Below are 144,179 nucleotides of genomic sequence, written 5' to 3'. Positions count from 1 at the left end.
CGCTCGTTTGGTCGTGGGAAAATGTCTTTGTCTTCTAATGACTGATTCCACGCTCACTATGCCCTGTTTCAGCAAAGCTACTAAACTTTGCACAAGGGAGCTCAATACTTCAAATAAATAATAAACTGATAATTTGCTTTATTGTACAAGAGAATTATGTACTGTTTTTGTTCAGATAACGGACAAATTTTGTACTGATTTTCCAATCAAAGATTAAGGGTCTGTGTTACACATGAGTAAATATGGGGAGTTGCATAGCACGTTGTCGCTCAATAACTCCTTATCATGACTACAGCATGAGAGGCAATCATTATCAAGCAATATGCATAAAAAGATACTAAAAGAACTCTATATGGATAGTACTTGTTTTGTTTTGAAATTGTGCAATTGCTATTCTGCATGTGCTTGTTTTTGCAAGTGAGTCTTTGCAACCTCATAAATGATGATTTACCAATGTACTGTGTGCTTTGTCAAAACTTGTTTTTTCATTGCTGCGTGTCCCACAACAGTTGTTAAATTCTATTCTAGGTGTGAGTTCAGAAAAAGTGACAACAAATTTTATACTAATTTCCATTAAAAAATTAAGGGTGCACAAAATACCTGAGTGTGTTATAAATGAGTGGGCATTAAACATGGGTGCATGTTACACATGAGCGTGTATTATGTATGAGCATATGTTATACATGAGTGCCTGTTATACTTGAATAAATGTGGAATTTTTTTAGCTTTATAATGGTGTTTCCATTTGCTGCATGCATTCTCTAAACACTTTCATCACTGACAATGTAAATATGCTACTCTTAAAATGAGGAGTATTTGAGTTTGTCTGACTGAGCTAAACGTAATACACAGTCAAATAAATCAGAACCTGTTTATGCTTGTCATAAATCTCATGACCTGAAGTTTGTTCAGGTCTGAAGTGAGACATGACACTAACTCATGTGTTATTACAATAACCTGACTATATACAAAACCAAAATCTTCATAAAATTGGCTAAGCATGAAATGCTCATGGATATTCCACTTTCCAAATAATTCTTTAAGCTTGGCATTAGAATAATGACATGAAATGAAACTGTCTTGCCTGTTATAATCTATAGATATAATATTGATTTGAGTGTTCACAATGCTATTCATGCAAACAATGCAATTAAACATTCGGAACACTTCGTCTTAATATACATAATTATGTTGCACTTTGTTGGCTCTGGTAAATAGTCACAATTTTGGTGCTGGCGGAACAAGAAACGAAACAAAACTGTATCTAACCACAGATACACTGCATACAATAAATTGGAGTTGTTTTCACTTTGATGCATTGAGTATTCACTTTAAAGCTACCCGCTTCTGTGCAGGTTCATTTGCAAATGCAGTGTTCTGTCTGATACATTTGTAGCTTCATTTTCTATTGAGCAAATAGACAATGTTGTAGTGACAACATCCACTATTCCTGGACCTGTATTTGACTAATTACAAATTTAATTTGAATTCTGTATAGTCTGATGGTTAAGGTTAAATAAAACAATTCAGAGTTTTTGTTGCCTTTAGCCAGATTAGTAAAGTTAAATTTTGTTTTAAATGTTTTTACAAAATGTGAAACTTGACATTATGTTTCACATGCATACGCATCTTTACAGTTATCCCCTGTTGAGCGGCGCGAGCAAAACAACAGCTTGTCACAATACGCACTGCACCTGATGCATCAGCTGCAATGAAAGGGAGTTGTTCTCTTCCGTCTATGCGGCTTGGCTGCAATGTTATGTTGGTCATTCCATTGGTAATCATAATGGAGTTAGCCCAAAAATTTATGTAGAAAAAAATAACATTAAAATGTTTAACCAGAGACCAGTCTCTGCGGTAAACTTTAGTAGAACTTAAGAACTTAGACAACAACAGCAACTAAGCAGGTCGTTATTTATGCGCTCAGTCAGTTTTATTTGTATTTGTGTATATATATAACTTATATAGATGCCGAAATTCAGTTACCACGGTCTCTGCTACAGAAGTTCAACATTAGCCAGATCGGGCCATTACAGTATGACGTGTTGCAATCTCAGTTGCAGTTTAAAGATATGTGAATGTTAACGTTTTTAACTAATTTTTTTCTACATAAATTTTTGGGCTAAATCCGTTATGATTACCAATGGAGCGACAGACATAACATCGCATCCAAGCCCCATAGACGGAAGAGAACAACTCCCTTTCAGTGCAGCTGATGCATCAGGTGCAGTGCGTATTGTGACAAGCTGTTGTTTTGCTCGCGCCGCTCAACAAGGGATGACTCCGCAAAAATAACAGTTTGTTAAGACAGGCTATGGGAATCAGAAAGCTACAAATGCTAAGAAAGACATGTTTTGGCAAGCTCTTTTATTGCGTATGACCATTGCTCATCTAGTCTGTAAAAGTTCCCCTTAATGACTCTCGTTCTCTTGCAGCGAGTCAAGGTGGCTAAGGCTGTCTATGATTGTGGCTTATATATTGTTGTATGGAAATACTGCAAAAACAATATACCAATAGGGAATGCAGCCAGACCACAGGATAAGCATATAATATGTACAAGCAGTAGGACGCCTAAAAGATGTCAAAAGATCCAATAATTGAAAACGTCAAAAGAAAATTAAAAACTTCCGAATTGGAACAAATCAGTCATGGAAACTGCATCAGCACCACCTGTGGAAACCACCAAACAGAAGTGGAAGCAATTAAACCTACCAACAACCTTCACCAGAAAACCACCTGAGAAACATTAGAAACGAATTAAATGAGTGCACACATATAGATCTGCCACCCCTGTCAAACATGACCTAGATACCAGGAGTAAGTCACGAGCTCCACCCTACACGCTGACATCACGGGCACCAGCTGAAGACTTACGCAAACAATATATCTTCATACGCCTGACAGAAAACATTGAACCTTAACACTCAACCTACAGCCACAGGCTAACCATCCCACATGCCAGACATCTATAAAAGAGAACAGCTCCAATGACTCAGCATCTCTATCCCTATCTCTAACTCCATCTTTCTCTCTTCCTGAGGACCTCCTTAGATGCTCTCCCCTCTGCCTGCTGAGGAGCCTCTCCCTCTCCCCCGCCTATGGAACCTTGTTTTCCTTCATCAGCTGAGCCTCTTCTATACCACTATTTCAACTACCTATCTCTCTTCATATAAGGACTGCCATGAATCTCATCTGACTATCGAAACTCGCAGCCGCACGGACCAAGCCAAGCAAACACGGACGACCGTTCGAGTAAGGGTGTAATTTTCATTAGCTATTCTAATTGTTTTGTCATTAATATTATTGTTTTAGAATTTTGCTAGTTGTGTGTTTTAATTGTTGAACTTATAGAATAAAGAAGTAACTTTTACTGGTAAATATCAGTATTGCTTATAACAGCTTAACACCTTCACTTGTACCGAACCATTAATAATTAAATTAGTTCCCACAAGCTAAGCAAAAACTGCACAACTAAACATAGTCAAAATAGAATAATATGACAAGCAAATTCGACACTGATGTTGTGTGTGGGTTCGGATTAGTTAAGCATAACATAATTTCTCCACAACCACACATAACAATATAATACCAGATCTCCAATCAACTCAATTGCAAGCAGTTGTCTGCCATGAATTTGTATTGACCTGCAACAATTAGCAACAGTAGCAACAATTCTACTTCTCCATTATTTACTTTGCAGTATGGATTAATTGCAGGACATTAAATACAAGGCATGGTGTGTATTCAGTGTGTTATGCTGTTATATTCTCCAAATAGAACATAACATGGAAAACAATTTTAGTTACTGAGAAGCTGATTGGGCAGATAATTATGTTTGTATAAATTGTAATGGCACCTGAATCAACTGGTGAATGCTGATGCCACATATGCCTAATGTAACATCTTACAAGTCATCGCAACTGACTGAATACCGCAGTACCCTGAGTCTGTCTCAAACATTCTGAATGTGGTGATGATGCTTTAAAAGGTGTAGAACATATAGTCACTGAAGATGCGCTAGCTGAAGCTACCATCACCAAGTAATGTTACCAATTAAAACTTTCCGCTAGAAATGCCTACCCAGTCTTATAAAATTAGTTGAACAGCTACAAAGTTTAAAGCCGTGTAAGCTATGTGGTCACACTCACAACTGCAAACAAAACTTAGCAGCTCTGCAATACTCTCAATTGTTTTATATGTGAGATTTAGGATAGATAGATGCACAGATATGAACATGTATTTAAATTATTTTACGTATTTCTTTAGAAGAGCAGTCGCAGCTGTATATACAAGTCGTTGGCTGTCTCAATGGAGCAAGGAATAATGAATTGGTCTTGCACTAAGTTGTCTAAATCTTCCCTCTCAACTTCGTCAACACCACGTTGTTTTGGTGTCATGCATAGAGTAATAACATCATCTATATCCTGCTGTTCAACCATGGTTTTATGATCTGCGCGACCTAAAAGATTAACTGCAAGAAATTTAAAGGTTGACTTGCAACAGAACTCACATTACAGTTATTTGGTATCAAAAGATTCACCATGTCTTACTCTGTTGTGTTGTAGGTGCCAAATATGTGGAAATGTGATTACAAGCTCTTAAAAGCTCAAAAACGAAAGGCCGCCATAGATTGGAATCTGTTTATTTATCTGACGTAGTCATTACAGTTTGGTTATTGTCTTGTCACGTGATGTTCTCACATGAATTGAAAGGCCAATAAAAAGCTCAACATAAAACTTATCGTAGCACTAGTTTATGACAAACACTTCGGGTTTTACTGAAGACCCCGTATCAAATATAGATGCTCGCTACTTTACAGTTTTGTTTCGGCTTGATCAAATTGTCAAGTCGTAATCTGATCATGTGACCCAATACTTCGCAAATAATCTTTGCAGCACTTTTCGATTATCACAGGTGACTGACAGGCTCATCATGATTATCAGACAATGATATGGACTCCTTCGAGGTAAGGTTAAAAAATTTAATGAATTTTTACGGTAAGTTATAAGATATCAATGCTAAAAGCGACAGCATTACAATGACGATAAAATACACGCGTAAGAACAATAGACAGTTTTATTGAATGCGTGAAATATATTTGTGAAAATATTTCGACGAATAAGGTTGCATGAAAGTGTAAACAAAAACCATCTACCACAACTATGTCACATTTGAACCGTTTTGGAAAGAGAATCCAAACTACGGCGGTCTCGTGTGGCTGCGATTAACTGTTAATCACAGTTAATCGCAATTAAGAGCTTGTAATCACATTCCCACATATTTTGCACCTACAACACAACAGAGTAAGACATGGTGAATATTTTGATATCAAATAACTGTAATGTGAATTTTGTTGCAAGTCAACCTTTAAATAACTAGCCCCAGGTTTTCCTAATCGGATTGACAAGCAATGCTGCGTTTTGAAATGCAACATATCTTGCAGTACATGTATATACTACGAGTGAAATAATGTGCAGCATGGTTATCAGGGCTAACATATGACACTAAGAAATTTGGAAAATTACCTTGCAGTTTGGGATGCCCGCACAAGACATTAGGAATGCCACCTAAACTATCACCAGTTGATCTTCTTGTATGTTGATTCCACTCCATCACGATTTCATGAAGTTTTTGTTTGACAATATGCATAAAGCAATATTTGAGACACATTCTACAAAATACAACAAATACAGTGAAGTTGTCTTCTCTCCTCAAGATTTCTATAATTTATGTTTTGTCACCAAATAAGAGTTTTAGAACAAAATTTATTTTAAAATTTATAACCATCTTATGACTAAATTGAGTTGCAAATTTGATAAAAGTTCCGTAGCGTGACTCTATTTCTTAATGCTCAATAATAGTGCTAATAATAGCATTAAAACAGGGAACCATAGTTTATAACAAAACGGTTGCTTTAGCGGAGGAATCCAACAGATATAACAAAACGCTTGCGTTAGCGGAGCAATTGCACTCTGCCTTTTCTTATACTTCGCTACTGACCACTAGCATAGATCTTACAAACTATGAATTAATAGAGTACGTAAAGAAACACAATATATAAAAATTAACTCGACTATACGGGCTTAGTCGTAGCGTATTTTAAAAACGATCATGAGTAAAAGTTGTATGTTTTGTTTGCGTAGTTCTATGTTGAGTTAATTAGGTTTTAAATAGGGATGGCATTTGTTGTTTGAAAAGGTGTTATCGACTATCGTTGGAGTTGTCCCACCGATAGCGATAGTATCGAACTATCAATGAGCAGACAGAGTCAACCGATAGTTATCGAGTGACTTGGCAACTGGTAAAACTATCGAATTATCGTGCCTGAAAAGATCGAGGATTGTGGGAAGGAATAGGGAAAGGTGTTCGAGTTATCAGAGCGTTCAAGTTATCAGAGCACTGTCACAAGTCCATGTATTTATTAGTAGATAAATGTACATATACAAACTATATATAAATCAAACGCATAGATGGCTTGTTGCAAATTAAAAGGTTTCTAGTGTGAAGTTAAAATAAATTTCATCAGAAAGTATAGAGACTTTTCTATCACTTTAGATTGGTTTGTTGTTTGAAGTGATGTGATTGCTAGGACGTTCTCAGATTAAAATTAGCCAAAATTGATCGCTGTTGAAATGCTCAGAAGAAAATACATCTTCTTTTGAGCGTTTTAACCAATGATATACAGCCCCCAGGAATGATATACAGGGGGCTGTATATCATTGTTTTAACTAAGATCAAGTTTGCCAATTTTTCTATAAGTTTATTCGATGGTTAGCTCACTTTCCTTAGCTTTCAGAGGGCCATCGCTAAGCAGATGATTGGCAAAATTCTATTTTTGCAAACCTTTGGAAAAGTCGTTAACAAGAATATTTTGCCGATGATGGTAATAATGACGTCTAAGAACTACTAAAAGTTGAGGTTTGTCTCTATGGCTTGGAATAAAGTGATATTCTAAAGCGATAGCAACCGTCGTAGTAGCCGTTGGGCAAAAATCTGTTTGAGTTAACCAAGTTGAGGTCGAGTTATCTAAAGCAATTTATCATTGCGTGGGAACGGACCAAACAGATCCGTTCGAGTTAACCATGTGTTCGAGCTATCCGAGGGCGATAACTATCGGGTTATATTATTTTTTATTATTCGATACGATATATTTGTTTCGGATGTTTCGATAGGCTAAAAATAGGCAACATTCATATCGAGAAAGACAACTATCGACTATCGAAATCGACTATCGAGCTATCGTGCAACCCTAGTTTTAAAGGCTTTATAATATAGCTTGTCTAACATACACATCTTTATAATTGGCAGTCTCAAAGTCCCCATCCATCTCTAAATCTTTGAAGTAATTGAGGTAATATTGCAGGCCAAGCTGGCAAGCACTTCGCCACCACCTTTCTATAGGCTAGAAAACAACAAGCATATACATGTATTTAGCAGAATCCATAATTTTTTTACAATGCAATAAAATCCTATAACATTCTAGGAATGTTTATATGAAGACGTAGTTTCTAGCACTGAATAAAAAACAAATTACCACTGATAACAATGTTACATTTAAGTAGTTTTGACGATTTCTCCAACGCACCTAATTATGTGTAGAAGAACCGTACAATACCGAATTCCTGGCCATATCATCGGTATGACATTTTCTAATAGTGGCCTGAATGTCTTCAAATTAAATTAAGGTATTTTCTGTTCCTCGATCCATTCTAATACACCTTGGAACACCTAGTGCATAGATATAAGACGAAAAATTGCCATATTTACAGCACAACAAAACTAATTAATATATTTCATTGTTGCCAAGTGACTATTATAAATGAAATTTGTAAAACGGTAATAAGTTTTAGAGTATTTTTTGTAAAACATTGTGCTATTGATAAGTTCAAGCAATCTACTTAGTTAGACAATCAACTATAGCTGCTAGAGTGACTACATAAAGATCACACAATCTGCTAAGAACCAATTATATTGTTTACTACCTTTCATGCAGTTAATGTATTGGGTAACGTTGTAAGCTACATATTTAGGATCATTATTTGAATGTCCCATGTCCAGCCAGAGAAGCTTCTTAGAATATCTGTAAAATAATACCACAACCAGTAACATTTTTGTGGCCCCTTAGCGAGTAACACACTATTCGCATCAGATAAACCCAATAACAACAACTGATTTCCTTCTATACCAATAAAATTCATACAACTTACTCCCTTTTCTGGTAGGCATATACAATGTACCTGCTAATTAATTTGCTTTCTTCGTCTTTCATCGAAACATATGCCAAAATATCTATGTGGAAGCACAGGAAATAGAGTAACAAATACATATATATAACAAGGGGAAGGGATGGAGAAAGACCGTTATAGGCAGCCTATATGACTATGTAATTTAACCAATGATGCAAAATGCAACTCTTATTTTCATATTTAATACATGACAGAACAAATGTTATGTTTGTAAACTTTATTTTATTACGAGTGAGACATATTTTACTAAGAGATAGCTATAATAAAAACTTTAGGTAACTACAACTTGAGTGATCAGTAAAAGATCGTTAAAATTTAGATGCTTTGAAAAAAACGAAATGCAATTACAGGTGAAACCGACTCTACCATTGCTAATAGTATTGTGCCAGATAATCCATAGTAACCTTTGAAAGTTCATTAGCATATGAAAAAGCAATCAGTGCTTGCTTATATGCAAATGCTTATCTTATATAGTTTTGTTCCCGCAAAAAAGGATTTTTTTTCGATCTAGTGATACTCAAATTCAAAAATATTACCCGTCTATAGCACCATGAATGCAAAGCCCATAGCGTTTCAACTTGTCATAGTCATCTACATGAATTAAGTAGTTGGGACCTTTGTTGACATATACCCTACGACGCAGGGTTCCCCGCCTTCGAAGCTCAACACCTTGTGGATCCACTTCCAGCAATTGTTGCCGAACTACTATACCTCCCTATAGATTAAACCACATATCATGTTATATATCTGCTGACACTGCCAATATTTTTACAGCCTACAGTACAGTTTACCAATTAAATTTGTGTTGGTTTACCTTGAAACTGTTATGCCATAGGATAGCTGCAATCTCACTTGCATAGACTTGTAACCTATATCCGCTCCAGTTGTATCAACCTCATGCTAAAAAAAAGCAAAGTCACTATTAGCTTGCAGAATTTTCCATATATGTCGGGGTTGAGGAGCGACTACCTTGACCTTATGCAACTGAAAGGTTTAGGGTTAAACACCTAACTGGGGACTGTGGTGAGAGTTGAGCTCTTTTTCTAAAATCTAGCTCCTCTCATATAGGGTGCCAAAGGAAACAGAAGCAAAGACAGGTGAGAAAATGGCATTTTATACAAACCTACCTCAATGGCATATCTAAGCTCCTGAGCGCCATAAGGTATATTCCTTCGGCAAATGTTGAAATCAGTTAACCGCCGCCTTGGTGTTCTTTCACTAAACCAAATTATTACAATGTTATTTACAGTTACAGCCCCAAATAAAATCAACAAACAAAACAAATGAAACACACGAACATCAAAAACACATAGGCAATGTGACTTAATTTATGATCATGTTACTGTAACACTATTATTGTGCTCACTAGCTGCACAACTTTCCTTTATATTTTATAATCATTGAAGACAGATGCTTTAAACAGAAAAAAATCCAAAGCATGAAAAATTATGTCATTTGGTGATAATGAATGCAATTTAACTGGACAACCACGTTTTGTAGAAAGACAAACAACCTCAGTTTAAGTTGTAACAGAAAACAGGAACAATTAGTGCATAGTCTTGACGTTTCCGTATTATACTTAACAAAACACGTCGTCAATTCAAACTATAAAATAGCTTCACCTGCATTTAATAGCGTTTAACAGTCAAAGTGGGAACTTTGTTCCAAAAACAGACACCATATAGTAATTGTCAAAAATCTACCAAAAAGTTAATCGATATATTCTGTGTATCTAGCAAGTGTTTGGAGATTAACATCGATGAGTATCATAACCTGGGTCAACAAAAAGCTTTCCTCAAGCCTTTTTGAAGACCGCAAGCCTGGGTGGCATTTGTAATAGTAAAAAAACATTGAATCCCATTATTTCACCACCCAATCCCCAAACACTTGCTAGATACATAGGCTAGCTTTTGGGTAGATTTTTGACAATTGCCACCAAATATACAGAACACATTGGCTTTTAAAAGGACTGCCGCTGATATAACTTTAAAAACAGCAATTACCATCGTATACAATAACAAAGTCGTACTAACTTTCAACTCTCTCCTACCTAATTCCAATCCCGTGCCTGCTTTTAAGTACTTCCACTAACTGAATATTGCTCAGACCCTGAGAAACATATCGGCTTAACAGTGACCTCAATTCTTCGAGATCTACAATCAAAATTGAACGTAAAAAAATTTAACCGAATAATGAGCAGGTTCATTAATCTACTCAATTTTCTAAGCAAAGGCTTAAGACCAAATACATACCAGCTACTGACCACGAAACATACGTAATTGTCTTGCAATAATTCTCGTTGTATGTATAAATCAGACAGCCATTTAAATAAATTTTTAAGCAAACATAAATTAACTACTAAAGATGTTCATACCGTACCTATACCATCCATCAGCAGAAGATCTGGAAGAGCCTCCTGGAACAGTAGATATAGTTAATTAAGAAGATAAGAGAAAAACCTACAAAAGGCATACAAAAGCCACACAAGATTAATTTCGGTGATTTAGCAGTCAGCCGGTGGGTAGCTGGCTGTCATAAAAAACTTTTCGTAACCTCAGCCAACTAATATCAGACCAAAACTATATTATACCAAACAATTCCGTCATGCTATATAATTAATAAATAATAATAATAAAACAAAAAATGAAAATGCGAAGTATGGCGGGTCCTTCTATTTAGTGTACATTTTCATGGGTATTTACTACCCACGCGCATGTACCAAGTAATTGTATTTTTTCTATTAACGCCCACCCATACACCCTACAAATCCTCGGAAAAGCCCTGCCATTGACAACTAATTAATATGTTATTAGTTTTTACACGAAGTCACAATTTTCGACAGCCATATAGGCTGCTTATTCAGACAGGAAACACCAATCTCAAACAACGTATGGCATTGGTCATTGAGTAGTTCTAAGTTACCAATAGTATATTATTTAACAAAATAAGGAAAAAAACAAGGGCAAGCCGTACACAGCCCCTGTGTCTATTCGACGTCGCTTTTTCTTAGAAACGGTGGGTTCGTGACCCCGAGATTATGAAAACCGCGGGCGAGGTTTTCATAATCTCGGGTCGCGAAGCCGCGGTTTCAAATAGCCGCAATCGGCCACCATGCTCCACACGTATTGAATATTTGCTCAATATTTCTGAAATTATGAGCAACCTGTGAATAGCATAGTAATAATGAAAAAACAAATTCAGTGCCATGGTGAACTCAATAAAATACGACCATTCCCGCCGCTACTTCTAAGAGCTTAACTTACGCAAAATGCCTAGGACCACGTTGCGTCCACTCTCATTCCTACACTCAGGCCTAATCCGTGTCGTTTAGGGAGACTGGATGCTGGACACGTTTAGGGACTCCCTAAATGACACTGGGACTATCTACACCAATAAATTTCTGTGTGACAATTGAGCGCTGTCTTGAACAACGCTACATGGGCTTCCGGCTGTAATTAGAGAAATAGCAAATCAGTTATTCCATGAAAAAAGCTCATTTACCTGCTGGAAATCAGTGTTTTGCCATTAATTGCTAACACTAAGACAACCCTGAAACGCGGAGGGTTAAAGATACATCATTTCACAAGTGAGTTTAGCGTGTTATTCCTGCATTAGTAGCGCTAGTACAACAGTAGCTGTTTAGAAGAAGCTTGCTAGTAGCTGGTTAGTTGCTTGCTAGTAGCTGGTTAGTACGCAGTTTGTTAGCAGCTGGTTAGTAGCTTGCTAGCTGCTGGTTAGAAACTTACTAGTAGCTGGTTAGAAGCTTGCTCGTAGCTGGTTAGTAGTAGCTTGCTCGTAGCTGGTTAGTAGTAGATTGCTAGCAACTGGTTAGTAGTAGCTTGCTATTAGCTGGTTAGTATCTTGCTAGTAGCTGGTTAGTAGCTTCTAGAAGTAGCTGGTTATAAGCTTGCTAGTAACTGGCTAGTAGTAGCTTGCTAGCAACTGTTTAGTAGTAGCTTGCTAATAGCTGGTTAGTAGTAGCTTGCTAGTTGTAGCTGGTTAGTATCTTGCTAGTAGCCGGTTAGTAGCTTCTAGTAGTAGCTGGTTATAAGCTTGCTAGTAGCTGCTTAGTAGTAGATTGCTAGCAACTGGTTAGTAGTAGTTTGCTATTAGCTGGTTAGTAGCTTGCTTCTGTTATTACTCACAGCCAACCTTTAGTGAACCTTTACCTGATTTGAACAATTTTACACATCACTATCGTTGACTGTTTTTACTAGAATTAATCTGTGCTGCTTGATTCATCTTGGCTGGTGATGGAGACAAAGTAGGTCAGTACTGGTGCTTATGGCGCTTTACAGCGCCTCACGTACCGTGTTCTCAACTCGAGTTGCTGTTCAAAAAACTCGGCCTGGGTTTTTGATGAACTCGAGTTGTGTTACACAATTTAACTAACTTGTGTTTGTAAAAAAGCGAAGCGAGTAATTGGGGTGTCTCATTTACAGAACTGCATTTGTGCATATTATATAAAATTTAATAATTGATTAATAATTTAAATATGTATATATACATATTTAAATTATATATATATATATTGGCAATACTTGCGCATATTTATTTATATAAATATAAAGAGACAAAAACAATTGTAGAATGTAAAAAGCAAACTAAAAAACAATCTATGTGGAGGCCGGGCCACTTTTTTTTCAAATGAAAAAAGAGTTCTTTTTATAGAACCTGACAAGAAACTGAATGAACACCGGATATGAACAAACATAGAAATTATTTCAACGACATTTAATGATGCACCAAAAAATTCCATATAACATATAAAAAATATAGCTAGAGAAAATGAAATTATGAATTGTTTAGTATGACGCCTTACAGTGCCCCCACAGTGCCTTGGGTTCCATGTTCTCAAGCCGAGTTGTTGAACTCGAGTTGCTGTTGAAAGAACTCGGCCTGGGTTTTTGATGAACTCTAGTTATATTTACAAACTCGAGTTTGTAAATTTATATACCTTGGTTTATCAACTCGAGTTGCAAACTCGGGACACTCTAATTTGCCATTAGCTCTAGTTTTACAGTGCGTACATACATAGTTTAATTTCTATTAGCTAATGGGAGCCTATTGATGTACCATTGTTAATATAACCAGATCTACGGTTATGCTACCATAATACCAATATATTGCACCTTACTTTTACAAACTTGAGTTTGTAAATATAACTCGAGTTGTATAACTCGAGTTCAACAACTAGAGTTGAGAACACGGAATGCGAGGCACTGTAAGGCGCCATAGGTGCTGCTAAATTCAAATAACAACAGTCACTGTTCTCATAGATCAGGAGTGCCAGTTACATGAAACAAACTTTGTTAGTAACTGCAATTCTTATTATCACTAGAACAAATTTTTGTCAATTTAGTAAATTTCTGTTAGTTGATAAGAATGTTTTAAAACGCAAAAACATTCTGAACATCAAAGGTACATTTTTCTAAAAGGCTGAAAGTCAATATTTCAATTTTTTCTTTGTCAATAGAAATTTCCCCTAGTTTTAACTGGCTATAAGACCACAAATCCTAATCTGTATGTTTGTTTAATAATTTGATTACCTAGTTTTCTTATCATCAGGTTTCCGAGTAAAGAGAAAGAGCCAGAAAGATGGCATACTTAGTGGACTGTTTCCAGGTGGCAGAGTATTACCAGCAAAAAATGCAACTCTTTGTAGTGCTCACTTCAATGAGTCTTTGATCGATAAAACTGGTAAATCATTATTATTCAGTACATATTTTAGCACCATTTCCATTTTCTTTCTAATTGCTACAAAGGATAAAGTTCTGTTATTATTTCAGGAGGCTGGAACAACAACCCATCAGTAAAACAGCTCTAGCATATCTTTAGGCGCTTGGTTACAACATGTGGTGTTACACCAGGTGCTACTGGTAATGTCAGATCTATGGATGACACTGCGTTGTTACAAGCTTCTACTACCTATGTGCCACCAACTGTTGGTAGTGAAGACTATGTTGAAGATGTTATTGACAGACAAACTATGCTTCTCGAAAGAAAGCTAAACATTACATCACATCCTGTTCTTGGTAACATTTCAGTATATTTATCTGAGCCATGTAGACTCTCCCTAATTCAGTCTAAGAAAGTTAGCAAAAATGATGATATTCATGTTCTATTAAGAGTTGAGAACAACGGTGGCTTGATTTCTCCTTCTGATGGTGTTGTAACAACTGTTCTTCACACCGAAAAGTCTCTGAAGGCGGCTACATCAACAAATCAATGTTTAAAATATCCCAAGTGTGTAAAAGAAGAGATTACACGCTATGATATATTTGAATTAAAGCAACATTGTACTGACACTTCTGTAGTAATTGATAATCATCACTTCTCACTACTAGCTTTAGTGGTTGAAACATACTTTAATTTAAAACAGCACCACTTTGCCAACTTAAGAAACCTAGATTTACATAAAGTGAACATCAGACCTAATGCTACAAGAAAACATATTATTTAGAGGACAGTGAACTGTTGTCGCTCTGACGTAAATTGTCTATAGCCGGTTTGAGTTAGTATTTCTTTTTAAGACTTCTTTTTATATATGCATACAAATTGTACAGTTTGCAGGCATGTAGTAGTTCAATTTATTATATAATTTATATATACTATAATGCTATTAAAGGTTATATTAGCATCATCAGAGCATCTGGCTCATTAATTGTTTATGCATAGATCATTTATTTTCTGAATCACAAACAAATTTGATGGTCAAGTTTAATGTAATTAAGATTTATAGTTTGCTTTATTTATGCATACAATTTGTACAGTTCGTAGGCAGTTAGCTGTTTAATTTATTATATACTATATATGTATAATGCTATTAGACATTATATTAGCATCCGAGCATCTGACTCATCTTCTATGCAGGTATTTATTTTCTAAATCACAAATATATTTTGTGGTCAAGCATACTGTAGTTATGATTTATAGTTTGCTTTTGGTCTATTTAAACGAATAACACATAAATATAACACAAATCAAGAAATATTGAGTGTTGGGACCTACTGGCTCAATAGCTAAAGCTAATCTAGGCTCAAGGCCAATCCAACCACTCTTTGAACAAAGTAATGTAGATTGCAATATTTCAGTCAAATGTGTACAACAGTTTTGGCCAGTTTTCTGCTCTTGGTGATGTAAACAACTATTTTGATCTCTTATTAGATATTCAATAAGTTTTAAAGCTAATGTTCACTGGGCTGGTACGGTGAGCAATGCCAATGATACCCTTAAATCCAGTGGAAACATCTGTTGATAAGAAATGCAAATTATGAGCCCATATAGAGCCTCGTATATAGAGCCCATATAGAGCTGTCTGCCTTTTGTTGAAACCATGCCAATAGCGACCTACAACAAAAACTTATAGCTCATGAATCTGTAGATCTTTAGCTAGCTTGACTTTGATATATACGTTGAATGAATCTGTAGATCTTTAGCTTGACTTTGTTATATAGGTACCGACAAGCTCATTGAGATTAAATGTTGTACAATGTTGCTAGGTTACTATAAGAGGTGGCGTGACCATGTAGCGTGGTTCAACATGGCTCTCAAATTGTTACACTGATGAATGGCCTTGACCATTACAGGGGTTGTATAATTCATAGGCTTCTATCAACAAACCATTGACTGCAAAAGTCAAACTGCATTCCGTCGGCGAGTACATATAGAGGCCAGTGCGCGTAATTTTCCATAGCCGTAAACCATAAAATATAACGGAGCATATAAAATTGAACATCAAACATAGTTTATGTTCTTAGGCAACGAATTCAATGTTGCACCAATGTGCAGAAGATGCATGTACAAAATAAGATGGTTGCTGGACTATGTGCCGATAGTTAAACTAATATTAGTCGATAGTGGTGCACTTATTTTAGTTTATTTTATTCATATTTTTATAATTTTGAAGGACTCGTAATGATTGCATCCCAAAAAAATTCTTATTAATGGAATTTCTCTTTCACAAATAATTTATTAGGTAACCATCTAGGGACCAAGAACAGATTATATCAGGGAAGGTGCGCTGGCTCTATTTCCTGCTATTGTAGTAATTAAGTAGTTAATAGCAGTAATATATTTTCAATAATGCCAGTGGATAAAACCAATAAAACCTGTTGTGCTAAAACAGGAAGCGGAGAAGGCTAAACTATAGTACCAACTCTAAGAAATGAGTGGTGATCCTGAAAAAGGCTTTGGGATGGACAACATTGGGAGCTATTTGACCCCAATATTATTAGAGCCAAGAATGTCCAATTCAATACAGAGGATGGTCCCTTGGATTGATCTACATGATCCTCAAAAGAACTTCTCGCACTGGGCTCGGTTGCGGTCTAGGATTTCTTCCAAGATACCAGTGCTGCTGTCTAGGAGACTTGCTGTTAGGGGGCTTGTGTCATGATCTCCACGATTTTGGTTACTGAGATCTTTGCACAGAGTTACTGGGCAGCATCTGTGTGATAACAGACGGTCAGTGCTGAGCTATCAGACACGCCTCTGGTGCTACTTTTGTCATAAAGTGGGCATTGTAGATGTCCAAAGTCTCGCTCAAGCTTGGTTGCTTGTCTAGCTGAGCGCCACCGCAAATACATCTTTTCAAGTACTCTCAAGCCTCTTTCGTAAGTCCCCTTATGTCAAGCATCCATATGGAAAAGCTTTTGGCATCATCATTCTCTGACTGTGCATGCGATCCTCCTCATGACCTAAATCTACTCTTGCATCTCCCTAAGCAAAATCTAGAGGACCCACAAAATCAAGAGGCCACTACCTTAAAATTATAGCTGATAGATTAGGTTCTCAAAGGCCTCTGGGATAAACTTGAAGTTATCCTGGACGCATTTTCTCTTAAAGGTTGACTGGCAACGAAATTCACATTACAGTTATTTGGTATCAAAAGGTTCACTATGTCTTACTCTGTTGTGTTGTAAGTGCAAAATATGTGGAACTGTAATAACAAGCTCTTAAAAGCTCAGAATCGAACAGTTAATTGCAGCCGTCACGAAAAGGCTGTAGGTTGGAATCCCTTTATTTCGCTGACAGACTCAACTCGACGTGGTTATTGTTTTGACATGTGATTTTATCACATGAATTGAAAGGCCTATAAAAAACTCAATATAAATTGTCTCGTAGCATTATTTTATGACAAATACTTCGGGCTCTATTGGAAAGCCCTTATCAAATATAGATGTTCACTACTTTGCAGTTTTGTTTCAATTTGCTCTAATCATCTAGTCGCAATCTGATCATGTGACCCATACTTCCTGCCAAATGGTGTGAACAATTGCTGCAGCATTTTTCGACTAACACAGATGACCAACAGGCTCCTCATGTTTATTAGAGGATGATGTGCACTCCTTCAAGCTAAGGTTAAACAAACTAATTTTTAGGCTAGGTTTTGAGATATCAGCGCTCAAAGTTACAGCATTACAATGGTAGACATAGTTTTATTGAATGCGTGAAGTATACTTGTGAACATATCTTGACGCATGAGGTTGCATGAGAGTGTAAACAGAAGCACATCGCGTTTAACTACGTCCCATTAGACCCCTTTTGGAGAGAGATTCCATCCTACAGCGTTTTCGTAATGGCTGCGATCCGCTGTTCATTTTTGAGCTTTCAAGAGCTTGCAATCACATTTTCACATATTTTGCACCTACAATATCGCAGAGTGAGACATGGTGAACCTTTTGATAGCAAATAACTGTGATGTGATTTTCGTTGCAAGCAACCTTTAGGGCAGCTCGTTTGGATTAGGCAGCTCCTTGATTTGAAAGTTTACTCAAAAAGGTTTTGTGAAATTACTCAGAGTTTGCTACCAATGAGAATAAGAATAAATCAAATCACCGTGTGTTAGAAATACTAGATAAAATCAGCACCTACACGTCTTTTATTCATTCAAGAATATTTTTATTATTTCGTACCTTTATATTCTGCTTCATTTTTATGTGTTAGAACTAAAAAAGGTACCACAGAAATCTTTCTATGATCTATTACTGCTATTACTGATTTGTTAAGGTTTCGGGGTTCACTACTATTTTCAGGAGATTCTGAGTAGTAAGGTGGATGCTCATGGACATGTTACTACAGTAGAGCTGAACCAGGCTGTTCAGCTACTCCAGACAGATTCACTGGCTGCTCACTCTCACACAGACCTCAAACAAGTTTAGGGTTCCTTTGGTTTTTCATTTGCAGCCATTGAAAAAGTTATTTTTCTTTGGTTTTATTGGTTCTATTAGTTGTTCTATTGGTTTTATTAGTTTTTATAGAATAATCATCTGGTTTGCTCATAAGAACTTTCTTTACATGATATTTTCTAGGAAGGATAAATTATCACACCCCGAAAAACCTACTCAAATATGAAGATACAACAAAGGTAGCCATACAACAGATGTCTTCAAGTGCCTGGTTCTTCAGGTGCACAGTGGGAAGACAGTGTGAAGACAGCTGCTGACCTCCGCAGTAGAGTTATGACCCTCAGGTTTGCATCTTCATCTGCAGTTCTCTATGGGCGCCAGCTTGCACCAATTCACTGCGCTGGTGTAAATGAACCTCCAGCTTTTTATTCTTTGAAAGAGTAAAAATTAATGTGTCTTTGTTTACACATTGCATGGCGATTACATGTAGGAGAGGTAGTTAGTTAACTCACAAACCTAATGCTTTACTTTTACAGCAAGTTCTACTTGTTGTTTCTGTTTGTAGTGCGAGTATAAACTCCATATTATCTATGTGTCGAAAATGTGCTAATATACATATTTCTTCCATATGACTCGGTCTCATGTGGTCTCAAAATAGTGTTTTAGATTGGTAATAGCTGTCTGATCTTGGATTATAGCAGCACACCAAAAACCTGCAATTTATTTCTCATCATGAATACTGATAACATTTTCTAAGTGTCGATGTTTGACCATGTCAAGTTGAGAAGGTTAAACCATGAGTTTATTTCTGACTATATCTATCAAGTAATTAGCATGATAGCCAATGAAAGTCCTTTTACAAAGAAGACCGCAATCCTGTTGTGTTTTATGAATTCTATCGGTGATTTGATGATGGGTGTTGAATATTAATTTTCAAGTTAGTTTTCTCTTCACGCATTTACTGCTGTTTTATTATTGGGCTGCTGAGTAGGTAGGATGATGCCAAAACATAAGAAACTCAATACTGTAATAAATTATATGTATTTTATGGCCACCACAATCAGTTCAATTTATATCTTCCAATGATTCTCTCATGGGTTATCTGGTTGCAATACCTGAGAAGATATATATTGTCCTAAAAATAGCTGAAATTACTAAACCTTCTGTTTATGTGCGTTTCATCGTTCTTAAAAAGATCTCTGCGTAAGCTCACAGAGTTTTCTAATTCCTGCATGTGTAACGACCCACCAATGTCCCTATCTTTGTTTCAAATCATAAAACTGTTGAAAAGTAGTATACTTAGTTTCAATTCTTATTTAGCCCTAGAGTTACCATACCTCTACATATTTACTAACTAACACTATAAATATTGCTCATCTGTTTGCAGTATTTTGGAGCATATTCTGCTCTCACTCCTCTGCTCGCGCTTATAATAAAACTTTAGTTTTAAAACTAAATGAATATATTTTAAATATCATAACAGAACAAAACAACACATAATTATGTATTACTGTAATTTTCAATCAAGATCTGGTAGAAATTTAAATGTCTGCTTCTTTTTACCAGATTTAGAGGTTTTTGCAGTTTGCTGATTGGTGGAATATCCTGATTTGATAGTGATAGCCGCTGCTTTACAGGCTCCATAGTCTCTATATCGCCTCTTGATGACCCATTCACTTTTTTCACCCATTGCCGTATAATCATCGTTTATAATTCATCAGCATGTCTTACCTTTTATACGCTTTATACCTTTTATACGCTTTGTACGTTACAGGAAACTGTTACTCAAATTGGCAGATTAACGGTAGGAAACTACTGTGGCCTATACAACTGCGTCCTTCCATTGCAAGCAGTTTAAAATTATTTTTGTCACGATTCAAACTATCTCTGAAATTTAAATGAAGATTAGTGTGATAATTAAATATTTGGATTCTAGTGAACATTAATGTTTGCAAGATTTAAACTCTAATTTAGCCCCTGAGTTACACATACATCTATATATTTACTAAATAACATGATAAATATTGCTCATCATCTGGTCGCAGTGCTTTGGACTCCGTTTTGCTATTCGCTCATCTGATTGCAAGCGTCATAAAATCATAGTTTTGAAATTACATGAATATACTTTAAATGTCATAACAAAACAGACTTTAATAGACTTTAGACACGAACTAATGTTAGTTAAAATCAAAAATGGATGAAAAATTTGAATGACTTCCTTTTACCAGCAGAATATCCTGCTTTGATATTGATAATGTATACTTTATAGGCTCCTTAGTGTCCATATCGCCTCCCGATGCATTTTTGTTATCTTGTTTAACCATTGCAGTATTAATAATAATTATCATGTTGAGCAATAACACTATTTTCATCCAGCATAAACTATCCATGGCCTTTTACCTTCCAGTTTCTGCAAATCTTATCTCTTTCCCCTTTAAAGCATATTTATCCCATTTTCACTTGTTACAGTCATCTTCACTTATTTCCAATGCAGAATATTTTTTACATTTCTCTTTCCTATTATTGTCATCCAGATTTTGCTTTTCATGGTTTTTATCCAGCCTTTTGATTCCACAGATTTTATCCCTATTCCCCATAGCGAAATATTTATCCCATTTCTCTGACCCATAGTTTTGTCTCTCCCCATTGTAGCCCATTATGTAATCATGCTTTTTTTAATCTAGTTTCACTTCATGACAATTATCTTGCCTTACGATTCCGCAATCTTTATCTCTTCTGTCTATTGCAGAATATGTATTCCATTTTGCTTGCCCATTATATTAATGAAGCTTTTGCATTCCATAATTTTTATTTTCTTTCCTGATTCCAGAATCGTTGTCTATTTTTCCCAATTTTTGAATATTTATCCTAATTATCCCTTTCATGTCCTTCATTTTCTTTACCTACTGCAGAATATTCATGCCATTTCTCTGTGCTGCTATCTTTATCCAGATTTGCAATATGATACTCCTTATCTTTATTAGCAAGAGTTACTAGTGAAATCTCCACAGAGTCCAGTTTGCAAGGGCTTGGTCTCTCATTCTGTTTCACCATCTCGCAATGTTTATCTTTTTCTGAGTCCAGATTTGCAATATGATACTCCTTATCTTCATTAGCAAGAGTTACTAGTGAAATCTCCGCTGGATCCATTTTCCCACTTTTGCAATCTGTTTCTTTATCACGTTATGTTCATTGCTTTTTTTATGTTGCCCTCAGCATCATCACTCTTATCTTCTTTGTTTGTGACTCTTTTTTTCACAATGCACTTGGGAAATTCGAGATCCTCATCAATCTCTTACACAGCGGGCTTTGCTTTTGGACGTGGGTCCATTAGTTGGCTCAGTTGGACTTTACCAGATACAATTCTACTCGACTTCCTATGACTGCCAGACTTTCTTCTTAATTTCTCATTCCTATATAACAATATAGGAATGAGTCCAATAAATATTTATTTGTTTGGTGCTTATCATGGCAACAGATAAGCACCAGACATATTGTGTATTACTAAGAGCAATATTCTATGATTACTCTGAGATAATACACCCATATACAAACATATGATGATTATCAAATATGATAAACTAGCAAAAACAGATTACATGAACAGATTACACTTCTATTAAGACTACCATGAATGCCATGGTAGTCTTAATAGAATCTATTAAAAAGTCAACTTTTGTTATATCAATAATCTATGAAGTACTAGTATTGTTAACAGGGAAATGGCTTCATAATTAGTGTAGCGTTTTCTTCAGGGAGAGGTTATGTGTCTTAAGTTCAAAGTTCTAGTAAGCATGAACTATGGAGTGTCATTACATCACACAGAAGGTCAGCGCATGTAGCAGACTAATTGGCTGGCAGCGTCTCAAAATATAGAATACAGTAGATGTATAACTTCCTTGTAGACTCAATATTTCTTGGTGGTCATCAGAATCAACCTTAATTTAATCTTAATTCTTACATTCTTTCAACTCTTATTTAGCCCTAGAGTTACCATACCTCTACATATTTACTAACTAACACTATAAATATTGCTCATCATCTGCAGTATTTTGGAGCATATTCTGCTCTCTTCTGCTCGCGCTTATAATAAAACTTTAGTTTTAAAACTAAATTAATATATTTTAACTGTCATAACAAAACATAACACATAATTATGTATTACTGTAATTTTCAATCAAGATCTGGTAGAAATTTAAATGTCTGCTTCTTTTGCCAGGTTTAGAGGTGTTTGCAGTTTGCTGATTGGCGGAATATCCTAGTTTGATAGTGATAGCCGCTACTTTACAGGCTCCTTAGTGTCCATATCGCCTCCCGATGCATTTTTGTTATCTTGTTTAACCATTGCAGTATTAATAATAATTATCATGTTGAGCAATAACACTATTTTCATCCAGCATAAACTATCCATGGCCTTTTACCTTCCAGTTTCTGCAAGTTTTATCTCTTTTCTCCTTTTTCTCAGTATTTATCCATTTTATCCAATTTTCATCTTTTACAGTCTTCATCACTTATTTCTATTGCAGAATATTTATTACAATTCTCCTTCCAATCAATGTCATCCAGTTTTTGCTCTTCATGTTCTTTATCCATCTTTTGTGCTTCATGGCCTTTATCCAGTTTTGTGATTCTACAGATTTCATCTCTTCTTTTCATTGCCGAATATTTATTACGTTTCTCCTTCCTATCATTGTCATCCAGTTTTTGCTCTTCATGGTCTTTATCCAATTTTGTGATTCTACAGATTTCATCTCTTCTCTTCATTGCAGAATATTTATTACGTTTCTCTTTTTCCATGGACTTTATCTCATCTTCCTATCGCGGCTCACTCAAAGCCTTTTGCAATCATGTTATTTTATTTACTGTAAAAACTTCATTTGAATGCCATGGCGCTCTATTTTTTAATCTTCTCTTTAGAGTGGCGCCTTATTAAAGGTGACGTTCAAATAGATGGTGGCATTGTATTTTCAAACATCTCGTCAGCAATTGAAAAGATAAATTAAACCATTTCGCGGGCGATTTGAACGTTGCTTGTATTTTGCACTCCCCTTCAGGCTGTGCGACAGTAACCTATTTAGATACAAGCAATTTTCTAACTTACCTCCAAGTTGTCATTGATCTTTAAATAAATATGCACGAGGAAGCTGATACATGTCTATACCAGTTGACATCTATTGCTTGCAATTAACCTATGAGGATCTCATAGCCTGCGTTTCAATTTATCGGAACTTTCAAGTTGTTCATTTTATTTTAAATTTGAAGGCATATTTCCATTTTATAACTATATTTAATAAGTTGCATAAAAACTTATTGCATTCATCAATATGTTTGCTACTTTGTAGCCAAAACTAGCTTTTTACGTGCAATAGAAAAGGAGTTCTGAGTGTCGATCCATTGTAAGCTGAGTTCAGATTACCGCAATTATGCTATAAAATAATTTGCTATAAATCTGCAAGTTTACAAGTTTTATAATATTAGTGATCTATCAAATGCTACAAATATATATTCAAGAACAAAGAACAAATGAAGTAAACAAACCATTATTATAATACATGGAGAAACCAAAATTAACATTTCAAGACAGATATTAACAAAAAATACTAGCATCGTTTGCTTGGCCAATTACGTTCTGATTGTTGATTTCGTTTGGAACCATTTTATGTTCTGACTGTTCAACACCTTCCACAATGTCTTCTGACGTCAATCCGTCTTCTGCAAAGCTGAGTTAGTCGATATTACCATCCAAACAATTTTTTAGCAGAGTAACATTGACACGATGTCATTTTGAATAGAAACTTCCAATGCAAAAAAAGAAAAATCGCATGTTATCAAAATAGTTTCAAATGTTAGCCTTAAAACACGTAGTAGCACATTTTCCATCATGAATTTCACAATTTTTCTCTCCTTTTAATTTTGAGGGCATTTCTCTTTTCCAGACTCTTTATCTCGTTTTCCCCATTGCAGACCATTTATCACCTTCTGCAATCATGGCATTTTCATCTAGTTTTCGCATTCCATAGTCCTTTTCCTGCCTCGTAATTCCACAATTTCTATGTACATGTATTTTTCAGAATGTGCAATAGTTACCCCACTTCTCTTTCAAAGTCCTTATCGCTTTTCCCCATTGTCGCCCATTTATTGTTTTCTGCAATCATGACATTTTCATCTAGTTTCCACATTCCATTGTCTTTTTCCTGTCTCAGGATTCCACAATTTCTATCCCTTTTCCCTTTTTAGAATATTTATCCCATTTCTCTTTGCTCCAGATTTGCTACAATCAGTGCTATTGTCCATCATTATACTAACGACCTTAGCTTTTCAGGTTTGTTACAAGCATTGCTATTTTCTATGATTATAATGGCTTGACCTTTTAACAATGGTCACTAGTTGGTTTGCAAGACCACCTTAATCGACTATTTGAAAGTGTGCAAGTTTTTCAACCTCTTATTTGCACTCATCATAAGGAACATCTGGTTTTACAGTAACTTCGTCTTTCTGCACTTTTCCTCCATGTGTTTTTGGGGCATGTTCATCATGCAATTTTGCACTTTTATCAATGTCTTTTTACCCATGTATTAAGATGGACTTGACTGTTTTATTCCAGGATGCAATCTTTACTGGCCAATTGATTCACACGCAACAGCTAGTTGTTATTATATCTCACCTACTTTAACTAGAGCACATTACAGTCTTACCAGTGTTTGGAGGATATCTCCTAACTATTGTAAGTTTTAATAACATACCATATGTTTAATTCAATGGATGCATTTGTCTGTTTTCTACTAATCACCCTGTATATTTTGTCAATATTTGTTAACATTCTTTTGGTGTTGATATGCATGGTTGTTCTGGTTTGCTGTGTACAGGGCACAATTAAACGAATTAAACAAATCAGTTGATGAAAACATCTATCCGTTTGTCGCCATCCATATATTCTACCCAGGCACTAGCGCACTCTTTTTCAACGTCTATATCATCTTCCCATTGCAGCCCATTTATCACCTGCATTCATGCTTTTTCATCAATTTCTGCATGCCATTGTCCTTTTCCTGCTTCAGGATTCCATGATTACTATATCTTTTCCAGAATGTCCAATATTTGTTCTATTTGTCTAATTCAAATTTCTTATTGCCTTCTCCCATTGCGACCCATTTATGATCTTCTGCAATCCTGGTAATTTCATCTAGTTTCGGCATTCCATAGTCCTTTCTCTGCCTCAGGATTTCATAATCTTTCTCTCCCATTTTCAGAACATTCATCCATTTCTCTTTTCCAAAGTTTTGATCTCGTTTTCCCATTGCAGACCATTTATTAACAACTGCAATCATAGTATTTTCATCTGGTTTCCGCAATCCATAGTTTTTTCCTGTTTCTAAATTCAACACTTTATCTTTTTGCCCCATTGTAGAATATTTATCCCATTTCTCTCTTCCAAAGTCTATATCTTTTTTCCATTGCAGCCCATTCATCACCCACCATATGTACCCACGCTATTTTAATCTAGGTTCCACATTCCATAGTCCTTTCCTTGCCTCAGGATTCCACAGTTTTTATTCATTTCCACTCATTATGGAATACTTATCCCATTTCCTTCTTTCAAATATTTTGCCTTTTTTCCCCCATTGCGGTCCATTTATCACCTTCTGCAATCATGGTACTTTCATCTAGATGTAGTTTCTGCATTCCGGTCCTTTCTGTCTCTCACCTTCGGCAATCATTTATTTTTATCTAGATTTTGCATTCCATAGCCTTTTCCCTGTCTCAGGATGCCACAATTTTTATCGCTTTTCCCCTTTTCAGATTGTTTATTCCATTTTCCTTATCCAAAGTTCATCGCTTTTTCACCTTTCCGAGCCTATTTGTCACTTCATGTAATCATGGTATTTTTATCTAGTTCCTGCATTCCATAGTTCTTTTCTTGCCTCAAGATTCCACAGTTTTTCTCTCTTTTTCCTTTTCATGACATTTATCCCTTTTCTCTTTTTTAAAGTCTTTTTTTCGTTTCATTGCAGACCGTTCACCACCTTTTACAATCATGCTATTTTTTTCTAGTTTCCACATTTAAGTGCACGAAGCGTACTAGTTTGAATTGATTCAGTGAGCTGATATAGAGAAATCTCAAGCTTTTTATAGGTTTACTGAATCCGTAAAAATAATCTGTATTAGTTTATGCATCACATGGAGATCACGTTTAAGAGAGGTAACTTGTTCAATCACGAACTTAATGCTGTGATTTATACTAGTACTGCCAATGAACTTGAATACCATATATATATGTGCAAAATACGCTAGTATGCATTCTTCTTCAATGTGACTCTGTTTAACGTGAGTCTCAGAATAGTGTTTTAGATTGGTGGTAGCTTATTGATTTTGGATTATAATACCAGACCAAAAAACCTGTAATATAGTTCTCATCATAAATAGTGATAACATTGTTATTGTGTCTATGATTCACCATGCCAAGTTGACAAAGTTAAAAACAAGTTTATTTCTGGCCATCTATCAAGTAATTATTATGACAGCAAATAAAATAGATTTTATGACAATGAAGACAATAATCCTGTTTTGTTTATGGATTATACCCGTTATTTGATGAAGGGTGTAAAAATCTAATTTTAAAGTTGGTTTTCTCTTAATCCATTTACTATCATCCTATTGTGGGACTGCTGAGTAGATAATATGATGCCACAACATAAGAAACTCAATCTATATACATGTGTATATTTCTCAATGTATGTCGTCTGTCTGCATTCCGGCTATAGCTATTAAAATTTTGGAATAAAGAATCCGCATCGAAAAATAACTTATATCGGCTCCCCTCCCCCAAAGGAGGGGGCCGAGAATCATCTTTTATTGTAATCGTAGCAAAACCGACTTAATTTAGCTATTACTTGCTAATTATCTCACATTTGCATCTAAACCCTTTTCATAGTCGTTTTATTTTTTTAAATTTGACCTGCACAAAAATTTTTCTCATGATATGAAGTTTAAAAGTTGTTTGACAAAGTTTGAAAACCTTTATAGTTGTTTTTATTTTCTCCTAAACTATTTCAACTACGCAACACACTTTTCTCATGATATGTAGTTTGAAAGTTAAAATGGCAAATGTTGTTATATGTTAAATACAAATAAATTTTCTGTCCAAAGACCTTTTTGTAACCCAGGCAACGCCGGGTTGTACAGCTAGTACTGTAATAAATGATACATATTTTACAGTAACTGCAGTCAGCTCGATTGATATTGTTAAGCGATTCTCTCATGACTCATCCGATCTCCGTACTTAGGAATATATATATTGTATCAGAAATAGAAGAAATCTTTACAACTGGTGTTTATGTGCATTTCACTGTTCCAAAATTCCAAAAGAATCTCAGGGCAAACTCAAAGGATGTATTCATTCCTGCACCTCTCTCGACCCACCGATGTCTCTCTCTCTCGACCCACCGATGTCTCTATCTCTCTCTCGACCCACCGATGTCTCTATCTTTCCTTCAAATCATGAAACTAAAAAGTAGTACATTTAGAGCACTGCTTTCTGCCTATGTAACCGTTACACACTTATTCTTATGTAACCGTTACACACATATTCTTATGTAACCGTTACACACCTATTCTTATGTAACCATTGCACACCTATTCTTATGTAGCCATTACACACCTATTCTTATGTAACCGTTACACACCTACTTTTATGTAACCATTGTACACCTATTCTTATGTAACCGTTACACTCCTATTCTTATGTAACCATTGCACACCTATTCTTATGTAACCATTACACACCTATTCTTATGTAACCGTTACACACCTATTCTTATGTAACCGTTGCACACCTATTCTTATGTAACCGTTACACACCTATTCTTATGTAACCATTACACACCTATTCTTATGTAACCGTTACACACCTATTCTTATGTAACCATTGCACACCTATTCTTATGTAACCGTTACACACCTATTCTTATGTAACCATTGCACACCTATTCTTATGTAACCGTTACACACCTATTCTTATGTAACCATTGCACACCTATTCTTATGTAACCATTGCACACCTATTCTTATGAAACCGTTACACGCCTATTCTTATGTAACCATTGCACACCTATTCTTATGTAACCGTTACACACCTATTCTTATGTAGCCATTGCACACCTATTCTTATGTAACCGTTACACACCTATTCTTATGTAACCATTGCACACCTATTCTTATGTAACCGTTACACACCTATTCTTATGTAACCGTTACACACCTATTCTTATGTAGCCATTGCACACCTATTCTTATGTAACCGTTACACACCTATTCTTATGTAACCATTGCACACCTATTCTTATGTAACTGTTACACACCTATTCTTATGTAACCATTGCACACCTATTCTTATGGTAAACTTTTATGGTTCTGGTGATTTAGTTTATCTCTTGGCTCTCTATTAATGGTTAATTTATCAGTGTGTCTTATATCCGTGTCTTATATCCTGTTAGAATGGTTTACAATTTAAAAGTAGTTCTGTCATGTTTCAAACTATCCCTTAAATTTAAATGATTAGTTTAATAATTGAATATTAAATTTTGGATTCTGTTGAACCTTAATTATTACAATCTTTAAATCCATGTTTAGCCCTAGAGTTACCATACATCTACATATTTACTTACTAACGCTATAAATATTGCTCATCATTTAGTTTGCAGTAGTGTGGAGTCTGTTCTGCTATCTCACCCCTCTGCTCTTATGTATAATAAAATCTTAGTTTTAAAACTAAATGAATATATTTTAAATATCATAACAGAACAAAACACATAATTATGTATTACTGTAATTTTCAATCAAGATCTGGTAGAAATTTGAATATCTGCTTCTTTTTACCAGATTTAGAGGTTTTTGCAGTTTGCTGATTGATGGAATATCCTGGTTTGATAGTGATAGCTGCTACTTTACAGGCTCCATAGTCTCTATATCGCCTCCTGATGACTCATTCACTTTTTTCACCCATTGCCGTATAATCATCGTTTATATTTTATCAGCATGTCTTACCTTTAATACGCTTTATAATATGTACGTTACAGGAAACTGTTACTCAAATTGGCAGATTAAAGGTAGGAAATTACTGTGGCCTATACAACTGCCTCTCCCCTTCCATTGCAAGCAGTTTAAGATTATTTCTGTCACGATTCAAACTATCTCTGAAAGTTAAATCAAGATTAGTGTGATAATTAAATATTTGGATTCTAATGAACATTAATGTTTGCAAGATTTGAACTCTATTTTAGCCCCGGAGTTACACATACATCTATATATTTACTAAATAACACGATAAATATTGCTCATCTTCTGGTCGCAGTGCTATGGACTCTGTTTTGCTATTCGCTCATCTGATTGCAAGGGTCATAAAATCACAGTTTTGAAATTACATGAATATATTTTAAATGTCGTAACAAAACAGACTTTTATAGGCTTTAGACACGAATTAATGTGAGTTAAAATCAAAAATATATGAAAAATTTGAATGACTTCCTTTTACCAGCAGAATATCCTGGTTTGATAGTGGTAATGTCTACATTGCAGGCTCCATAGTCTCCATATCGCCTCCCGATGCCTCATTCATTTCTGTTATCTTGTTTAGCCATTGCAGTATAATTATCATGTTGAGCAATAATACTATTTTCATCCAGCATAAACAATCCATGGCCTTCCTCCTGATTCTGCAAATCTTATCTCTTTCCCCTTTAAAGCATATTTATCCCATTTTTACTTGTTACAGTCATCTTCACTTATTTCCAATGCAGAATATTTTTTACATTTCTCTTTCCTATTATTGTCATCCAGATTTTGCTTTTCATGGTTTTTATCCAGCCTTTTGATTCCACAGATTTTATCCCTTTTCCCCATAGCGAAATATTTATCCCATTTCTCTGTTCCATAGTTTTTGTCTCTCCCCATTGTAGCCCATTATGTAATCATGCTATTTTATCTAGTTTTTACATTCCATAGTTCTTTTCCTGCCTCAGGATCCACAATTCCTATCTCTTTTTTCCATTGCAGAATATTTTTTCCATTTTTCCAGCTCAAACTTTTTATCTTGTCTCCCTATTGCTGCCCATTTATCACCTTCTGTAATCATGCTTTTTTAATCTAGTTTCACTTCATGAAAATTATCTTGCCTTAGGATTCTGCAACCTTTATCTCTTCTATCTATTGCAGAATATGTAGGGGTAAGTGGGGCACAGTGGACAGGTTTTGACTTTTTCCAAGATACGAAATTGTTAGTTATCAATATAGGTAAAACAACTAGTTCTACCAATAGTTTGAAGACTTCTCCATCACATAATCTGCTAAATTAAACTCTGGTATAACTTTACTTCAACTGACCAATGATTTAGTATAAGCCTACATTTGGTCCACTGTGCCCCTGGTGTGGGGTACAATGGACCGCTAAATACAATGACACATTTCGTTATCAAAATTTATTTTAAAACTAATTTTACACAGTCAGTGGTAAATTACAAATGAGTTACAAACAAGAATATTGCAAATTTCTTATGTTGCAAGCAATAATATCACTCTTGCAAAGTATATATACAAGTAGATTGTCAGAGTGTCAAAGGAAACCACCGATGATTTATTTAGAGGTATGCAGACAGGTCGACATCAAATTTCAACTTGCTGCGCATTCGTGATGTCCCACCGCTAGTGATTGGTGAAGGTAAGATAAGAACCACATCTGTAATATCTACTGTGGAAACATCATCGCCTTCTGGAATAACAAAATGGTTGCCATCCGTTTTGTAAAATTGCACTGTGATTGCGTCCTCTTCGTTGTTTAGTTCTTGTACAATTCCGGCGAAATAGGCTACAGCTCTTTTCCCACAAACTTTTACTAGCACATATGTGTTGACAGGCACATCCTTAGCTGTAATATAAGATGAATCGGGTAACTCTTTGGCCGGACTCGTAGGTTCACAGTCACTGTCATCAGCAACTATTGGCATAGCTAATGGTTCATCATCACTGCTTGTGTCTTCATCAAGTTGCACTCTTTTTTTGTTTTTTCTTCTTTTCTGCTTTAGTTTTTTCTTCTGCTTCAATAGCCATCTTTACAGGAGTGTCAGTAAGAATTGCAGTTTTCTTCCTCTTTCTATTTATTGCTGCCTTCTTTCTAGGGCCAGCTTTAGCATAGGGTCTAATTTCTTCAGGACTAACAATTGGTGTAATAGCCAATGCTGACACTGAACTACAGCTAGTAGCTGAAGGTTGTGTAGGAGCAGGGTAGGAGTTACGGGTAAACTTGATGCAGAAGGAGCTTCTGTTGAGCTGATTGGTGTAGCAGGTGTCTCTGTTGAAGTAGGGTCAGCTCGATTCGTCACATTAGCACATAAGAAGTCTGCGTCACTGAAAACATTCCTATTGAAAGGAACGATTCCTGGTCGACGAAACCCAGACTTTATGGTTTCTGGGTTGAAGGCTCTGAAGAAGGAAGCATCAAGAAGGGCAGGGATGTTGTATATAGTGATGGTCTGTCCAGGGTGATTCAGTTGCCAGCTGTTACATGCTTCATTGTAGTACACTTTGAGAGGTCCAAAGACAGTCAGAACCAGAGGCTGCAATCTGTGACTGCAGTGTGGTTGAAAAGTTAGTAAAATAATACCGTTGTTCTTGGCTAAATCAATCACCTCTAAAGTGCAGTGGCTATCATGATTGTCCATTATGACGAGTATTGGTCGGTCTTTAGATGCTCTAGAGTGGTGAATAAGATGTTTTAACCACTGGAGAAAGATATCTCGAGATGTCCATCCTGATGGATTTGCCACACCAATTGTTCCCGGAGGGACACCACTAACCATATAAGCCTTGTAATGAACTCGTGGAAATATTAGCATTGAAGGAACAGATCCCCCTGAGCATTTGCTGCTCCAATCATGGTGACAAGAGTGCCTCTTTCTGCACTGGTAACTTGGCCAACTTGCCTTAAGGACTTTTCAGCAATAACTTTAGGTGGTCGATGTACAGTGCTCAATGCAGTTTCATCAACATTGTAAATGTCTGCAGGTTCAAACCTGTACTTCTCCATCAGGGGTTCAAGATTATCAAAAAATGCATTCACATTACTTTTATTAAAGCTCGTACCACGGCTGAGGCTTGTGGGCTCAGGTTTTCGTACTGACAAACTTGATTGACGCTTCATGAATCCATCAATCCAATCTATTCCTGCAAGCCCATTTCTGTCCCAAGACTCCGGGTAATTCTTATTGTTTCTTTTAGCATATTCTAGGGCTAGCTCTCTTGTCATCTTCTTTGTGAGTCCGTGATGCTGTCTAGAAGCCAGTTTGAGATAATCTGCTAATTGATCTTCTTCATGTTGAGAAAATACATTTCGGTGAGCTTTTGTCTTTGCAAAAGAGTTCACCTCCTCAAAGCCTTTAGCTCTAACCTCATTCACATATCGACGTAATGTTGTACGAGGAATTGAAAAGTCTGTGGAAATCTGGCGTATCGATTTCTCCTTTACAACAACCTCCTGTACGGCTTGTTTCATTAGCTCTGCAGAAGTCTTAGAGGCATTACTCTTTTTCTTGTAAGTTCTGACCATGATTACCTGACTAGAAAAAAGTTATCATCTAACATATTATTATTATTAGTTTCTTAATTCTTTAGTATTTTTAGTGATTAATGTATATAATAATAACATAAATATATATATATATACACCTACATAAATATATATATATACATGTAGGCTATAAATATTATTATTATCTACATTAATAATATATAGCTTTCTCTTAATACTACAAAAATAAAATTTATATATTTACAGTGTAAACAGTGGCAAATGGGGCACAATGGTCCATGGTCCACTGTGCCCTACACCAGGCGGGCCTTTGTGCCCCAATGCATGGTGTAGAACAATTTTCACAATGTGACAAAACTTATTCATTCCAGAAGTTTTGAATGATCATCTAATAATGATCATTTAAGCATCAAACTAATAATCATTTAAGCATCACTAGTAGTTTAGAATTGTATTTAGAAAGTGACATGGGTGCAAAATGTACAGAGTGTAAGATAGGGCCACTTCAAGTTCATATCTATTAGTAGGAATTGAAGAAAAAATAGTAAAAATACTCACCATGTGTACAATATTGATTTCATGTGGATGAAACAAATATGGTTGATGCATTACATCACTTCCTGTAAAATATGTAAATTAAACATGTGTAAGAAGTTGTCTTCTCACAAAAATTAGCATGGTCCACTGTGCCCCTATGGCCATTGTGCCCCACTTACTCCTATTCCATTTTGCTTGCCCATTATATTAATGGAGCTTTTACATTCCATAATTTTTATCTTCTTTCCTGATTCCAGAATCGTTGTCTATTTTTCCCAATATTTGAATATTTATCCTAATTATCCCTTTCATGTCCTTCATTTTTTTTACCTACTGCAGAATATTCATGCCATTTCTCTATGCTGCTATCTTTATCCAGATTTGCAATGTGATACTCCTTATCTTCATTAGCAAGAGTTACTAGTGAAATCTCTGCAGAGTCCAGTTTGCAAGGGCTTGGTCTCTCATTCTGTTTCACCATCTCGCAATGTTTATCTTTTTCTGAGTCCAGATTTGCAATATGATACTCCTTATCTTCATTAGCAAGAGTTATTAGTGAAATCTCCGCAGGATCCATTTTCCCACTTCTGCAATCTGTTTCTTTATCACGTTATGTTCATTGCTTTTTTAATGTTGTTCTCAGCATCATCACTCTTATCTTCTTTGTTTGTGACTCTTTTTTTCACAATGCACTTGGGAAATTCGAGATCCTCATCAATCTCTTACACAGTGGGCTTTGCTTTTGGACGTGGGTCCATTAGTTGGCTCAGTTGGACTTTACCAGATACAATTCTACTCGACTTCCTATGACTGCCTGACTCTTCTTAATTTCTCATTCCTATATAACAATATAGGAATGAGTCCAATAAATATTTATTTGTTTGGTGCTTATCATGGCAACAGATAAGCACCAGACATATTGTGTATTACTAAGAGCAATATTCTATGATTACTCTGAGATAATACATCCATATACAAACATATGATGATTATCAAATATGATAAACTAGCACAAACAGATTACATGAATGCCATGGTAGTCTTAATAGAATCTATTAAAAAGTCAACTTTTGTTATATCAATAATCTATGAAGTACTAGTATTGTTAACAGGGAAATTGCTCCATAATTAGTGTAGCGTTTCTCTTCAGGGAGAGGTTATGTGTCTAAGCTCAAAGTTCTAGTAAGCATGAACTATGGAGTGTCATTACATCACACAGAAGGTCAGCGCATGTAGCAGACTAAATGGCTGGCAGCGTCTCAAAATATAGAATAGATGTATAACTTCCTTGTAGACTCAATAATATTTCTTGGTGGTCATCAGAATAGTATTTCATTATATAAATTGCTAACTTTGTTTGTATATATAAACTTATTGATATACATGTACTTATTTACCACAGCTTGTATGGGAGTGGCAATAACGCTATTCCGACCCATGCAAATGTTGGTGTCCATCGCAGTGTTTCCATAACAGTCTTCCATCAAGTAACGATGCCAAAAGTAATCAACCTGGTTAGCAGGGTTTTTAACGAGTCGACAACACCATATTGTCTAACTAAAAACAATAAACTGACTTCAGTTGTTAGTGCAATGTAATGAGGTAGTAGGTATTGTTGGATGATGTAATAGGTATTGTTGGATGGTCTTGCTTCTACATCACATTTTTCTGCTTATATAAACACTAGATGAAGGCCCGGCGTTTCACAGATAATACAAAGTTTTTGCACAAATAATTTATCATGAATCAACATGACTTGTACAACATTCAACATTCAAACTTTTAAATGAAAGGGTTTAGTTTGTTTCTGGGTACTGTGTTTATGTCTGTGTAATTCATATTGTACTTGCCGCTGTGCCTACGACAGGTTTAAATTGATTGCAGTAGTCTTGTTGGCCATGGGATCCTAACCATTTTTGTTCATGAATGGGCACACATTGTTCTTCTGGTATTGGCTCACACATTTTTTAGCTCCAGTGTTGATTGTGAAACCATGAAAGATTGGCATGCGTGCGCACATGTTTATTTTCATCAACAGCAACAATACAGAAAAAGAAACTGCATATTAGTAAATATTTCTTATATCTTACATGTATATGTATAAATACAAAATAATGAGAAAATGAAAAACTCTAGCAAAATTCACTCAACCTGAGCACGAGATAATGATGGTGGAGCCATAGGTGCGCTGTAGCCCAGCTAATGTCGCCCAAGCCCCAAAAACAGTTAACAGCAGCAGAACAAAGGCGGACCTCAGCCCACCCCAGTCAGAGAGATAGGAGATAGCATTTTACTTGTTTAAAGTCAAATTTGTTTACAATTTTCTTTAATCTGTCAGGTAGGTTATTCCAATAAAAGGTTAGTTGATATTGAATAGTTTTTTGCCCAGCACTAGCTATGAATAAGGGAAGATTTAGAAGAATAAGATTAGAAGAGAATGACGAGTGCTATAAGAGTGTGGTGGTCCCCCATTCCCAGATGAATGAAATACAGTATGACCCCTTAGCAGCAGCTTTAACGTATATAACTCATGTGATGGTCCCCCATTCCCAGATGAATGCAATACAGTATGACCCCTTAGCAGCAGCTTTAACGTATATAACTCATGTGATGGTCCCCCATTCCCAGATGAATGAAATACAGTATGACCCCTTAGCAGCAGCTTTAACGTATATAACTCATGTGATGGTCCCCCATTCCCAGATGAATGAAATACAGTATGACCACTTAGCAGCAGCTTTAACGTATATAACTCATGTGATGGTCCCCCATTCCCAGATGAATGAAATACAGTATGACCCCTTAGCAGCAGCTTTAACATATATAACTCATGTGATGGTCCCCCATTCCCAGATGAATGAAATACAGTATGACCCCTTAGCAGCAGCTTTAACGTATATAACTCATGTGATGGTCCCCCATTCCCAGAGGAATGAAATACAGTATGACCCCTTAGCAGCAGCTTTAACGTATATAACTCATGTGATGGTCCCCCATTCCCAGATGAATGAAATACAGTATGACCCCTTAGCAGCAGCTTTAACGTATATAACTCATGGGATGATCCCCCATTCCCAGATGAATGAAATACAGTATGACCCCTTATCATCAGCTTTAACGTATATAACTCATCTATTGGTAAAATATTAGCTTGATTAAACACTTCTTTTGATGGATAGTCAAAGGGTTTATGACATATAATTCGCACTAGCTTTTTCTGAAAGACTTTAATTTTATTTAAAAAGCCATAAGGAATCGAGAAGTCCAAGTCTAAAGAATTATGGAAGATATTATGTTAGTTTTAAGTCATCTAAGTCTTGTTTAGAGTTTATTGGAACTGCATTGGAGTCCTTGTCTTTCCTCAGATCTATTGGTTAAATGTCCGAATAAATTTATAACCATACTCATTTTTAAACTGTCTAGCACTCCAGAACAAAGTTCGCTGTTTGGGGCTGAGAACTTCGTTTACATACACATTATGCGAATAAAAAAAACCAAGGTCTTTAATGTTCATGATATTTTTTTGATATGTTTGGAAGAAAACATCACGCTTATGAACTTGAATAAATTTCAGAATGATTCTATTGCTCTGTTTTAGAGGAGAGCGGGGGAATATGGACATGTTTCATCCCAATGACAATAACTTTTATGAATGTTTTACCTAGAGATCCGACATTATTCACGCAGTTTTATCATAAATACATCTATTACTTGCTAATTGGGATTTTCTGACAAATAATTATTTTTCTAATTATGACATAAATTATGATTTGTACCAGTGGTCCGCCTTCCCCCACATAGTGGAGTAATATGGACATAGGCTGTACCCCATAGGCTGTAGACTCAATGAAATGCAAATTATTGAAAAGGTTTAAGAGTTGTCTGTTCATTATTAGATACTCATATTCTTTTCACTGAGCACTAAAGGGGTTTATCAAGCAAAATTGAATATTCCAAATAGCACCAAAGTTATCACTGATATTAGCACCTTAAAATATTTACTTTTAAATGAGAAAACTTTAATATACTTATCGTGTGAAGTATAATTGAGTGAGAGATTCCAAAAGCACATGGAAGCAGGTGAAGAAGGAAGTCTTTTAAAGTAACAAAGAGAGAAAGTTGACTCAGCAAAAAATTTAGCCAATCAACAAGTTGTCATATTACCCAATGGTCCATATTACCCCGCTCTCCCCTACTCGGTAAACAACATCAATGTCAGATGCAGGCTTGATGGTGTCTATTTTAGAGTGTTGAAGTAGCTTTTTAAATGCTTCTCTAAGATCTTCTCCTTTCTTATAAGGTATGCCATTCAATTCAATGCATTTTGACCTGACCGTATGCTCAGCCGCCTCTACTCTGGCATCCAAGTTTTCATAATTATCCAGTTTTGTCTTAACATCAGAAATTAATTCTTCAAGCTTGGATTGCTGTTTCTGCATGTAAGTATTAAATGGATCCCTCCAATTGCTTTACACTATTTTCCAGTTTGCCAAGATGATTATTCATAGAAGATAGCTGATCTAAGATAGCAGTTAGTTTGTTATCAAGCAATTTCAAGCTACCTTCATCCTCTGTTGCTACAGATTCTTGTATTGGTTTAACTTTGGCAGGCATATTGTACTAGATAACTTACCCAATTTAGGGAGGGTTCACGCTGTCCCCAACAATTTACCCTCCCTGCTGCAGTTCTGTGCCTAGTTATCTATCCAGTTAGTGTACAGGTTCAGGTGCAGGTATAATAGGTATGTGCCCAATTTATTGCATGGTATAGCCAGTTAGACAGTGTAGAGTATTGGATGAATGCATGTGTGCAATATTGTTCGTAGCAGATTTCTCATTCTTAAAACTTGACTGTTATAACTGGACAGATAGGCGGACAGACAGACAAAAATTGAGATTCATCTATATATAGATACTAGGTGAATGCCCAGCGTTGCCTGGGTATTAAAAATGCCTTTGCCTGAAATATTTGTTTTTATCTAATATATAACAACAGTTACCATTCTAACTTTCAAACTTTATATCATAAAAAAAAATTTGAAAAAAAAACAAATTAATTGAGAAAAAAATAAAACAACTGCAAAAGTGTTAAGTGTGAAATAATTTGCAAGTAATGACTGAATAAAGTCTGTTTTGCAACGATACAATGAAAAATGGTTTGGTAATGATACAATTAATACAAATCGAAACAACAGATTAAAAGTCTTGAATATGTTGAATTATTAATAACAATTAGGGCATAGGAGTATGTGTATAAAAATGTTACTGCTGCAGCAGAAGCTATCCATCAAAAGTTTGAATATAAAGATACTGGTACAGTACTTCTATATACTGGTACAAACGTGAGAATGAGATATTGAACTGTTTTTGTCTGCTACTTTGTCTGACCGAACGGAGAGAGAATGTAGAGGCTAATCCTACTCGAGATAATACCATTGTCCACATGAAAAGTGTTTAGCCTTTAAAATTTAACAATCAAACATTTGGAAATTCAAGAAATAGGATTGTAACAGCACATTTGAAAAGTACAAATGGAAAAGCAGCAATGGTAGCAAAAAGTTAGTTTTTAATAAAGTAACAAATGTTATATTAGTAAAAAGTAAAAAAGTAATATTAATTTGTAATAAGAAGTGTACATTTAGCGTGGGTATTTTATGCACATGTGTATTGTGATGTTTTTGTTTCGCATAATACTATAAATCTTGCAAAATACTCACAATTTTACAGCATGAAAACAGGTATTTTTTTAAAAGCCACAAAGTTCTAGCACACTCTCATTAGTCTACTTTACTCTTGTCTTTCTTCTGTTTGCATGGGTTGAATTTTTAATTGTTGCATTTTTGATTGGTTGAATTTTTAAACAGTTGATTTTTAAATGCTACTTTTTAAAGATTCCTAGGTAATGCCACTTACAGTTTTTACAATTTGTGTTGCTTCTGTTGCTTGTAATTCTGCTGGTCGCAAGCTTCCACATTACAGATGCTGTTCACTCAATCAAATGTATTTTAGTTACTAGAATTTTCATCATAGCTAACACATACATGTATATAATATGAAATGCAGGCATGAAATTATTAATATTAATTTTACATGAGACTAGCTGTACTACCCGGCATTGCCCGGGTATGAAAAAAGTCTTTGAACAGTAAATTGACTTTATTTAACATATAACAACATTTAAAATTTTAACTTTCAAGCTACATATCATGAGAGAAGTGTTTTGTGCCATTTCAATAAATTAAAGAGAAAAAAGAAAACAACTGTAAAAGTTTTAAAACTTAGTCAAACAACTGTAACTTTCAAGCTATTAGCCTGGCACATTGCCAATGGAAAAATGCAGTAAGCTGCTAGGCTTCTAATGACGGTACTCCATGACATTGCGACCGCATTGTTGTCCAGCTGCAGTTATTCTAATAATAGCTATAGCCGGAATGCAGACAGACATACGACACACTGGCATACTTTGAGAAATATATATATAGATTTAGCAATGTTGAATAAGAACTCATTGCACTCATTGATATGTTTGCTATAGTTTGCAACCAAAGCTAGCTTTTTATGCGTAATAAAGAGGAGTTATGAGTTTCGATTCATTGTAAGTTGTGATTCAACCTTTAAAGTTTGACTTGCAACAAAATTCACATTGCAGTTATTTGATATCAAAATATTCACCATGTTTTACTCTGTTGTGTTGTAGATGCCATATATGTGGGAATGTGATTACAAGCTCTTAAAAGCTCAAAAACGAACAGTTAATCGCAGCCACACGTAACCGCTGTAGTTTGGATTCTCTTTCCAAAACGGCTCAAATGTGACGTAGCTGTGGTAGATGGTTTCTGTTTACACTTTCATGCAACCTCATTCGTCGAAATATTTTCGCAAATATACCTCACATTTTCAATAAAACCATGTCTATTGTTCTTACGCATCTGTTTTACCGTCATTGTAATGCTGTCACTTTCAGCAGCGATATCTTATAACTTACCATAAAAATTCATTTAATTTTTTAGCCTTACCTCGAAGGAGTACATATCATTGTCTGATAATCATGACGAGCCTGTTGGTCACCTGTGATAATCGAAAAGTGCTGCAAAGATTATTTGCAAAGTATTGGGTCACATGATCAGATTACGACTTGCAGATTAGACCAGGCCGAAACAAAACTACAAAGTAGCGAGCATCTATATTTGATACGGGGTCTTCGGTAAAACCCAAAGTGTTTGTCATACACTAGTGCTACGATAAGTTTTATATTGAGCTTTGATGGGCCTTTCAATTCGCGTGAGAACAAGACAATAAATAAATTTCAGGACTACGTCAGAGAAATAAAGAGATTCCAATCTACGGCGGCTTTTCATTTTTGAACTTTTGAGAGCTTGTAATCACATTTCCACATATTTTGCACCTACAACACAACAAAGTAAGACATGGTGAATCTTTTGATATCAAATAACTGTAATGTGAATTTTGTTGCAAGTCAACCTTCAAGATAATTGCAAGGATGCTATTAAATATTAGAGTGTTTCAAATATATAGTGTATATTCATAAACAAGTGACATAACCTAACCATACTTATATTGCCACAAGCCTAGACAAAAGTTAACGTTTTTGAAAAAAAATTGTTTATCGTTTGCTCGGATAGCTACGTTCTAATCGTTACTGTCGTTGGAGCGAACCTCTACTGGTTGTTCAATACCTTCCACATTGTCTTCTGACCTCAACTGTTCTTTTGCACTGCTGAACTCATCGATACTAGCATCTAAAGAATTTTTTGGTGTTGTAATACTTTTAGAACAAATGCAATGCATAAAAGTAGAGGTGGCGTTATATTCAAGGTTTTATGACAAATTATCAAGAGATTCTCTAATAACTCATCAGGTTTCAGTACCTTGGAATATATATATTGTCCTAGAAATTGACACAATTACTAAACCTTTTGTTTGTGTATTTCACTGTTCCTAATATTCAAAAGGATATCTGCGCATTTTCGCAGGCTAATAATTCCTCCACCCTTCCGAACCACCGATGTCCCCATATTTGCTCAATATCATGAAACAGTCAGAAGATAACCTAACCTGCTTACAAACCGAACTTTATGGCGAACGAACCTTTATAGTTCTGGTAATTTAAGTTATACTTTGGTTCTCTATTAATGTTTTAATTCATCAGCAGTTTTGTTTCCAGTTAGAATACTTCACAATGTGTACTTTACAGTCTACTGCTACTGACCTAGACTGTGACTCAAATAAGCTGTTTTGAGGTAGCAATTTACTGTGGGCTATGCAACTGGTCCCTTCTTCGCTAGCAATTTAACACTAGTTCTGACATGATTTCAACTATCCCTAAAATTAAACTGAGGATTAGTTTAATAATTAAATATCTGGATTCTGTTGAACCTTAATTCTTACAATCTTTAAATCCGTGTTTAGCCCCAGAATTACCATACATCTACATATTTACTAACTAACACTATAAATATTGCTCATCATTTGGTTTGCAGTAGTGTGGAGTCTGTTCTGCTATCTCACCCCTCTGCTCTTATGTATAATAAAATCTTAGTTTTAAAACTAAATAAATATATTTTAAATATCATAACAGAGCAAAACACATAATTATGTAATATTTGCAACATAATTATTTGCAACCAAAACATGATAGAAATTTAAATGTCTGCTTCTTTTTACCAGATTTAATTGGTTTTGCAGTTTTCTGATTAGCGGAATATCCTGGTTCTCTAGTGATAGCCGCTACTTTACAGGCTCCATAATTTCCATATCGCCTCTCAATGTCATATTTAATTTTGTTATCTCCTTCACCCATAGCCGTATATTTATCATATCGAACAACAGCGCTATTTTTATCCAGCATGAACACTCCATGTCCTTTTTCTTTTTTCCCAATTCTGCAAATTTTATTTCTTTCCTGCTCAGGGTATTTATTCCATTTCTGCTTTCTACAGTCATCTTCACATATTTCTATTGCAGAATATTTCTTACACATTTCGTTCCTTTTATTGTCATCAAGCCTTTGCTTTTCATGGTCTTTATCCGGCTTTCCAATTCCGCAGATTTTATCCCTTTTTGTAATTGCAGAATATTTTTCCCATTTTCCGTTTCTTAAGTTTTTATCTCTTCTCCCCATTGCAGCCCATTTATCACCTACAATCATGCTTTTCTCATCTAGATTCCGCATTCCATGGTCTTTTTCCTGCCTCGGGATTCCACTATTCCTATCTCTTCTCCCCATTGCAGCCCATTTGTCATCTACAATCATGCTTTTCTCATCTAGATTCCGCATTCCATGGTCTTTTTCCTGCCTCGGGATTCCACTATTCCTATCTCTTTTCCCCATTGCAGCCCATTTGTCACCTACAATCATGCTTTTCTCATCTAGATTTCGCATTCCATGGTCTTTTTCCTGCCTCGGGATTCCACAATTCCTATCTCTTCTCCCCATTGCAGCCCATTTGTCACCTACAATCATGCTTTTCTCATCTAGATTCCGCATTCCATGGTCTTTTTTCTGCCTCGGGATTCCACAATTCCTATCTCTTTTCCCCATTGCAGCCCATTTTTCAACTTCTGCAATCATGCTTTTCTCAATGAGATTTTGCATTCCAATGTAATTATTTGGCCTTAGGATTCCGCAATCTTTATCTCTTCTGTCTTTTGCAGAATATGTATTCCATTTTGCCATCCCATTATGTTCATTCAGCTTTTGCATTTCATAATTTTTATCTTCCATTCGGATTCCAGAATTTTTATCTGTTTTTCCAATTTTTGAATACTTATCCCAATTATCCTTTTCATGTCGTTCATTTTCTTTACCTGCTGCAGAAACTTCATGACATTTCTCTATGCTGCTATCTTTATCCAGCTTTGTAATATGATACTGCTTATCTTCCTTAGCAAAAGTTACTAGTGAAATCTCCGCAGAGTCCAGTTTGCAAGGGCTTGGTCTCTCATTCTGTTTCACCATCTCGCAATGTTTATCTTTTTTCATCATTGTTGAGATTTCATTCCATTCCTCCTTTCCATGGTCGTTATTCAGTCCTCCATTTTCATGTTCCTCCTCTCGTTTTTCAATTTCATAATTTCGTTCACCTTTCACCGCTACATTATTCTCATCACCATTCCTAGTTTCATAATATACTTCCTGCTTTCCTATTCCACTAACATTATCACGAGGCTCCAATCTGTACCCATTGCATTCATAGTTTTGTTTTTCCATTCTCTGACCTTCGTCATCTTGACCGAATCCACTATCTATATCTAGTGTTCCCAATTCGTTATCCGCAACCCGTTTCTTATTCATGTTATGTTCATCTCTTTTCTTCATGTCGTTCTTAGCATCATCACTTTTATCTGCTGTGTTTTTAATTCTTCCTTTGACAATACACTGGGGAACTTCGGGATCCTCATCAACTTTTGTTACAGTTGGCCTTGCTTTTGAAGTTGGGTCTATTAATGGGCTCAGTTGGACTTCATCAGATACAACTCTAGTCAACTTCCCACTCCTGTCAGACTTTCTCCTTAACTTCTCGTTCCTATATAACATTAAATAAATTTTTATTTCTCTGGTGCTCATCATGGCAACAAGCAATACACAATGAATGCTATAAGATAATACACGCATATACCAACATATGATGATTATCAAATACAGTAAACTATTGCAAACAGGTTACATGACTGCCATGGTAAACTTTCAACAGAATCTTGAACTTTATGTATCAAAAAGTCAACTTTTGTCATATCAATCTACATATATATATCTGTATGTATATATTTCTCAGAGTCCGTCTGTCTGCAATGCCCAGTCCGAAATGCTGGACTGGGGAGTCTGCTGTTCACCAGTTCGAAGCCGTACTAATTAGGCCACATAGGTTGATTTGTTTGGTAGCCGATATATGTCGCTGTATGAGAGCAAATACCCAACGGCTTTGCGTACTACTCATGGTCATACTCATGTTATACAGGAGGTCAACGCATATCTATGACTAAATGGGTGGCAGCGTCTCAAAATATAGAATGGATGTATAGTTTCCTTGTAAACTCACTATTAGCTCTTGTTAGTCATCAGAATAGTATCTCATGATATAAATGATGACATAGTTTATATAAGTATAGACTTATTGATATACCTACTTACCACAGCTTGTATGGGAGTGGCAATAACGCTAGTCCGACCCATGCAAATGTTGGCGCTGATCTTAAGGATTCCATAGCAGCCTTCCATTGAGTAATGATGCCAATAGTGATCAAAATAGTTAGCACAATTTTCAACAATTTTAAAGCACGCATCTTGTCCAACTAAATACAAGAAACTTTGACTTTGATTGTTAGCGCAGCGCCATAGCGTATCAGGTATTGTTAGATGCTCTTGCCTACAAATCAGGTTTCGGTGCTTATATCATAGACCTATTAACTATAAATATAGTTAAAGTTAGTTAACTATACGTATAGTTAATAGGTCTATGGCTTATATAAACAAACTAGTTGAACGCTTGGCGTTGCCTGAATAATAAATCTTTACACAGAAAACTTGTTTGTATTTAACATATAACAGCAGTTACCATTCTAACTTTCATACTACATATCATGAGAAAAGTGTTGGGTGCCATTTCACTAAATTGAGAGAAAAAATGAAACAATTGTTTAGGTTATCAAACTTTGTCAAAGAACTGTAACTTTCAAATTTTATGTCATGAGGAAAATGTTTTGTACAGGTCAAGTAAATTAAGAAACAAAATAAAACAACTATAAAAGTGTCCAATTGTAAATGTGAAATAATTAGCAAGTAATAGCTATTCTCTCACAACATTCTCTCTCGGTTCGGTCAGACAAAGACAGTACTGTATCTCATTTTTATATTTGTACCAGATATATCGTATATTTGTATCGAGAGGTACCAGTATGATCATATTCAAAGTTTTGATGGATAGCTTCTGGTGGAACAGTAACCCTTTTTAACCTTAATAATCCACTAAATAATTGTTATTAATAATTAAAGATTACTATTTTGTTCGCTCAGTTCCTATTGATTGTATCATAACAGAATCATCTTTTATTGTATTCGTGGCAAAACAGACTTAATTTAGCTGTTACTTGCTAATTATTTCACATTTACATTTAAACCTTTTTAAAGTCGTTTTAATTTTGTTCAATATATTTGACCAACACAAAGCATTTTTGTCATAATATGAAGTTTAAAAGTAACAGTTGTTTGACAAAATATGAAAACAGCTGCTTTTATTTTCTCCCTTAATTTATTTCAACTACACAAAACTACTTTTTCATAATATGTAGTTTGAAAGTTAGAATGGCAAATGTTTTTATGCTAAATGCAAATAAATTTTTGTGTAAAAAGTTTGGTCCAAAGATTTTTATTACCCGGCATTGCCGAGTAGTACAGCTAGTATATATATGTATGTATATATGTATGTATATATGTATGTATAATTGTATGTATATATATGTGTATATGTATATATATATATATATTTATATATATATATAGATATATATAAATTTATATATATATATTTATATATATATATATATAATAGGAGCACTCTGTTTTTTATTGTTTATATTGTCCCTTTTCTGTCTTACATTTTTTGTTTTCCGATAGTATGGTCAATATCTTGTAATTTGGTACATTTCTTTCCCACCATATTTTTGTCACTTGATCCAATTACAATCTTTTTTAATTTAATTCATTTTTGCAAGCGGTTCTTGTGTATGAAATGTAAAAATATGTCTCCTCATGCAAATAGCAATGAAGACCAATATGTTGTACCAATAACTGCTTGTAAACAATCAAGCTCATCAAGTGAAATTAGAATATTTCTAATCAAAATAGCAAAATATTAAGGAAATACTGATGTTGTTGGCTCCTTCAATCTGTTGTACAGAACTGGCCAATCATGATTAAACATTGTTGTGTCGAGATGATCACAAATTAATATTTTTATTATATTCTCTATCATTGTTATAGACCTATCAACTATACTTATAGTTAATACGTATAGTTAATAGGCCTACGATCGTTGTCTTAAATGTTAGAGAAACAACATAGAAGTTTGTAGTTAGTAATGCACACCCCATGATAAGTTGTTGCACAGACATCAAAATGATATGTCCGCAAACTAATAGGCCCGTAGTATTCCATAACTCTACAACAATGTCATAATATCAAGAAAAGCCAACAAAGCATTTAAGATTTGGAAATGGGTGTACCATAATGAATTACGCTATAAGGCATCTTGCGTGACACGCTGCTAAAACATATTTCCTATTAAATAACAAGTTTGTCTCTCACTCAGACCACAAGCGAGTTGAAGAGTCATTTTGTTTTTCACTCGCAGTCATTCATGATGTTATTTTGATTTGTTTGTATTGTAATAACTTTATACTATGATTGCATTTGATCGATTGCTTAGTTTTCGTAGAATAATCATTTAATTTACTCAAAAGAACTATCTCTATATGTGTCTACAATATAATGTGTTTATGATGAGAAACGAATTCTAGAAAACCTTTCCAATCCTTTCCATTCCTTTCCAGAAAATTCCTTTCACAAAAAAGTCAATAATTCTGTTTTGTAATTTATATAGAGGATTTGAAGAATAATGTAGAAATTTAATTTTCAAATTGTTTTTCTCCTAATCCATTTACTATTATTTTATAATACTGCTGAGTAGGCAGTATGATGCCTCAACATACAAACTCAATACAGTACTAAATTATATATATTTCATGCCAACTGCAGCCAGTTCAATGTACCGTAGAACTCTAATTGAATGCCCTGGCGCTCCTTGTTTCGACTTTTTTTCTCTAGAGGTGGTCAATTGGAGGCGGCGTTCAAATAGAGGCAATCGTTGTATTTTTCAATCGGCTCGTCACGATTTTGCCCTTTTACGCGAGAAGCGAATGTCATCTATATTTTGCACTCTTTTTTGGTAGAGCGATATTAAACCTGTAGGGTGCAATAAATCTACTTACCTCTACTCCACTCAAATCTCTCTAAATAAAATATGCATTGGGAAGCCGGGAATTATCTCTATCAGTTGATATCTAGTGCTTGCAATTATTCTGTAATGATATTATAGCCCGTGCTTTGCAATGCGTTAGAGCTTTCAATTTTTTATTTCATTTTTAATTTGAAGGCATATTTTTTATTTTATATCTATATTTAACAATGTTGAATAAAAACTCATTGCATTCATTGATATGTTTCCTACAGTTTTCAGCCAAAACTAGCTTTTTATGCGTAATAAAGAAGAGTTATGAGTTTCGATTCATTGTAAGTTGTGTTAAGATAATCGCAAGGACGCTATTAAATATAATATGCTATAAACCTGAAAATTTATAAGTTATAAAATGGTAATTGATAAAATGTTACAAATATATATATTCATAAACAAGTGACATAAATGAACCATACTTATATTGCTACAAGCATAGACAAAAGCTAACGTTTTGGAAACAAAAATATTTTCATTGTCTGCTCGGGTAGCTACGCTGTAATTGTTGCTCTCGATGGAACGAACATCTTCTGGTTGACCAATACCTTCCACAATATCTTCTGACCTCAACTCTTCTTTTGAACTGCTGAACTAGTCGATATTAGCATGCAAACAATTTTTTGGCAGAGTAATACTTTTAGAACAAATGCAATGCGTAAAAGTAGAGATGGCGTTATATTAGAGGTTTTACGGCAAGTTATCAAGCGATTCTCTTATGACTCATCAGGTTTCAGTACCTTGGAATATATATATTGTCCTAGAAATTGACACAATTACTAAACCTTTTGTTTGTGTATTTCACTGTTCCTAATATTCAAAAGGATATCTGCGCATTTTCGCAGGCTAATAATTCCTCCACCCTTCCGAACCACCGATGTCCCCATATTTGCTCAATATCATGAAACAGTCAGAAGATAACCTAACCTGCTTACAAACCGAACTTTATGGCGAATGAACCTTTATAGTTCTGGTACTTTAAGTTATACTTTGCTTCTCTATTAATGTTTTAATTCATCAGCAGTTTTGTTTTCAGTTAGAATACTTCACAATGTGTACTTTACAGTCTACTGCTACTGACCTAGACTGTGACTCAAATAAGCTGTTTTGAGGTAGCATTTTACTGTGGGCTATGCAACGGGTCCCTTCTTTGCTAGCAATTTAACACTAGTTCTGTCATGATTTCAACTATCTGGATTTTGTTGAACCTTAATTCTTACAATCTTTAAATCCGTGTTTAGCTCCAGGGTTACCATACATCTACATTTTTACTAACTAACACTATAAATATTGCTCATCATTTGGTTTGCAGTAGTGTGGAGTCTGTTCTGCTATCTCACCCCTCTGCTTTTATGTATAATAAAATCTTAGTTTTAAAACTAAATGAATATATTTTAAATATCGTAACAGAACAAAACACATATTTATGTAATATTTGCAACATAATTATTTGCAACCAAAACATGATAGAAATTTAAATGTCTGTTTCTTTTTACCAGATTTAATTGGTTTTGCAGTTTTCTGATTGGCGGAATATCCTGGTTCTCTAGTGATAGCCGCTACTTTACAGGCTCCATAATTTCCATATCGCCTCTCAATGTCATATTTAATTTTGTTATCTCCTTCACCCATAGCCGTATATTTATCATATCGAACAACAGCGCTATTTTTATCCAGCATGAACACTCCATGTCCTTTTTCTTTTTTCCCAATTCTGCAAATTTTATTTCTTTCCTGCTCAGGGTATTTATTCCATTTCTGCTTTCTGCAGTCACCTTCACATATTTCTATTGCAGAATATTTCTTACACATTTCGTTCCTTTTATTGTCGTCCAGCCTTTGCTTTTCATGGTCTTTATCCAGCCTTCCAATTCCGCAGATTTTATCCCTTTTCGTAATTGCAGAATATTTATCCCATTTTCCGTTTCCAAAGTTTTTATCTCTTCTCCCCATTGCAGCCCATTTATCACCTACAGTCATGCTTTTCTCATCTAGATTCCGCATTCCAGAGTCTTTTTCCTGCCTCGGGATTCCACAATTCCTATCACTTTTCCCCATTGCAGCCCATTAGTCACCTACAATCATGCTTTTCTCAATGAGATTTTGCATTCCAATGTAATTATTCGGCCTCAGGATTCCGCAATCTTTATCTTTTCTGTCTTTTGCACAATATGTATTCCATTTTGCCATCCCATTATGTTCATTCAGCTTTTGCATTCCATAATTTTTACCTTCCTTTCTGATTCCAGAATTTTTATCCATTTTTCCAATTTTTGAATATTTATCCCAATTATCCTTTTCATGTCCTTCATTTTCTTTACCTACTGCAGAATATTCATGCCATTTCTCTGTGCTGCTATTTTTATCCAGTTTTGCAAAATGATACTCCTTATCTTTATTAGCAAGAGTTACTAGTGAAATCTTTGCTGAATCTAGTTTGCAAGGGCTTGGTCTCTCATTCTGTTTCACCATCTCGCAATGTTTATCTTTTTTCATCATTGTTGAGATTTCATTCCATTCCTCCTTTCCATGGTCGTTATTCAGTCCTCCATTTTCATGTTCCTCCTCTCGTTTTTCAATTTCATAATTTTGTTCACCTTTCACCACTACGTTATTCTCATCACCATTCCTAGTTTCATAATTTACTTCCCGCTTTCCTATTCCACTAACATTATCACGAGGCTCCAATCTGTACCCATTGCATTCATAGTTTTCTTTTCCCATTCTCTGACCTTCGTCATCTTAACCGAATCCACTGTCTATATCTAGGTTTCCCAATTCGTTATCCGCAACCCGTTTCCTATCCATGTTATGTTCATCTCTTTTCTTCATGTCGTTCTTAGCATCATCACTCTTATCTTCCGTGTTTTTAATTCTTCCTTTGACAATGTACTGGGGAACTTCGGGATCCTCATCAACTTTTGTTACAGTTGGCCTTGCTTTTGAAATTGGGTCTATTAATGGGCTCAGTTGGACTTCATCAGATACAACTCTAGTCAACTTCCCACTCCTGTCAGACTTTCTCCTTAACTTCTCGTTCCTATATAACATTAAATAAATTTTCATTTCTCTGGTGCTCATCATGGCAACAAGCAATACACAATGAATGCCATAAGATAATACACGCATATACCAACATATGATGATTATCAAATACAGTAAACTATTGCAAACAGGTTACATGATTGCCATGGTAAACTTTCAACAGAATCTTGAACTTTATGTATCAAAAAGTCAACTTTTGTCATATAAATCTACATATATATATCTGTATATATACATTTATCCGAGTCCGTCTGTCTGCAATGCCCAGTCCGAAATGCTGGACTGGGGAGTCTGCTGTTCACCAGTTCGAAGCCGTACTAATTAGGCCACATATAGGTTGATTTGTTTGGTAGCCGATATATGTCGCTGTATGAGAGCAAATACCCAACGGCTTTGCGTACTACTCATGGTCATACTCATGTTATACAGAAGGTCAACGCATATCTATGACTAAATGGGTGGCAGCGTCTCAACATATAGAATGGATGTATAGTTTCCTTGTAAACTCACTATTAGCTCTTGTTAGTCATCAGAATAGTATCTCATGATATAAATGATGACATAGTTTATATATGTATAGACTTATTGATATACCTACTTACCACAGCTTGTATGGGAGTGGCAATAACGCTAGTCCGACCCATGCAAATGTTGGCGCTGATCATAAGGATTCCATAGCAGCCTTCCATTGAGTAATGATGCCAATAGTGATCAAAATAGTTAGCACAATTTTCAACAATTTTACAGCACGCATCTTGTCCAACTAAATACAAGAAACTTTGACTTTGATTGTTAGCGCAGCGCCATAGCGTATCAGGTATTGTTAGATGCTCTTGCCTACAAATCAGATTTCGGTGCTTATATCATAGACCTATTAACTATAAATATAGTTAAAGTTAGTTAACTATACGTATAGTTAATAGGTCTATGGCTTATATAAACAAACTAATTGAACGCTTGGCGTTGCCTGAATAATAATAAATCTTTACACAGAAAACTTGTTTATTTAACATATAACAGCAGTTACCATTCTAACTTTCATACTACATATCATGAGAAAAGTGTTGTGTGCCATTTCACTAAATTGAGAGAAAAAATGAAACAATTGTTTAGGTTTTCAAACTTTGTCAAAGAACTGTAACTTTCAAATTTTATGTCATGAGGAAAATTTTTTGTACAGGTCAAGTAAATTAAGAAACAAAATAAAACAACTATAAACGTGTCCAATTGTAAATGTGAAATAATTAGCAAGTAATAGCTATTCTCTCACAACATTCTCTCTCCGTTCGGTCAGACAAAGACAGTACTGTATCTCATTTTTATATTTGTACCAGATATATCGTATATTTGTATCGAGAGGTACCAGTATGATCATATTCAAAGTTTTGATGGATAGCTTCTGGTGGAACAGTAACCCTTTTTAACCTTAGTAATCCACTAAATAATTGTTATTAATAATTAAAGATTACTATTTTGTTCGCTCAGTTCCTATTGATTGTATCATAACAGAATCATCTTTTATTGTATTCGTGGCAAAACAGACTTAATTTAGCTGTTACTTGCTAATTATTTCACATTTACATTTAAACCTTTTTAAAGTCGTTTTAATTTTGTTCAATATATTTGACCAACACAAAGCATTTTTCTCATAATATGAAGTTTAAAAGTTACAGTTGTTTGACAAAATATGAAAACAGCTGCTTTTATTTTCTCCCTTAATTTATTTCAACTACACAAAACTACTTTTTCATAATATGTAGTTTGAAAGTTAGAATGGCAAATGTTTTTATGCTAAATGCAAATAAATTTTTGTGTAAAAAGTTTGGTCCAAAGATTTTTATTTATATATATATATGAAAAATGTACAAAAAATGATCTCTTAGCTGCCAATTTTTCCTTATTAATCCCACTCAGCGTGGCTTGTAATAGTCCGTAAAACTACTAAATTCGTTCATACAAAAATATACCAATAAACACAAAAATCTAAATCTTATGCAGTATTCACAGATTTCTTGATTCGTCTAAATAGATGATGTTTAAAACTAGATTTCTTTAAAACTCGACTTAGTAAAGCTCTAAAGGCATATAAAACCTCTACTAAGGCCGTTACTTAATAGAGCCTCTTAATTGATGGATCTCTTTAAAAGATTTTCCATTGCCCATTTAAATATATGAGATTTATCTTTTAAAATGGATGAAGTTAGGTATTTGATTTTTAAGTATAAATTTTAAGTTATTTGTTTTTCTGAGACATTTCTTGGAGCTAGACACGATGATGATTACTTTAAAAATTCTGGTTACAATATGATAAGAAATGATAGAAGCTATAACCAGGGTGGTGGCTTATTATGCCATATTCACAACTTCATTAATTTCAAGCGTTTGGAATATGCTATTAACGAATTTGGTGCTGCTAGTCTTTCCATTAAAGTCATTCCAGTTATTTCGAAACCTTATATAGTGTCTTTTGTTTATAGACCTCCAATTCCACAGTACATTGGATAACAAGATTTTCAGACTTCGTGAAAGCGAGTTACAGCAATGATATGCAGCCCCTCAAGGATAGGCGACGGCTATCATATGGGCGGGGTTTAATGATCGTGCGCTGTTAGGATTGTGCTATCTTGGGTTTCGGAGCTAACACAATTCTCGCGGGACGGTCGCGTTGCCTTGTTTGGTTTTGAAAAACACGACTTGCTGTTATTGTGTCATTAGCTCATTCAGTCAGTATGCCCACGGTTCACAATAGCAAACCTTGAATTTTTACAATGTAGGGGCAATACCTAACTAAAATATGGATCCAGCGAAAATAAAACATTTCAATTATTTACTTTTACTAATTTTGAAATTTGTCGGTGTTGTAGTATATGCTTAAAGTTAAATATAATTTACCCAAAATCACCCGAACAACATCCTTTGTTTCCTAGTTTTTGATTAATATTTTGGGACAGCAAGCAAAGCTGTGGAGTGTAGTTTTCATATAAAATATAAAACTGAATTTGGGCTATTTTACTATTGCGACTATTAATATCGCCAATGCTTGTGAATGACAACTGAATGATCGTAACAGTGACATTATTGGGCAATTATATTTATTTGACAACAAAATGAATTCAACAGATCAGTAAAATAACTACTATAGTTCATAATATTTGTAAACTTACAAGGGGCTTTATTCAGCATATTTGTTTGTTCGAGTGCCGTGTTCGGGTTCATCCCAACATAGCTCGATCATTAAGCACCGCCCACGTGCTGCCCGTCGCCTATTCTTGTGGGGGCTGTATATCATTGGTTAGAGCAACACGGAAGAAATTTTGGTACTGGGTAGTTTCAATATCAATTTGTTGAACACAAAAAGAAGTTTGAATTAGAAAAGGAAAATATGTAATCCGCTGTCTGATCTGATCGCTGTCTGTCTGATTAATTGATCATGTGTATACAAATTTTTCTCATCACGCCAAGTTTTCTGGTGTACGTAAATTGTCTATGAGTGGTCATAATTTAGTATTCATTGTAAGAAAAATTGGTGTTGCACATAAATAATTTCCTCGGAAAATCACTTATATAGATTACTCCAGCTTCGTTCCTGACAATATTTCAAATAAGTTTTCCTCCATCATTTGGAATGATATTTTGATTAAAAGGACATGATGACTAATGACATGATTAACCTATTTAATCAAAAGTTTTCTTTGGCTATCAATGAGTTAGCACCTCTTAAAACAGAGACAGGCATTTTAAACACTATTTGTCCGACTATTTATTCAATTTTAATGGCTAATGGTTCCTTTTTTTCCTTCATTTTGTTTTTACTATTTTTGTATGGCCTAATTTGAAAAACATTTCTATTTGTGAAACAAAATTATTGCCAATAAAGTACTATATATATATATATATATATATATATATATATATATATATATAATAGGAGCACTCTGTTTTTTATTGTTTATATTGTCCCTTTTCTGTCGTACATTTCTTGTTTTCCGATAGTATGGTCAATATCTTGTAATTTGGTACATTTCTTTCCCACCATATTTTTGTCACTTGATCCAATTACAATCTTTTTTAATTTAATTCATTTTTGCAAGCGGTTCTTGTGTATGAAATGTAAAAATATGTCTCCTCATGCAAATAGCAATGAAGACCAATATGTTGTACCAATAACTGCTTGTAAACAATCAAGCTCATCAAGTGAAATTAGAATATTTCTAATCATAATAGCAAAATATTAAAGAAATACTGATGATGTTGGCTCCTTCAATCTGTTGTACAGAACTGGCCAATCATGATTAAACATTGTTGTGTCGAGATGATCACAAATTAATATTTTTATTATATTCTCTATCATTGTTATAGACCTATCAACTATACTTATAGTTAATACGTATAGTTAATAGGCCTACGATCGTTGTCTTAAATGTTAGAGAAACAACATAGAAGTTTGTAGTTGGTAATGCACACCCCATGATAAGTTGTTGCACAGACATCAAAATGATATGTCCGCAAACTAATAGGCCCGTAGTATTCCATAACTCTACAACAATGTCATAATATCAAGAAAAGCCAACAAAGAATTTAAGATTTGGAAAGGGTGTACCATAATGAATTACGCTATAAGGCATCTTGCGTGACACGCTGCTAAAAACATATTTCCTATTAAATATCAACAAGTTTGTCTCTCACTCAGACCACAAGCGAGTTGAAGAGTCATTTTGTTTTTCACTCGCAGTCATTCATGATGTTATTTTGATTTGTTTGTATTGTAATAACTTTATACTATGATTGCATTTGATCGATTGCTTAGTTTTCGTAGAATAATCATTTAATTTACTCAAAAGAACTATCTCTATATGTGTCTACAATATAATGTGTTTATGATGAGAAACGAATTCTAGAAAACCTTTCCAATCCTTTCCATTCCTTTCCAGAAAATTCCTTTCACAAAAAAGTCAATAATTCTGTTTTGTAATTTATATAGAGGATTTGAAGAATAATGTAGAAATTTAATTTTCAAATTGTTTTTCTCCTAATCCATTTACTATTATTTATAATACTGCCGAGTAGGCAGTATGATGCCTCAACATACAAACTCAATACAGTACTAAATTATATATATTTCATGCCAACTGCAGCCAGTTCAATGTACCGTAGAACCTCTAATTGAATGCCCTGGCGCTCCTTGTTTCGACTTTTTTTCTCTAGAGGTGGTCAATTGGAGGCGGCGTTCAAATAGAGGCAATCGTTGTATTTTTCAATCGGCTCGTCACGATTTTGCCCTTTTACGCGAGAAGCGAATGTCATCTATATTTTGCACTCTTTTTTGGTAGAGCGATATTAAACCTGTAGGGTGCAATAAATCTACTTACCTCTACTCCACTCAAATCTCTCTAAATAAAATATGCATTGGGAAGCCGGGAATTATCTCTATCAGTTGATATCTAGTGCTTGCAATTATTCTGTAATGATATTATAGCCCGTGCTTTGCAATGCGTTAGAGCTTTCAATTTTTTATTTCATTTTTAATTTGAAGGCATATTTTTTATTTTATATCTATATTTAACAATGTTGAATAAAAACTCATTGCATTCATTGATATGTTTCCTACAGTTTGCAGCCAAAACTAGTTTTTTATGCGTAATAAAGAAGAGTTATGAGTTTCGATTCATTGTAAGTTGTGTTAAGATAATCGCAAGGACGCTATTAAATATAATATGCTATAAACCTGAAAATTTATAAGTTATAAAATGGTAATTGATAAAATGTTACAAATATATATATTCATAAACAAGTGACATAAATGAACCATACTTATATTGCTACAAGCATAGACAAAAGCTAACGTTTTGGAAACAAAAATATTTTCATTGTTTGCTCGGGTAGCTACGTTGTAATTGTTGCTCTCGATGGAACGAACATCTTCTGGTTGACCAATACCTTCCACAATATCTTCTGACCTCAACTCTTCTTTTGAACTGCTGAACTAGTCGATATTAGCATCTAAACAATCTTTTGGCAGAGTAATACTTTTAGAACAAATGCAATGCATAAAAGTAAAAGTGGCGTTATATTAAAGGTTTTATGGCAAATTATCAAGCGATTCTCTAATAACTCATCAGGTTTCAGTACCTTGGAATATATATATTGTCCTAGAAATTGACAAAATTACTAAACCTTTTGTTTATGTGTATTTCACTGTTCCTAATATTCAAAAGGATATCTGCTCATTTTCGAAGGCTAATAATTCCTCCACCCTTCCGAACCACCGATGTCCCCATATTTGCTCAATATCATGAAACAGTCAGAAGATAAGCTAACCTGCTTACAAACCTAACTTTATGGCGAATGAACCTTTATAGTTCTGGTAATTTAAGTTATACTTTGGTTCTCTATTAATGTTTTAATTCATCAGCAGTTTTGTTTCTAGTTAGAATACTTCACAATGTGTACTTTACAGTCTACTGCTACTGACCTAGACTGTGACTCAAATAAGCAGTTTTGAGGTAGCAATTTACTGTGGGCTATGTAACTGGTCCCTTCTTCGCTAGCAATTTAACACTAGTTCTGACATGATTTCAACTATCCCTAAAATTAAACTGAGGATTAGTTTAATAATTAAATATTTGGATTCTGTTGAACCTTAATTCTTACAATCTTTAAATCGGTGTTTAGCCCCAGGGTTACCATACATCTACATATTTACTAACTAACACTATAAATATTGCTCATCATTTGGTTTGCAGTAGTGTGGAGTCTGTTCTGCTACCTCACCCCTCTGCTTTTATGTATAATAAAATCTTAGTGTTAAAACTAAATGAATATATTTGAAATATCGTAACAAAACAAAACACATAATTATGTAATATTTGCAACATATTTATTTGCAACCAAAACATGATAGAAATTTAAATGTCTGTTTCTTTTTACCAGATTTAATTGGTTTTGCAGTTTTCTGATCGGCGGAATATCCTGGTTCTCTAGTGATAGCCGCTACTTTACAGGCTCCATAACCTCCATATCGCCTCTCAATGTCATATTTAATTTTGTTATCTCCTTCACCCATAGCCGTATATTTATCATATCGAACAACAGCGCTATTTTTATCCAGCATGAACGCTCCATGTCCTTTTTCTTTTTTCCCAATTCTGCAAATTTTATTTCTTTCCTGCTCAGGGTATTTATTCCATTTCTGCTTTCTGCAGTCATCTTCACATATTTCTATTGCAGAATATTTCTTACACATTTCGTTCCTTTTATTGTCGTCCAGCCTTTGCTTTTCATGGTCTTTATCCAGCTTTCCAATTCCGCAGATTTTATCCCTTTTCGTAATTGCAGAATATTTATCCCATTTTCTGTTTCTAAAGTTTTTATCTCTTCTCCCCATTGCAGCCCATTTATCACCTACAATCATGCTTTTCTCATCTAGATTCCGCATTCCATGGTCTTTTTCTTGCCTCAGGATTCCACAATTTCTATCTCTTTTCCCCATTGCAGCCCATTTTTCAACTTCTGCAATCATGCTTTTCTCAATGAGATTCTGCATTCCAATGTAATTATTCGGCCTTAGGATTCCGCAATCTTTATCTTTTCTGTCTTTTGCAGAATATGTATTCCATTTTGCCATCCCATTATGTTCATTCAGCTTTTGCATTCCATAATTTTTATCTTCCATTCGGATTCCAGAATTTTTATCTGTTTTTCCAATTTTTGAATATTTATCCCGATTATCCCTTTCATGTCCTTCATTTTCTTTACCTACTGCAGAATATTCATGCCATTTCTCTATGCTGCTATCTTTATCCAACTTTGCAATATGGTACTCCTTATCTTCATTAGCAAGAGTTACTAGTGAAATCTTTGCTGAATCTAGTTTGCAAGGGCCTCGTCTCTCATTCTGTTTTACCATCTCGCAATGTTTATCTTTTTTCATCATTGTTGAGATTTCATTCCATTCCTCCTTTCCATGGTCGTTATTCAGTCCTCCATTTTCATGTTCCTCCTCTCGTTTTTCAATTTCATAATTTCGTTCACCTTTCACCGCTACATTATTCTCATCACCATTCCTAGTTTCATAATTTACTTTCTGCTTTCCTATTCCACTAACATTATCACGAGGCTCCAATCTGTACCCATTGCATTCATAGTTTTGTTTTCCCATTCTTTGACCTTCGTCATCTTGACCGAATCCACTGTCTATATCTAGGTTTCCCAATTCGTTATCCGCAACCCGTTTCCTATTCATGTTATGTTCATCTCTTTTCTTCATGTCGTTCTTAGCATCATCACTTTTATCTGCTGTGTTTTTAATTCTTCCTTTGACAATGCACTGGGGAACTTCGGGATCCTCATCAACTTTTGTTACAGTTGGCCTTGCTTTTGAAGTTGGGTCTATTAATGGGCTCAGTTGGACTTCATCAGATACAACTCTAGTCAACTTCCCACTCTTGTCAGACTTTCTCCTTAACTTCTCGTTCCTATATAACATTAAATAAATTTTTATTTCTCTGGTGCTCATCATGGCAACAAGCAATACACAATGAATGCTATAAAATAATACACGCATATACCAACATATGATGATTATCAAATACAGTAAACTATTGCAAACAGGTTACATGATTGCCATGGTAAACTTTCAACAGAATCTTGAACTTTATGTATCAAAAAGTCAACTTTTGTCATCAATCTATATATATATATCTGTATATATATATTTCTCAGAGTCCGTCTGTCTGCAATGCCCAGTCCGAAATGCTGGACTGGGGAGTCTGCTGTTCACCAGTTCGAAGCCGTACTAATTAGGCCACAGAGGTTGATTTGTTTGGTAGCCGATATATGTCGCTGTATGAGAGCAAATACCCAACGGCTTAGCGTACTACTCATGGTCATACTCATGTTATACAGGAGGTCAACGCATATCTATGACTAAATGGGTGGCAGCGTCTCAAAATATAGAATGGATGTATAGTTTCCTTGTAAACTCACTATTAGCTCTTGTTTGTCATCAGAATAGTATCTCATGATATAAATGATGACATAGTTTATATATGTATAGACTTATTGATATACCTACTTACCACAGCTTGTATGGGAGTGGCAATAACGCTAGTCCGACCCATGCAAATGTTGGCGCTGATCTTAAAGATTCCATAGCAGCCTTCCATTGAGTAATGATGCCAATAGTGATCAAAACAGTTAGCATAATTTTCAACAATTTTACAGCACGCATCTTGTCCAACTAAATACAAGAAACTTTGACTTTGATTGTTAGCGCAGCGCCATAGCCTATCAGGTATTGTTAGATGCTCTAGCCTACAAATCAGGTTTTGGTGCTTATATCATAGACCTATTAACTATACGTATAGTTAATAGGTCTATGGCTTATATAAACAAAATAGTTGAATGCTTGGCATTGCCCGAATAATAAGTCTTCACACAGAAAACATTTTTATATTTAACATATAACAGCAGTTACCATTCCAACTTTCAAACTACATATCATGAGAAAAGTGTTGTGTGCCATTTCTATAAATTGAGAGAAAAAATGAAACAATTGTTTAGGTTTTCAAACTTTGTCAAAGAACTAACTTTCAAATTTTATGTCATGAGGAAAATGTTTTGTACAGGTCAAGTAAATTAAGAAACAAAATAAAACAACTATAAAAGTGTCCAATTGTAAATGTGAAATAATTAGCAAGTAATAGCTATTCTCTCACAACATTCTCTCTCCGTTCGGTCAGACAAAGACAGTACTGTATCTCATTTTTATACTTGTACCAGATATATCGTATATTTGTATCGAGAGGTACCAGTATGATCATATTCAAAGTTTTGATGGATAGCTTCTGGTGGAACAGTAACCCTTTTTAACCTTAGTAATCCACTAAATCATTGTTATTAATAATTCAACATGTTCAAGGTTTGATTTTGTTCTCTCAGTTCCTATTGATTGTATCATAACAGAATCATCTTTTATTGTATTCGTGGCAAAACAGACTTAATTTAGCTGTTACTTGCTAATTATTTCGCATTTAAATCCTTTTAAAGTTGTTTTAATATTTTTCAATTTATTTGTGTATATATATATATATATATATATATATATATATATATATATATGTATGTACATGTATATATATATACATGTATATATACATGTACATACGTATATATATGTGTATATATGTATGTATATTTATGTATATATATATATGTATATATATAAATGTATATATATATGTGTGTATATATGTATGTATATATGTATGTATATATATGTATGTACATATCTGTATATATATATATATATGTACATATATGTATATATATATATATGTATGTGTGTATATATAAATATATATACCCATATTTCCATATACATGTATATATACATATATATACATATATGTGTATATATATACACATATACATATATATATATGTATATATATATATGTATATGTATGTGGTATATATATATATATATATATATATATATATATATATATAATAAGAGCACTCTGTTTTTTACTGTTTATATTGTCCCTTTTCTGTCTTACATTTCTTGTTTTCCGATAGTATGGTCAATATCTTGTAATTTGGTACATTTCTTTCCCACCATATTCTTTGTCACTTGATGCAATTACAATCTTTTTCAATTTGATTAATTTATGCAAGCGCTTCTTGTGTATGAAATGTAAAAATATGTCTCCTCATGCAAATATCTTGTTACCAAAGAAACAACCTTATTTGTTACATTCTGCGGAGTTTTGTTCTCTTGTTGTATGTTTGTCCCATCCCAGATGTTTAACCGATATGCAGTCACTGTTAACCTTTATTCAGGCTAAAAAAATGATGAGTAGTACAAAGATGTTGAAGAGAACAGCTGAGGTTGTGTGACCAGAAACTGATATTTTCTAAAAGTGTCCCTGCTCTCTCTTGCTTTGTTTGTATTGTAATAACTTTATACTATGATTGCATTTGATCGATTGCTTAGTTTTTGTAGAATAATCATTTAATTTACTCAAAAGAACTATCTCTATATGTGTCTACAATATAATGTGTTTATGATGAGAAACGAATTCCAGAAAACCTTTCCAATCCTTTCCGTTCCTTTCCAGAAAATTCCTTTCACAAAAAAGTCAATAATTCTGTTTTGTAAATTATATAGAGGATTTGAAGAATAATGTAGAAATTTAATTTTCAAATTGTTTTTCTCCTAATCCATTTACTATTATTTTATAATACTGCTGAGTAGGCAGTATGATGCCTCAACATACAAACTCAATACAGTACTAAATTATATATATTTCATGCCAACTGCAGCCAGTTCAATGTACCGTAGAACCTCTAATTGAATGCCCTGGCGCTCCATGTTTTGACTTTTTTTCTCTAGAGGTAGTCAATTGGAGGCGGCGTTCAAATAGAGGCAATCGTTGTATTTTTCAATCGGCTCGTCACGATTTTGCCCTTTTACGCGCGAAGCGAATGTCATCTATATTTTGCACTCTTTTTTGGTAGAGCGATATTAAACCTGTAGGGTGCAATAAATCTACTTACCTCTACTCCACTCAAATCTCTCTAAATAAAATATGCATTGGGAAGCCGGGAATTATCTCTATCAGTTGATATCTAGTGCTTGCAATTATTCTGTAATGATATTATAGCCCGTGCTTTGCAATGCGTTAGAGCTTTCAATTTTTTATTTCACTTTTAATTTGAAGGCATATTTTTTATTTTATATCTATATTTAACAATGTTGAATAAAAACTCATTGCATTCATTGATATGTTTCCTACAGTTTGCAGCCAAAACTAGCTTTTTAGGCGTAATAAAGAGGAGTTATGAGTTTCGATTCATTGTAAGTTGTGTTAAGATAATCGCAAGGACGCTATTAAATATAATATGCTATAAACCTGAAAATTTACAAGTTATAAAATGATAATCGATTAAATGTTACAAATATATATATTCATAAACAAGTGACATAAATGAACCATACTTATATTGCTACAAGCATAGACAAAAGCTAACGTTTTGGAAACAAAAATATTTTCATTGTTTGCTCGGGTAGCTACGTTGTAATTGTTGCTCTCGATGGAACGAACATCTTCTGGTTGACCAATACCTTCCACAATATCTTCTGATCTCAACTCTTCTTTTGAACTGCTGAACTAGTCGATATTAGCATCCAAACAATTTTTTGGCAGAGTAATACTTTTAGAACAAATGCAATGCGTAAAAGTAGAGATGGCGTCATATTAGAGGTTTTACGGCAAGTTATCAAGCGATTCTCTTATGACTCATCAGGTTTCAGTACCTTGGAATATATATATTGTCCTAGAAATTGACAAAATTACTAAACCTTTTGTTTATGTGTATTTCACTGTTCCTAATATTTAAAAGGATATCTGCTCATTTTCGCAGGCTGACTATTCCTCCACCCTTCTGAACCACCGATGTCCCCATATTTGCTCAATATCATGAAACAGTCAGAAGATAAGCTAACCTGCTTACAAACCGAACTTTATGGCGAATGAACCTTTATAGTTCTGGTAATTTAAGTTATACTTTGGTTCTCTATTAATGTTTTAATTCATCAGCAGTTTTGTTTCCAGTTAGAATACTTCACAATGTGTACTTGACAGTCTACTGCTACTGACCTAGACTGTGACTCAAATAAGCTGTTTTGAGGTAGCAATTTACTGTGGGCTATGCAACCGGTCCCTTCTTCGCTAGCAATTTAACACTAGTTCTAACATGATTTCAACTATCCCTAAAATTAAACTGAGGATTAGTTTAATAATTAAATATCTGGATTCTGTTGAACCTTAATTCTTACAATCTTTAAATCGGTGTTTAGCCCCAGGGTTACCATACATCTACATATTTACTAACTAACACTATAAATATTGCTCATCATTTGGTTTGCAGTAGTGTGGAGTCTGTTCTGCTATCTCACCCCTCTGCTTTTATGTATAATAAAATCTTAGTTTTAAAACTAAATGAATATATTTTAAATATCGTAACAGAACAAAACACATAATTATGTAATATTTGCAACATAATTATTTGCAACCAAAACATGATAGAAATTTAAATGTCTGTTTCTTTTTACCAGATTTAATTGGTTTTGCAGTTTTCTGATTGGCGGAATATCCTGGTTCTCTAGTGATAGCCGCTACTTTACAGGCTCCATAATCTCCATATCGCCTCTCAATGTCATATTTAAGTTTGTTATCTCCTTCACCCATAGCCGTATATTTATCATATCGAACAACAGCGCTATTTTTATCCAGCATGAACACTCCATGTCCTTTTTCTTTTTTCCCAATTCTGCAAATTTTATTTCTTTCCTGCTCAGGGTATTTATTCCATTTCTGCTTTCTACAGTCATCTTCACATATTTCTATTGCAGAATATTTCTTACACATTTCGTTCCTTTTATTGTCGTCCAGCGTTTGCTTTTTATGGTCTTTATCCAGCTTTCCAATTCCGCAGATTTTATCCCTTTTTGTAATTGCAGAATATTTATCCCATTTTCCGTTTCTAAAGTTTTTATCTCTTCTCCCCATTGCAGCCCATTTATCACCTACAATCATGCTTTTCTCACCTAGATTCCGCATTCCATGGTCTTTTTCCTGCCTCAGGATTCCACAATTCCTATCTCTTCTCCCCCATTGCAGCCCATTTGTCACCTACAATCATGCTTTTCTCATCTAGATTTTGCATTCCGATGTAATTATTCGGCCTCAGGATTCCGCAATCTTTACCTTTTCTGTCTTTTGCAGGATATGTATTCCATTTTGCCATCCCATTATGTTCATTCAGCTTTTGCATTCCATAATTTTTATCTTCCATTCTGATTCCAGAATTTTTATCTGTTTTTCCAATTTTTGAATATTTATCCCGATTATCCCTTTCATGTCCTTCATTTTCTTTACCTACTGCAGAATATTCATGCCATTTCCCTATGCTGCTATCTTTATCCAGCTTTGCAATATGGTACTCCTTATCTTCATTAGCAAGAGTTACTAGTGAAATCTTTGCTGAATCCAGTTTGGAAGGGCTTGGTCTCTCATTCTGTTCCACCATCTCGCAATGTTTATCTTTTTTCATCATTGTTGAGATTTCATTCCATTCCTCCTTTCCATGGTCGTTATTCAGTCCTCCATTTTCATGTTCCTCCTCTCGTTTTTCAATTTCATAATTCCGTTCACCTTTCACCGCTACATTATTCTCATCACCATTCCCAGTTTGATAATTTACTTCCTGCTTTCCTATTCCACTAACATTATCACGAGGCTCCAATCTGTACCCATTGCATTCATAGTTTTGTTTTCCCATTCTTTGACCTTCGTCATCTTGACCGAATCCACTGTCTATATCTAGGTTTCCCAATTCGTTATCCGCAACCCGTTTCCTATTCATGTTATGTTCATCTCTTTTCTTCATGTCGTTCTTAGCATCATCACTTTTATCTGCTGTGTTTTTAATTCTTCCTTTGACAATGCACTGGGGAACTTCGGGATCCTCATCAACTTTTGTTACAGTTGGCCTTGCTTTTGAAGTTGGGTCTATTAATGGGCTCAGTTGGACTTTATCAGATACAACTCTAGTCAACTTCCCACTCCTGTCAGACTTTCTCCTTAACTTCTTGTTCCTATATAACATTAAATAAATTTTTATTTCTCTGGTGCTCATCATGGCAACAAGCAATACACAATGAATGCCATAAGATAATACACGCATATACCAACATATGATGATTGTCAAATACAGTAAACTATTGCAAACAGGTTACATGATTGCCATGGTAAACTTTCAACAGAATCTTGAACTTTATGTATCAAAAAGTCAACTTTTGTCATATCAATCTACATACATATATCTGTATATATATATTTCTCAGAGTCCGTCTGTCTGCAATGCCCAGTCCGAAATGCTGGACTGGGGAGTCTGCTGTTCACCAGTTCGAAGCCGTACTAATTAGGCCACATAGGTTGATTTGTTTGGTAGCCGATATATGTCGCTGTATGAGAGCAAATACCCAACGGCTTTGCGTACTACTCATGGTCATACTCATGTTATACAGGAGGTCAACGCATATCTATGACTAAATGGGTGGCAGCGTCTCAAAATATAGAATGGATGTATAGTTTCCTTGTAAACTCACTATTAGCTCTTGTTAGTCATCAGAATAGTATCTCATGATATAAATGATGACATAGTTTATATATGTATAGACTTATTGATATACCTACTTACCACAGCTTGTATGGGAGTGGCAATAACGCTAGTCCGACCCATGCAAATGTTGGCGCTGATCTTAAGGATTCCATAGCAGCCTTCCATTGAGTAATGATGCCAATAGTGATCAAAATAGTTAGCATAATTTTCAACAATTTTACAGCACGCATCTTGTCCAACTAAATACAAGAAACTTTGACTTTGATTGTTAGCGCAGCGCCATAGCGTATCAGGTATTGTTAGATGCTCTTGCCTACAAATCAGGTTTTGGTGCTTATATCATAGACCTATTAACTATACGTATAGTTAATAGGTCTATGGCTTGTATAAACAAAATAGTTGAATGCTTGGCATTGCTGAATAATAAGTCTTCACACAGAAAACTTTTTTATATTTAACATAAAACAGCAGTTACCATTCCAACTTTCAAACTACATATCATGAGAAAAGTGTTGTGTGCCATTTCTATAAATTGAGAGAAAAAGTAAAACAACCGTGAAGGTTTTGAAACTTTGTCAAAGAACTGTAACTTTCAAATTTCATGTCATGAAGAAAATGTTTTGTACAGGTCAAGTAAATTAAGAAACAAAATAAAACAACTATAAAAGTGTCCAATTGTAAATGTGAAATGATTAGCAAGTAGCAGCTATTCTCTCACAACATTCTCTCTCCGTTCGGTCAGACAAAGACAGTACTGTATCTCATTTTTATATTTGTACCAGATATATCGTATATTTGTATCGAGAGGTACCAGTATGATCATATTCAAAGTTTTGATGGATAGCTTCTGGTGGAACAGTAACCCTTTTTACCTTAGTAATCCACTAAATCATTGTTATTAATAATTCAACATGTTCAAGGTTTTATTTTGTTCTCTCAGTTCCTATTGATTGTATCATAACAGAATCATCTTTTATTGTATTCGTGGCAAAACAGACTTACTTTAGCTGTTACTTGCTAATTATTTCACATTTAAATCCTTTTAAAGTTGTTTTAATATTTTTCAATTTATTTGACCAACACAAAGCATTTTTCTCATGATATGAAGTTTAAAAGTTACAGTTGTTTGACAAAATCTTAAAACCTTTACAGCTGTTTTTATTTTCTCTCTTAATTTATTTCAACTACACAAAACTCCTTTTTCATATTATGTAGTTTGAAGGATAGAATGGCAAATGTTTTTATGTTAAATACAAACAAATTTTTGTGTAAAAATTTTTGTCCAAAGGTTTTTATTACCCGGGCTTTGCCGAGTAATACAGCTAGTGTATATATGTATGCATATATATGTATATATATATGTATATATATGTACATGTATATACATACATGTATATATACATGTACATACGTATATATATGTGTATATATGTATGTATATTTATGTATATAAATATGTATATATATAAATATATATATATTTATATGTATGTATATATGTATGTATATATGTATGTATATATATGTATGTACATATATGTATATATATATGTACATATATGTATATATATGTATATATATATATGTATGTGTGTATATATATATATATATATATATATATATATATATATATATATATATATATATATATATACATGTATATATATATATATACATGTATATATATATAATTATGTGTATATATATGTATCTATATATGTATATACACGTATGTGTGTATATATATATACATGTATATGTATATATATGTGTATATATATGTGTATATATATATGTATATATATGTGTATATACATTGTATGTATGTGTATAAATATGTGTATATATGTATATGTGTGTGTATATATATATATATGTATATATATGTATATGTGTATATATATATGTATATATATATGTACCGGTATATATATATATATATATACATATCTATATATACATATATATATATAATAGGAGCACTCTGTTTTTTATTGTTTATATTGTCCCTTTTCTGTCTTACATTTCTTGTTTTCCGATAGTATGGTCAATATCTTGTAATTTGGTACATTTCTTTCCCACCATATTCTTTGTCACTTGATGCAATTACAGTCTTTTTCAATTTGATTCATTTATGCAAGCGCTTCTTGTGTATGAAATGTAAAAATATGTCTCCTCATGCAAATATCTTGTTACCAAAGAAACAACCTTATTTGTTACATTCTGCGGAGTTTTGTTCTCTTGTTGTATGTTTGTCCCATCCCAGATGTTTAACCGATATGCAGTCACTGTTAACCTTTATTCACGCTAAAAAAATGATGAGTAGTACAGAAATGTTGAAGAGAACAGCTGAGGTTGTGTGACCAGAAGCGGAAATTTTCTAAAAGTGTCCATGCTCTCTTTTGCCTTGTTTGTATTGTAATAACTTTATACTATGATTGCATTTGATCGATTGCTTAGTTTTCGTAGAATAATCATTTAATTTACTCAAAAGAACTATCTCTATATGTGTCTACAATATAATGTGTTTATGATGAGAAACGAATTCCAGAAAACCTTTCCAATCCTTTCCATTCCTTTCCAGAAAATTCCTTTCACAAAAAAGTCAATAATTCTGTTTTGTAAATTATATAGAGGATTTGAAGAATAATGTAGAAATTTAATTTTCAAATTGTTTTTCTCCTAATCCATTTACTATTATTTTATAATACTGCTGAGTAGGCAGTATGATGCCTCAACATACAAACTCAATACAGTACTAAATTATATATATTTCATGCCAACTGCAGCCAGTTCAATGTACCGTAGAACCTCTAATTGAATGCCCTGGCGCTCCATGTTTCGACTTTTTTTCTTTAGAGGTAGTCAATTGGAGGCGGCGTTCAAATAGAGGCAATCGTTGTATTTTTCAATCGGCTCGTCACGATTTTGCCCTTTTACGCGCGAAGCGAATGTCATCTATATTTTGCACTCTTTTTTGGTAGAGCGATATTAAACCTGTAGGGTGCAATAAATCTACTTACCTCTACTCCACTCAAATCTCTCTAAATAAAATATGCATTGGGAAGCCGGAAATTATCTCTATCAGTTGATATCTAGTGCTTGCAATTATTCTGTAATGATATTATAGCCCGTGCTTTGCGATGCATTAGAGCTTTCAATTTTTTATTTCATTTTTAATTTGAAGGCATATTTTTTATTTTATATCTATATTTAACAATGTTAAATAAAAACTCATTGCATTCATTGATATGTTTCCTACAGTTTGCAGCCAAAACTAGCTTTTTAGGCGTAATAAAGAGGAGTTATGAGTTTCGATTCATTGTAAGTTGTGTTAAGATAATCGCAAGGACGCTATTAAATATAATATGCTATAAACCTGAAAATTTATAAGTTATAAAATGATAATCGATTAAATGTTACAAATATATATATTCATAAACAAGTGACATAAATGAGCCATACTTATATTGCTACAAGCATAGACAAAAGTTAACGTTTTTGAAAAACAAATTTTTTATTATTTGCTCGGATAGCTGCGTTCTAATTGTTGCTGTCGATGGAACGAACCTCTACTGGCTGTCCAATACCTTCCACATTGTCTTCTGACCTCAACTGTTCTTTTGCACTGCTGAACTCATCGTTATTAGCATCTAAACAGTTGTTTGGTGTTGTAATACTTTTAGAACAAATGCAATGCGTAAAAGTAGAGATGGCGTTATATTAAAGGTTTTATGGCAAGTTATCAAGCGATTCTTTCATGACTCATCAGGTTTCAGTACCTTGGAATATATATATTGTCCTAGAAATTGACAAAATTACTAAACCTTTTGTTTATGTGTATTTCACTGTTCCTAATATTTAAAAGGATATCTGCTCATTTTCGCAGGCTGACTATTCCTCCACCCTTCCGAACCACCGATGTCCCCATATTTGCTCAATATCATGAAACAGTCAGAAGATAAGCTAACCTGCTTACAAACCTAACTTTATGGCGAATGAACCTTTATAGTTCTGGTAATTTAAGTTATACTTTGGTTCTCTATTAATGTTTTAATTCATCAGCAGTTTTGTTTCCAGTTAGAATACTTCACAATGTGTACTTTACAGTCTACTGCTACTGACCTAGACTGTGATTCAAATAAGCTGTTTTGAGGTAGCAATTTACTGTGGGCTATGCAACTGGTCCCTTCTTCGCTAGCAACTTAACACTAGTTCTGACATGATTTCAACTATCCCTAAAATTAAACTGAGGATTAGTTTAATAATTAAATATTTGGATTCTGTTGAACCTTAATTCTTACAATCTTTAAATCGGTGTTTAGCTCCAGGGTTACCATACATCTACATATTTACTAACTAACACTATAAATATTGCTCATCATTTGGTTTGCAGTAGTGTGGAGTCTGTTCTGCTATCTCACCCCTCTGCTTTTATGTATAAAAAAATCTTAATGTTAAAACTAAATGAATATATTTTAAATATCGTAACAGAACAAAACACATAATTATGTAATATTTGCAACATAATTATTTGCAACCAAAACATGATAGAAATTTAAATGTCTGTTTCTTTTTACCAGATTTAATTGGTTTTGCAGTTTTCTGATTGGCGGAATATCCTGGTTCTCTAGTGATAGCCGCTACTTTACAGGCTCCATAATCTCCATATCGCCTCTCAATGTCATATTTAAGTTTGTTATCTCCTTCACCCATAGCCGTATATTTATCATATCGAACAACAGCGCTATTTTTATCCAGCATGAACACTCCATGTCCTTTTTCTTTTCTCCCAATTCTGCAAATTTTATTTTTTTCCTGCTCAGGGTATTTATTCCATTTCTGCTTTCTACAGTCATCTTCACATATTTCTATTGCAGAATATTTCTTACACATTTCGTTCCTTTTATTGTCGTCCAGCCTTTGCTTTTCATGGTCTTTATCCAGCTTTCCAATTTCGCAGATTTTATCCCTTTTTGTAATTGCAGAATATTTATCCCATTTTCCGTTTCTAAAGTTTTTATCTCTTCTCCCCATTGCAGCCCATTTATCACCTACAATCATGCTTTTCTCATCTAGATTCCGCATTCCATGGTCTTTTTCCTGCTTCAGGATTCCACAATTCCTATCTCTTCTCCCCATTGCAGCCCATTTGTCACCTACAATCATGCTTTTCTCATCTAGATTTTGCATTCCGATGTAATTATTCGGCCTCAGGATTCCGCAATCTTTATCTTTTCTGTCTTTTGCAGAATATGTATTCCATTTTGCCATCCCATTATGTTCATTCAGCTTTTGCATTCCATAATTTTTATCTTCCATTCTGATTCCAGAATTTTTATCTGTTTTTCCAATTTTTGAATATTTATCCCGATTATCCCTTTCATGTCCTTCATTTTCTTTACCTACTGCAGAATATTCATGCCATTTCCCTATGCTGCTATCTTTATCCAACTTTGCAATATGGTACTCCTTATCTTCATTAGCAAGAGTTACTAGTGAAATCGTTGCTGAATCCAGTTTGCAAGGGCTTGGTCTCTCATTCTGTTCCACCATCTCGCAATGTTTATCTTTTTTCATCATTGTTGAGATTTCATTCCATTCCTCCTTTCCATGGTCGTTATTCAGTCCTCCATTTTCATGTTCCTCCTCTCGTTTTTCAATTTCATAATTTCGTTCACCTTTCACCGCTACATTATTCTCATCACCATTCCCAGTTTGATAATTTACTTCTTGCTTTCCTATTCCACTAACATTATCACGAGGCTCCAATCTGTACCCATTGCATTCATAGTTTTGTTTTCCCATTCTTTGACCTTCGTCATCTTGACCGAATCCACTGTCTATATCTAGGTTTCCCAATTCGTTATCCGCAACCCGTTTCTTATTCATGTTATGTTCATCTCTTTTCTTCATGTCGTTCTTAGCATCATCACTTTTATCTGCTGTGTTTTTAATTCTTCCTTTGACAATGCACTGGGGAACTTCGGGATCCTCATCAACTTTTGTTACAGTTGGCCTTGCTTTTGAAATTGGGTCTATTAATGGGCTCAGTTGGACTTTATCAGATACAACTCTAGTCAACTTCCTACTCCTGTCAGACTTTCTCCTTAACTTCTCGTTCCTATATAACATTAAATAAATTTTTATTTCTCTGGTGCTCATCATGGCAACAAGCAATACACAATGAATGCCATAAGATAATACACGTATATACCAACATATGATGATTATCAAATACAGTAAACTATTGCAAACAGGTTACATGATTGCCATGGTAAACTTTCAACAGAATCTTGAACTTTATGTATCAAAAAGTCAACTTTTGTCATATCAATCTACATATATATATCTGTATATATATTTCTCAGAGTCCGTCTGTCTGCAATGCCCAGTCCGAAATGCTGGACTGGGGAGTCTGCTGTTCACCAGTTCGAAGCCGTACTAATTAGGCCACATAGGTTGATTTGTTTGGTAGCCGATATATGTCGCTGTATGAGAGCAAATACCCAACGGCTTTGCGTACTACTCATGGTCATACTCATGTTATACAGGAGGTCAACGCATATCTATGACTAAATGGGTGGCAGCGTCTCAAAATATGGAATGGATGTATAGTTTCCTTGTAAACTCACTATTAGCTCTTGTTAGTCATCAGAATAGTATCTCATGATATAAATGATGACATAGTTTATATATGTATAGACTTATTGATATACCTACTTACCACAGCTTGTATGGGAGTGGCAATAACGCTAGTCCGACCCATGCAAATGTTGGCGCTGATCTTAAGGATTCCATAGCAGCCTTCCATTGAGTAATGATGCCAATAGTGATCAAAACAGTTAGCATAATTTTCAACAATTTTACAGCACGCATCTTGTCCAACTAAATACAAGAAACTTTGACTTTGATTGTTAGCGCAGCGCCATAGCGTATCAGGTATTGTTAGATGCTCTTGCCTACAAATCAGGTTTTGGTGCTTATATCATAGACCTATTAACTATACGTATAGTTAATAGGTCTATGGCTTGTATAAACAAAATAGTTGAATGCTTGGCATTGCCCGAATAATAAGTCTTCACACAGAAAACTTTTTTATATTTAACATATACATGTAACAGCAGTTACCATTCCAACTTTCAAACTACATATCATGAGAAAAGTGTTGTGTGCCATTTCACTAAATTGAGAGAAAAAGTAAAACAACCGTGAAGGTTTTCAAACTTTGTCAAAGAACTGTAACTTTCAAATTTCATGTCATGAGGAAAATGTTTTGCACAGGTCAAGTAAATTAAGAAACAAAATAAAACAACTATAAAAGTGTCCAATTTTAGATGTGAAATAATTAGCAAATAGCAGCTATTCTCTCACAACATTCTCTCTCCGTTCGGTCAGACAAAGACAGTACTGTATCTCATTTTTATACTTGTACCAGATATATCGTATATTTGTATCGAGAGGTACCAGTATGATCATATTCAAAGTTTTGATGGATAGCTTCTGGTGGAACAGTAACCCTTTTTACCTTAGTAATCCACTAAATCATTGTTATTAATAATTCAACATGTTCAAGGTTTTATTTTGTTCTCTCAGTTCCTATTGATTGTATCATAACAGAATCATCTTTTATTGTATTCGTGGCAAAACAGACTTACTTTAGCTGTTACTTGCTAATTATTTCGCATTTAAATCCTTTTAAAGTTGTTTTAATATTTTTCAATTTATTTGACCAACACAAAGCATTTTTCTCATGATATGAAGTTTAAAAGTTACAATTGTTTGACAAAATTTAAAAACCTTTACAGCTGTTTTTATTTTCTCTCTTAATTTATTTCAACTACACAAAACTCCTTTTTCATATTATGTAGTTTGAAGGATAGAATGGCAAATGTTTTTATGTTAAATACAAACAAATTTTTGTGTAAAAATTTTTGTCCAAAGGTTTTCATTACCCGGGCTTTGCCGAGTAATACAGCTAGTGTATATATGTATGCATATATATGCATATATATGTATATATGTATATACATGTATATGTTCATGTACATGTATATATACATGTACATATGTATATATATGTGTATATATGTATGTATATTTATGTATATATATATGTATATACATAAACATAAATATATATATATGTATGTATATATGTATGTATATATGTATGTATATATATGTATGTACATATATGTATATATATGTACATATATGCATATATGTATATATATGTATGTGTGTATATATATATACATGTATATGTATATATATTATTATGTGTGTATATATATGTGTATATATATGTATGTGTGTATATATACATGTATATGTTTATATATGTGTATATATATATATGTATATGTGTATATATATATATGCATATATATATGTATATATATGTATATATATATACATATATATATAGGCCTATATATATATAATAGGAGCACTCTGTTTTTTATTGTTTATATTGTCCCTTTTCTGTCTTACATTTCTTGTTTTCCGATAGTATGGTCAATATCTTGTAATTTGGTACATTTCTTTCCCACCATATTCTTTGTCACTTGATGCAATTACAATTTTTTTTCAATTTGATTCATTTATGCAAGCGCTTCTTGTGTATGAAATGTAAAAATATGTCTCCTCATGCAAATATCTTGTTACCAAAGAAACAACCTTATTTGTTACAATCTGCGGAGTTTTGTTCTCTTGTTGTATGTTTGTCCCATCCCAGATGTTTAACCGCATTTGCTAGAAGTGCAGAAACTGCAGAGCAAACACAGCTACGCCTACAACAAAACAGAATAGCAGCTGCTAGAAGAGCAGAAACTGCTGAACAAACACAGGTACATCGAGAGCAGGCCAGAATAGATGCTGCAGTCGCTAGAAGGGCAGAGACTACTGAGCCGACCCAGCAGCGAATCAAACGGCTCAGAGCAGCCGCTACATCGGCCAGATGTGCAGAAACCCTGAGCCGATGCAGCGGTGACAAGAACATGGTGCACTAGCTACAACAGCTGCTCGGCGAGCTGAATTTTTAGAGCAGATGAAACGGCGACAACAGCAAGATACACTAACTACAGCAGCTGCTACCAGGCGCCGTGTATGGGCAGAAAATTTCGCACTTGACTACAGTCCTGCAACACAGTATAGAGCCGAATTTTTCTATGGGATGAATGTACAAAAATGCTCCAGATGTAATGCATTACATTGGAAAGGCGAAAGGCCATGTATGTAGTTTTTATAGTAGATTTTACTGATAATAAATTTTATCAATACAACCACATTACTGCTGCACAGTTTGTATGTACCATGTCAAAACACAGGCTATAGACGAAGAACTGGTGAGTTATTATTATTGTTTCAAGCATGTAGAAGTCTCAATTCAATAAATCCTGGTGATAGCTAAGCAGTGCAATAGCAAAATAATTTCTAGAATTTCTTAAAATATGTAAAAATTTTCAATACTGCCAGTTTGAAGAACTTCAGTTTGCCTAGCAATGTCAATTTCATTATCAGTTCTCTGTACAAAATTAGGACAATTCCGATTTGATTGGTTCGAGACTGGTGCATCGTAGACTAGCTGTAAAACACATTGCATATTTCCATTGGTCTCTCCAACGTTATTGACATGTACGACTGCATATGTGTATACAGTCTGATCAACACAAAAATTTCAGTAGATTGCATATTTGGAGTTGTTTTACAGTATGAAAGACAACTCTCAATAAAACTTGCTTTACGTAAATCTGTTCTCGAACACGGGTAATGCAGCTAGTCTGCTATATATAAATCTCAAAGTTTGTCGTCTGTGTGTGTATGTGTGTTCTTCGGTATGTCCGGCTAAAGCTATTAAATTTTTGGAATTCAAAGCTCACATTTTGGTAGATTTGAACTAACAAAGGAACGCAACAGAAGGTTAGTAATCCAATTGCCTAATCACAAGTTGACTAGTGTTGTTACGATTCATAACTCTTACTATACTAAATACTTTATACACCCTTTTCGCGATTGCCCGCGCTAAATGACGTATTAATTGAAACCATGAAATGCAACGTTTTTTTTTGTGTTTTCGTGAACTTCTATTTCCTGTTTTTTTTAAGGTTCAATTGCTAAATCTTAGCTGTTATTAAATATAGTTATAGAATAAAAATGCATCTTAAATTTAAAATAAAGAAATCGATTAAAAGCTCCACCAATTGGCAACGGCAGGCCATAAGATCATTGTGGGTTAGTTGCAAGCAATAGATATCAACTAGCAGCAATATCTTGCAGCTTCCCAGTGCTATTTATTTAGAGTTCTGGAAGTTCCGACAAGTTGGAGGTGAGTTACAGCAGATTTATTGCTTCCAAAATGTTTAATATTGCTCTACCTATTGCACTATTAGCCTTCGTGCATAGCTCATGACTTGTGGTTTGAGCACTTTGATGTCAGAACATTGACTTTCTAAAAGTCTGTGAGGCAACTTGGTTGTTTCATGGCTGGAAGTGAGCTTCCATTGGCAATGGGATTTGTCTCCCTTGCTAACTCTGAGCTGCACTGATGAGGCTTCAATAGCCGAAACAGTACTACTGTCTGTAGCATGAGTATATTTATATGTATATATATATGTGTATGTTTATATACATTTATATATATGTAGATACCGTAGAACCTCGAATCGAATGCCGTGTCGCTCTATTTTTCAACCATTCCACTATAGCGGAGGTCAATTGGAGGTGGCGTTCAAATAAAGGCTTGTGTTGTATTTTTAAAATGGTGAATGGTACGTCCAAATTTTGGGAAGATAAGTTTTGCCCTTCTACCTACGGCGTAAAAGGGCTTCGCCTTTCACCTCTATTTTGCCCCGGTGGCGCGATATTAAACCTTTTGGATGCAATAAATCTGCTAACTTACCTCCAACTTGTCAATGATCTCTTGGTAAATACGCACTGTGAAACAGAAATATCTCTACCAGTTGATATCTATTGCTTGCAATTGACCTGCGATGATATTATAGCCTGTGTCCTGCTTTGCAATTTTTAGGAACTTATTTTATTTCATTACAAATTTAAAGACATTTTTATTTTGTATATATATTTACCAATACAATACAATGTCGCAATACAATGTCGCAATACAATGTCGCAATACAATGTCGCATAAAAACTCATTGCATTCATTGATGTTTGCTACAGTTTGCAGCCAAAACTAGCTTTTTATGTGCAATGATGCTAGCAAATAATATGCTATAAATCTGCAAATTTACAAGATATAGAATGATAATTGTTCAGATACTACAAATATATATTCATTAACAAGTGACATAAATGAGCCATACTTACACTACATGCAAAAACAAAAATTAACCTTCTTAAAACAAAAATATTTGCATTGTTTGTTCGGATTGCTGCTTTCAACGGAGCCAACAATTTCTGGTTGTCCAATACCTACCACAATGGTCAATATTAGCGTCTAAACAATTTTTTGGCGGAGCAAAACTTTTTGGCATTGTATTGAGCACAAATGCAACGCGCAAGTTTTGCTCCCCATGGGTAACTTTTGGTCTAAAACTGTAAACTGTTTTTTATATAGGTACAGTGAAACTCGGATAACTTAAACTTCAAGGGACCGAGCAAAAGTGTTCGAGTTATTAGAGCGTTCAAGTTATCAGGACAGTCATAAGTGCACGTATTTATCAGTAGATACATGTACATATACAAACTATATATAAATCAAAAGCATAGATTGCTTGTTGCAAGTTAAAGGGTCTCTCGTGTGAAGTTTTAAATATTTTTAATCAGAAAGTATAGATATTTTTCTATCACTTGAGATTTGTTTGTTGTTTTAGGTGATGTGACTGCCAGGACGTTCTCAGATTAAAATTGGCAAAACTTGATCGCGGTTAAAACGCTCAGAAAAAATACATACGTATTTTTCTACCGAGCGTTTTAACCAAGATCAATTTTGCAGTAAGTCAGTTATTACAAAACTGCTTTACTATTAAAAACCCATTATCAATTTTGCCGATTTTACTTTAAATTTATCCGAATTTTACCTTGCTTTTCTTGCTTTCAGAGGTTTATCGCTAAGCGGATGTTTGATAAAATTTGATGGTTGCAAACCTTTAGAAAAGTCGTTAATAAAAATATTTTGCCGATGTTGGTAATAACGAGGCCTAAGAACTACTAAAAGTCGATGTTTATCTCTATGGCTTGGAATAAAGTGATATTCTAAAGCGATAGTAACAACCGTCTCGGTAGCCGTTTGGCAAAAAACTGTTCGAGTTAATGGAGTTTCGGTCGAGTTATCTAAAGCCATTTATCATTGCGTGGGAACGGACCAAACAAATACGTTGAGTTAACCGTGTTTTCGAGTTATCTGAGGGCGAGTTATCCGAGTTTCACTGTATATGTACTTCGAAGACCACTTTGAACAAGAAACTACTATTAGCCTAAGACTGTTATTGACTATTTCTATGGTGTTGCTTTCAAACTTCTAACGAGAAAAAGCAAAAAGCTTAGGAGTTGGACATCGAGAGAATTGATTGCTATTGATGTAAACGATTAATAATTAATACGATTTTGTGGACATTTTTTTACTGATCACTTGATATGACGGGTTCATAAAGATCAAAAATTGTCAGTGGCGGTCATATACAGGTGGCGTTTAAATAGAGGGTGGCGCTCTATTTTCCAACCCTTCTCTCTTAGTGGTGGTGAAATAGAGGTGGTGTTCACATACAAGCGACGTTCAATTATAGGTTTTATGGCATATAACACACATATAAGCCTGACAATGTGTACATATACATGTATGTCAAATGATGGGCAGACAATTGAGCGTCAAGCTGTATTATGTAAGGCTAAATACAAATAATCAAACACAGTGATTGTAAACAGAGTATTTGCTAACATTGCTGCCAAATCCTGCTGTTACATTGCATAGCAAAGCAACTGAGCTACATCCAAGCTGTAATGACAATTATTACAACTGCAGACTCTAACGTGTGGCTAGACAAGCTGATGTTTGACACTAATGTTTGTCGCACCAATGCGTGTGGTACTTTCGCGTTTGACAGGAATATGTCGGACACCAAGTCTGACATTAATGCGTGTAGCGCATGCTGCAGGTAGCCTATATCACCTCTAGAGACAACCTTTCCATTTTCAAAAGTTAATGTCAATAATAAAGATGTCATTATGACAACACTTTTCTCGTGAACAAAATTGTGAAACATTGAAAATTGGCACGAGTAAGTAACTTTATAGGTCACATTGCAATGAGGGCAAGTATTTAGAAACAGAAATAAAATACATCGTAACAAAAACTCGCACCCACGTTTGGTTTATTCAAACCCATCAAGTATCGAGAATGGGGTTCTTTATGGAACTCGAGCGTGCTAAAACATCAATCGCCTGTCTAGCCAACTATTCTTTAAATCAATCAGCCGCAAAAGAAAGAGAAAAGAACACGGACAGGACGTAAGAATGAGTGTGTTTTGTAAAAACTTCCACCACAGACATAATTTACGGAAACAAGTTACAAAAATCTTAGAAAGAGAGTGGTTATGAGTTGTACAATCTAAGAGGAATGTTGATTCATAAAAACGCTAGTAACTACAGGTATTCATGTAATAAAACTATAAATAATGATATGTCAGAGAATATCACAAGTAGAGAGTAGTTTCTAGAGAGTAGTTTGGTGAGATACAGCCATTTATTCATCTCATTTCCATTGTGTCTCTTTGTCTGTCAGGCTACAAACAACAGGTTGTACATAGTATACTAGACAAAACACGCCATGTACTTAAATAGGCTACTTATAATAACTGTTACAACTTGGCTGCACATTTCAGAAGGTGGTGCAATTTATCTGGTTTCAATGTACAGTGGACTCTTGCCATATGATTTTAATTACTTTCGGTGTTAGCATCATGAGACAAAGTTTTCGTATAGAAACCCACAGTAAATATCTAATGCAAACACTCCCTGGTAAAAATCATCAAAATTATATGTACTGTACGCATTGTGAACATTCAAAATTAGTAACAAAATAATAAGTTAACCTTAGTAACTATAGTTACCTACAGTAACTTTAGTGTATTTAGTGGTTATGATCTGCAATAAAATGTAACATTACAATATACTATGCGCAGTACGTACTGTAGGGAGTTCTTACCTTCAAGGCATATGTATAACATAAACGTTGAATTTAGCTTAGATGAATTTAGCTTACTAAACAGATACATAAAGCTAAGTTTTAGTATGTATTTTTAATTATTTCATTGAATTTCAAATTTTTTATCGCTAAAATTTTATTACTCATCTGTTATCTGTTTCCGGTTTCTTTTTCAAAATAACTAATAACGAATAATACCAAACTGTGCGAGATCGAGCACCATACATTTCATTCGTTATTGGAGGGATTTTGGCGATTTGCATATCGACATACATGTATTTATTTTGACGTAACCATCATACCTACTGCCAAATTGGTAATTCGAAAAAATTTTTTGTTGGTTTTGTATGGCAAAAAATATTTCGTTTGGAGGAAATGAAAAATCAGCGTGTTCTACGTTGTCGGGTGAAAAGATGGTATGACGGGGTCATCATAACTCTCTGGACGCAGTCTCATTGCAATTAACCAAAGCAGTATCTGCAATACAGACAAGGATAGAAGTTTTATGAAGATTGTTTCATTTATGAGAAAACACTTTGTTTAAGGATGAGAATGCACAAAGTAAGAGGGTCTTTTGAAAGAGCACTTTGCGTAAATGTTTGCCGGTAGCTGCCTGTATAAGGCTATACGTGCCTGTACTTGGCTATATACAGTATATGCCTGCGCTTGCCCATACATTCCATCCTATAAATGCTTGCGCCTGCCTGTACACGCGCATGCCTGCCTGTACTTGCCTTCGCATACGCCTATATATGCCGAGACCTACATGTACCAATCTATACACGCTTACACCTGCCTGTAGACACCTGCGTCTGCCAGCATGTGTATGAAATTTCTGGGGTTCTAAATTAAGTAAAAACACTGGAAAGATAAACCATTTAATCAACTTAATGTTTTAGTCGATGTTTAGCAGTGCCATAGACATAGAAATTAAACATAAGGAAGGTTATAATGGCTATAATAAGAGCCATATAAAGAACTAGATCTAGCAGGTAAGGCAGGTAGCAGTAAGTAGACAAGTAGCAGAATTTCATTGAAGAAATGCGGACTACATGGAAACAAAACTGCGTGTGAATGCTGTAAGCATCACTTAAGTTGCCCCGACTTGAGGCAATGAAGAACTACAACTGCGCACTCTTACTAGTGAGCCAGATGGGATGCCTGGCTATCTGCGGACAGGGTCTACCCTGGTTACCTTCCATCCCTGCAGACAAAATGTTTAGTAAGCTTTGACAAACGGTTAGTGGGAAGTATCAAAAGATGGAACCGCTGTGTAGGGCTGAGAGACAGATACAGGCCACCTACCATATACGCACTAACAAAACTTCTGGTGATATTAGCTTTCTTAAAATTATTTAAAATAATGTAATCATAAAACAATCATAATAAACAGTGGCACGAGTGACAACGTAAAAAATATATGATTAATCATTTTTAACCATACTGAAGGTACAACACAGACTCACTCTGACTGTATCATACTAAAGGTACAACACAGACTCACTCTAACTGTATCATACTAAAGGTACAACACAGACTCACTCTAACTGTATCATACTAAAGGTACAACACAGACTCACTCTAACTGTATCATACTAAAGGTACAACACAGACTCACTCTAACTGTATCATACTAAAGGTACAAGACAGACTCACTCTAGCTGTATCATACTAAATGTACAACACAGACTCACTCTAACTGTATCATACTAAAGGTACAACACAGACTCACTCTAACTGTATCATACTAAAGGTACAACACAGACTCACTCTAACTGTATCATACTAAAGGTACAACACAGGTTCACTCTAACTGTATCATACTAAAGGTATAACACAGGTTCACTCTAACTGTATCATACTAAAGGTACAACACAGGTTTACTCTAACTGTATCATACTAAAGGTTCATCGTAAGATGACTTTCAATAAATGTTCACTTTGCTGACGACATTCATCGCGGTTCTTTACAATAGTCATGCAGACGATCTTTCCATCACATCTGCGACTACGTGATGCAACAATACAACTTAATCAAATTCATGAGTAAGAATAGGTTTCTTCACAAAAATTTAAAACTATCCATTTAAAAGTACAGTGGTACCTTGAGAAACGATTGTCCCAACATGATTTATTTCAGTTATGACACGAAAATTTTTAACAACTTTGTTCTGACATACGACGAGAAATTTAAAATATGTATAGAAAATCTCTCTCGCTACCGGTTGAAATCCCTCCCATAACGCCTGAAAGAGATACGATGCTCGCTCTCTCTCAGTTTAGCATTATCCACTATAAGTTATCATTAAAACAAAACCGGAAGCAGATAGGTGGTAAAATTTAAAATAAGGACAAAATTGAAGTTCAGTAAACTACATACTAAAGCTTAGCTTTGAGTAAACTATGTAACTAAGCTGTTTAGTAAACTAAATTCATTCAAGTTAATTTGAAAGGTTACATTATACGTCTGCTTCGAAGGTAAGAACTCCCTACAGTACGTACTGAACGTCGTACAATGTAATGTTCCATTTTATTGCCGATCATAACCACAAAATACGCTAAAGTTACAGTAGGTAATTATAGTTGCTGAGGTTAATATATTACTTGGTTACTAATTTTTAATACATCGTATTATATTTTATTTAAATGTACTTTGGGTTGGTTTTATATCGTTGGAATGCAGTAATGCAATTAAACTATTACATTATTATAATTGGTAAATGACGCTTTGAGGTACAATTTCTTTGACACACAACGGTGATTATAGAACGGATTAAATTCGTATCTCAATGTACCACTGTACACAGAATAGAGTTTTTTGCGGAGGGCAAATGGAAGGCTTGTTGGAAAAAACGCTCCATAGAGAAATATAAATCATTGGCCTCTGGAAAATAGGGTAACAAAATATTGGCTCGCGATCCAGCTTACCCTGCGCTCAGGTCTGGTGAGGGGCTTGCGGGGATCTCGTGCATCAGGTTGATCTGGATTAGAGCTAGGTGTGAAGTAGGCCCCAAACCAAACGAGGAGGAAGGTGACAAACCCGAGTCCAACAACAGCAAGCAGCACTGCCCACCAGTACTTCTGCAATTGATATTGAAGGATTGTATGTTCCATGTACATTTGAACAAGTACCTTGCCTGTTACTTGCCCCTACTTTTTCTATTACATCTAGTTGCCCCTACCCTCCTTGTTACTTCTACTTTACCCTCCCCTCACTGTTACTTCTAGTTGCCTCTGCCCATGCTGTTACTTCTAGTTGCCCCTACCCTCCCTGTTACTTTTACCTTACCCTACCCTCACTTTTACTTCTCCTTGCCCCTACCCTCACTGTTACTTCTACTTGCCCCTACCCTCACTATTACTTTTACTTGCCCCTACCGTCCCTATCAGTTCTACTTCTAAACATATACCTAAGATGCGTCATTAGTTAAGGCTACTGTTAAATAACTTTGGTTGAAATGCAGTTTTATTACGTTGGTAAGAGATAGCACAGCAACCATAATATTCTGGGAATTATATATTTAATAACTAAAAGCAGGTGTTTGATAACGATCAACTTAGCAGAACTAATATTCCAAAAAAATTGATGCTTCCTGTAGATGGCAATCAGAAAAACTGCTGGTCACCTCCATGAAATCCATACCTGCATCCATGCAGCCAGCTCTTCAGCAGACGTAAGGCTAAGCAGAAGGCCTTTAAGCCTAGCTAGAGGTCCCAACTCATTTATCTGTCTGCATGTGAGGAAGTAGTCACAGAAGCCCTGATCCTTATCGCATGGATAGCCTTTGAGATACAAATATGGAGAATACATAGCACAAAGTCAGGCTAGCAACCAACAAACGGTTTAAAAAAGGGCCAAAATTCTCAACTACATGTATGTAATATCTACAAATTCTAGAAAAGTTGCCATATGATCTTTGGTGCTCAATAATGGATGGCCTCACCTGGCTTAACAGCTATGCCATCTGCACGGCCAATACTGGCCAACATATTCTTAAAGTCTTGTGGAATGTTGGACGTGTCTGACGAGCTGTAGCAGGTGCCTGATACCGGATCCTTACAACTGATCATGCAGAGAAATGAAGAGTCCGCAGCATTTTGGATGGTTTGACTGCACTCCTTCCAGCCACCAACAATCTTAGAGCAGACAGACCCTGTGCAATCCTAGATAAGAAATGAGAGCTGCTCAATGATGCTACCTGCCCAATTACCTGCGTTGTAATTCTCACCGTCTCAATGATATTATACAATAAATTTCCAAAGGTATAGAGCATGCATATGGCAATCAGTTTCCAAGCTCGCATCCCTCAGAACTGCTCAAAAGTAATTAAAAGTCCTAGTTAAGAGCTTTTGCTAAAACTCCACAAACTATACAAATAGAAACAGAGAGATGATGAAACAGTGACAAAAACACTTCAGTCAGACCAGAAAACCAGCTTTCACCTGAATATCTAATGAATATTTGAAAGCTAAACAATACAAGGAGCAGCCCCTTACTTGTGTAGTGTCACTAGTGATTTAATTAATAGCGTACAGACAAACCAGCCATAAATCACATAACATTCTGCTTGTCAGTGAAGACATTTCAGAGTTGAAAGAAAACTCTACAAGCAAAAGGGTCAAAGTTAAGGAGACTTACGAAGCACCAAAGTTAAGGAGACCTACGTAGCACCAAAGTTGAGACCTACGAAGCACCAAAGTTAAGGAGACCTACGTAGCACTAAAGTTGAGACCTACACAGCACCAAAGTTAAGGAGACCTACGCAGCACCAAAGTTAAGGAGACCTACGTAGCACCAAAGTTAATGAAACCTACGCAGCACCAAAGTTAAGGAGACCTACACAGCACCAAAGTTAAGGAAACCTACGCAGCACCAAAGTTAAGGAGACCTACGTAGCACCAAAGTTAAGGAGACCTACGTAGCACCAAAGTTAAGGAAACCTACGCAGCACCAAAGTTAAGGAGACCTACGTAGCACCAAAGTTGAGACCTACACAGCACCAAAGTTAAGGAGACCTACGAAGCACCAAAGTTAAGGAGACCTACGTAGCACCAAAGTTAATGAAACCTACGCAGCACCAAAGTTAAGGAGACCTACACAGCACCAAAGTTAAGGAAACCTACGCAGCACCAAAGTTAAGGAGACCTACGTAGCACCAAAGTTGAGACCTACGTAGCACCAAAGTTAAGGAGACCTACATAGCACCAAAGTTAAGGAGACCTACGTAGCACCAAAGTTAAGGAAACCTACGCAGCACCAAAGTTCCACGCAAATTCATTATTGCTAACGTTAGAGTCTAAAGAATTGTAACTTTTGAGCACTATTACAAAGTTGCAGGTGCAGTGGACGAAGCAATGAAGAATAAATCAAACAATATTTTTATGTAAATACTCACTCCTGCTATGCAAACTTTCGTTTCATCATCACAGACAGTTCCATTTGGTTCTGGCGCTGACGGAGGGCACTCCGCTTGGGTCCCTAAGCAAACTGATTGCTGTGAACACTCGGTTTTAGGACGACACTCAACAGTCGCATCGTAAAAGCCACAATCCGATCTACAGCAGGGCCCTTCCGACGGGTCACATGACACAGCCAAAACTATAAAATATCAAGCAAACCTGCTGTTTGTCGTCAACACAAAATGAACACTTACAGACATCGAGTTCACAAAATCCTGTGAAACATCTTTAAAAAAATTTTCAACATCACTTTATTCAATTTTCCATAAAGATGTATGATATCACGTGTTACTAGTACCCGATGCCCCTGCATGTTTAGCAGAGGCAAGAGGCGTAGACTCACGGCTCGTATTAAGCTGCAGTGTACAAGCGTCAAGTTGGTTGTTGGCAGCATTCTGTCCTATGCAGCACTTGCAACAGCTTGAGTCCTCACAGTCTGCGGAGTAGCCACAGTCGCATCTCTCCTGCCCATCCACTATCTGGTTACCACAGTGGCCATCAGTTGGGGCTGATCACGCAAAAGAAACATGTTAAAATCTATCTTGCTAACATTATCCTCAGAAAGGCTACTATTCAAAATTGGTATGGCATATATCACTGCTTCAAAAACAATTGTAGGTACAATTATTGGAGTTAAAATAGGTTACATATATTCAAAAATTTATATATGCGTGTAAAAGACAGCAGTAATGAAAAAGCACAGGTTTTGCTATGTTTAGTCAAGAGAGCAACCAGTCCTAAAACTAAAATTCCAAAACAAGACATATAGAAAATAGAATGATAAAATGAGGTCAGATTTAGCCATTAAGTAGAGAGATTGAAACAAAGAGGTCAGAATATAAAGTGAGATAAGTCATGCTGTATGCACTGTACAAATAAGGAATATCGGGAGAATGTACATTATTACAATAGATTACATTTAAAGTGGTAGATTACTAGCATTATCATATGTAGACTTGTCAATTATTACATAAAAACCTGTCAATTATCACATGCAGAACTGATTATCGCAAGCTATATAGGTATATTATTATAGGTACTTATAACTACCGGTGTACAGTTAGGTACGTACTTCCTACAGGTATACCAAGAAGATGCAGGGGTTCGAACAGAGTGAGAGTGTTAGTAGCAGCAGACACTAGTTGCTAATCATTATGACACTCACCTTTGAAGCACTCAGTGTTTCTTGGGCTGGACAACACATCACCAATGCTATTCCTACTACAGGTGGAAAACTCATTATTATTAGGTCGCTGTCCTGATATGGCAGCGTAATACATGATGAAGTTTCCATCCTCATCCCCGCTGTCTGTGAAGGGAGTGCAACCAACTCCAGTTGCATCATGCTGTAAAATTTTATGAAGTAACTAGTCAACAAATAATCTGCTGCATGCCTATGTAGGGGAATGATCGACATTATATAGACTTTACATTATATGAACCCTAAAATACATGCAAATTGGCTAATCCTTTCCAAAACCATCCAAAACCCACTCATTTTGCCTTTCAAACAGGAAAAACTAAACATAAATGTTTAATTTTATGACTACGGGAACTGTGATATTATTGGAACAGGAACCGACAGCTTCTAACTTTGTTTCTTCTCACTTTCACTTAGGATTCATAATTACAGCAATTTTATGTTAACATAAAATTAGTGTTGAAGGTGTCTGGTTTCCTTAACATAAATTAGTGTTGAAGGTGTTCAGTCTCCTTAACATAAAACTAGTGTTGAAGGTGTCTGGTCTCCTTAACATAAAATTAGCATTGAACGTGTCCGATTTCCTTAACAAAATATTAGTGTTGAAGGTGTCTGGTCTCCTTAACATAAATTAGTGTTGAAGGTGTTCAGCCTCCTTAACATAATATTAGTGTTGAAGGTGTCCGGTCTCCTTAACATAAACTAGTGTTGAAGGTGTTCAGCTTCCTTATAATAAAATTAGTGTTGAAGGTGTCCGATTTCCTTAACAAAATATTAGTGTTGAAGGTGTCTGGTCTCCTTAACATAAAATTAGTGTTGAAGGTGTCTGGTTTCCTTAACATAAATTAGTGTTGAAGGTGTTCAGTCTCCTTAACATAAAACTAGTGTTGAAGGTGTCTGGTCTCCTTAACATAAAATTAGCATTGAAAGTGTCCGATTTCCTTAACATAAAATTAGTGTTGAAGATGTCTGGTTTCCTTAACATAATATTAGTGTTGAAGGTGTCCGGTCTCCTTAAAATAAACTAGTGTTGAAGGTGTTCAGCTTCCTTATAATAAAATTAGTGTTGAAGGTGTCCGATTTCCTTAACAAAATATTAGTGTTGAAGGTGTCTGGTCTCCTTAACATAAAATTAGTGTTGAAGGTGTCTGGTTTCCTTAACATAAATTAGTGTTGAAGGTGTTCAGTCTCCTTAACATAAAACTAGTGTTGAAGGTGTCTGGTCTGCTTAACATAAAACTAGTGTTGAAGGTGTCTGGTCTCCTTAACATAAAACTAGTGTTGAAGGTGTCTGGTCTCCTTAACATAAACTAGTGTTGAAGGTGTTCAGTTTCCTTAACATAAAACTAGTGTTGAAGGTGTCTGGTCTCCTTCACAAAATATTAGTGTTGAAGGTGTCTGGTCTCCTTAACATAAAATTAGTATTGAAGGTGTCTGGTCTCCTTAACATAAATTAGTGTTGAAGGTGTTCAGTCTCCTTAACATAATATTAGTGTTGAAGGTGTCCGGTCTCCTTAACATAAACTAGTGTTGAAGGTGTTCAGCTTCCTTATAATAAAATTAGTGTTGAATGTGTCCGATTTCCTTAACAAAATATTAGTGTTGAAGGTGTCTGGTCTCCTTAACATAATATTAGTGTTGAAGGTGTCTGGTCTCCTTAACATAAATTAGTGTTGAAGGTGTTCAGCTTCCTTATAATAAAATTAGTGTTGAAGGTGTCTGGTTTCCTTAACATAATATTAGTGTTGAAGGTGTCTGGTCTCCTTAACATAATATTAGTGTTGAAGGTGTCTGGTCTCCTTAACCTAAACTAGTGTTGAAGGTGTTCAGCTTCCTTATAATAAAATTAGTGTTGAAGGTGTCCGATTTACTTAACAAAATATTAGTGTTGAAGGTGTCCGATTTCCTTAACAAAATATTAGTGTTGAAGGTGTCCGGTTTCCTTAAAATAATATTAGCGTTGAAGATGTCCGGTTTCCTTAACATAAAATTAGTGTTGAAGGTGTCTGGTCTCCTTAACATAAAATTAGCATTGAAGGTGTCCGGTTTCCTTAACATAATATTAGTGTTGAAGGTGTCCGGTCTCCTTAACATAAATTAGTGTTGAAGGTGTTCAGTCTCCTTAACATAAAACTAGTGTTGAAGGTGTCTGGTCTGCTTAACATAAAACTAGTGTTGAAGGTGTCTGGTCTCCTTAACATAAAACTAGTGTTGAAGGTGTCTGGTCTCCTTAACATAAACTAGTGTTGAAGGTGTTCAGTTTCCTTAACATAAAACTAGTGTTGAAGGTGTCTGGTCTCCTTCACAAAATATTAGTGTTGAAGGTGTCTGGTCTCCTTAACATAAAATTAGTATTGAAGGTGTCTGGTCTCCTTAACATAAATTAGTGTTGAAGGTGTTCAGTCTCCTTAACATAATATTAGTGTTGAAGGTGTCCGGTCTCCTTAACATAAACTAGTGTTGAAGGTGTTCAGCTTCCTTATAATAAAATTAGTGTTGAATGTGTCCGATTTCCTTAACAAAATATTAGTGTTGAAGGTGTCTGGTCTCCTTAACATAATATTAGTGTTGAAGGTGTCTGGTCTCCTTAACATAAATTAGTGTTGAAGGTGTTCAGCTTCCTTATAATAAAATTAGTGTTGAAGGTGTCTGGTTTCCTTAACATAATATTAGTGTTGAAGGTGTCTGGTCTCCTTAACATAATATTAGTGTTGAAGGTGTCTGGTCTCCTTAACCTAAACTAGTGTTGAAGGTGTTCAGCTTCCTTATAATAAAATTAGTGTTGAAGGTGTCCGATTTACTTAACAAAATATTAGTGTTGAAGGTGTCCGATTTCCTTAACAAAATATTAGTGTTGAAGGTGTCCGGTTTCCTTAAAATAATATTAGTGTTGAAGATGTCCGGTTTCCTTAACATAAAATTAGTGTTGAAGGTGTCTGGTCTCCTTAACATAAAATTAGCATTGAAGGTGTCCGGTTTCCTTAACATAATATTAGTGTTGAAGGTGTCTGGTCTCCTTAACATAAATTAGTGTTGAAGGTGTTCAGTCTCCTTAACATAATATTAGTGTTGAAGGTGTCCGGTCTCCTTAAGGAGACCAGACACCTTCAACACTAATTTTATGTTAACATAAACTAGTGTTGAAGGTGTTCAGTCTTCTTAACATAAAACTAGTGTTGAAAGTGTCCGGTTTCCTTAACATAAAATTAGTGTTGAAGGTGTCTGGTTTCCTTAACATAAATTAGTGTTGAAGGTGTTCAGTCTCCTTAACATAAAATTAGTGTTGAAGGTGTCCGGTTTCCTTAACATAAAATTAGTGTTGAAGGTGTCCGGTTTCCTTAACATAAAATTAGTGTTGAAGGTGTCCGATTTCCTTAACATAATATTAGTGTTGAAGGTGTACGAAGTCCTTAACATAAAATTAGTGTTGAAGGTGTACGATCTCCTTAACATAAAATTAGTGTTGAAGGTGTCCGGTTTCCTTAACATAAAATTAGTGTTGAAGGTGTCCGGTTTCCTTAACATAAAATTAGTGTTGAAGGTGTCCGGTTTCCTTAACATAATATTAGTGTTGAAAGTGTCGATTTCCTTAACATAATATTAGTGTTGAAGGTGGCTGGTCTGCTTAACATAAAATTAGTGTTGAAGGTGTCCGGTCTCCTTAACATAATATTAGTGTTGAAGGTGTCTGGTCTCCCTAACATAAAATTAGTGTTGAAGGTCTCCGGTCTCCTTAACATAATATTAGTGTTGAAGGTGTACGATCTCCTTAAGGAAACCGTACACCTTCAACACTAATTTTATATGAACTCGTTTATCATATTATACAATCTCTTAAATAATCTATTATGTAATCTCCTATAAAATCTCTCACATAATACAAATAAAAAACTTTACTTAAATTCTAAAGGCTAAGTAGAATCTCCATAAAAGGAAGTCTAGGTTATAGGAGCAACAACCGGATATTTGACTCGTATATTTGACTGGGTGACGTGATTAATCAATTAATAACATAGTGAGTCCATAGATAAAATTGTATATAACTAGAAAATGCAGATGAAGTCAGCCGTTACAACATTGCAACAGTGTACCAGAAACACCAAACATAGATAAGTCAATCAAGACTAACATATCCTGAGCACCCCAATTATCAGCTCATATCGTCAGCTCATATCGTCAGCTCATATCGTCATTTCATATCGTCAGCTCATATCGTCAGCTCATATCGTCAGTTAATACCATCAGTTCATATCGTCAGCTCATATCATCAGTTCATACTGTCAGTTCATATCGTCAGTTCATATCGTCAGTTCACATTGTCAGCTCATATCGTCAGTTCATATCGTCAGGTCATATCGTCAGCTCATATCATCAGCTCATATCGTCAGCTCATATCGTCAGCTCATATCGTCAGTTCATATCATCAGTTCATATCATCAGTTCATATCATCATCTCATATCGTCAGTTCATATCGTCAGTTCATATCGTCAGTTCATATCGTCAGTTCATATCGTCAGTTCACATCGTCAGCTCATATCGTCAGCTCATATCATCAGTTCATATCGTCAGCTCATATCATCAGCTCATATCATCAGCTCATATCGTCAGCTCATATCGTCAGCTCATATCATCAGCTCATATCGTCAGTTCATATCATCAGTTCATATCATCATCTCATATCGTCAGCTCATATCGTCAGCTCATATCGTCAGTTCATATCGTCAGCTTACATTGACTATATATGGAAAGCGAGAGCAGCTGCATGTGCTCTAACACGAATCTGACTGTCAACTATATATGAGGCGGGAATCAAGAATTGCCCCACATATAATCTGTCTACACACGTTATTCATTTGTACCGACGTTCTTGACATAGCACTAAGGTCTGCATGTTAATTGTTGCATTTTTATAGCCTCACAGGCTAATTCTGTTACAAAGTATTGCCCACTTGTCAACTTGAAAATAGAAAGCTTGCCATTTCAGTAAGTTCCCTTGCATCTTAAACAAACAGGAAATACCTAAAGGTCTAACTTAGTAACTTATAAACTCATCAAGTTTCTAGACCAATGTACATTGATTGCAGATGTTATTGACAAAAAGTGTTTGTATATAAAGCAATTTTCACACAAAAATGGAAAGAGTGATCATTTAATGGAGCCGAATAACGTAGTAATAGATTTTCGATACTTTGAGTCAAACAGGCCTCAACTCAGCTGTGTAGCTAGCCTTTTAACCGCACAATGTTTGTCAGTCACACACGCTGCCAGCCTGACTATGTGTGTCAGCCACACACACTGCCAACCTGACTATGTGTGTCAGCCACACATGCTGCCAACCTGACTATGTGTGTCAGCCACACATACTGCCAACCTGACTATATTTGTCAGTTATACACGCTATCAACCTGGCTATGTTTGTCAGCCACACATCTGCCAACCTGACTGTGTGTCAGTTACACATGCAACCAACCTGGCTATTTGTGTCAGCCAGACACGCTGCCAACTTGACCATATTGGTCAGTCACACTTATGCTGCCAACCTGACTATGTTTGTCAGCCACAAACGCTGCCGACCTGACTATGTGTGTCAGCTACACATGTAACCAGCCTGGCTATTTTTGTCAGCCAGGCATGCTGCCAACTTGACCATATTGGTCAGTCACACTTATGCTGCCAACCTGACTATGTTTGTCAGCCACAAACGCTGCCGACCTGACTATGTGTGTCAGCTACACATGTAACCAGCCTGGCTATTTTTGTCAGCCAGGCATGCTGCCAACTTGACTATATTGGTCAGCCACACTTATGCTGCAAACCTGACTATGGTATGTTAGTTAGCCACACAGACCACCAACCTGACTACATTTGTCACCCACACAAGCCGCCAACTTGACAATGTTTGTCAGCCACACCTATGCTGCCAACTTGACAATGTTTGTCAGATATACCTATGCTGCCAGCTGGACAATGTTTGTCAGCCACACCTATGCTGCCAGCTTCACTACTTTTATTAACCACACTTATGCTGCCTATCAGATGACAGCTAACAGCTATACCACACTTATGCTGCCTATCAGACGACAGCTAACAGCTATACCACACTTATGCTGCCTATCAGACGACAGCTAACAGCTATCAAAGCGATAATCGACTGTTGTATGTCAGCAGCAAGCCAGAGATTGCACATAGAACTGGATCTGGCCTAAATGTCTTGAAGAGACCAGAATACCTCAGCACCAAAGTTGTGACCAATCTCATGAGCAAATGTGATCTGGGACATAAGCACAGGCACCCTCTCTCCATAATTCTTGATAGTCACTATGCCGGTATTGAGACTCTTCTTTCTTGGTGAGCCATTTTCTGAGTAGGTTGTGTACTGGCTGCATATACCACCGCTCAGAGCTGGCAAATATGTACATAAAAGGTAAGTAGTAAGTACACGCCAAACATGTACTTCAAAGGTAAGTAGTATGTACAAGTCAGAAATATACATCAAAGGTAAGTAGTATGTACAAGTCAAGCACGTATATCAAAGGTAAATAGTATGTACAAGTAAACTGCTATCCACAGGCCTTCGGGAAGACTTTGTCTACACATGAACAGCAAAACCATAGATTTATGTAGCTGAAACACGTAGTTCAATGATGACTGGTGCTGACAAACAGCTCGGCCAATGAAACTTGACCGTCTTACCTTGAAAGTCTTAACATTTTACCGACCACTTGTCAACTCTAAAACAGCACTGACATTTCTTCCCTCAATTTGATCTGGCCAGCCACTTCACAATGTAGGTCAGCGGAATTGAAATGAAAATATTTAAAAAAATCAGAAAACGCTATCCAAAAGTAGTCTTTGCATTATTCTTTTATAAAAATGAATTATTTAGTAAATGTTATGTGACTCGCTTTGTTTTAAAGCTAATGATTGGTGTAAATTTAAACTTATTTATATGATTCTGGCAACTGCTTAAAAACATTTTGGTGTCAACAAGAATTGATGATGTTGCAGTCATTATTCGTGACATTGAAATGCTGTGTCACATATGATGGGATGACTATTCGTGAAATTAAAATGTTGTGTCACATATGATTGGACGAGTATTTGTGACATTGAAATGTTGTTTCACATATGATTGGATGAATATTCGTGAAATTAAAATGCTGTGTCACATATACTTGGACGATTATTCGTGACATTGAAATTTTGTTTCACATCTGATTGGATGAATATCCGTGACATTAAAAGGCATGGCATGGGTAATTGTTACTCAACATGGTGCAAGTGGTACGCGAGGCAGTAATGCCGGCTACAATCAGGAGGAAGGAGACTCCAGCGGAGATAAGGGCAAAGTTAGAGTTGGCAAAACAGTTGGCTGAGGACCGAAAGTTTAGCCAAGAACTCATGGTTCAGCTACAAGAGCTCCAAAGGCAGCTCCAAAGGCAGCTCCAAAGGCAGCTCCAAAGGCAGCTCCAAAGGCAGCTCCAAAGCAATCAGAAGGAGAAACGGAAATGCGATGTCCCGGGAGAGTCAACCCGGCTCGCAAGTTCACCACCAGCCCAGACTTAGAGCCTTGGGCAAAGAGTACCTGGTGTTCCTTAGCCACCAGACCGATATGGGAGTGGACGTGGGTGTCGGCCCTGAAAGCCAACGGCAGAGAAGGAAAGCGTTTTGGCCAGGCTGCATCCACGAGAAACTGTTTCTAATGACATAGAGACTTATGTCGAGTCATACCTGGTTGGCACTCTGCCTTCCATTGATCAACCTGCAACACCGATCTATCAGGCCGGCAACACCGAACCGATGTCAGGCTGGTTTATTCCACTGTCGACGAGTCATTAGGAATGACGGTGTCTCTAAAGGGGAGTGTGTAGTAGCAGCTAGCCAAGCACTAGCACCGAATATTACGGCTAAAAGGTCACTAAATAGTGGCAAGCAGTATTATAATATAATACTATACTATAAGTACTATACTATATTATACTATATTATACTATACTATATATTATATATATAATATATTATACTATACTATATATTATACTATACAATACTATACTATAAGCTAGCCAAGCACTAGCACCGAATATTACGGCTAAAAGGTCACTAAATAGTGGCAAGCAGTATTATAATATAATAATATTATAATACTGGCTAGCTGCTACTACACACTCCCCTTTAGAGCCCCTATTATGCAATCAATAACATATTATGCTATTGATTGCATAATAGCCAGCTTGGCTAACAGGATCGAGTCAACACGGCCAGGGCCATCCCAGCTGTTAAAGATGTGATTGCGTCAAAAAGGTCAATTTAATGAAATTAAGACCAATAAAAGGTTAAAACATCAGCTACAGGTTGATGTTATTTTTGTCTTTGTAGACTAACCCTGTCCAGATAAAACGTTTGAATGAGGCAATCTTTTAAAAAGCTCAGATTCGAGCGGGTGCTTCATTAGTGACGTAACGAGTAATACATCTGAAAAGAGTCCACGAGCGGTTAATATAAGATCTCTTCAGTAGCCAATCATCAGCACAGAACTTTTATATATTTTATTAAATATTATCGCTCGTCAAACAGGTTGTCTGTGATTTTGAAGATTCTGTTTATTAGGGATCTTACTCTATTACTAGTTAGTCACGCGCATTGACTAGTAGTAGATTCTACTAGCTATGTGCATCGACATTGATATATAATTTGCATCATTAATTTACTGAAATACTGCACGGACGCGATACGTTTTATTAACGAATAACAGATTTGTAACAATGCGAAGGTGACTCAAAGTTTTCTGAGTGTCAGGTGATTAAAGATTGGGGCAGACAGGTTATGGTTAGAGCTGACAGGCATCAACAGCGTTATACTGTAGAGAAAGACAGGAGTATGGAGGTAAATTTATCGTTAACTATGTGTATCCTTTGTATATATTCTAAACTAACGGTAATCATTTTTTATTACTCATGAATACATCTACTAATAAGTAAAATTATGACTTTTTGCTATCACGAATCATTGTTTCACAACTTTTTATCATTCCATCTAGCTATAACATTAACTTAAAATTTTCTTTGGCATTTTCAGCTAGTAAATTAGATTTATGATTAGAATTTATGTTCATTTCTCGCTTGTAGAAAGTGAGGAACATCGATTGATCAATGCTCATCTTCAACTCTCAGAAACAAAGCTTCGAATTGTTGGCTTTGCATATTTAGCCTTTTGTGAAACATTTATTCATTTTCAAAATTACACTCGCAATCTATCTAACTCTCAAATTGAAAGCTTTCAGTAGATATGCGTTAGAACGACATATATATGAATGAAATTTGTTTTATTGTTACAGGATAATCATGTGGTTTACTAGGGGAGCAGTCGTGTCGGTCTGAAAACTGCCATAACCGAGAAAGAGAGACACGAATGTGTGCTGCACAAACCATAATATGTTTTGTTTAAGTTTGCTGCAGTAGATTAATTTGTCCTATTATATGAGATGAAACTATGCGAGTGGCCACGACTTGGATAGGTGGTTTAATAAAAATTTTACGCTGCGACGACATTCTTTGGCTTGTAAAAATTATATAATAAAATAATACTGCTAAAGACAATGCAAAACATGATTTGCAGAACATATTGAATACATTATAGCCCTGTTACCATCTGTGCTGAAATCTTCTCTGATAGATGGATTTATGAAGTGTAATCAGAGCTGTATTGGCAGATACTTTTGCATAGCTCGACTCAATTCCAATGGACCAAATATCAAGTTTAAAAGATTTAAGCTCCACCCTACTAAGTGAAAACAGCTGATTCAACAAACCGTCAACCAGGTGCAAGAACAGTTTTATTAATCCTTTACCAGAATCGGTGGGTTAATTGATTTCAACGAAATTGACATTGTTTTGCGTTCACTATTTCGGTCAACTCATAAAACACTTCGTTTTGTACTTGAATTAACTAATCGAATGTGACCAGCAAATTTTTTCTACAAATTGCTGCTGATACTAGATAATAATGACTAGATAACGTTGACTATACATGACTTTTTGGGATGCAGTTGGTTTCGCCATATACTCGAACATATTATTTTCAAAGATGGCAGCATGCTTGTTTTGTTTAGTAGCTAGTTTTCGGTGTGAGTAGTAACTGAGAACTTAGCTGATCCAAAGGCCGTGATGAAATAAGTTAACTCGATGACCTAATTACCGTAGACCGGCATAAACGTAGTCGGTACTCAGATGTTTACACCGCATTTAGAGAAAGCTAATATGACAAGTTTTTAATTTTCCTTATTTGAGGCATTTGAAACATTTATAATAATGTATCTGTAGCTAGATTAAAAAATTTATTCTAGCCAACATGAGCAAATGCAAAATAAAATATATGCCAATAGAGCTGTGTAGGACTAGACTTTTATCGCATTAGCCAAAGTGAATACGAGAGATAGAGACCGGTTGTATCACTCCGTTACATCATTTTGGGAAAGTCTGGGCATGGTTTTTTGGCCTGAGCGTTTTTACCGCAATTAACTTTTTTCGATTTTAATCTTCAAATATCTTGACAATGAGATCGCCTAACACAACAAACAACATATTAACTGATAAACAAAAAAAATGCTTTCTTTTAAAATCAACTTAAATTTGACGCAACCACATCTTTAAAGACAAAAAAGTCAGCTCGGCTAAACCAGCCATATTATGACTTATACACTGGAGCCGAGTCACGCATGCAAGACCGACCAAGCTACACAAAAAAGAGACGATCGCACGCAGCGAAAAGGAAAGGGAATTGATAAGGAAAGCATATTGATGAATAGCTTGTTAACCTCGATTCAGCAGAGCTAGCGCAGTCCTTTGACGCGATTGTTCTCTGTATAATGAATTGGCTTCATGTATACTTATATACATGTAATGTATATTGGGCAAAAATATATTCTTGTGTTTGATACATTCAGTGTATTTATTCTTGCATTCTTGTGGAGAATAAAGGGAGCAGGCAGTTTCTCTTTACACAATGCACAACTGTGTTAACGGTACGTTAACACAGTTATGCAATGTGAATAGCTTAGTGAACTGTAATAAAAGTCAATGATATATGATTACTAAAATGAATTTTAGCATTTGAATGTGTTAACCGCTATTCACAGCGAAAAGTAAAATCTGTTTTTGTTTACAGACAGTTGCAAGAGGCTTGCATTGGTTATTACCAACAGACAAACGGATGAGCGGGTGACAGGAAGCGGTAGCGCTACTATAAGGGGTGATACACAAGAAAAATGAGATACTCACAGTCAGGTTTGGCAACCCAAGCGAGACCGAGCGTGCCATCAGCGAAGTCGCGATTGGTCAAAACATATGCGAGGCAGTAGGCATTGTGGTTGGTGTAGGTGTTAAGATTGAGGAAATTACTGACATCCAGATTTGTGTTGCAGAACCAATGATCACTATTGGAGTTGCACGTCTTGTTGATCTACAGAAAGAGCCATGAAAGAGTGGAAGGAGAAACTAAGACTATGTCAATCAAGAAAATAAGAGCTCAGCCATCGAAAGAAGGTCGAGAGAACTCACAACGAGTCTGTCAACTCTCAGCTGATAACCAGTTTTGCCTTTGAAGTCAGCCTTGGCGTATACGCCGTTGACCTCACGCACGAGCTGCCTGATGAAAGCTGTGATTTCTTGCTTGACCATTGAGTCAGCCTAAACGAGACAACAAATGATAATTACTAGTTATGGTTAGATGGATTGTGCTAATGGTGGGAGGTTCTTAACTCTCCTTCTTTTTCAACAATCATCAAAAAAGCTAAGGCTACTCTACACATCTATGGCTACACTACACATCTATGGCTACACTACACATCTATGGTTACATTCCACATCTATGGCTACGCTACACATCTATGGCTATACTACACATCTATGGCTATACTACACATCTATTGCTACACTACACATCTATGGCTACACTACACATCTATGCCTACACTACACATCTATGGCTACACTACACATCTATGGCTACACTACACATCTATGGCTACACTACACATATATGGCTAAACTACACATCTATGGCTACACTACACATGTATGGCTACACTAAACATCTATGGCTACACTACACATCTATGTCTACACTACACATATATGGCTAAACTACACATCTATGGGTACACTACACATCTATGGCTACACTACACATATATGGCTACACTACACATCTACGACTATACTACACATATACGGCTGCACTACACATCTATGGCTACACTACACATCTATGGCTACGCTACACATCTATGGCTACACTGGACATCTATGGTTATACTACACATCTATGGCTACACCACACATCTATGGCTACACTACACATATATGGCTACACTACACATCTACGGCTACACTACACAAATATGGGTACACTACACATCTATGGCTACGCTACACATCTATGGCTACACTACGCATATATGGCTACACTACACATATATGGCTACACTACACATCTACGACTACACTACACATATACGGCTACACTACACATATACGGCTACACTACACATATATGGCTACACTACACATCTATGGATACACTACACATCTACGGCTACACTACACATCTATGGCGACACCCCACATCTATAGCTACACTCCACATCTATGGCTACACAACACATCTATGGCTACACTACACATCTATGGCTACGCTACACATATATGTCTATGCCACACATCTATGGCTACACCACACATCTATGGCAACGCTACACATCTATGGCTACACTACACATCTATGGCTACACCACACATCTATGGCTACACTACACATATATGGCTACACTACACATCTACGGCTACACTACACAAATATGGGTACACTACACATCTATGGCTACGCTACACATCTATGGCTACACTACGCATATATGGCTACACTACACATATATGGCTACACTACACATCTACGACTACACTACACATATACGGCTACACTACACATATACGGCTACACTACACATATATGGCTACACTACACATCTATGGATACACTACACATCTACGGCTACACTACACATCTATGGCGACACCCCACATCTATAGCTACACTCCACATCTATGGCTACACAACACATCTATGGCTACACTACACATCTATGGCTACGCTACACATATATGTCTATGCCACACATCTATGGCTACACCACACATCTATGGCAACGCTACACATCTATGGCTACACTACACATCTAGGGCTACGCTACACATCTATGGCTACGCTACACATCTATGGCAACACTACACATCTATGGCTACACTACACATCTATGGCTACGCTACACGTCTATGGCTACACTACACGTCTATGGCTACACTACACATCTATGGCTACACCACACATCTATGGCTACACTACACATCTATGGCTACACCACTCAAACCAATGATTGTTATGGCAATCAGCTACTAATATGACAACTAAAGGCAACTGCTGTTTACCACAGGAAATAACGTCTCAAAGTATTTCCACATCTCTGGATCTGACTGGATGAGAAGATTGCACACATTATTGGAAGGTGTAGTTTGTCTTTTGACTCTTGAAATCTGAAATAAAAAGTTCAAACTCAAAATTATGAACATTACTTTATCTTTAGCATGAAATTACTAGCGAGTAATGTCCTCAGCTATTATCACCTAAACATTTTGTGTGTAGAATACGAACTTTAGTGGTAATGCGATGAATAAACCTTAAGGCAGTACTAAATTAGCCTGAGCCCTCATGTTTTAGTCATGGACGATACTAGAATACTCGCTGTTGTTGGCCGACATTGTCACAGCATTCACAGCAGTAAAACAGGCATATGTATATATGCAACTGTAGCTTCTAACCACTCCTGCAATACTCATCATATGAATATACAACATTAAATAAATATTAAATCTACCTTTACCAAAGTTGAATTTTGAAGGAACACCTAAAGCTTATTTTAACCAATCATATACAGCCCCCATAACGATAGGCGACGGGCATCATGTGGGCGGGGCTTAATGATCAAGCTCTGTTGGAATGAACTCGAACATGGCACCCGAACAAATAAATATGCTGAATAAAGCCCCTTGTAAATCTACAAATATTATGAACCATAGTGGTTATTTTATTGTTCTGTTGGTTTCATTTTGTTGTCAAATATAGTTGCCCAATAATGTCACTGTTATGATCAGTCAGTTGCCATTCACAAGCATTCACGATATGAATAGTCGCAATCGTAAAATAGCCCGAATTCGGTTTTATATTTAGATTTTGAGTATGAAAACTACGCTCCACAGCTTTGCCTACTGTCCCATCTTATTGGCCAAGTAAAATAATGTGACAACAATGAAAGACTTTGTCATTTTATATTAGGGGTGGGAAAATATTAATCAAAAACTAGGAAAAAAGGCCGTTGTTCGGGTGATTTTGGGTAAATTATATTTAACTTTAAGCATATACTACGACACCTACCAATTTCAAAATTAGTAAAAGTAGATAATTTGAAATGTTTTATTTTCCATGGATCCATTTTTTAGTTAGGTATTACCCCTACATTGTAGAAATTCAAGGTTTGCTATTGTGAATTGCGGAGCCTACTGACTGATTGAGCTAATAACAGGATAACAGCGAGTCAGGTTTTCCAAAACCAAACAAGGCAACGCAACCGCCCCGCGAGAACAGTTTTAGCTTCGAAACCCAGGATAGCACAATCCTAACAAAGCATGATCATTAAACCCTGCCGATATGACAGCCGTCGCCTATACTTGGGGGCTGTATATCATTGTTTAACTCGCTCAAATGCCCTTTGCCTTATATATGTGTGAAATTTCACAGATGATATTAAGAGCCGTCTAAAGAATGACATATGGTCTTTGGGATATCGCTGCACCAACACTCTAGTTTTGATTGCTATGGATGTGAGTGAGGAGCACCGAGCAGCTGTTAAAGGGAGGCATACCCATAGAGTTATCTCCCCCTAGAGTGATAACTACACGAGCGTTTCCAGTGCCAACAAGGAGCGTTTAGGCCACGCCCCTTTTTTGTGCTAGTCAGTCGTAGTGATTGACTAGATCAATAACATCAGCCATGAGAAGGGTTAAACAAGGATCATGAATTTCCAGTTAGGATAGTAATTAATGCTCATATTAAAGAAATGATGATTATAGTTTATTACTCTAATATATGCTTATTATTTAAAGCAATTCAATACCTACCAGGGATCGCTAAACATATTATGGAAATGTTTACTTTTTCATATCCATTTCCATCAATGATATACAGCCCCCCACAGCCCCATACAGCAATGATATACAGCCAATGATATACAGCCCCCCTGTATATCATTGTTTTCATAAACATAAATATTTCCATAATTTTAGGGAAATGGATATGGAAATTTTATTTTAGAAATATGGAGATGTTATTGAAATGGAAATAAGATGGAAATGTTATTGAAATGGAAATAATATGGAAATGTTATGGAAATGGAATTAATATGAAAATAATATAGAAATGAATTATGGAAATGTTATGGAAATGAAAATAATATAGAAATGAAGTAGAGAAATGTTATGGAAATAATATATGTAGAAATGATGTAGGGAAATTTTATGGAAATGGAATTAATATGGAAATAAATTATGGAAATTTTATGGAAATGGAAATTATATGGAAACGAATTATGGAAATGGAAATTGTGACATACACGTAATCCCTGATACCTACTTGACTTGCAAAGGCACTGAATAGATAGTGTTAAGTAAGTGAGTTAATGCAATCAGTTACTCATAGATAAGAAAGATAGTCATACTGGGGTTGTATTACATTAGTGTGATGGGAAGCTAATTGACTGCCATCAACTATGAGCTGTACTACCCGAGTTGCCCGAGTAATGAAAAAGTCTTTGGACAGAAAGTTTATTTTTATATAACATTCTAACTTATTTTCTAACTAATTTTATTTACCATTCTAGCTTTTAAACTTCATATCATGAGAAAATATTTTTAAGCAGTTCAAATGAATTAAGAGGAAAAAGAAAACAACTGTAAAGGTTTTCAAGATTTTTCAAACAACTACAACTTTTAAATTTCATATCATGAATGAAGTGTTTTGTTGAAATAAATTAGGAAAAAAACTGTAAATGTGTTTAAATGTAAAATAATTAGCAAGTAATGGCTAAATATAATCTGTTTAGCTATGATCACAATGAAAAATTATTTAATAAATAAGGTAATAAAAGAGTCTATTTTATTTTTATATAATGATAATTTAGTATAATTAAGTACATTATAATTTATTTTTATTGAACATATAACAACATTTGCCACTTTAACTTTCAAACTACATATTATGAGAAGTGTTTTGTGTAATTGAAATAAATGAAGAGAGGAGAGAAAATAAAAACAACTGTAAATGTTTTCAAATTTTTCAAACAACTACAACTTTTAAATTTCATATCATGAAAAAAGTTTTTTGTTGAAATAAATTAGGAAGAAAAATGAAACTGCAAATGTGTTTAAATGTAAATGTGAAATAATTAGCAAGTGATGGCTAAATATAATCTGTTTAGCTATGATTACAATAAAAAATTATTTAATAAATAAAGTAATAAAAAAGTCTATTTTATTTTTAAATAATTATAATTTAGTACAATTAGGTATAATTTATTTTTATCTAACATATAACAACGTTTGCCACTCTAACTTTCAAATTTTTTGCTTGCTTACATCAAGCAAAGATGTCCACTAACTAGTGGACATCTTTGCTTCAAGCTAGTCTATGTATTTGATTGATATGTATTGAAATCTAATATTACATGCAAGGGCTGTTTGTGAACTGTGGTGTCAATGAATCACTCTATCACCATACAATGTCAATACTTTCAGTTGATGGCAGTCGATTAGCTTCCCATCACACCCACCAATGTAATACAACCCCAGTATGACTATCTATCTTATCTATGAGTAACCAAAGATATACTGCCCCCCATGTGTGGGGGCTGTATATCATTGGAGTAACTGATTGCATTAACTCACTTACTTAACACTATCTATTCAGTGCCTTTGCAAGGCATGTAGGTATTGAATTGCTTTAAATAATAAGCATATATTAGAGTAATAAACTATAATCATCATTTCTTTAATATGAGCAATAATTACTATCTTAACTGTGGAAATTCATGATCATTCACATGGCTGATGTTATCGTTCTGTCAATCACTACGATTGACTAGCACAAAAAAGGGGCGTGGCCTAAACACTCCTTGTTGGCACCGGAAACGCTCGTGTTGTTGAATGCGCAGTTATCACTCTAGGGGGAGATAACTCTATGGGCATACCTGATCCAGATGGCTGGCTTCCATCCGCTCCATCCAATCAGCTATAGACTTGATCCTGGCTCCACAGAACCCGTCTCCACTGGCACCTCGTTTTACTCTCTGCCTCCTAGGCAGAATGAACAGAAGATCATTAGCAAGAAGCCATTTTATGAGTTGGTTGTTCAAAGATTTGGCTTGATTGCCAGTAGTGAGGGTAAGTAAATTGGATGCAATACATGAGAGGCACATAGCTGATATAGAATTCAATCATATACTTACATTCCTACAGTTGAGGCACACTATACATGTTAATATGTATACAATTAAAATGTTACTATATATGTCAATATGTAAACAGTTAAAGTGTGCTATACATCTCAATCACATGAATAGTGAGCGAGGAGGCAACGGAGGAGGTAGCGAATTACCGTAGGTGACAGATGTGATAGACGAGGTAACAGACGAGGTGACAGAGGATGTGACAGATGAGGTGACAAACGAGGTAACAGACGAGGTGACAGACGAGGTGACAGACAAGGTGACAGAGGAGGTGACAGAGGATGTGACAGACGAGGTGACAGACGAGGTGACAGAGGAGGTAACAGAGGAGGTGACAGAAGAGGTGACAGAAGAGGTGACAGAAGATGTGATAGAGGATATGACAGAGGAGGTGGCAGACGAGGTGTCAGACGAGGTGACAGAGGAGGTGACAGAGGATGTGACAGAGGATGTGACAGAGGTGACAGAAAAGGTGACAGAAAAGGTGACAGAAAAGGTGACAGAAAAGGTGACAGAAAAAGTGACAGTGGAAGTGACAGTGGAAGTGACAGTAGAAGTGACAGACGAGGTGAAAGACAAGGTGACAGAAGAGGTGACAGACGAAGTGACAGAGGATGTGACAGAGGAGGTGACAGATGAGGTGACAGAGATATGCAGCTAAGTTTGCTCAGCTTAAGACTAGATAAAATTTAAACTAATGTAACATTTACATTTCTTATGTCATAACTTTCCATTTTTCCCAACACCGTCATTTTTACTTTCTTTAGGAAGCTTTGAAAGTTCTTTGTCAAAAATTACTGAAGGTGTAGTTTCTAATATTTTCTCAAGTTCTACACGTTACATTGGAAAATCCATATGATGTGATGGCATGAAGAGGTCTGACTGTAGTGTTGATGATGTGATGGCATGTAAAGGTTTGACTGTAGTGTTGATGATGTGATAGCATGTAGAGGTCTGACTGTAGTGTTGATGATGTGATGGCATGTAGAGGTCTGACTGTAGTGTTGATGATGTGATAGCATGTAGAGGTCTGACTGTAGTGTTGATGATGTGATGGCACGTAGAGGTCTGACTGTAGTGTTGATGATGTGATGGCACGCAGAGGTCTGACTGTAGTGTTGATGATGTGATGGCACGTAGAGGTCTGACTGTAGTGTTGATGATGTGATGGCAGTAGAGGTCTGACTGTGCTAATGAAGTAATGAGCAATGCTGATGGAGCGCATCGTGATGTAAAGTATATGTACTATATTGTCTGTCTCCAGAGTCAGCGACAAAGGAGAGAGTGGTGAAAGAGGGTAGGAAGAGTCATTAGAACTACTGCCTATATGCGAGTACTCAATGATTACAGAAGTGAAATCTCTACATTATTCATGCAACTTGATCCAAACTTTTTAAATAGCAAAGGACAGCAGGCAATCCATTTCAGCCAAACAACACTCTTCTAGAAAGGGCAACTCAAGTCAACAAACAAGCACTTTCAGCCAAACAGCTCACACCTAAATAGCGTGGGTCAGCAAGCAACTCTGTCTAGGAGATAAACTCTTCCTTTACTCATAATGCATTGAAACTTACTCAGAAAACTTGTCTACATTGACATCAGTCCTCTTGTATATGACCGAGTGCACCTGATCATGCTTAGTCATCGAATGGGCAGGGTGGTACTCCTTCCTGTCTACATAGTACACGTCTTGGCCTCCGGTCCTAATAATGCCCTGGAATACGCCATTTATGATGGATCCAGAAACTGAGCTGCTTGGGTCTCCTAAAAAGGGAAGATCATTTCATCCATAACTCCAGTCAACATGCTCTGGGCAGCAGCGGTTACCAGATGTATAGAACTTCACACGATGTAATTATTTTTTTCCAAACAATTAGTAAAAAGATAGGGTGCTATCATCTCAACAAGTCCGTGTAGCAAACAATTTTATACACGTCTCTTCTTCCTTTCTTTTGTATTTAGCGTGACATAAAAAGACATTGCTAAATGTATCCCTCTCTAACACTATGTTTACCCTTCCCAACTCTATGTTTACCCTTCCCAACTCTATGTTTACCCTTCCCAACTCTATGTTTACCCTTCCCAACTCTATGTTTACCCTTCCCAACCCTATGTTTACCCTTCCCAACTCTATGTTCACCCTTCCCAACCCTATGTTTACCCTTCCCAACTCTATGTTTACCCTTCCCAACCCTATGTTTACCCTTCCCAACTCTATGTTCACCCTTCCCAACACTATGTTTACCCTTCCCAACTCTAAGTTTACCCTTCCCAACGCTAAGTTTACCCTTCCCAACACTACGTTTACCCTTTCCAACTCTATGTTTACCCTTCCCAACTCTATGTTTACCCTTCCCAACACTACATTTACCCTTCCCAACTCTATGTTTACCCTTCCCAACTCTATGTTTACCCTTCCCAACTCTATGTTTACCCTTCCCAGCTTTATGTATACCCTTCCAAACTCTATGTTTACCCTTCCCAACTCTATGTATACCCTTCCCAACTCTATGTTTACCCTTCCCAACACCATGTTTACCCTTCCCAACTCTATGTTTATCCTTCCCAACTCTATGTTTACCCTTCCCAACTCTATGTTTACCCTTCCCAACTCTAAGTTTACCCTGCCCAACTCTATGTTTACCCTTCCCAACTATGGTAAAATTCAGTCGAAATCATACTTGAAGGAAACACAAGACGTATTGAACGAAACCTACACATATAAATTACAAGGACCGTGCTTGTGCTGAAGGTAATAAAGTTGTGTGCATTAACTAGTTTGTACATGCACAAGTTGATGAGCAGACAATGGAGCTATCTGGTCACGTTGACCAATAACAGTGAATACAGGCTGCATTATATAACACTGCGAAGTCTATACAGCAAACAGTACATGAACATCCATTACGTTAGTAGGTATTTTATAACAGCTGCCTAAAGGCGTGGTCACACGAGCACCGAACCGACGTAGGATCGGTTCGGAGGCTGGTTCGGCTCGTGGCACATGTCACACGGCATCCGAAGTCACTTCGCTTCCTAGATACCATACGTATAGAGACAGGACACTGTTTCATTGGTAGGTTTTATGTATTTGAGTTAAATATTTCTATTGTAAACAAAAAACTTTGAGGAGCAATTATAAATTATAATTACACAGCAGATTTATCAGAAGATCGTTCAGCTGCTCAAAATAAATCACTCGATACAAAGATTTTGCCAACTCTTCACATCGACATAATTATATTTTTTATTAACATATGAATGTTTTTCTATGCTGAGTACATAACAAACAAAAACGGTCTTTATCATAGTACTGTGGTTTTACATAAATAAATCAGTCGACAATACTCCATCAGGATGAATATGACACATTACTTATATTCTACACGAAAGAAAATCACAACCATTCTCTTACATTTATGCACAACTTAAGTGCAACATCTTACATTTATGCAACACAATCACAAGTCTGGGTGAGCCTTGTCGTAAATTGCTTCATGTTGTTTATTTAACGAAATAAAAGTATCGTCCCATTTCTTTTTTAACTTTGCTCACACGCACGTAAGGAAAAATGTGACGCGTGCTCGCTAGAGTTTTAACCAGCCAATAAGAGAAAGGGTTCGGCCACGAAATTTCGAGCAGGACCAAAATGGTTCATTTCGGCCAGAAATGTCTTCGGCCGAACTTTTTACAGCTGACAGCGACGTCGTTTTGCATCATTTAGTTCGGCGCTCGTGTGACCACCCCTTAACTGTACTGAACCAATCAGTAACCACCTAGCTGTACTCAACCAATCAGTAACCACCTAGCCAACCTATCCAACTTGACTGAACACAAAGCATGAGTAGCAATAGAAAATGAGAGAATAATGATAAAGGAAGGATACAAATAATGCCTAGCAAGGCTATGCCTCAGCTTACAAGTCAAACAGCTGGTTTAAAGTATTCTATTCACAACTGTAATTTAAGCTAGAAATAGCAGGCACAGAAGAGTGCAAGCCTTACACAAAGCTTTAGTGTATGTCCAGTTGAAAATCTAGCGTATTGTAGGCATTATGTTTATTAGTCTTGGGTGTCAGTACTGGTTTATACACCTATACAGCTAGCATCAGGACTGGTGTATACAATAATATCGCTAGCTCACCCAATTTCAAGTATAGTTTTCTAGTACAGTCGGTCAATAGAAGAGACGGTCACTAGCGAAGTCGGTCACAAGCGAAGTTGGTCACTAGCGGAGTCGGTCACTAGCAAAGTCGGTCACTTGCGGAGTCGGTCACTAGCGGAGTCGGTCACTAGCAGAATTGGTCACTACAAGAGTCGTCACTAGCACAGTCGGTCACTGAAAGATTCGGTCACTAGAAGAGTTGGTCACTAGAAGAGTCGGTCACTAGCAGAGTCGGTCACTAGCAGAGTCGGTCACTAGCACAGTCGGTCACTAAAAGAGTCGGTCACTAGAAGAGTCGGTCACTAGCAGAGTTGGTCACTAGAAGAGTCGGTCACTAGCAGAGTTGGTCACTAGCTGAGTTGGTCACTAGCAGAGGCGGTCACTAGCAGAGTCGGTCACTAGCAGAGTCGGTCACTAACAGAGTCGATCACTAGCAGAGTCGGTCACTCGCAGTCGGTCGCTAGAAGAGTCAGTCACTAGAAGAGTTGTTCACTAGCAGAATCAGTCACTAACAGAGTCGGTCACTAGCAAAGTCGTTCACTAGCACAAACGGTCACTAACAGAGTCGATCACTAGCAGAGTCGGTCACTAACAGAGTCAGTCACTATCAGAGTTGTTCGCTAGCAGAGTCGGTCGCTAGCAGAGTCGGTCGCTAGCAGAGTCAGTCGCTAGCAGAGTCGGTCACTAGAAGAGTCGGTCACTAGCAGAGTTGGTCACTAGCTGAGTTGGTCACTAGCAGAGGCGGTCACTAGCAGAGTCGGTCACTAGCAGAGTCGGTCACTAACAGAGTCGGTCGCTAGCAGAGTCGGTCACTAGCAGAGTCGGTCACTATCAGAGTTGTTCGCTAGCAGAGTCGGTCGCTAGCAGAGTCGGTCGCTAGCACAAACGGTCACTAGCGGAGTCGGTCACTAGCAAAGTCGGTCACTTGCGGAGTCGGTCACTAGCGGAGTCGGTCACTAGCAGAATTGGTCACTACAAGAGTCGTCACTAGCACAGTCGGTCACTGAAAGATTCGGTCACTAGAAGAGTTGGTCACTAGAAGAGTCGGTCACTAGCAGAGTCGGTCACTAGCAGAGTCGGTCACTAGCAGAGTCGGTCACTAGCACAGTCGGTCACTAAAAGAGTCGGTCACTAGCAGAGTCAGTCACTAGCAGAGTCGGTCACTAGCACAGTCGGTCACTAGCAGAGTTGGTCACTAGCAGAGTCGGTCACTAACAGAATCAGTCACTAACAGAGTCGGTCACTAGCAAAGTCGTTCACTAGCAGAAACGGTCACTAACAGAGTCGATCACTAGCAGAGTCGGTCACTAACAGAGTCGGTCACTATCAGAGTTGTTCGCTAGCAGAGTCGGTCGCTAGCAGAGTCGGTCGCTAGCAGAGTCAGTCGCTAGCAGAGTCGGTCACTAGCAGAGTCGGTCACTAGCAGAGTCGATCACTAGCAGAGTCGGTCACTCGCAGTCGGTCGCTAGAAGAGTCAGTCACTAGAAGAGTCGGTCATTAGCAGAGTCGGTCACTAGCACAGTCGGTCACTAGAAGAGTCGGTCACTAGAAGAGTCGGTCACTAGAAGAGTCGGTCACTAGATGAGTTGGACTGCCTTGTTAGTAATGACTACTACATACATGTAAGATGACTTGTTCAAATTATGCTTTCAAGCAAATGATAAAATGACATATTTTGATAGAAACCAAACTTGAAGGACCAATCTGTTTCGAGCTAATGTAGTTGCTTTTTGAAGTTGATGACGATGCCTTCATGCATTGATATAACTGGCACGCATGCATCTTTTACCAAAATGCTCATTTACTTTTTTTCAGCATGCTGTTTAAATTTTTAGATACATGTATGTAAAAAAAACTTGTTAGTAAAAATACATTTCTTTTATATCTGTATAAATAAAATACTAAGAAAAGAATTGCCAAGTGTCATTTATATATTTCAAATGAACTTACAAAAAAATACACTAATAAGAAAAGGAATCTGTAGGTGGTCTCGTGCCTGTACAAACAATAAAAACACCACTGTAAGTCTACCACTTATAAAGAAAGAAAACACCACTGAAAGTCTACCACCTATAGAGAGAGAACATAACTCTATGTCCACCACCAAATGGCACAGTAATTTCATTCACTTATCGACTTGGTCCACGCAAATGAATATTAACATTAAATTAACTGCTGCTACAAAAATTGAGAGAAAGAACTGATGATTCTATGCCATGCGTCATATATATATATATATATATATATATACAGTATATATATATATGTATATATATACAGTATGTATATACTGTATATATATATGTATATATATATGTACATGTATATTAGAGAAGCCTCGCTTGCATTATTGCCTCTGCAATCCTTATTGTGTTGAATTTATCTGCCCCGTATATGTCCACAGCCTGCTATCTGAATCACTATAAACTTTTCTAATGTCTGGGCATATTTACGTCAGCAGTTTTTATTTACACCATTGAAACAATAAAGCCTCGACACCGTTGAGACAATAAAGACTTGACACCATTGAGACAATAAAGACTTGACACCATTGAGACAGAGCTTAACCTATTGTAGAACCAATAGACCTGTGATCCAATGAATTCACTACATTTCTGACAATGGTAATGCTGTCAGAGGTAATATCTGCAGCCAACACAAACAGCCAAGCTTAGCTCAACCTATCATATTATCAACCACCATTATGGCCTGTAATTATGGGCACAGATTTGTGACTTTTTCAATGGCTCTGGTGCAATATCCTGGTAAGGAGGGGAGATTCACTGCTGTCTTACCTCGAATATACCCATCATAAAAGGAGAGATTCACTGCTGTCTTACCTCGAATATACCCATCATAAAAGTGGGAGATTCACTGCTGTCTTACCTCGAATATACCCATCATAAAAGTGGAGATTCACTGCTGTCTTACCTCGAATATACCCATCATAAAAGTGGAGATTCACTGCTGTCTTACCTCGAATATACCCATCATAAAAGTGGGATGTATCAAATTCTGACTCTACTCCATCCGTGCTGATATAGGTATGGGGATGAAAGAGCTTATCATCAGCTGGGTGCAAAGACAGATCTAACTTCCTATGCAAAACATGCAACAATATTGAACATTTAAGAAGGAGCTGTCTGAACCATTCTGAGAGGCTTTGGAGTTGTTTCCTCCCATTAATAAATTTGTTTTGATAGCTATCAACACTCATTCCTTTAATTATCGATGAATATAAGTACAGCGAGTATTGTTGTATTGTCAGTTAAAACTGATTGCATTTAGTGCAGAAAAGGAATATAGGTCTATGAGAGGTCTACGATAGGTCTATGGTAGGTCTATGATAGGTCTATGATAGGCCTATGAGAGGTCTATGAGAGGTCTATGAGAGGTCTATGATAGGTCTATAAAAGGTCTATGAGAGGTCTATGAGAATCGTTCACTGCGTGATTTTAACTAATCACATTCAGAGTGACCAGAGTGAATGACGGAAAGTGGTGACAGTCACCTGTCTATTCTGTTCAGTGGCAGAGGCCTTCAATAGTAAAGCTCGACATTGAAAAACTTTCCCTGTTTACTTTATAGTTACATGCGATCAGGGCTATGGTTGTAGGTTAGCCACTTCCGCTTCTAAAATTTTGTACATACTCTAGCTTGCGCAATATAATTAAATTTTGATTCTACATAAATTTAAAGCAATAAAATTGGCTTTCAGCGACAACGAGGTTATATAAAAAGCTGACTTGTGAGGCTTTACTTACTTGTGAGACATTTGGGTCAGCTATAGGTCAACAAAGACAATAAAAATAAAATATAAACACGAATGGAGAGAACCATGCGCACTAAAGTGAGAGCACATCAATCGTATTCCTTACTCTGTGATAACATCTTGCTTCGCAGATAATCAGTATATTTTCCAACCAACATTCCCACTTAGATTGCCTCCAGTTACTAAGGCTAATTATTCTAGCACGTAATATAAATATTCAGATCTGGTAGTATGGTTCTAGAGTGTTTGATTTGCCATCAGTCAGATTACAAATTCAACAATTCAGTTGTGTGTGTGTATGGAGGCGTGTGTGTATGGAGGCGTGTGTGGGGAGGCGTTCCAGAGCAGAGACTTTTTATGAACCAATACATTATCTCACCTTTTAAAATTGAGAGCTAGTAATTTAGTGACCCTCTCTACTTATTTATTCCCCTACTACTTGCTTAGCCGATGTTCCGTCAAGAACTTCATTTCAACAAGCTAGAACAACTATGAAGAGTTATCCTATCATGCTAACTTCTATAATAAACTTATAAATGCAAACACATTGAGCACTTATCCTCCCTTCTATTTGTCCAACCTAGTTAGAATGAGTATAATAAAGCACGAACCTGCCATCATGAGTTAGCTGCAGATTGATAGACTTGTCATAGATTGATCGTTTAGTGACTTTATGCTGCCTGTGAAGCTCGACTGAGTCATAAAACAAGGGACTAAAGCTTTTCACGTATTCCCCAAGATTATCTCTCGCTGCAATACATCATATAAAACAGGTCACTTAATGTGTGATATTTTGATGTAAATATTCTAACAAAGCAACTGCTTATTCTGATGAAAACAACTATTTGAAGAAATGTTTATCCTTGGTAACAATCTACTCATAACAATTTGTGCCCCTAAACCTATGCAACCTTAAATAATTCGATACACGAAAACTGTGGCCAGGTCGCAAAACTTCCAATATCTGCATGTCTTTGAGTTGATGTAAATTTCGCAAAAACGAATTTTAAGATGACATAAAACAGCTGTCACAACTCTTGGAATAAATGTCAAATGACTGACACATTTGACAGCGACTACTGAATGTCAACATTTGATTCACTCTTGATAAAAACTTGCAATTGTTTTAGCGTTTTTGGCATTTATTATAGACTACCCTTCAAAGGAGATAGCAATATATTTGAGAGAAGACATTCATTCAAGAATAGCGATATTACAAATCTTATCCTAAATCATCTTTCAATACTAAATTCTCTCGACAACCAAAACCTCCCCATATATTTGATCTGTTTGAATATTCCTGTAGCGGTACCATACTGTTTCAAAATTCCTATAGCAGTATCATACTGTTTCAATATTCCTATAGCCGTATCATACTGTTTCAGTATTCCTATAGCGGTATCATACTGTTTCAATATTCCTATAGCAGTACCATACTGTTTCAATATTCCAATAGCCGTATCATACTGTTTCAATATTCCTATAGCCGTATCATACTGTTTCAATATTCCTATAGCAGTATCATACTGTTTCAATATTTCTATAATAGTATCATACTGTTTCAATATTACGTCTAACAGCTGCTTCAAAATGGTGATGAGCATATTTACACTGTTTTTGTTTGTAATGCTAGAAAAAATATTTTTGGGGAATTAGTTGTTTGGCCACCTGCAAATTTCAAATGCACAAACGAGTCAAGACTAAGAGAAAAGACGAAAAAATGGTTTGCAGAACCTTATATGTAGCCTAGATAGCAGTATTCGTCAAGCTATCGAATAACTAACAGAGTGTGTAAGTGAGATGTAACGTAAAAATGATCAAAAATGGGTGATGGCTCACCTTTGGTAAGAATGCAAAGGCTACGTTTTAGTATACCTACTTGAACATGCGACCATGTTGCGTTTCAGAAAATGAATAATGCTCGCCCAAATGCAATAGACTAGTGACGCTCAAATATTTCAAAACAAACAGAAATGTCTATAAAAATACGTTATGGTACTAAAAACCAATAAGATTAAATTTTTTCAGTTTATCAGCTGAATGTTACTGACTAAGCGTTACAAACAGAAATCTAACGAAAACTAAAATTAACCATAAAATTCAGTTTTCCCGGAAAAAGGTGCAGTTGGGATTATACATCATGCAAGCAATTATCGTAAACTTACCATAAACACTAGAGCAAACAGTTAACAGTACAAAGACGGTTAAGCTCGACATTGCAACTAAATTCATTTTAAATTTATTTGTTTTGTTCATAAGAGGACACAGCGGAAGAACAGCGAACCTGGTCGCACCTGTTTACAACCTTGACCTAAAAGCAAACAAACAGCAAAATGACATCACTCGTAACTACCCACCCGAACTGCCATAATGCTTATTCAACCAGTTTAAGGATTGTCCTCTTTTGTCCCATTTTAGTTTTACCAGGCTTTCGTTGTGTCAGAGGGGACAACTGCCATGACGGCCGTTATCAAGTTTTGTAATTTTTAATTCTAACTAAAAAAAAAAAAAAATTCTAATTGTTTGGTATGTAAAATGAGATAGAAGACTTTATAATTTATTTTTCTAGTGAAAACTGTTTTGTGTAACGATTTAACAAAGTGGGTAAGTTCATGGCTCTATGGTTGATGCTTACCCTCTATCGTAGGGGTATCGCACTATTACAATATTCCTATAACTACTCTTTCAATGTCCAGAGGACAATGTTCAACGTTTCAGTGTTACGTTATAAATATAGAGGGTTTATCTGTTACCATCATGCACTCATCTATTTGTTTATTCATGTATTTGGAACTTGTTTTATATTGTTTTGTATCTTTATAGTCACTACATTTATTAATTACTTCCTATACATACTTTAACCAAGTATTTCATTTGCTTATGCTTTCCACTACCATGTATTTTTCTGTACTTGTCTATGTTACAATTTTACCAATATTTGAAGCGATTACAACTGTCTGTGTATTATAATAGCACCACCTACTCTCTATATTAGATGGTGTATAGCACCACCCACTCTCTATATTAGATGGTGTATAACAACACCCACTCTCTATATTAGATGGTGTATAACAACACCCACTTTTTACATTAGATGGTGTATAGCACCATCTACTCTCTATATTAGATGGTGTATAGCACCACCCACTCTCTATATTAGATGGTGTATAGCACCACCCACTCTCTATATTAGATGGTGTATAGCACCACCCACTCTCTATATTAGATGGTGTATAACAACACCCACTCTCTATATTAGATGGTGTATAACAACACCCACTCTCTATATTAGATGGTGTGTAGCACCACCCAATCTCTACATTAGATGCTGTACAGCACCACCCACTCTCTATATTAGATGGTGTATAGCACCACCCAATCTCTACATTAGATGGTGTATAGCGCCACCCACTCTCTACATTAGATGGTGTATAGCACCACCCAATCTCTACATTAGATGGTGTATAGCACCATCCACTCTCTACATTAGATGGTGTATAGCACCACCCACTCTCTATATTAGATGGTGTATAGCACCACCCAATCTCTACATTAGATGGTGTATAGCACCACCCACTCTCTACATTAGATGGTGTATAGCAACACCTTTTCTCTACATTAGATGCTGTCTGGCTTCATGGTGAGCAATTGCACTTATGTCGCAATACAATTACTGAACTCACTAGCAGCCCTTATCCTCTACAAGTAATATCACAAGCAGTGTCGCGCCTGCAAGATTAGGACTACATAGTAAATCTATATGCAGTGTACTACTACACCAGTAATAGACCAGTATTGATCTACACTACTATACACCAGCTTGTCTTCCAATGCATCAATAGGCTCATATTGCCTGTCTGTACCAGCTGACTTATTTTACTTCAGCAGTAGTAATTGTACTGTCAGCAATAGTAGTTGCACCGACAGCAGTAGTAATTGCACCGTCAGCAGTAGTAGTTGCACCGACAGCAGTAGTAGTTGCACTGTCAGCAGTAGTAGTTGCACCGGCAGCGGTAGTAGTTGCACCGTCAGCAATAGTAGTTGCACCGTCAGCAGTAGTAGTTGCACTGTCAGCAATAGTAGTTGCACCGTCAGCAGTAGTAGTTGTACCGACATGGAGCATTAGTTGCACCGTCAGCATTAGTAGTTGCACCGGCATAGAGCATTAGTTGCGCCAGACAACAATTTTCATCAGTAGTGCCTCAACCACTACATCTGTTTTCTAGCAAGAGGAGTACCTTAGCCACTATCTCTCTCCGTCTATAACACAAGTACCTTATAACTACACGCATTCTACTAAAATCAAAGCTTGGCATTTTAGCTATTATATTTTGTTTTTCTCTGTGACATACATAGCTTCCTAGGGTTGTAGTTGGTCATTTTTCCAATGTCTATGTAAAGCATTCCTTAGGTGTTTATTTTTGTTTAGGTTGACCAAGAAATCTTTCTGCACACTCAAATCAACAAACTAGAGTTTCAATTATATGCAGTTATCAGTCTGGAGTACTTACTCTATTATAATAACAGATGCTAAAGCATACATGTACATGTATTAAAAAGTTTACAAAAGTTGTTTAATCTGTAGTTGTATGTTTTTCCTCCTAATATGTAAGATATAACAAATAACCCATATAAGATAAACCTAAAGATGTATAGGATAGTAAGCAAGCCATTCTTTCAATAGTGTAATATTTCAATTTAGTAAAAGGGTTACATAATGTCTGTCAAAAATATAATTCAATGTTACGCCAAAGGAAACTGCAAATAAAAAGTACTAAACAATATGTAACATAACTTAATACGTTTATTATATGGTAACAAGAGTGAATGGAATTATATGTATGCACTCTGATAGAAAGGATACAAAGATACTATATACTGGCAGCAGTTTACCACAGTTCATTATCTTGTTCTCCTATCTTGAGTTCAACTGTAGCCTGTGTCGTTAGAGACGTTCGGGCACCTAAATCTTAGACTGTCCAGTCTCACCATTTTCCTCCAAGCAAGAGTGACTGACATTTTGCATTGAGTCAATCGTCTCCTCATCATTCAGTAAGAAGTTTTTCCCATCATAAAACAAAGAAGCTTCTTTCGGCGCATCTAACCCAGGAAGCCAACGCAAGAATGCACCTGTAAATGTTCAAAATATCTGGTATCAAAAAGGCTCATTCATCTTCTCATGAAAGTTACAGTCAATTTGGACTTGTCTCCTCTTTACCTTTCAAGCGCCACTGATCATGTTTCGCATCGCGAGCCCATATACAGCAAAACTAGAAAGGTAGAGTAGGCCCCTATTATGCACTCTACTTCTATAACATCGAGTGCGTAGGAAAGATTTTAGGCTGTTTTGTATTGAACATATGTAAGCATTTCTAGTTGAACAAATAACAAAACTGTGCAGTAATAATCTTAACTTTCCATAATAATTGTGTAATCATTATTGCATCTCTTTGAGCTCATTCACTGGAGGCACAACCATCATAAGTTCTAAATAAATTCATAGCAAAAAATATGAGGTTCAATAACAAGATATTAGCAAATTGGTACAAAATCTAAGGCTATTGTAAGCTATATGAAGTATACCGGTCTATTTAAAATATAACTGACTATATGAAGTATAACTATCTATATGAAGTGTAACTGTCTATATCAAGTATAACTATCTATATGAAGTATAACTATCTATATGATGTATAACTGTGTATATGAAGTATAACTATCTATCTGAACTATAACTGTCTATATGAAGTATAACTATCTACATGAAGTATAACTGTCTATATGAAGCATAACTATCTATATGAAGTACAACTGTCTACATGAAATATAACTGTCTATATGAAGTATACCTGTCTATATGAAGTATAACTATCTATATGAAATATACCTGTCTATATGAAGTATAACTGTTTATATGAAGTATAACTATCTATATGAAGTATAACTGTCTATATGAAGTATAACAGTCTATATCAAGTATAACTGTCTATATGAAGTATAACTGTATATATCAAGTATAACTGTCTATATGAAGTATAACTTTCTACATGAGGTATTCCTGTCTATATGAAATATACCTGTCTATAGGAAGTATAACTGTCCATATGAAGTATAACTATCTATATGAAGTATAACTGTCTATGCGAAGTATGACTGCCTATCTGATGTATTTTCATGTTTCTTTTCCAAGATCTAACCTGTGACTAGTCCACCCACAATAGCCAGTAGTAAGGTCACCCCTAATGTTGCAGCTTGGAAACCAGCTTGCTGAGCTGCAGTTCTAGCCATTCCTGTTGAGTTATCCAGTGCCGGAAACACATCAACAAGCCTGTAAATATGATAGCAAGCACATATGTATGTCGCTCGCTGTAGAAACAAGGCGAACACAGAATGTTTTCTGTCTCGCTTTAATCGTTAGCAATTTTTCCCCATGTGTAACTCTTTGGATTCAGGGTTTCAGGCATCACTGTACAATTTCATGCATCACTGTACAATTTCAGGCATCACTGTACAATTTCAGGCATCACTGTCCAATTTCAGGCCTCACTGCACAATTTCAGGCATCACTGTAAAATTTCAGGCATCACTGTACAGTTTCAGGCTTCTCTGTACAATTTCAGGCATCACTGTACAATTTCATACACCACTGTACAATTTCAGGCATCACTGTACAATTTCAGGCATCACTGTACAATTTCAGGCATCACTGTACAATTTCAGGCATCGCTGTACAATTTCAGGCATCACTGTACAATTTCAGGCATCACTGTACAATTTCAGGCATTACTGTACAATTTCAGGCATCACGGTAATATTTCAGGTATCACTGTACAATTTCAGGCATCACTGTACAATTTCATACATCACTGTACAATTTCAGGCATCACTGTACAATTTCAGGCATCAATGTGCAATTTCAGGCATCACTGTACAATTTCATACATCACTGTACAATTTCAGGCATCACTGTACAATTTCAGGCATCACTGTACAATTTCATACACCACTGTACAATTTCATACACCACTGTACAATTTCAGGCATCACTGTACAATTTCAGGCATCACTGTACAATTTCATACATCACTGTACAATTTCAGGCATCACTGTACAATTTCAGGCATCAATGTGCAATTTCAGGCATCACTGTACAATTTCAGGCATCACTGTAATATTTCATACATCACTGTACAATTTCAGGCATCACTGTAATATTTCAGGTATCACTGTACAATCTCAGGCATCACTGTACAATTTCATACATCACTGTACAATTTCATGCATCACTGTACAATTTCAGGCATCACTGTACAATTTCAGGCATCACTGTACAATTTCAGGCATCAATGTACAATTTCAGACATCACTGTACAATTTCAGGCATCACTGTACAATTTCAGGCCTCACTGTACAATTTCAGGCATTACTGTACAATTTCAGGCATCACTGTACAATTTCAAGCATCACTGTACAATTTCAGGCATCACTGTACATTTCAGGCATCACTGTACAATTTCAGGCTTCACTGTACAATTTCAGGCATCACTGTACAATTTCAGGCATCACTGTACAATTTCAGGCATCACTGTACAATTTCATACACCACTGTACAATTTCATACACCACTGTACAATTTCAGGCACCACTGTACAATTTCAGGCATCACTGTACAATTTCAGGCATCAATGTGCAATTTCAGGCATCACTGTACAATTTCAGGCATCACTGTACAATTTCATACATCACTGTACAATTTCAGGCCGCACTGTACAATTTCAGGCATCACTGTACAATTTCAGGCATCACTGTACAATTTCATACATCACTGTACAATTTCAGGCATCACTGTACAATTTCAGGCATCACTGTACAATTTCAGGCCTCACTGTACAATTTCAGGCATCACTGTACAATTTCATACACCACTGTACAATTTCAGGCATCTCTGTACAATTTCAGGCCTCACTGTACAATTTCTTGAGCATTCATGTTATTCTTAGCATTTTCTGCCTTAATTTAGTCCTTCAGGAGTCGCAGGCAAACGATTAGTAGCATTTATGACATTAAAAATAGTCGAGCCCATCCTTTATTTTATGTTGGTAGCATTAGGGCTAGCAGGACTCAGGCTACGAGCAAGATACTCGGGTAGTGGGGCTCAGGCTATGAGCAATATACTCTGGTACGGGGGTTGTTAGCTCCTAGCTCAGAGCAGGAGTGACACGGGTTATTATCAAAGGCTCGAGCTAAGGGCAGAAAGTTCGAGCTATTAGCGGTGTATTAAGGCTACAGATAAGGTTGCAGGTAAATACGTATCAAACACAACTGTCAACAAAACAGGCTACAAAACTATGAATTATCTTCCGCCTCATTTCAAAAATATTTTAAAAAATCAGATAAGTTTTGCTTCACATCATTCTAATTTCTCACTATTTCCTGATTTTTCGTACATACCTGTTAAAGATGATACCAGAGTATGGAAAACAGGCTAGCATTCGCTTTCATAGAAACATACGAAAGCAAGAATGTAGCCTGCCAAACTAAGCTTTGCTTTTAGCAAAAATATCGCAGTCACTGGCACTTACATGTATATAGAGCATGGTATTACGACTTTGGCACATAGCTAATGAAATACTAGGAGGTAAAACCCAAATGTGTCTCTCACATTACCTACTGTTTATAAGGCAAATATTTCCTCAATCAAACACACTGAGTGATAAATCATAGCATCTATTGATCTTGCCTGCGGATTGCCTTCATGATTTGAAATGCCTATGAGTAGCCCTGGATAGCAAGCCCTATCACTATCCTATGCAACAGTTTAAAACTTAAAAAATTGAACTGTGTTAAAAGGCCACCAAATCTTCTCTATCATGAAGTGCTTGAATCAAATATAGCGACTATCTAGTGCTGTTAGTTGGAAAAATAAGAATTATGGAAATATGTATAGTAAGCTATTATTAATAGAATGCTTCTGAGAAGTTCAAATAAAAAAAACATTGCTTATAACCTTTTAAGCACCGTCTCAGCTCTTCATCAGACAGATTTGTGCATTTAATCTAACGCTGGATAGCGTAGTGGCAATTCAATTTATAATCATGAATCACGCTGACTTGTGTTACACAAGGCAAGTGTTCTACTTCGAGCGTTTGTAATAAACACTTTGCAGTATATTTCAAAACTGCATTTGTATTCAATCTTTCTCAGGGTAAACAAACGAATTGAGTGGGACCTGTCTAACATTAGTTTACACGCTTTTCTGTGCTAATTGACTAAATAGAGATAACATAACGTTTTTCAAATAGGTTTTTACAAAGTGAAACTAGCAACAGACTTGAATTTGACCTTGAATTTGACCTCAGACAAGTCAGAAGTCGGGCAAAAAAGTAAAAAGCGCTGTGTATAGTTCTTACGGCTATTCCTATTCCTATTCTTATTCCTATTCTTATTCCTATTCCTATTCCTATTCTTATTCTTATTCCTATTCCTATTCCTATTCGAGCGCACTAGATGCTAAACATAATTGTAAATAAGGGATTAGAGAAAATCTCACTCAGAGCCATAGTTCTCCACGTTCCCATACGCTGCAGCGATTATTCCTATAATAGCTGCTGTAATTCCTGGCATTCCATGCAGGTTGTTGACTCCACATGAATCATGCAGTCCAAACTTTTTATCCATAGCTTCCTGGAGATAAGACGGATTAGCTTTTGTTTTGATTCCGGTTGGTTAGTTAATGACAAATTAGTTTTAGTTTGAGCCAATGTCAGTCATGTCTAAAGGATGACATGGTAAATAATATCTTTAATTAGCAGGTAAAACCAGATACATTTAAGACCTGGATGTTCTTAATGCATGATAGACAACTTCAATCGCTGTTGACTTTTATTGCTTGTCTTTCATATAAGCTGCCAGGACCAAGTATTCATAGAGTACAAGTGATTGAGACTGTCACTTAGAGTGTAGCATATATTGTGACTGAATGTTCATTATAAACTACATTACCGACAACTCATCATAAACACACTGCTACTTTATACCAGATACAGCCTGGTCTCAAATTACTATCATCTTAATGTTACAAATTTTCTAGGAAATGATGTAAAACGAGCAAGTATTTTTCTCAGCATTTAAAGCAATTTCCATCATTTGCAAATTTTTCACATCATTGCAGTTTTGTAAATCAGCACATATGTACTCAGTCCTTCACATAGTTTGGTTCTAAGACCTTCAAATAACAGTAAACAGTGTTTCTTAGAGTCAAACTTAGCTTTACAATTATGAATTTCAAAACACTAAAGTGAGTGGTAGCTGTGATAATGACAAAAAGCAATGCTTTTTTAAAAATTATAATAGAATTTATAGAAAAACATAAATAAGAAACCTTAGACCCTCTTCCTTGTTTAAATTATAAAAATGGTTCGCTGGTTATGGTCAAAGTGAGGTGAAAAAAGTTTAAATTTAGTAAAAATGGAAAAGCTAGACATAAGCATAGAAAAGTTATCTAAAGTTGAAATATGCACCCTCTTTGTTAAACTAGCTCCATATTCATATCTCTATTTTTATCGATGCTCATGTCAGTCTCTATATGACCAATTTGTTACATCTATGAGAGTTACATCTATGAGAGTTACATCTATGCTCACCTGAAAGGCAAGCATACGTGTAGATGTAACCTTTCTGTAACAATGAAAGGCAAATTAATGTTAAAACTTCTCTTTATTAATTATTGCCATATTAATTTAGTTTTTACCAAAATTATTTAGTTTTTTAAATAATTATAAAACATTTAGAGCTGGAAAGTACATTAAAAAATACAGTATGCAGTATTATGATAGGAATATCTACTCCGGCATATGACAGTTTCCACATTTCATAAAACTGTATGACAAAGTTTGACTGTTATTAAAATAACTTTGTGGAAGTTATATAGCAAAAGGAAGAGTTAATGTGATAAACCTATACTGGTAAAATAGGAGCTAAAATTATAAACCTATACTGGTAAAATAGGAGTTAAGGTTATAAACCTATATTGGTAAAAGATAAGTTAATGTGATAAACCTATATTGGTAAAAGAAAAGTTAAGGTGATAGATCAAACATAATTGTGTAAAACTTCCCATTAAACATTTTAACTGTCCATAAAATCTCGGTACAGCATTTTTACTAAACAAAGTGAATGGAATATTTTAGAAAGTGAGAGCTATGAGCCAAAGACTCCGCCACATGACAATGTAGAAGCTCTACAAGCGGTACGTTTACCTGCTTACCTGCAATGTTTACCTGCAATGTTTCATATTTTTGGTAATAATTAAAGTCTTGCATTGGTAGTAAACTCAATTCCTATTTTGCAAATGTACAACAAATAATAAAGAATACTGCCCAAAATCAGTAACAAATTAGTTTTAAATCCAAATCTTTTTTGTAGAGGTCAGTATATTATTAAGCACCAACAAACGTCAAGTTCAAAACAAAACTTTAAAATTTGGTATAAATTGCAACTAGTATTTGAACTTATTTTTTTTATTGTTCAATTATTACATACTATAGATATAATAATAATAGAGATAACAATAATAGAGATAATAATAAAGATAATAATAATAGAGATAATAATAATAGAGATATTAGTAATAGAGATAATAATAATAATAATAGAGATAGTAATAATAGAGATAATAATAATAGGGATAATAATAATAGAGATAACAACATTAGAGATAATAATAATAATAATAGGGATAATAATAATAGAAATAATAACAATAGGGATAATAATAGAGATAATAATAATAGAGATAATAATAATAGAGATAATAATAATAGAGATAATAATAATAGAGATAATAATAATAGAGATAATAATAATAGAGATAATAATAATAGAGATAATAATAATAGAGATAATAATAATAGAGATAATAATAATAGAGATAATAATAATAGAGATAATAATAATAGAGATAATAATAATAGAGATAATAATAATAGAGATAATAATAATAGAGATAATAATAATAGAGATAATAATAATAGAGATAATAATAATAGAGATAATAATAATAGAGATAATAATAATAGAGATAATAATAATAGAGATAATAATAATAGAGATAATAATAATAGAGATAATAATAATAGAGATAATAATAATAGAGATAATAATAATAGAGATAATAATAATAGAGATAATAATAATAGAGATAATAATAATAATAGAGATAGTAATAATAGAGATAATAATAATAGAGATAATAATAATAGAGATAATAATAATAGAGATAATAATAATAATAGAGATAGTAATAATAGAGATAATAATAATAGAGATATTAGTAATAGAGATAATAATAATAGAGATAATAATAATAGGGATAATAATAATAGGGATAATAATAATAGAGATAATAATAGTAGGGAAAATAATAACAGAGATAAGAACAATAGAGATAATAATAATAGAGGTAATAATAATAGAGATAATAATAATTGCTATTACTTGCTACATAAACTTTCCATACATGTATAAGCCTTGCAATATTAAAGCACAGTGTGTACCTTCGGAAGAAAAAGGGGGGGTGCAAAAGCTCCCCTCAACTTAGGATCAAATGAAGCATGAAACGCAAGTATTTCACAGGTATTTATTACACTACATTATATTATTATTGACTTTTCTTTTTTGATTTTCATCATTTGGAACAAGATGAAAAGGATATCTGAGTTCAATAACAAACATAGCATTCCACCAATTGCATTACCGTTTTGCAATAGTTACATCATTTCATTGCGCTGGAGGTTTGAAGGAACCTAGTGCTGATTAATTGAAGCGATTCATGAAGGGAGAGACACGTAATAAATTACATTTTATCTTTTTAAAGGAATTCTATCACTTTCACAAAACTAAAAAGCGCAAAGTTCCTGCCTCTCTGCCAATCAAAGAATGCCAAAGTTTCTGACTATTGTTTATCTTTTCGTAATAGTGTTGCTAATAAACACCTGGCTTTCGCGTAAACAGTTTTACATTTGCCAAAACTTTAACCAAAATTATCTTGTAGGTTGATAATTGGCGTGAAAATCTAAGTGTTGTTTGTAAAACATTTGCATGAGACAGCTAATAGTACAGTAGTACCTGCAGATATTGGAAACCAAGTGTTGAGATTATTGCCGCTAGAACACCGATAAGTACAGCTCCCCATGGCTGAATCATGAAGTTGGCCGCTGTTCCTACTGCAACTCCACCAGCCAGTGTGGCATTCTGCACATGCACCTGTGAGTAGTAACACAAGCAATTCATATTAATGCACGAATAATCATTTTGTAAAAAGATTATATATTTATTCATATGTAGTCAGGCACAAAGAGCTATTACCATGTCTATAATATTAAAACATTACCGCGGGCAATACAAACGCCTATAGTTCAGTTTATGAATAGATAATTTAGGTCACGATGTCATTACGCTATCAAATTGTCATCATGTCATACTTGTTTTGTTAATATTAATAGAGTTAATTTCAACTAGAAGTTTAAGTTAAGTGATTTCTAAAAATTTTTATGGTGTCGAAACTGCTGGCATCGGCAGGAAGGGTATTTCTGAAACACGTTTTCTCATCCACCACGCTGCGCAGATCTTTATTAATTTTTTATTTTGTCATCTTTATATTTTTCATCTTGTAATTCCTACATAAATATGACATAAAAGTATTTGGCGTATTCGCAATTAATTTTCGTATTTTCTTAAAAGGTAAGTTCTACTTTTCAGAATTCTATGAAATCATAACGCTTTGTAACTTTAGTTTGTTAAGTCTTACTTAGTTTAGTTTTACTCTGTTTAGTCTGTCACTGGGACATACTAGGCAGTGCTATGCGTGTCCAGTCTGTCACTGGGACATACTAGTCAGTGCTATGCGTGTTTAGTCTGTCACTGGGACATACTAGGCAGTGCTATGCGTGTCCAGTCTGTCACTGGGACATACTAGTCAGTGCTATGCGTGTTTAGTCTGTCACTGGGACATACTAGTCAGTGCTATGTGTGTCCAGTCTGTCACTGGGACATACTAGTCAGTGCTATGCCTGTTTAGTCTGTCACTGGGACATACTAGTCAGTGCTATGTGTGTTTAGTCTGTCACTGGGACATACTAGTCAGTGCTATGCGTGTTTAGTCTGTCACTGGGACATACTAGTCAGTGCTATGTGTGTCCAGTCTGTCACTGGGACATACTAGTCAGTGCTATGTGTGTTTAGTCTGTCACTGGGACATACTAGTCAGTGCTATGCGTGTCCAGTCTGTCACTGGGACATGCTAGTCAGTGCTATGCGTGTCCAGTCTGTCACTGGGACATACTAGTCAGTGCTATGCGTGTCCAGTCTGTCACTGGGACATGCTAGTCAGTGCTATGCCTGTTTAGTCTGTCACTGGGACATACTAGTCAGTGCTATGTGTGTTTAGTCTGTCACTGGGACATACTAGTCAGTGCTATACGTGTTTAGTCTGTCACTGGGACATACTAGTCAGTGCTATGCGTGTTTAGTTGTCCAATTACAAAACTTGGAGCTACCATTTCGATACCAGACTGAATACAACTAAATCAATGCCTTTTGACCAAATCACCTTTTATGTCATGATTTATCAAATCTAGGTATCGCTAAGACTTTAATAGCCAATCAGAGTGTCTGTACTTATCTGATAGCCAATCATAGTGTCTGTATTTATCTAAAAGCCAATTAGATAACACGGATGGATAAAGTAAGAATGACTAGTTACTGCTGATCTGGAATTTCTACTCAGTAATAATGACTTTGGTCAGGGGAGCCAAAAATCAAACAAAAATATGGATGCATCTTCAAAAGATAGCTTGAGTTCCTTTGTGGGAAAGCCTACTTTAATCGAAGAAGTTGTTAAAACTGTAAATTGACGAACATTATCACACTTGTAAATAGTGCGGGGCATGGGTAACAAAACTCATTAAACTTGCGGGTTTATCTTCTCTCGAGCCTCGGGTAATAGAATTTTTGAGCATTTCCATCTTGAGGGTTCAAGTTTTGACTTGCGAGTTCAGGTTTTGGTGCACGAATCCGTCGAGTAGAGTAGACAAAAAACTCGGTCTATTGCGCTCTGCGCTCTAAACACTGTTTGATAAACCGCCTGTTAACCCTTTGAACCCTGACCATTTATGTCAAATCATGTCAGTAACCCTGAGCAATCTGTCCAGCGTTCCGAAGTTTCTAAGCCTTTATACATATATATATATATATATATATATATATATCTGAGCGTGCTCATTATTCAATGATATTTGGTAAAACACTAGTAACAAAGTCGGACAAGCCACAGCTAATGTCGTCAAACATGAAAAAACAGTATTTACCATTATTCAGGCTACAACTATAAAAGTTTATACAATTTTAAAACACTTGTAGAAACATTTACACTAGCATCCATTGAAAACATGCTCATCATTATTTTATGATTCAATATGTACTTAAAAATTATAATTAGTAATATAAAATTCTTTATTTGCGTCACAATCATTTATGACCTACTAACAAAAGAGTCCTATCGGTTTCTTCGCAATATTGTTAAAATAAAGTTTGTTATTAAAACGAAGGAAGTTGGTAAGGATATTTGAAAACTGTTACAAATGGAAGTAAAATTTCTGGTCTAATATCTTGTGCAAAAATTAATTTGATTGGTTCACGCTGTTACTCAGAAACAGCTTTTATAAACAAAGCCATGTGAATTCCTGCCGATAGAGATTCTGACACCCTAGGGTGACACACCCTAGACACACAGTACGTTAGGGTTCAAACTTCCAAGGGTTAAGGCTGCGAGCACGAATATCGGTCAATAGAAAATAGTAAAAAACAATGAATAAATTGTATAGAATTATAAATGCTTTGTAAATTTTAAAATATGTCTGATGTTTGGAAATTTGAGACATAAAACTCGTATCAACAAACCCAATACCCAAAAAACCCGTTGGCTAAGAAGTATTCGTACCAAGCATTACCAGCTACCCGATACTCGGAAATGTCGAACAGAAGGGGGTGGTCAAAACTCGTTGGCCAAGAAGTACTTGTGCCCAGCAATGCTTGTAAGCGGCCCTTGGCTACCAGTCTACCTTTAGATTAAGAATTTAGGCCATAACTGTTGTAAACATAGACAAAAAGTTAAGCAAGGAGGTTTATCGAATTGAATTGTTTGTAAAATTTTTGAACATTTATAGAATTGCTGAAGTAATTCTCAAAGCAAACTTTGTTTAAGATCATACCATTTATTTATGGTAAAAGTTTGTGCCTAACGTAATAGCAAAGCACAGGCTTGCTGTTATGGATTTTTCCAGTTTGAACCGGTACGAGCTTGGCATGACCAACAAGCCTTCACGCTCTGTTAGTCATGTGTCCAGTTTCAACAGGATTTCAACCGGTTTGCACATTCTGACCAGCCGACATATGCCAAGGAATAACGTTCACGACGTACACAGTTATATGTCTTTCATCGCTAACATTTTTATAAAACCTGTTAATGTGGCTTGCGGAAATCCTGGTTAATCTTTCTCGCTTGTCACCAAGCAATATATTGTAAACACCATAGCAGCTGGGTAAACACCATAGCAGCTGGGGAAAGAGTAGCTATCCATCTCAGAACTCATGCCAATGAAAATGCTATATAGAACCTCAAGAAAAATGGTTACGATTCTTATTTTTCTAATGCTCGTTATCAAAGATAAAGTTGCAAATGCTGAGAGGAATTTAGAGTTGCAATGGCTGACTCCCGTTGAATGCTGATTGATGTCTTTTAGAAGGAGGATTGGCTGTTAGTAGGCTAGATCAATTATCTCTAGCACCTATATGCTTTTACAAGGACCATTGCTGAGACGGAACATTAAAAATTTTAGAATTTTCAATCTGAAAAAGGTTTTGTAAAATTTCATGATTTGAACTTGAGCAAAAAGTGACTCCAGCTATTGCAGCAGATCTGGACTGCTGTAATAGCTGCCAAGATGGCATTCTTATGACTTCCCTATTTTCTATCATTTTTCCTTAATTCCAAAAAAAGTTAAAAATATTAACTTGATTATCAACTTATATTCAGTCTGTCTGATAATACTTCGTTGTTAACGACTTGGGACCAAACATGTATTCTCTTGTCAAATCCAGTGCAAGCACATTTCAGGATTAACACCTTACAATAATGTTAGTTGCCTAGCATGGGGTTAACATCTTACAGTTATGTTAGTTGCCTAGTATGGGGTTAACATCTTACAGCGATGTTAGTTGCCTATTAGAGTGTTAGCTTATACTTAATAGTAGTTTAGCAATGAGTAACTCTATCAATTAATAATAGTAGTTTAGCATTGAGTAGCTCTATCATTTAATAATAGTAGTTTAGCATTGTGTAACTCTATCAACTAATAATAGTAGTTTAGCATTGAGTAACTCTATCAATTAATAATAGTAGTTTAGCATTGAGTAACTCTATTAATTAATAATAGTAGTTTAGCATTGAGTAACTCTATCAATTAATAATAGTTGTTTAGCATTGAGTAACTCTATCAATTAATAATAGTAGTTTAGCATTGAGTAACTCTATCAACTAATAATAGTAGTTTAGCATTGAGTAACTCTATCAACTAATAATAGTAGTTTAGCATTGAGTAACTCTATCAATTAATAATAGTAGTTTAGCATTGAGTAATTCTATCAATTAATAATCAAGTGAACTTCAATGCTTTAAGGAATTTTTCTATCTTCATAAGTCAGCCTAATAACTTTTTCATGTTTTCATTTGTCAAATCAAAATTTAAGTATGATGTTGTGTTCAGCTGCAGCTAAATGTATATATTTTAATGTTTGTTATTCAATAAATCAAAGCAATATTTCTAAAACTATTACACATTTTATGTAAATAAAAATGAAAGATTTTGCATTAGCTGTTTTCTATATATCTACACAAGTTTGATACAAACACAAATGGAGAATTGAGTAGCGTTAAGACATGGTTACAAGGTATGACTCATAATAATAGACTTAGTTCCTAAGGCACCCATAGCTGATAGTAAAGTAACTAAGTCTAATCTCAGCAGACAGTGATATTAGTAGTGGGATAGCTTGCTTTATCGCTGGTTAGTTAGAGTGAAACAAATTTTCAAAAAATGTACGTATCGTCACCTACCAAGTTAAACCTTCCTCGGGGGTCTGTCAAAGAGGAGACAGCAAAAGTGACGAGGCAGCACGCTGCCAAGGAGAGGTAAGTGTTGATGATGGCTCTTATTTGCTGTTCTTCAGTAGTAGCTATGGCAGCGTTAAAGCTTGGCCAATACAGCCACAGAAAGATTGTGCCTAGCGAACAGTATAAAAAATAACTCTATTGTGAGTTGCCTTGCCAATGACTGCATGAAAGTTTTTGTTCATATCCCCTGAGATTATGAGTAGACAATACAGCAGCAATAGGCCATTATTGGGATAGAAAACAAGATAAGACATACTGGTTGCAGTGACAAACTTTATAACAGAAATAGCTCTATGTCATTCACACGGTGAACTTAAAGTTTGACTTGCAACAAAATTCACATTACAGTTGTTTGGTATCATAAGATTCACCATGTCTTACTCTGTTGTGTTGTAGGTGCAAAATATATGGGAATGTGATGACAAGCTCTTAGTAGCTCAAAAACGAACAGTTAATAGCAGCCACACGAGACCGCCGTAGTTTGGATTCGCTTTCCAAAACTGCTCAAATGGGACGTAGTTGTCACAGGATGGTTTCTGTTTACACTTTCATGCAATCTCATTCGTTGAAATATTTTCACAAATATACTTCACGCATTCAATAAAACCATGTCTATTGTTCTTACGCGTCTATTTTATCGTCATTGTAATGCTGTCACATTTAGCACTGATATCTTATAACTTACCGTAAAAAATCATTAAACTTTTTAACCTTAGCTTGAAGGAGTACATATCGTTGTCTGATAATCGTGACGAGCCTGTTGGTTACCTGTGATAATCGAAAAGTGCTGCAAAGATTATTTTCGAAGTATTGGGTCACATGATCAGATTACGACTTGACGATTAGTCCAAGCCGAAACAAAACTGTAAAGTAGCGAGCATCTACATGTATATTTGATACGGGGTCTTCGGTAAAACCCAAAGTGTTTGTCATAAACTAGTGCTACGATAAGTTTTACATTAACCTTTTTATTGGCCTTTCAATTCACGTAAGAACATCACGTGACAAGACGATAACCAAACTGTAATGACTATGTCAGATAAATAAAGAGATTCCAAACTATGGCGGCTTTTCGTTTTTGAGCTTTTAAGAGCTTGTAATCACATTTCTATGTGTTTGGCACCTACAACACAACAGAGTAAGACATGGTGAATCTTTTGATACCAAATAACTGTAATGTGAATTTTGTTGCAAGTCAACCTTTAAGATTTAATATCACCCCGTCCCTGTGTCTATGCATTACTAAGTACTAGAGCGTTGCAAACTATCAGTGCATTACTAAATACTAGTGCGCTGCAAACTATCAGTGCATTACTAAGTACTAGTGCACTGCAAACTATCAGTGCATTACTAAGTACTAGTGCGTTGCAAACTATCAGTGCATTACTAAGTACTAGTGCATTGCAAACTATCAATGCATTACTAAATACTAGTGCGCTGCAAACTATCAGTGCATTACTAAGTACTAGTGCATTGCAAACTATCAGTGCATTACTAAATACTAGTGCACTGCAAACTGTCAGTGCATTAATAAGCACTAGTGCGTTGCAAACTATCAGTGCATTACTAAATACTAGTGCGCTGCAAACTATCAGTGCATTACTAAGTACTAGTGCGTTGCAAACTATCAGTGCATTACTAAGTACAACTAGTCTATTGCAATCCATCATTGCATTATCAAGTACTAGTGCTTTACTTTCTATCAATGCATTACTTTGCACTAGTATATTGCAATCTATCAGTGTATTATTGTTTATAAGTGCAATACTACAATGCATTACTATCAGTGTATTATTGTTTATAAGTGCAATACTACAATGCATTACTATCAGTGTATTATTGTTTATAAGTGCAATACTACAATGCATTACTATCAGTGTATTATTGTTTAAAAGTGCAATACTACAATGCATTACTATCAGTGTATTATTGTTTATAAGTGCAATACTACAATGCATTACTATCAGTGTATTATTGTTTATAAGTGCAATACTACAATGCATTACTCCGTAACACTGAATTACTTTGTGCCTCTGCATTAACAACTAAAAATTAAATGACAAAAGCATTCCAATAAAATAAGAATTTACAGATGGTTCCAATAAAACAATTGATGGACAAGGAGGTGAGAGGTTAACTAATTGTGGTTTTGTAAAGCTAAAAGCGTTAAGTCAGCATTCTTTTATGATGACAGGTCATGCAGATGAAACAGCTCGACTTCAGTGTCAAATTTCTTCTATTAGCTGCAGATAGAAACAATCTTTACAAAAACATAGAATAACATTTTACAATTGACAGATAATGACAACTGACCTATCAGAGAGAACATATCCGAGTGGTATGATGCTGCCTCATTTGCTGACCCGGAGTGGAATGGCTTGTATATAACGCGTGAAACTGCAAGACCAAAGTACGCCCCGAATACGTGAACCACCATTGACCCACCAATATCTGTTGCCTGCAAACAAGCATAGAATATACCTCAGACTTATACTCTATGCTTATGACCTGACAGCAAACGCGAGGGCTTCTATTTTCCCTTAATAAATACACATTAGACTAATCAAAGATAGTCGGCAATTTGAATCAAAACCTAGACACCTAGTGCCCATATAGATTTGCGGTGGCAGTAGTAAACCAAGAGAAGGCAACTCATCATTTTATTGCATCTACCTATATATATATTTCCCAAGTATAACACATGCACTCGTAAACACTTGATAAGCTTCTAGTTCTGAGACTTGGTCAACAAGAAGTTCAGTATACTGGCTTCTGGGACACGCATGTACATTACTATTTTTGTTTTTAGGTTATTTTTTCATAAAAATATGAAAATTAATGATGTATTACAAAATCTATAACAAATTGCATTTTAATTACGTGGTGTGTCACACTTTACTATTTATAACAGCCGGACTTCAATAGGATAAGTTAATACAATTTGCTAAGCCTTCAGAATAGCAACTAAGCACCATTTATTTGTGTCTAAAGCGCCAGGGTACCAAACAAGCCACCTTACAAGAAAATAATATGTTACACGTACATTCTTCAATCGTAGATAATTTTCTGCAGAACTCGTCTTATAAGTTATGAGCTGAAGCTAGGCTTGCATGGCAGTGTAAAAACACATTAAAAATGATTACCAATCTACCTGGAGTTACTGGAGTTTGCATTCTAGCTCAACGCTGGCCCTACACCAATCTGGATGTCAATTAGACTAGTCGTAGTAATATGCAAAAAACCTGAGAGAGCTATACAAACATTGTGACATCACGCATATTGGCTGCCTGATGCAAGCATATTGTGCAATAGCCATAGCAAACATCATAACAGGATGTGGTGTCACTGGCATGATATTACTTTGGTGAAATCTTTGTCACGAAACCTGCTGACTGTTTTTACTTCTGTGGGTTTCCTATAGAACTTAGTATTTACGTTTTTTTAAGTAAGCTAAAATATTTTTTAACCAGTTTGTGGTATGCTGTTATAAATTGAAACGAAAGGATGCAAGAAATATGTAACAACGCGCTGTGGCAATAATTTTCCCTGAAGCAAAGAATGTTCTTTAAAAACTGTTGGTCAATTACAACGCTTCTAGTTACCCAAACTTCTCTATTTCATCGTTGTAACAAAGATGCTTATTTCTGTTTGTTTTTTAGTTTTATGGCTTTTGCATATTTTTCTTTGTATGTACAACTCTTGTAGTATTGATGGTATATGTTATATTGCATTCGAACTATTTGAAAACATAAACTTCCGTTAATTTATCATGAGATGCTTGGGATAGCAGTGACTCCAAGACTGATAGAAGTGACTCCAAGACTGATAGAAGTGACTCCAAGACTGATAGAAGTGACTCCAAGACTGATAGAAGTGACTCCAAGACTGATAGAAGTGACTCCAAGACTGATAGAAGTGACTCCAAGACTGATAGAAGTGATGCCAGACTGATAGAAGTGACTCCAAGATTGATAGAAGTGACTCCAAGACTGATAGAAGTGACGCCAAGACTGATAGAAGTGACTACAAGACTGATAGAAGTGACTACAAGACTGATAGAAGTGACTCCAAGACTGATAGAAGTGACTCCAAGACTGATAGAAGTGACTCCAAGACTGATAGAAGTGATGCCAGACTGATAGAAGTGACTCCAAGATTGATAGAAGTAACTCCAAGACTGATAGAAGTGACGCCAAGACTAATAGAAGTGACTACAAGACTGATAGAAGTGACTCCAAGACATACATTAAAGATTTATAGTTTTTAGGTTGATAATAATCTGCCCCACTCTGATACCTATGTTGTACATTTTAGCTTTAATAATCTGTTGTGATGAAGTTGAAACAACTCACATGAAAAGACAAAACTTATTCATATTGATCCATAATGATACTATAACAAAAGCATTTGCATTGCAGATATATTCATACATTTCAAATTGTAGGTAGGTAAGGTTAACTAGAGCAGAGAGTTCATAGAATATTATAGAAATGCGTGTGCTGTGATGTTTACCTTAAATATCTCGACTGCGATGTATTCGTTGCCCACAAATACCATCACTTCTAATATGGCCATGATTACGAGTTGCAATGGACTTGTCTTCCCAATAATGGCTCCGAATGATATGAGAACAGCAGCTGATGTGAAGTCAGCAGCGATGAGACTGTGAATAGACGATAAGCACATGATGAACAAAAGCATAAATGACTACATAGTACCCTCAGCTCTTGCCAGAAACTCTAAATGGTAACATGGGACCTCAGCTCTCTACAGAAACTCTAAAGCTCTCTATAGAACCTCAGTTCTACACAGAAAGTCTAAATGATAACTAAACAGTGAAGGTTGACCCCAAATGCAAAGAAGTGCAGTTTGTAAGGACATTTCAGTGTAAGGAAATACAGTATGACCAGAATGAGTGCCGATGAACATGCATATCGAACTAGTTTGATATGCGGAAAACTGAATATGGTGTAACATAATTTGACCTAAAACTTTGTAATATGGAATTGACTGAAATCCTATTGTGAGAGACGAAGTTTCATGCCTGCTGAGGGATTTAGTGTTTAACACGATGAGAATTACGCTAGACCAAGACTAGTATAATGGCAAAGTTAACTTTTATAGAAACACTGTAGTACTGTACTTCTGCAAAACAGACGCATACGGTAACTATCCTGGAGAATTATTTGTGAATAAGTGACCGAAACTGTGATAATGTGTCTACCATAAGTTCTAACTGTGTAATAATGTATGATAAAAGGCATGGATAATGAATGATATATTATTGGAAAGCTTACTAATCATGCTGTTACTCGAATTGAAGACTCTGGATGGCAGTTTAAGGAAATAAGTATCAGAAACTTGAAGTCAGTCATGCAACATAAGAGGCAGTTTTTGGAAGACTGGCTATTGGTCTAAAAAGTTAAAGTGACAACGAGTCAGTCTCCCAAAGAATCACCGGCAGTTAGGTTTAGCGCCGCAAAGGGCTATAGTCACAAAAGGTTAGTGTTCCAAAGAGTCAGTGTCTTAAAGGGTCAGTGTCACAAAGGGCTAGTGTAGCACAGAGTTACTGTCACAACGAGACTAGTGTCACGAAAAATCAGTGTCACTAAGGGCTATAGTCACCAAGGGTCAGTGCCATAAAAGATTAGTGATGCAAAGGATTCGTGTCAAAATGGGCTAGCGTTTCAACAGGTCAATGACGTTAAGGTTCAGTATCACAAGGTTGGCGACACAAGGTCAGTGTCACAAGGTCAGTGTCACAAAGTCAGTGTCACAAGGTCAGTGCCACAAAGTCAGTGTCACAAGGTCAGTGTCACACAAGGCTAAGGCCACCAAAAGGCATTGTCTTAATAACTAGTATTGATTAGTAAGACAAACAGATTTAATCACAAGGTATCCTGCATACATATTACTTTAATCACAAGGTAACCTGCATACATATTACTTTAATCACAAGGTAACCTGCATACATATTACTTTAATCACAAGTTATCCTGCATACATATTACTTTAATCACAAGGTATTCTGCATACATATTACTTTAATCACAAGGTAACCTGAATACATATTACTTTAATCACAAGGTAGCCTGCATACATATTACTTTAATCACAAGGTATCCTGCATACATATTACTTTAATCACAAGGTATCCTGCATACATATTACTTTAATCACAAGGTATCCTGCATACATATTACTTTAATCACAAGGTATCCTGCATACATATTACTTTAACCACAAGTTATCCTGAATACATATTACTTTACTCACAAGGTAACCTGCATACATATTACTTTAATCACAAGGTAACCTGCATACATATTACTTTAATCACAAGGTAACCTGCATATATATTACTTTAATCACAAGGTAACCTGCATACATATTACTTTAATCACAAGGTATCCTGCATACATATTACTTTAATCACAAGGTATTCTGCATACATATTACTTTAATCACAAGGTATTCTGCATACATATTACTTTAATCACAAGGTAACCTGCATACATATTACTTTAATCACAAGGTAACCTGAATACATATTACTTTAACCACAAGGTAACCTGCATACATATTACTTTAATCACAAGGTATTCTGCATACATATTACTTTAATCACAAGGTAACCTGCATACATATTACTTTAATCACAAGGTAACCTGCATACATATTACTTTAATCACAAGGTAACCTGAATACATATTACTTTAATCACAAGGTAACCTGCATACATATTACTTTAATCACAAGGTATCCTGCATACATATTACTTTAATCACAAGGTAACCTGAATACATATTACTTTAATCACAAGGTATCCTGCATACATATTACTTTAATCACAAGGTCACCTGCATACATGTTAATGTTGACCAGACCGGCATGGCTCTGATAAATATAAACCAGATACAATGTGCAATAGCTTTAATGAGTGGCTTTTGAACATGATATTTATAGCATTGTATTATTTCACCAGTTTGACAAGGTTAGGTCTAAATCTTTCCTATGAAACTGATAAATGAATAAAGGAGTGTGGTAGGGGTGCGGTAGGGGTGCGGTAGGGGTGTGGTAGGGGTGTTCAGCTCATCTGAATTACCTTTGTAGATTAATTGAAATCCTCCAATGATGCTCTTTGCTCAAGTGCACCAATCCTTGAAAGATTATGTGCCACTGTAGAACCAGGGCAGCGATCAAGAAGTTCACGCCGATTGCGAAATAACCATAGCGCTTAAGAAAGGACATCAGAAAGCCAAATCCGATGAACATCATCACATGAACATTCTGGAACACTAAAAGGGAATACCTTTACGTTAGTATTTTTATAGTGTGCAATATTTTGAAAAAACTACAAATCTGAATGAAATGGTTTACAGTAATGAATGATTTTCTTGCCACTTTTTTAACAAAGTGTCTCTCCATATGAGCTAATAGATTTGCTGGCTCCGCTCAACAAGTGGCCTCAGTTGTTATATCAGAATACAGTAAGCAAGTCCATTCACTTATTTTATGGATAGGCTAGTATTTCCAAGAAGGCAGATGATTAATGGTGGCCAGGCGCCATAGGTTTGACTCTCTATTCTCTATTGTTTATGGATGGCGGATACCAAAACACTAAAGGTCAATGTGTGGGGTATTACGTGATGCCTGACTGCCTCTCCGGTGATGGCAGCGCTTTTAAATAGTACTAATGACACTTGCTATTGAAAGTTTAAGTGTATGCATCACCATGGCTGACCGCATTCAGTATAAAGGTGCAAGCGTAAAAATCATATCTCATATAATAATAATGCAAATAATTTTTATTCAGCTTCGGTGCAACGCAAAGACCAAAATTCTGGTTTAGTCAAAATAACAAAGATTTTAACTCTATGCTATAATTAGATATGAGTTGACTCAGAGCAATGTAGCAACTTACTTGGGTAGAACCATCTCGTCTCCGCACCAATCTCATACTTATATTCAGCGAAGACGCCAAAGAGGATGAGAAATATTGTTTGCAGCGTGAAAGCAATGACTGCAAACCTGCTCTTTCCGAAGCAAGACACCATCTTTCTTTCTCGTCTGATTCAAGACTGCAAGATGTAAAATTATTCATTAGCGTATTATACATATACATCTCAGACGTTCCAAATGCAGCTATATTTATTCATGAGGCGCGTTTACACCGGCACGATTAGTCAGAACTGTGTTTCATCTGAGAGAGTCACAATAAGAGAAACTTTGAGTCTGTTCATGATTTGAAACACGTTTTTGTATAGACTTTACGCCAACTCAAATTCAAACTGTACCAAATGTCTCGCATTTTTTAGCCATCGAAATGCAACAAAGATATCCATTCCATTTGCTTGTATTTTCAATACTATTAATATTGCGAGATAAGATTAACATTACATCGTATGATTGACAGACATAGTATGATTGACAGACATAGTATGATTGACAAACATAGTATGATTGACAGACATAGTATGCGCGTTTTACTGATCTTGTGTTGTTGACTGGAACCAAGCCTTTGAACAACCATTTTTCATTTTGCATCAAAGCAACTCTGACAAATCACCCTGGTGTAAACGTGCCTTTATGCATAACTCATGCCCAATGCAGATGTGTTAACCACTAGAATATGCAGCGTTATGCCTCACTATTTTGATGCGGATGCAATAATCACCGCAACGCATAACGTGTTTTGAAATACTTGATTGATGAGTAGACAACTGGTGTCAATGTACTACCAACGGGAGGTTGCGTGCACTTTAGCAGATTGCTTTTCAAACAGCTGAGATCTGCTTTCCTATGGTCAGAGTAGGACAAATACCTTGGATTATTCTAAATCTCAAAAGCTTGGAGTTACCCTCTCATCTCATAAAAATACCGAATAGAAAAACAATATTTATATTTATATAACAATATGAAGGCTTTAAAAAATAGAATAATCAAATTTTATGACTAAATAAGTTTTATTCAAAGTGACCAACATTTATTACAAATATTTGCCATTCACAACTTTTTCTGAAAGAATGTGGCAGTGAAACATTTAATCCATAGCTTGTAGAAGTGTTAGCTAATCGCATTATTTTTTGTTCCCATGTCACGGATCATAAAACAAATAAAGGATAGCCTTCTATTTCAAAGTTGCACAGTAAAAAAACTCTGATTCACATTTTATATTCAAATAAGTAAACTTGATGTCGACCATACAAAGCTATTACAGTTATTTTAAGTAGCTTACAAGTGTTAAACAAAAACATGCACACAGTACAACAAAGTTTTACCATATATTGTTACTATAGTTGTTACTATAGGGTTATATTGTTACTGTAGGGTTATATTGCTACTATATATTGTTACTATAGGGTTATATTGTTACTATAGGGTTATATTGTTACTATAGGGTTATATTGTTACTATAGGGTTATATTGTTACTATAGGGTTATATTGTTACTTATACTTGCTCACCTGTTACACTTCAACTGTCAGCTTTTGAAAATTGTCTTCAAATATTTTTAATCAAGAATGAAGCTGATTTTAAAGCCCCTTGCCAGCCTCAGAGCTTCTTCAGTAGGTGTGTCTCTCTCAACCAATCAGGCTGCAGACTCCTTTGAGTTACAGGAGCGTAACTCCAATCATATCATGCTATGGCTGCTTGCTTAAAATTAATGATTATTCTACACAAAAACCACCTGCAGGGTATGGTATGGAATAGTCTGGTATGGCGCGGTATGGCATGCCATGGTATAGTATAGCATATAATTGTAGTATAATATAGTATGGTATGATTGAAACTACATATAGCGTCATGAAACCATCTGATATGTATGGTATGATTGGAACTTTGACTCCTAAATCATATTTTGTTACACAACTTTTTACAAAATTTAAATCAAACTTAAATATACTTGTTTGCAATTACTGGAAAATTTGGTTGTCAGTGCATTATACAGCATCAAAATATGGTATACAATATACAGTTATACAATTATACAATATACAATTAAACAGTATACATTTATGCAGTATACAATTATGCAGTATACAATTATACAATCTACAATTATACAGTATACAATTATACAATATACATTTATACAGTATACAATTATACAGTATACAATTACACAATGTACAATTATACAGTGTACATTTATACAGTATACAATTATACAGTTTTGTATTTCTGGCCTTATTTCTATGACGTCTTGTTTCTCTCCCTCTCCCTCTCCCTCTCCCTCTCCCTCTCCCTCTCCCTCTCCCTCTCCCTCTCCCTCTCCCTCTCCCTCTCCCTCTCCCTCTCCCTCTCCCTCTCCCTCTCCCTCTCCCTCTCCCTCTCCCTCTCCCTCTCCCTCTCCCTCTCCCTCTCCCTCTCCCTCTCCCTCTCCCTCTCCCTCTCCCTCTCCCTCTCCCTCTCCCTCTCCCTCTCCCTCTCCCTCTCCCTCTCCCTCTCCCTCTCCCTCTCCCTCTCCCTCTCCCTCTCCCTCTCCCTCTCCCTCTCCCTCTCCCTCTCCCTCTCCCTCTCCCTCTCCCTCTCCCTCTCCCTCTCCCTCTCCCTCTCCCTCTCCCTCTCCCTCTCCCTCTCCCTCTCCCTCTCCCTCTCCCTCTCCCTCTCCCTCTCCCTCTCCCTCTCCCTCTCCCTCTCCCTCTCCCTCTCCCTCTCCCTCTCCCTCTCCCTCTCCCTCTCTCTCTTTTATATGCAGCTCTACCTTATTTTATCTGACTTCATCTTAACTTGACTTCAACAGCCAATCAGGCTATGCGAATGGCAAATAAAATAAGAATAATAACATGAGAATTTAATGGTATTTAAAAAACTTATTATTAAATAAGGATGGTCACGATATAAGACGGGTAAGTTGTTTATGACTCATAAGTTGTTTATGACTGGTGTGCTCAGTAGCATCGTTTGGGCTGTAGCTATGCAGTGAATGAAGTGAATGCATTTGATTGAAATCGCAGTCTGTTTATTTGTTATCGTCTCTTTTCAAAGAGAAGCCGAACAGAAACATACAATAACTTATAGGTGAACAGAGTAGATAATACGAGCTTTCATGAATGTCCTATTTGTGTTATGGTTTTGCTACTTTAGCGGATGACGTGAACAAGACGCTGATCGGGTTGTAGATAAGTCTATGGATGGGAAGCTGTGACTCGAGAGGCATGACAACAGTGTCTCAAATAACACTGAGACAATTTGATGAATAGGAACATTTGATAACTTTTCACCCAAAGAATGTGTCAATTTAAAATATCTATCTATGCGATTTTAAAATGTTTCATAACTCAACATTGTATGTTAAGGTATTGTATACCTCACAGGGCTAAATTGCATAAGCGAGGTAGCCTGATGCACATAATACAAGCTCGGTTTACGTGACATACCAGCCTTTGCCAGCAAATGAAGAGAAGGCTATAGTCTCCTGATAGGTTATGTAAACAATAAAACTTTTCATATTTATTAAGTGTTTTCACTGATTAGCTGTACATTTATTAAAAAGGTCAATTTATCTTTGTCATTGAGAGAAATATGTAAAAAGATCCACTCTTTATTGTCTCTCATAACACCAGTGACCAGTATTAATACTTGCATGTACATGACCTTTAGAAACAATGATATCTTTGTTTAGTATTTAGGTGCCCAAAAGTCTCTCCTTTATTTACAAAGACAGCTGTTGTCTGGCCGACTCCTCAGTAAATACTCCTTGTTGTGAGGCATATTAAATATTGCTTTTGATATAATTAGGAGCTGCCAAGCACTTTAAACGGCTGCTGAATTTTGATTTCGAGATATTTAGCACTTTATTCAATCTGCATGTAAGTTAGTGCAGTTTCTCTTTTTCACAATGGCTGGTTTTTTGTTGCACATTCTTAACATTTCAATTAATCATCTACATATCACATATCACATGATAGCGCTAAAGTTGGAGTAGAGATTGATAAAAGTTCAGTCAATGCGCCAGCAAAAAAGCTACTTCTGTCTTCCCGCTAATGCATTACAATTTTTTTGACATCTTCCGCTTGTGAAAAACAAATCAAAAGCTTTTGTAGATCTATATTGCTCTGGTAAACTGCTTATCTCAGAAAAACTGGTTTGTAAGGCAGATGTGTTTTGTGAGAAAAATTCTGACGCCTTAAAATAAGAAATTAGGAGAATGCAAAGACAATTTGTTTGTTAGAATATTCCTTTGAATGTACTCATAAATAAATAGTTCAAACAAAACTTATCAACTTAATAATTCTTTTAAATAATTCAGAGTACTTTTATTTTAAAAAATAATTAGGTTGCAATCATAAAAAGATTGAGAAAGGCATACAAAAAAGGTTTGGGGAACATGGAATGTTGAGGCGTTAGCTAGCTAAAACACAAACTGTGTAATAAGTAAAAGTAGCTGTCTGAAGGGTGCAACTTACTTCCGAGGTTCGATGAAGCTACCAAATCAAGGCTATAGCTAAATAACATTATTACTACATAATGAACACATAGTGTAAAACTAGCATTGTCATAGCTCACTTTGAGTGTAGAATCTAGATATATTAGTTGATGCAAAAACTCTAAGACTTTTGCACCTCTAGACACCTGTCACTACTTGTCATAAGATGACATTTTTGTATCTTTATGAAATACTAAAATGAAGTACAGAGATATAAATTATAATTTTACGTACAGGTGTGAGACTAAGATATCAAGTTAGCATTGAGCATTTTATTTGTCTATTTTCTATTAATTTGTGTTTCTGTATATATGTATATGAGCTATGGTGTGAATATAAACATAGAGCTACACATTGGTGAGTTACTTTGTGAGTCCAAATAGTATTGTTAGTGATGTTGTGTGTGAATATGAACATAGAGCTATACATCGGTGAGTTACTTTGTGAGTCCATATAGTATTGTTAGTGATGTGGTGTGTGAATATGAACATAGAGCTATACATCGGTGAGTTACTTTGTGAGTCCATATAGTCCTGTTAGTAATGTGGTGTGTGAATATGAACATAGAGCTACACATCGGTGAGTTACTTTGTGAGTGCGTATAGTCCTGTTAGTGATGTGGTGTGTGAATATGAGCATAGAGCTATACATCGGTGAGTTACTTTGTGAGTCCATATAGTCCTGTTAGTGATGTGGTGTGTGAATATGAACAAAGAGCTATACATCGGTGAGTTACTTTGTGAGTCCAAATAGTATTGTTAGTGATGTGGTGTGTGGATATGAACATAGAGTTACATTACATAGAGTTATTTGTGAGTAACATTGAGTTTGTGTAGACATAAACATGGTGAGTACATGTTAGTAAGTTTAGTGTCTAGAAATAAAAGACACGAATAACAATAGCGTTTAACACAAACACCCTTCACGGTAACAGAATTCTGCATAAAAAATGTTTAGACTGTTTAGTTTGATGCCTGGTAGACAAGTTAGTTGGGCATGTTGGTTCGGCATGTTAGTTAGCCATGCTAGTTAGTCATGTTACTTAAGTGTTCTAGTGAGGCATGTTAGTTAGGCGTGGTAGTTAGGCATGTTAGTTGGGCATGTTAGTTAGGCGTGGTAGTTAGGCATGTTAGTTGGGCATGTTAGTTAGGCATGTTAGCTAGTCTTGTTAGTTAGACATGTTAGCTAAGCATACTAATTAGACATGTTAGTTAGACATGTTAGTTAGGCATGTTAGTTAAGCATGCTAGTTAGGTATGCTAGTTAGGTATGTTAGTTAGGCATATAATAAAAATCTCAGCTAAATAAACCAAAAAAAAAAATTTATTAGATAAGTATAGGATATAATTTAGGCACATCCTTTAGACATTCAACAAGCCTGTAAGTGTGTT

At 35.6% G+C, this 144,179-nt stretch overlaps 4 protein-coding genes across 6 annotated transcripts; all 4 read right to left on the bottom strand.

Moving 5' to 3' along the window:
- Nucleotides 1-3,953: 3,953 nt before the first annotated feature.
- On the bottom strand, nucleotides 3,954-7,333 carry LOC137401091 (uncharacterized). Its single transcript, XM_068087446.1, has 3 exons — nucleotides 7,290-7,333; nucleotides 5,526-5,671; nucleotides 3,954-4,459 (listed from the first exon to the last, which is right to left on the bottom strand). The coding sequence occupies exons 1-3, from the start codon at nucleotides 7,325-7,327 to the stop codon at nucleotides 4,263-4,265; spliced, it is 381 nt and encodes a 126-aa protein (XP_067943547.1). The 5' UTR covers nucleotides 7,328-7,333; the 3' UTR covers nucleotides 3,954-4,262.
- A 56,892-nt stretch (nucleotides 7,334-64,225) lies between these two features.
- On the bottom strand, nucleotides 64,226-65,236 carry LOC137400743 (uncharacterized). The gene has a single exon (XM_068087079.1). It carries the CDS (start codon nucleotides 65,234-65,236, stop codon nucleotides 64,226-64,228), a length of 1,011 nt encoding a protein of 336 aa, XP_067943180.1.
- Nucleotides 65,237-78,513: 13,277 nt separating this feature from the next.
- Nucleotides 78,514-114,435, bottom strand: LOC137399536 (disintegrin and metalloproteinase domain-containing protein 10-like). 3 transcript variants are annotated; one of them, XM_068085696.1, is made up of 16 exons: nucleotides 114,293-114,435; nucleotides 112,739-112,877; nucleotides 111,332-111,453; nucleotides 105,766-105,955; nucleotides 103,934-104,039; nucleotides 100,065-100,169; nucleotides 98,139-98,267; nucleotides 97,860-98,040; nucleotides 92,810-92,982; nucleotides 86,544-86,724; nucleotides 85,722-85,886; nucleotides 85,315-85,517; nucleotides 83,863-84,082; nucleotides 83,562-83,701; nucleotides 82,847-82,999; nucleotides 78,514-79,497 (listed from the first exon to the last, which is right to left on the bottom strand). In XM_068085696.1, exons 1-16 carry the CDS (start codon nucleotides 114,381-114,383, stop codon nucleotides 79,462-79,464), a joined length of 2,334 nt encoding a protein of 777 aa, XP_067941797.1. In that variant the 5' UTR covers nucleotides 114,384-114,435; the 3' UTR covers nucleotides 78,514-79,461. The 3 variants fall into 3 exon arrangements, with proteins under 3 accessions (XP_067941797.1, XP_067941796.1, XP_067941798.1); XM_068085695.1 differs by lacking the exon at nucleotides 78,514-79,497 and adding an exon at nucleotides 81,061-81,123; XM_068085697.1 differs by lacking the exons at nucleotides 78,514-79,497; nucleotides 111,332-111,453 and adding an exon at nucleotides 81,061-81,123.
- Nucleotides 114,436-116,623: 2,188 nt separating this feature from the next.
- Nucleotides 116,624-139,968, bottom strand: LOC137399305 (ammonium transporter Rh type A-like). The gene is made up of 10 exons (XM_068085358.1): nucleotides 139,823-139,968; nucleotides 138,281-138,437; nucleotides 137,462-137,654; nucleotides 134,869-135,019; nucleotides 132,670-132,814; nucleotides 130,300-130,466; nucleotides 125,253-125,390; nucleotides 121,678-121,811; nucleotides 118,325-118,455; nucleotides 116,624-117,257 (listed from the first exon to the last, which is right to left on the bottom strand). Exons 2-10 carry the CDS (start codon nucleotides 138,411-138,413, stop codon nucleotides 117,091-117,093), a joined length of 1,359 nt encoding a protein of 452 aa, XP_067941459.1. The 5' UTR covers nucleotides 138,414-138,437; nucleotides 139,823-139,968; the 3' UTR covers nucleotides 116,624-117,090.
- Nucleotides 139,969-144,179: the final 4,211 nt, after the last annotated feature.

Source organism: Watersipora subatra, chromosome 7 (assembly GCF_963576615.1).
Source record: "Watersipora subatra chromosome 7, tzWatSuba1.1, whole genome shotgun sequence".
NCBI classification, from domain to species: Eukaryota; Metazoa; Bryozoa; class Gymnolaemata; order Cheilostomatida; family Watersiporidae; genus Watersipora; species Watersipora subatra.
The sequence above is the reverse complement of the archived record's forward strand: the minus strand, read 5'-3'. Positions and strand labels throughout refer to the sequence as shown.

Coding starts and splice junctions, on each gene's coding strand:
- LOC137399305 (XM_068085358.1), bottom strand. CDS start 138,413: ATGGTGTCTTGCTTCGGAAAGAGCAGGTTTGCAGTCATTGCTTTCACG. Junction 135,020..137,461: donor ATTTCAATTAATCTACAAAG/GTAATTCAGATG, acceptor GTCTATTCACAG/TCTCATCGCTGCTGACTTCA. Junction 125,391..130,299: donor CCCGAGGAAGGTTTAACTTG/GTAGGTGACGAT, acceptor TACTACTCACAG/GTGCATGTGCAGAATGCCAC.
- LOC137401091 (XM_068087446.1), bottom strand. CDS start 7,327: ATGGATGGGGACTTTGAGACTGCCAATTATAAAGATGT. Junction 5,672..7,289: donor ACTGCCAATTATAAAGATGT/GTATGTTAGACA, acceptor TGTATTTTGTAG/AATGTGTCTCAAATATTGCT. Junction 4,460..5,525: donor CGGGCATCCCAAACTGCAAG/GTAATTTTCCAA, acceptor TTAATCTTTTAG/GTCGCGCAGATCATAAAACC.
- LOC137399536 (XM_068085695.1), bottom strand. CDS start 114,383: ATGAACAAAACAAATAAATTTAAAATGAATTTAGTTGCAATGTCGAGC. Junction 111,454..112,738: donor CAGCTAACTCATGATGGCAG/GTTCGTGCTTTA, acceptor TGTTTTGCATAG/GAAGTTAGATCTGTCTTTGC. Junction 98,041..98,138: donor TGAGAGTTGACAGACTCGTT/GTGAGTTCTCTC, acceptor CTCTTTCTGTAG/ATCAACAAGACGTGCAACTC.
- LOC137400743 (XM_068087079.1), bottom strand. CDS start 65,236: ATGTTATATAGGAACAAGAAGTTAAGGAGAAAGTCTGACAGGAGTGGG.